Below are 143,396 nucleotides of genomic sequence, written 5' to 3'. Positions count from 1 at the left end.
CAAAGCATTTGAAGCAGTAACTGGCACTAGGAAGTGGTAAGATGACATGACTGTCAGCAAACACCACTTCCCAACCTCAAATTTCTGTATTGTGATTAATATGGCCTTAACCACAGGCACAGCAGTTTTGTCCATACAAAAGGACAGAGACCCAAACAGCTGCTGAAGTGGCTTCACTTCTCCCACAATCTCACACCCACCTCTGAAGTTCCCCACTCCTTTCTACCAGGGACATCTCCTTTATTCTTGGAGGACTTTAAGAAGGCCCACATGGCTCTGACCCCCTTTTGAGTTGGAAAGGTTTCAAGTGGAAGGCAGATCTCAAACATTTTGCAGTACCAAGTACATTCTCATTCCTGTTATATCTTTCATTAACAAAGTAACATTTCACAGACAATGACTTTACAAAGAATTATATTTTAAAAGGTCTTACACTACCATTAGAAGGAGCTGAGGCCAATACTCCCCAATTTATAACTAAGTACACTCCAAAACTATCAAGATATTAGAATGCTTGACTGAAAATATGTTTCATGGAATACAAACTACTTACAACTGTCAACTCAAAATTAGCAAGTTTATCACCACTGGCCTAACAAACTGTAAATGCTGTTTCATCTGCACTACAATCATGCCCATGTACAACTTATTCAGGTCACTATCACAGCATGATATACTGGGTAGCTACTGTTCCATATAGTACCAACTCTGTTTCCAGAAGTTTTAATCAGGAAGTATCACAAGGAACATTCATGCTTAGGCAGTGTGACTAAAGCAGGAATTAGTTAATAACCCCAGATAAATAGAAAATAGCATGCAGAGAGATCCTTGTCACTCCTCTGTCATATTCACCCTTCCATAATACTGGCTCAAAGAGCAAGTTTTAGCAGCACATACCAATACACAATTCCATCACAGCTATATTTACATACAACCTTTAAATTAATCTGTGTCAAACCAATCTGAACTCTGTTCTCCCATCCCCTCTTTTACCAGCTGCTGCTTCTCCACTCTGCTAAGTGCCCCTGTTTTAAACTGCACTTCAATATTCTGAGAAGCAAACATAAAGGCCTAGTGGGAATTCAGACTCCTAAGGGGCCAGGTCACAAACTTCTATGTGCAAGTGCTCTCCCTGCACCACAGAGACCAAATCACATGAATTATACACATCAACACTAAAGCTAAGGAGAAAAAGAACTCATGTTCTCTCACTGTACTGTTGCCCTATTTTTCCCCAAATTCACCTAATTTTTGATTAAGAATGCTCAAGCCAAATGCATTTCAACATTACCTTTCCAAGTTTGCTTCTTGCCCCTCCTGAAATCTCAGCATTTTCTCCCATTTTGCTGGGAGGATGGTGAGTTAAACACAGAGCACATGCCCAGTGAAAGACAGGGGCTGTGCACCACCCTTGGTACAGCAGCTCCAGCCAGGCACAACGTGGCTGAGCACGTGGCAGTGTTTGGGAGTCTGGTACTGTTAGCTCAGATTGATGGAATTCTGTCATTTGAAACTCAGCTCTTACAGAACTGGAAATGTCAATACACATCCAGAGAGTAGGTGAAGACACATCCATACTTTCCCTGGCTGCAATGACATTTCAGGGACTAATGGAAGTTAAAAACCCAACTCTGTAATTGAGATGTTGGACAATAAAGGTATTATCTTCTACTACCATATCTTAAAACACCAAGCATTAGACTGATGTTTCATTAAAGTTTCAAAAAACTGCACTGGCACTCCAGAGTAAAACATCATGTATTACCTTGAGATAACTACTCAGCTTTTCTAAAAGGCTTGAACTTCTTTTCAAATATTCACAGTTCAAGTCATCAGCCCTGCTTTATTTCAAGGTTACCTATCAGCATGCTAACAGTGAAAAGCTGATAATAAGGGAAAAGATGCTGTTTACCAAAATTTGCTCTCTCAAGAGTAAGGTTCCAAAGTCTCCTTCTCACTAAGTAACACTCAAGAGTTCAGTAACAACTGCAGAGCATAAGTGCTATGGAGTTAAAAGAACAGGGACATCACATCTTAAACATTGTCATGCCTAATTTTTGCCATGATAATTTTGCTTTTAGCTGCTACGACAGGTTCTTCTCTGCTGTTCTGCTCTCAAGTTTTCTTGTAGTACAAAGACTTGATAATCAGTATCACAAGATTAAATTCTAGGGTCAATATCCTGCCCAAAAAACTGTCAACCATCTTGCAGAGATAAAATACAGGTCCAGAGGTTACAGGGCTGGAGACAAAAATTCAGTTTTAAGATATTTCTTTTGAAGCATACAGTTTAAAGATTGTACTGATGCCTAAAGGATGCTAATCTCTAATGCTTTAGTCTAGGGCATACACCTAGAACTGTGTTTGATGTTCCAGGAAATACTGAATTATTAGCTATTTTGTTACCACTGCTTCTGTCAAAATTTTCAGATGTGCTTATGATGCATTTAGGGGTTAGATTATGAAAAAGAGGTATTTTCCACCATCAAAGGGGAAGATCAGCAAGCTATAATGCCATGATCTTTAGACATATAATAGTACCTATTTCTGAAAAGTCAATACCCCAGCTTCCACTTTACCTGGTGCCATGGGCTATTCATATCTATCCCTGTTTTACTAAAAGAGGTCTTGCTGCAAGCAGCAAAGTTTTAGCATCATCCCTCAAATCTAATTTAATCCATCCACATGATCAACAAATATTCTATTCCCACCAGAAGCCAAGCAGCACAAAACAGCCTCCCACCTTTACATGCCAGTTGGAAACTCCTCTCAAAACCTCTGTGCCTGGACTGCTCCTCACTATCATCAGGTTCTCATGTTCCCTCGTGAAACTCAGAAGCAGCACTTTCAAACAATGTGCCAAAAATTATGATAAGCACAGGCATAATTTACAAACACCTGAAGATCCTTGGCAGGTTTCAAAATCAAAACATAGTTTTGAGAAGCCCTACAATAAATAGGAAATGAGTTCATGAGATTGCTTAATCACAACTTCCTTGAAGAAAAAAAAAGGGGAGAAGCTGGAGTAATGCAAACACTGTAGGCAATAACCTAAAAACAGGTATGAGGCCCAACAGAAGCCTAGTCACTAAAGGATTAGCACAAAAGCATTTGTGTCAAGGACCAGATTGAAACTGATATGAGGAGAACCTAATCCAGAAGGTGACTGACATGCAATCTTGTCAACCAGCTGATGAAGGGGAAAAGTACATTTTGAGCCCCTGCAGTACCACTACAGAGGACAGAACTTCCTCATGACCCTATATTACACCATGAAATATGGAAAACATATATATATATCATTGTTCAGATCCTCATGCTACAGAAAAGTGACTTCCATAAACCAGCTCTGTACAAAGCAGATGCTAGGAAGCAATACCTGGACACAAAAAGAGCCATGCCAGCAATAAAAATGCCTCTGAGTTTATTCAGAGAGTTCACTGTGCTGAAGTGAGCCTACCTAAGCTTCCTCTCACCTGAGACTGAGCCTTTCCAGTTAAATCCAACTCCACAGATTCAACTATCTTTACAGAAAAGCATTTTTACGAGGGTGCTTACCACAGCCAGAGCCACCTTCTGCAGCTGTTCTCATGAAATTAATTTTATCTACACTGAGTAAGCAACAGTGGTGCACAGAATTCCCTAGCCTCCTTCTGTATGAGACAGGAAACTGCCAAAACCAACATGACTGAGTAGGGAAGCATGTTTGGTTTAAATGGCTGTCACCTAGACAGTAACAGTGTCTGGACTGGGCATCTTTAAAAACCACCAGAGCACAGCAGAAGCCAAATCTGCATTTTCAGGAATTCATGCTCCTAATTAACCCATCAATTCTACCCCACACTGAGAACATCCAGACAGCAAAAATTTAATTTAGGTTGCACTTCTAGATAGCTTCATTTTCATTTTTAGAATGTCTAGGGTTTGTACCTCAAGGTATCTGCTACCCTTTTGAATTTTAGAAGGCACAAAACCCAGAGGTGAACTGCCCCATCTCACCTCAAGAGCAGTTTAAAACACATCTGGCTATCACTTGCTCAATCATAATCCAATACAGAATAAGCTACTGAATATTCATCTCTGAAAAGAGATACACCCAACACTGCTGGTGATGGCAAGGAAGGCAATTCAGTATGACATGGAAGACATGTAAATCTGAAAGTGAACTAGAGCAAAGTTCTGAACAGGACTCAGTTATTTCAAAAATGTGTAACTGAAACACCCTTCCCAGGGTACTATTAGTAGAATGCTGAACTGCATTAGTGCCTAACAAAGGTACTAGAGAGCTAGGGACAGAAGCCTCAGACATCAAATTCCCTCCCTAAGCCTCCAAAAATTTGCTAGTAGTCAAATCTTAATATTTAACTAGTTGCTAGCAGAGCATTACCATTTTCCAAGAATTCTGTTTACTTTAGCATTGCTATGAATGCCAAGTCTCTTCATGCTTCAAAAACACTACAAAGACTTGAAACTAAACTGCTGAGTTCACAGCTGTGCAATATCACAGACCCAAATTTCATTTTTATTCAGTACCTTTTCTTCATTGAAAATACTCAACTATACAAGTTTTTAGCAGCCAACACATGCCTTATACATGCAAAAGTTCCCTTAAAGAATGAAGGGGATACCTTCAGCTGAACACCAGATACATGACACACATATATATGCCAAACACACCTTAAAAACCCCCACCCAGTGTTAACCAAGTAGTATTGAAAAAGTGGCAGTTACCATGCAGAGCTATGGCTTCACGGAAGGGTTGCAAATCAGTCTCTACAGATGAGCTAGTTTCTGTTGAAGTAGCTCGGTTAGGGGATACTACAGTCAGTCTTGGGGGAGCTCTAGAATTTCTTGGAGGAGGGACTTTTCCACAAAGGAAGCTGATTAAGTCTTCTCTTCGAATAGTTCTTCTGCGTTTTTTAACCCAGGCTAACACATCCTTATTCCGGCGCTGATAGCCAATCTGGATTCCTAAATCAAAGCTCCGCTGGTGGGCATCCACACTCTCTGCAAGAGGACAGAAAAATTCTCTGAGTGTTACACAGCAATGTACAGCACAGCACTGATGTGGCCTCCTGCCAAGCATGGCAAAGAAGATCTACATCGTTACAGGGTACACCATAAGGCAGCACCAAGGTGGCTGCAGCAGCAAAGAGGAGTTCCATTAAACCTGAAGAGAGTATTAGCCAAAATGCTCCATCCTCTTTACATGTCAGATAGCCAACAGCAACTCCAGCTCCACTTAAACAGCATTTACTACACTTCAGGTCAACACCACAGCACTGTTTATTTACATTAAAAACACACTTAGAGCTTGTCAGGCTAAGGAAGATATTAAATCAATGGACAACAGACTTAGACACACACAGTGCATCAATACAGCAGGAAGCCCAAAATAAGAAAGTAGTAACTGCTTTTCTTCATTCTGACAGGTAAGGAACTGCCAGAAAACTCAGGATTTCTTTCAAGTTCTTCTATTTTCAGCTGGATTTCAATTGCAGAGGCAATTCACAGGCCACAGTTTTGAAACTAGTTAGAACACAAGTGTCCCCAATGTCTTTCAATCAGCCAACATATCATTTACAAAGGCTAAGAAAGTTTCCTTCCCCATTTAGGATCCCATGGCAATTCTGATATAGAAGAGTTTTAAACACACAATTTACAATAAATCCTACTACAAAATGCAATTTCCCTCTCTGTTAATGTAACTAGTCACCTGTGCACATCAGTTATAGCTGTGTCTCCAATGTATTAGGTTGCTTTCAAACTTTGGGAAGTGTATTTCTGGCTAGCAGTTTGAGTAAGTTTCAAACCACAGTAACAGGTGGGACAAATCCTGTTCACCACACAATTATGCTCATCTTGTTTGTCACAGGTTTGCTATCAGAGCTTTGACAACACCCATTTCAGCTTCATGTGAAGTTTCATACTCTTATGTTGCTCTTGCTCCTTAAAAGACATGAACATATCCACTCCAATTTTGTTTACTTGAATTCCATAGATTTTTTTCCATGTGGCAAAGCTGATTTTAACAGCGTTTCATAATCTTGTTTTATTAATGAAGCCCACAGCAAAAGCCAGAAGATAAATGTATTTCTTTGAACAGCTATCCCAAAATATTGGTTTACAAACAATGACATACACATCTGATGTAGCTTTGTCACACTCCAGAACCCAGCAAGTACTACTGTTAAATGTTATTCTTGGACTTGTATTCTAAGGCACCACTGCACAGACCATGAAAGACAGCACTGAGAGCTACACTGCCAAAGAGCAGCACTTCAAACCTAACAACAGACCAAAACCACCTCAAACTGAGCTAAATCTTGGAGCTTTTGGAGTTTAAACTAAACAAGCAAACAAATGTAACTTAACCTGTTATTTGTATCCACTCTAAGAGTATTCTGCCTGTACTACTTTGTAATCCAAAGGCTACATTTACAAATGCTAATTCCTCTGAAAGCAATGGTAACATGACAGATTATTCCTCCTGCCATTTTCTACTGCACAGCAGCCTGGACTCCAATGCACTGGCAGCAAAAGCTGCCCAAACACTCTGGAGCCAACTTGGAAACTGAAAATACTCCTTTAATCACTTCCTGAAATACCCGGAGTGTCCTTCTGAGGCTTGGGGGCTGGCTTTACATCAATACCCTGCTTTCTTTGTGTATGAGAATGCTTTACAAAGTGCTAGCTGTGAACTAGGTGTGAGGTCAAACACTGACTGCTGATGCAGCCCAGAGAAGTTTCAAGCATCATTACCCCGGGTACATTAGATTTTTATGGGAAAAGCCACAACCACTTTGTTTACAAAGTTAAACTAGCACAACCTAAGCAATCAAGCTGCAGATATTCTGAAATTACTAAGTCAAAATAAACACTAGAAAATATTCAGGGCTTTTTTAATAAAAACAAGGTAAATTGTAGGCTCAGAAGTCTTATTCTAACATATACCTAGAACTTTCCATAGCAGCCTTAGGTTCTGAATCCTACATTAGAAGCCATGCCTTGACTTTTTTAGAGCAATCAAGATAATGAAGTACCTTGAATGCAGTCTCTATCACCAGCACCAGAAACTCAGGATGTGAGACCATCAGTGTGGTGGGATATTAAACTTCTAATCTATATTCAGAAGAAATGCTGACATTCAAGACATCATGGCCTTCTCATTATGCACCATTCCTCGGGTTGTTCTTGTTAAAAAGATGATGCCTCAAAACTCCAAGTATTTATCAGATCAGAAAGCAGCTGACAAGGCAAGAGGCAGTTTGTGGTGTTCAGTTCACCCTACCAAGTATTCCTCCAGTATTTTGACAGAGTCCTCCAAAACAAACAGTACTGAGAATGTGAGAAACAGGAGTTTTTTTAAGAGCCATGTTCACCACTAGGGAAAGCAAGCTCACAGTAAGAGACTCCAACGTGTCAGATGTGACAGTGTTCAGCTGGCTCTACCATGTTATCACCAAATTTCTACTGACTTGCAAGTTAGCTGAAAACTGAAAGATGGCATTCCTGAGTAACTCAGGTACTTTAGGACCTGTTTGAAGAAAACATTTGTTTCAGGTGCTGGTTTTGGAAGTATTACATTATACCTGACCAAAGTCAGCTTCCACCTTAAAGTCTAGTTTCCCCAATCACCTCCTCATCAGTTAATCACATCATTGCCAACAAAAAAGCTCATTTTGCCTACAGCAGAAACAATCTAACATTTTAACCAGAAATAAACAGTCTAAGTCTTCATAATAAAGATGCTGTAAGGGAGAGCTATTTGTAAAGACAGACTGTAATTATTCCAGACAATTTATTAACACTACCTGCTGCTACTCTAGCACCATTCTCAAATGACTATTGTCCCCAGACATGTTCTAGTGACCCACACCCTCAGGCCAGCACCTCCTGCTCCCCGGTGCTGCCCCTTCACATGACCTCACACACACACACAGCATTCAAAGGCACCTTCTGCAGGAGGCACCACTCTGGCAGGGAGGGCTGTGCACCCACACTTCCTCCTTGCTCTGTCTACATCTGTCAGAAACCTCATCACCCATCACAAACACATCAACTGCTTAAAGCAAATCCAAAACGACAAAACTGCAGGCAAATGAAGGAGCATAAAGGCAGAACTACAGATGATGCTGTACAGACCAAGGGGAAAAAAAAACCAAAACCAACTATAAGCCCAAAAAACCAACATTGTAATTTTAAAGCACTTCCCTTCCTCGGAATGGAAGGCAGTAACAATGGGAATCACAATGTGCCAATTTCAGCCCTCACTGATATGTATCATTTTAGCACAACCTTTTAAATAAAGTAAAAGCCACTGAATGAGCCTCCTGCAGACAAGAATTCCTGGGACAACCCAAAGAACTGCAGAGTTCAGAAACACCCAGTAAACCAGCACTAAAGCACAGCCACATGCAAAGCACACTCCTATCAAAGTTTTGGCTAACACTGCCTTCTTACAGCCATGCTGAACACAGACATAATGACATTTTAGTGCTTAAAATAAACTGTGAGGCTCACTTAAGAAGCCTCAGTGCCACAAGAAGATAAAAGTTTCTGTCACATAACATCTGTGCAGAATTTTATGAGCACTAAATCCGACTTTGCTTCACCACAAAAGAGAAGGCATTAAACTGACACCCCAACATCTAATGCACCATGAAATATAAACAATGCAGGGAATTTCAGTATGTTTAATAAGCCGTTGTACACTTCCCTTGAATTCTCAAGAAACAGACACATGTTAAAGATACCCTTTTTCAAGGGTCTCAAAGTAAAACAGATTTTAAGTTTATGAGTCATTAACATGAGGCAACAGAAAAGATTCAGCTACCGTCAGCTAAAGTGGACCAGGGAAAACCTGCAAGATTCAGGAAGCAGTCTCGGGTTAGATTTTATCAGGGTGAATAAGAGACATTAACAGGCCCTACTTATGAGTAAGCCGGGGCAGGAGGCAGAGTGGGGCCCGACTCGGCGGAGAGGGCTGCCGGGGCAGCGCGGGGGCAGCCCCTTACCTTTGTAGAGGTTGGTGACCGCAGTGGCGGCGTTCTGGAAGGGGACCCAGAGGGAGAGCCCCGGCTGCTGGCACACCCGGTCTGCAGGGAGGGAAGGACACACGCTGTTTATTTTGGAGTCACCCACTCCGAACGGCCATGTTAGGTTTCGCCATTTTGTTCCACCTTCCGGAGGCAGCTCCGGATCGGGGCCGAGCGGGGCGGGCGGGCAGCGGCCGGGACGGGGCAGCGGGCGCGGTGCCCCCAGCGCGGCGGGGAGCGCCCGGCCGCCCCCGCCCCGGCCCCGCCGCACAATGAGCCCGGCCCCGCTTCGCCATTTTGTCGGGAGTCTCTTCCCGGGGCTGGGCGTCGGGAGCCGCCGGCAGGGCCGGGCTTCCCAGCCCCCCCACCCTCCCCGGCGCTCGGGGCTCGCCCCCACCGCCCGGAGCCTCCCGGCGCTGCCCCCACCGGAGCGCCCCGACACCCCGCGGCCGCGCTCCGGCCCGAGCGCTCCGGCGGCCGGGGGAGGGGGTGCGGCCGGGCCGGCGCAGGAGCCGCCCCGGAGGCCGCGCCGGGCGCTGTCCGGGCCGCGACCGCGGCTCCCCCTCCCTCTCGCCATTTTGTTTTCCCGGCCGTCTCCGAGGGCGGCCGCGGGCCGGCACCGCTCCTCCCGCCGCCTCGGCCCCTTTGTACCGCTGCGGGCACCTCCCCACCCCGGCGGCTCCGCGGCTGCTCGGCGCCCCCACCCCCCACGGGCCGGGCCCCGAGCCCACCGCGCTCGGGCTCCACCGGCCTCCAGCCGCCCCAGCCGTGCCCTCCCCAAGCCCCTGACCGTGCTCACCCTTGTAGAGCTGCGCCACGGCGGTGGCCGAATTCTGAAAGAGGTGCCAGAGCTTCTGCTGCTTGTGCTCAGGCTGCGCCGCCGCCTCGTCCTGCAGCTCCGGCGCCAGCGCCTCCTCCTGCTCGGCCTCAGCCAGGCACTGCCGCTCCCACTTGCTGAACCAGTGCTCGGGCCCGTGCTCCTGGATCTCCGCCTCGCCCTCCTCCTTCTTGTCCTCCATCCTCCGCCCAGCTCCGCGTCCCACCGCCGCGAACACCCGGTCCCGACAGCCGGCCGCGCTCGTTCCGTGCGCCGGGCCGGCCCTACCTCACCCCCATGCCGGGCCTGCCCGTCGCTCCGCCGGCCCCAAACACTCCGAGCGCCGGCACCGCCCCGAGCGCACTGAGAGCCCAGCCGAGGCGCCTGGGAACGCGCAGCCGGCCCGACCCGCCCGCAGAGCTCGATTGGCCACCACAACCCCGGCACGGCCGGTCCGTACGGGAGCCCCAGCGCTCATTGGTCCGTTTACGTGTCCGTCACGCGGGACACCCCAGGGGGCGGGGCTAGCGCAGGTTTGGTTACGCCGTCACAGCCCCGTGCCGGGGGCGTCGGCGCGGTGCGCGTGCGCATTGCGCTACCTCGCGCGGCCCCGGCCCTGGCCCCGCCCCTGGCGTGAGGCGGCCCCGCCCGCGCCCCCCCGGCAGCGGCCCCGGGGCCGCCCCGAGCGGGCGAGGCGCTCTCGGCCTCGGGCGGCCCCGGCGGGCGCTGTCCGCGGCCGAACCGGGAGGTGGCAGCTGCCGCCGCGGCTCCGCTGAGGGGCAGAGCCCGCCCGGGAGGCGGTTCCCTTCCCGGCCCCGGGGGAAGATGGCGGCCGCGCAGGGCCCGAGGGCCGAGCCGTGTGACACGGCCGGGCCCGGGGCCAGCGTCCGGCAGAAACCGCTGAGGGGTTTGCCGCGAGAGTTCAGACCCACGGCATCACTTCTCTGCCTGTTTTACACATTATTTACCAGTTCTTGATTCTGCGCTGTAGCAGGCACAGTCCCAAACACCAGGCTGAATTCACAGCTGCTTTGCGCACGTTTAAAAACACTGTTCACCCCGCGATCCCGTCACTGGGCTGCCGTGCTAATGGAAATGCGCTTCCAGCTGCTCCAGCCGCAGCGAATGTCCCCGTGCTGCGGAGCCGGGCCCGGGCACAGCTGCCTGCACACTGGGGATTGCACCCGCTGTGCCCGGCTGCGCTGCCAGCCCCGGGCAGCCGGCTCGGGATCTGCCCCCACATCGCTGAACCGAGCACGGACACGCACCGGCAGCCTGGGGTGCCCATCCCAGCCAGGGCAGCCTGCTGTGCCCATGCCACCCATGGGGAACTGGCTGTGCCCATCCCACCCATGGGGAACTGACTGTGCCCATCCCACCCGGGGCAGCCTGCTGTGCCCATGCCACCCATGTGTCCCATCCCACCCCATGAAGAAGTACTTACCAGCTCTATGGGCTGTTCCCTCCTCAAAGTTTTATCCAGTCCATGCTTGTTCCCTTTTTGATCTTGGATGTTCATACAACTCTGTAAAACTTTCAGGAAATCAAGCCAAATCATATATAGTGGGAAAGAAGTGGTATGAGGGTGTAGTTGGAACTGATGGGTTGGGGTTTTTCATCTCTGAGGACAACTGAAAAGCTGCAGCTATTGTATTTCCTAAACCATTAGGACTAATTGCTAAGAGCTTCCTACTTGTGGGTTATGCCTTGGCACTCCATGTGAGTAGAAGGGGTAAGAGCACCCATAACTTTGTGCATGTCTCCTTAATCTGAAATTGTGAAACTGGCTTTTAAGTGTCTCAGATATATGACACTAGTGCACAAACACAACGGCATGGATATTCCTTTCCTTTCTGAGTAAAGCTCTGCCTATTCTTGTTTAAGATTATGAACTTCAGCCAAACTGGTTTTGTAAATCATCCATGGCTCAGAAGGGCACTGAGTACATATTGTGGTGCAACATGGATTTCTCCCCTGTGCAACTGGTTTAAGAAAAACAAGGAACAGAAGAGGAGATCTTCTCTATTGAACAGGGTTTCTTATAAAGTACCAACAACTTGGAAATACCCATTCCTCATATTCGTAAATTGCTGAAATATTGTAAAGCATCACACAGGAATGTTTGATAGGATTGTGTTCTAGTCTTTTCCAATAAATCAAGTACTGAAATTCATCTCCCTCATCAGAAACAGAGCAGAATTTCCTGTCAGCTTTCATGGGTTTTGCAGATGCTCTCTCAGATCAGAAGTTGGGGCAGGGAGCTTGATGGAAGAGGAGGAGACATGGCTTTTTGTACTTTGTGTACCACACATCTGGTTTTCTGACTATTTCTAAAGAGTTGCATAATGTTGGCAGCTGTGAAATAAACAGTTCATTCCTGCAATACAATGTAGTGTCAGTCATGATTTATCAGGCAGACTGTCCTGAAATTTGGCTGTGCCTGGTGCCCATTCAGTGCAAATCAAACAGGGAGCAGTAGTGCATCTCTGGGCAATCCTGGGTAAAAGTTTAGCCCCCGAATTTCCTGCTTTAATTTAGACAAACCTGGCTGCACACTGTTCTCAGGAGTAGCTATGGCTGACAGAAACTGCTGGGATTCTGGGGGTTGTTTTCCTTTCACACCTTACACCAGGTGGGGTGGACAATGTTGGAGTTGCTGTATTAATTGTTCATATAGTTTTGTGAAGTGGCCATTGGTGATCTCTGGGATGGTAATGGAGAGAGGCTTCACTGAGAATATAAGGATACTGAATTTTGAAATTAGAAAAATGTCATTTTTGGTAGAATAAAGAAATCTAGCTACAGACTTCTTTATGCCACCTGGAAATAAAAAGGGTGTTAGGGCCTTGGGAAAGGAGCCAAGCACTTTCTGGGACTAGAAGACTAATGTACCCAAAATGAGTCCTGCAGGTGGAGAAGGAGAATTAAATGGAGAATGAAGACAATATTGATTGACTTTTTGAGGTTATTTGTGGAGGAGGCAGCAAAGAAGAAAAACGAACAAAAGCACCGTGCACAAAACCCTTTAACACACCCAAACACTCTTTTCCCTGACACCTCCTAAGCAGCTCTGAGCAGCACTGATTCACTAAAGAATCTTTTCTCCCCAGAAATAAGGAACAAGTTTTGTGCTTTTGACCCACTGTCGGTGGCCTGGCACAAGCACAGCTGTGCTGGTTTTGGTGGCTGATGAGGGATTTGTAGGAGAGTCAGAGGCACAGAGACCACGAGGGCACTGACATGCACATGGCAACTGTAGAATCTGAGTAATCTTAGTGTTTTGCCTCTTAATTTCCCCCATGGGAATGCTGTAGTGATGAGAGCAGTGTGGCATCCCAACTGAAGTATCAAGGGAGATAATTACTGGAGCATGATGAGAATATGCTAATTGTAGAAGGCTCTGAAGACTTGTTTTATTCCCTTCTGCAGGCTCTTACTGGGAGTTGAATTTAATGATAAATAAGGGAAAACATTTTTTTTTTTACTATGAAAATATGGAATGGGGGAAGAAAAAGGGTCATTGATAATACAATCTATCCAAAGTGAACACTAACATTTTAAATTGTCTGAATGTGTAGATGGCTGAATATGGACATGGGAATGTTTTCACAGTGCTACAGCCAAACTTGGACACTTGAATAAGAGAACTTTCATGATATTTTATGAGGAGGAACTGAAGGGAGTAGGTATTCATTTCACCAAAGGAAAAAAAACAACTGAGTGACAATATTTTCATTTCTCTTCACCATTTTGTCCTTTGGGATCAGACTCTCAGTATGCTGTCCTCAGAAAAGCAGGTCAGCTGGGAAGGTGGATACTCAGCTGCAAATTGTAATGTTTCTCAGACAAAATTTTTCATCCTGGGGAAGTCCAACACAGTGTGGCTGAGCAAGCAAGCAGCAGGTATTTATGAGAAGTGTGGCTCACAGAGAACAGCCATGCACTGATTGTTGTATATCACATAATCAGGACAGTTTAGGCTGCTCCTGATGTGCTCAGATGAGTTTTATGTCTGCTGGCTGTTACTGCTGTTCCCAGCTGAAAAATGTGACAATAGAGCACCCTTAGTGCAAACACTTGATCAGTCTGAAACAGAAACCAGCTGAAAAAGGTTGAGAGCATCAAAGTATGAGGGTTCCTTATGGGTGCAAGAGCCTCGTATTCTCCTGGGTTTCAGTCAGGGAAGTAGAAAAGTAAGGAAATAGGATTAAAGGATTTCTTTTCTAATATGTGCTCCTAGGTAATGGTTTGCTCTGAAAAAATAAAACTTGGTAAGCACTGCAAAAAGGTTAGTTGCATGTTGGTTTGACTTTTAAAATGTTGATAACTTTAAATAAAAGAGGTATTAACAGCATCTACACCATTCTTGCAATTTCCTGAGAGCACTTTAGTAATAACACTTCTAATGCCATGATCAAAATGGTGTCACATAAAAGCAACTTGAGTAATGCTTGGTCAATTTGGTCTTGCCTAAAATAGTGATCCAGGGACTTTGCCCAAAATCTTCTCATTTTGAGAAGGAAAGCAGTTTGACTCTGTGAGAACAAGATTCTCCAAACCTCATGTCAGGGCTCTGATATCAAAATCATTTAACAATTAGACAAGGAGCAAGACTGTCCTTTTGCAGGGAACACCACATGACTCCTATGAGATACAGATCATTGTGTGACTTCAAACTCTACCAAAAAGAGTAGGAGACACAATTTTCAGTTTTACTGGGCAAGTACCTCACTACATATTTGATTTGGAAAAAAAAAATAAAGTCTTGGTAAAAAACCAATGTGGAGGTTATCTAAGTGTTTCCTTTACTAGTAGGGTAGATTATTTTCTCCAGTACCTTTGTGAGACAGGAAACCAGGGGGTTTTAAAAAACCTTGATGAAAGCAGAATCTCTGCATGTGAACTCATGATGGGGTGTTGGATATTTGGCACTGTGCAAATTACTGCAGCTGGCAGGTGTTTCAGCACTTGCTGTCATGTGTTGGTTGGAGGAGGAGCAGGATGCCAGAGGTCTCCAGCAGGTTGCCTGAATGCTCCCAAAGGCAGTTCTGAGTCACTGCAACATTTAGCTGCTCTCTTTTTATAGAGCCTCACAGACTATGACAGAAAACATAGTTAGCTCTATCACCCTTTGCAGAGTGCTTTGGAATTGCAGATTGTGAGAGTGTTTCTAAAACTAATCCTGTGCTGAGGTGGGTTTGTTTGTTTGTTTGTTTGTTGGCAGGAAGTCTCCATCCAATGTCTTTCTCTGAGCTGTCAGCAAACCTCCACACTGCCAGTAATGTCACATAACCCACCACTTGTGAAACTGAGAAATGGGGTCATAGGCAGAGTATGAGTTTATTACTTGCTTTGCTGGGTGCAGTCATGCAAACACATTTTGTGCTGCTGGAGTTGGCTTTGGAGAGCAGCACCTTCTCATACCTGATACTGTTGCAAATGAGAACAAATGCCCTCCCTTTCTGTGGTACCCACACCAGTGCTGGAGCACAGCCTGCCTCAGCCTGGCTCACTAACTCACACTGGCCTGTCGTGGTTGAGATGGTCATGGTTGAGACAGAGACAATACAAAGCAACACACTCCATTTTCAGAAGGCTTCAAACCCTGTTTTTATTTTAGCGTGCATGCTTTTTATATATTCTTACAAAGCTCATAACTTCACACTTTGCTCATTGGTCAGAAGAGACAAAGTGCTTTTTGGAATAGAAAGTTGCAGGTTTCTCTTATTTATCCTTCTGTTTCTATGTCAACAATCTTGGTAGGAAATTCTTTCGGGGTAAACATGGATCCTCTTATCAAACTTCTCTCTAGCTCTGAGAAGTTGCTGTAAAACCTCTTCCACACTGGCCTGGACACACACCAACAGGAGTGCTCAGGCTGGTTCACTTGTACCCCTGGAGCTCTGTGGGGAGTGATTTGAGCAGAATTGGATGGCTGAGTGAGCTGTGACAGCCAGTTCCCTGATCCAGCCTCTGAGCCTCAGCAGAACCCCCACTGAAGCTACTGAACATTTTGCTTGCTCAAGGACAAATGAATATGAAGGTTTTCTTTAAAAGAGCAAGTGGATATATTGTGCATAGTTGTGGGCAGTAATATGAACAGAGGTTAGACATTGGATTTTGGATACCAACTTCAATGCCCTCTCAGTTCTTCACCAAATTATTTCTTTCAAAAAGTGTATCTCCCCACACTCCTCTAATCAATTGAGTAGGAAAATCCAAACCACCTACTCCCATGTTATTATGTGTGTAATGACTGACTGCTCAAGTTTAAAGAATTTCAAGTACTAAATATATTATTTGCAGTCCTGCAGCTCAGCTACTGGAGGATTCAAGCGCAGCTGGAATACCAGTAATCCTTGGGACCCTGGCCAGGGAAGACTTCATTTAATTTGTGTGGGAGTAGGATGCATAAAACTTCCCAAAATGGGTCCTCTGGCTTCTCTGCTCAATTCTCCACCTATACAGAGGAGATAATACACTTCTGCTCCATCAAAAGTATGGAATAATACCTGCACTTCAGGGATCCCCATAGTGTCAGTTCTTGAAAATCTTCTTAACAATTTGTCCTGAGCAAACAGAACATGAGCTGGGGAAGGTAGTGGAGTCATTCAGTCTCAGTGGATAATGCATGTGATTTCTCTTCTGCAGTGGCTGCTTTTCTAGCTGAGGGAAACAGAGGGTGATGTCCTACTGACTCCAGAAGTGCTTAATGCAATACCTTCTCTCACCAGGCAGACTGCCATGAGGTGTTAATAAAATGTTTCAAATGAAACAGAATGGAAATACTAAAGAACACAGAGTTTAACAGACAAATTCTGGTTTGTAGATGTAATGTGACATTATCACCTCTGGCTGCCTGGCTGGTGCTTGCCAGAAGCCTCAGCCAGGACAGCAGAGGTGGCAGGGCTGTGGCAGCGGTGGCAGGAGGTGACAGGAGCCCCAGCTCCAGCTCCCCCAGAGCAGCCTAAATTCACTTCCCCCAGGGCTCAGGCCATGATCTGAGCCCCCTTCTTCACAGTGGTGCAGTGGTAGAGGGCAATGTTGTGAGGAACCCAACCAAAACCTCAGCTCAGGTCATTGAACCTCTCCAATACTCTCCACAAAGAGTGAGTGCTGGGCCCCAAAAGGTTGCTGTGTTGAAGAAATTGAAAATACTCTTTCCCAGGTTTGACCCCATTTTTCAATAGCTCTGTGCAGATGAGAGAGCTGCTACTCCTGCTCCCAGTGGCTGCTGTTGGATGGAGTGCAGGAGACTTTAAGTGCCACTGGAGCTGGGGCTCGGGCTTCAAGTGCTGCTTCAAGTGCTGAATGCATCAGGCTCCTTTGAGAAGCAGGGGCAGGGAGGGATGGGTGTTGCAGAGTGCAAACCTTCAGTGATGGGGCAGTTTTCTGGGTTGCCATGGTGAGAGCAACCACCACGCTGTGCTCTGTTGTAACAGCCTCAGAAACACAATGGCCAGAGTCTATTCCAGTGCAGATTTATGAGGATGCTGAAGCACTTACTCCAAAGCACATTTTTCTCCCCTCATTGCTATAGTCACTTGTTGTCAACAAGTGTTCTGTAACTCTTCCTGTATTTTACTCCTGGGAACAGATAGAAACAAACCCCAAAATCTAATAAACATGGAAATGGGGTGTGCTTTCTCTAAAAACTTCTTTTTTTTCTTATATTCTCTTTGCCTTTTACTCCAAATTTGAAGTTCTTGTTCTGGCCTTGCAGATCAAAGCATTTTGGGTCATCTCTGCCTCCTTTTGCTGCTCCAAATTTCATTATGGGCAGTGTCAGCCAAACAGGGACAAAGTACAGGCACTCACCAAAAGTTTTCAGCCAGTAGTTTCTCTCCATTTCTTTTATGTCAGCATTCCCAGTTGTCCATCACATGCCAAAACAGATCAGATTGATGGCATTTTTTTCATCTTACTGTGTTTGTAAAATAACTGGTTTTTAGTCAGATTCCCCAAGCTGGTCATTGGCCTCATGCAGTGTGGAGCTGCTGAGACACATTACAGGGGCAGAGCAGACATGAATCAATATAAAGTCATCAAGCAACAGCAGCTAAATGCTATGTTCTAAGTCATTCTTCTCTTCTGCAGGTGAAATATTGGCTGCCAAATGCCTTCACCTTTGGCTTGTCTTTTGGGAGGAAAGAAGAAGGAATAAGCTAAGGGAAGGAGAGTTTTTTAAACATCGGCCTTCCCTGAGGTAAAAATGTCTGCTGAAATGGCAAGGAAAAATCATAAATAACCCCAGCACAACTTGTAGAGCAAATAAGGCATTCTAAAAGTCAGCTGAAATTTGTTTTGGATTCCCTATGTCCCCACTGGCACACACTGGCTGTAGCAGGCTGTGTCAGCTGGAGCTCTGCCAGCCCAGGGGTGCCATGCCATCCACCCAGGTGGTTTATCTGCAATAAAGCACCCTGCCAGCCCAGGGGTGCCATGCCATCCACCCAGGTGGTTTGTCTGGAATAAAGCACCCTGCCAGCCCAGGGGTGCCATGCCATCCATCCAGGTGGTTTATCTGGAATAAAGCACCCTCAGCCAGGCAGAGGGTGCTGTCTGTGGGTGGGTGCTGGGTGCCAGGGGGACAAGAGCCTGTGGGATCTGCTGAGGCTGGGAATTCCTGGGCTGTATCATCCTTTGGAGCACTGGGTCGGTTTCCTGTGCTGCCTCAAGTCTGCCACAGCTGTGAAGATACTGAACTTGCCCACTCAGAGCAGTTTTGGTACCTTTGCAGTGAGTGCAGTGAGTTCTACCTGGCTGCAAGGTACCTATGATTGTTTTCAGGGGCAGCAGATGGGTCTTGTTGGGTATTTTATAAAGTGTTTTTAGGTCTGGGGTTTTCCTGTACCCAAAACCCAACAGCTGTCACAGAGCAGAGCAATGAGATCAGCTATTTGATACTTTTCCCTTCTTCCCAGGAATTCTTACTGTTCTTCCTCTGAAGTTGTTCTTTCCTGCTGCTACCTCTTTTGTTGTTTTGTAAATTTTTTTCAAAACTGAGTTGTTCTAGTCCACATGGCACATCATGTTTTCTACATAATGTTTTCTCCATTTTGGGGGGGAGTGACCATCATATATCATCATATATCCCTTTCAAAAGCTTCATTTGTATTTATTTCTGTCAACTTAAGGTCGGTGTGCCAGGTCCTTCACTCTGAATCAGTGGAAACAGATTGTAAAAATACATATGGGATATGTATTAACATTTTCTTTTTTGAAGCAGACTGAGTGTCGTGGCTCATGTTGTGCCACAGCTGGCAGTTCAAGGGATGTTGGGGCTGAGGATGGAGGAGAAGGTGTGTGTCAGTGCACAGATGTTCAAATATTTGGGGGAAAAGATAATTATTCTGTTTTAAAAAGCAATGTGTTTCTCTAAATGGCCTAGAAGCATCACATTGAGTTAGAGCTGGGAAGGGATGTACTGCTGGTTTTCATTTGGGGGGCTTAATACTGCACATATGCTTTTTACAACTGTTTCATCTGAATTCATGACAGTTAGATTATCCCTTGGCTTTATATTAGTGTCTAATATATTTAATATTCATAGATCCATAATTCAGCATGTGTAATCAAATAATTACAGATGCCATTAGCTGAGTTATCACACTAATCTGAGTGTATTTCTATGGATAATAATTTAATGAAATTATCACTTAATTTCTGGAGCCCTCTTCTCTGCACAGAAATGAAATGAATGTGCTGCTCTTTTTCCTTCATTAAGAAACTCCAGCCTTGATTAACAGGATCTGAACATCCAAACATTTAAAACTTGGTTTCCTGAATTTCTACTCCCAGTGGCATTCACAGGAGGACACCAGATTAAAAAAACAGAACAGAAACTCCCCATTTACACCAAGGCTATGTGGGAGGGAGAAGGGAGCAGTGCTGTCTCCTCCCCCTGAGCTGCACTCCTGGAACAGGGAGAACAACAAGGCTTTCCATGGCAGGAGGAGCTGTGGGGTTGGGGGGTTTCTGGGATGAGGTGAGAGATGAGAATTTGACTCCAAGTTAATATATTAATTATGTATTAATTATATATTATATTATATTATATTATATTATATTATATTATATTATATTATATTATATTATATTATATTATATGGTATGGTATGGTGTGGTATTATATGGTATTGTATTATATGGTATTATATGGTGTTATATCTATTATATTATATATTATAAGAAATTCTATACTAAAACTGTACTAATCTGTAGGGAAAGGATACAGACAGAAGGCTAGAAAAGCATGTATAATAAAAACCCGTGACTGACCAGTGTCCGACACAGCTGGCTGTAATTGGTCATTAAATTAAAACAATTCACATGCTGGGTAAACAATTCTCCAAATCACATTCCAAAGCAGCAAAACAGGGAGAAGCCGAAGCTTCCCATCTTCCCAGGAGAAGAAATCCTGGCAAAGGGATTTTTCAGAAAATATCATAGCGACAAGAAGCTCCAAGGGGAAAGATCTCCATCTGTAGGCAGCTCCCTTCCAGCCCTAAAGCCCATCTGTGGAAGGTGCTGCTCATCAGGAAGGCAGAGGTGTTGGGAAAGGACATTTTGGGGGGGAGAAGGGGATGGAAGGCAGAGAGGCCGTTCCTGCAGAGCCTCAGGCACTGACAGGAGGCTCAGCCCTGGCTGTGATGGGGCCTCACCTCTGCTCTGTGCAGGGCTGTGTCCTTGCTTTGCATGGTGCAGGTCACACAGCTGACAGTAAATGGCTCCTCCCTGTCACTGACAGCAGGGGTTCTTTCTGCACTGCTTCTGAACCAGCTTTGAACTCATTTTCTCTTTCTCAAATAGACTTGAGAACTGAGATTTGAGCTCTGTGCAAGGCTGGCAGCTGCAGAGCAGTTACATCTCCAGGTGTTCCCTTCAGATGTTCTCTCTCACCTTCCCTGATCCTCCCATCACCCCAGCGTCCACACCCTTCAGCCCTACCCACCAGACAGGGCTGGGGTTCCCTGGCATGCACAGGGGCAGCAGCTGGGCACCGAGCCTGGCACTGCTGGGTGCCCCAGCCCCTGGGGCTGCCCTGCCCTGAGGAGCCACAGCTGCCCTTGGGCTGGGGGTGCTGCACTGGGAGAGGCTGCTCCTGCAGCCAGGGGAGTGGAAACTGCCAGGGTCTCATCAGGAGCACAGGGGAAACAAAATAAAGGGATTAAAGAAATTCATGGATTCATTGCCAGCACCACAGTGGTAATGAATCCATTAATTGGTATATGTCACAGTGGTCTGGATGCTTCTGACTTAGGGATTCCCCAAGTTCCCACTACAAAGCCTGCAGGAATCTGGCAACCACCTTCAGCAGAGAGGCAAGTACAGAGCAGCTCTCCCTGGTGCACACTGCCACAGCAATGGTTTGTGGACTTCCAGATTCCATGGCTCCATCCACTTCCAATAATAATAATGCTCATCTCCCCTTTATAAATAAAACCAAAACTGTTGGAAAGTTATATGCTGTGGGACCATTTTCAGCAAACCAGACTGTAAGCAGCCTTTTTTCCTCCTGTTTGACCCAGGAGTGAGTGCAATTTGATGATGCAGAAGGATGCTGTGGTACCAAGGTGTGAGTATGTGGACCCCACCCTTCAGCACACGTGACACTCCCCTGGTCTGAAACTTTGTGGCAGAGATCCTCTGCTTTGTCGTATGCAGAAAATCAGATTTTCATAATAGAGTTTCTGGTAAGCAGGGAAAATAAATTGGAATTCTAGATCAAGCTTTCTGTTGAAGCACTACCTTATTTCTGGATTTAAATCCCTTCTCATTTTCAGACCTATCCTTGGATGTGGTTCTTCACTTTCTATGCTGGGTATTGCTGTGTGCTATTAAGGGAATGTTATGTTCCACTTGAGAGGTGGTAAAGTGAAAATCACATAAATACTCAGGAAGAGCTCTTTGAGATGCTTCAGGACTTAAAGAGCTATGAATTTGCAAGCTCTACTAGCATGATCTCCTTTTATGGCATATGTTTGTATCAAAATATGGTATTTTTACACTCAGAGTCCTTCCAACAGGAATAGAAAGAAGGCATCAGTCATCTATATTTAAAATCCAAATAGAGGATGTTACATATAAGAAGTGGCATTGGGTAATGAGAGGGAAGCCACCAGTGACTTCTATTGATCCTCAAAGTGTGACCCTGAGCAAGTCCTTGAATCCTCTGTGCCTCAGCCTGTGATGCTCAGGCATGATTAGCATGTGTACTTTATCAGCAAGGTTGTTGTGCAAGTTATTTAATGAGTGCTTGCAAAATGATTTGCGGCATTAGGATGGCAGAGGCTGTGTAATTGCACAGCTCTGCTCTGCTGGATAATTGCAGAGGCTGCAGGGAGCCCATGGCTGCCTCCCTGCTGAATAACCCACGGGCAAATGAGCATTTTAGTGCTGGGAGGAAAATCCACTTACCCTGGAGCATAAGTGTGGATCCTCTGCATTTCTGGGCAGTTCATGCTTCCTTCCTTGTGTAAAACTCAGGGGTAGAAGTTTGCTGCTCAGTGCTAAGCAGCTTTTCCTAGGGCTGTCTTCTAACTTAAGATATTATTTAGGCGGAGAAAAATCTGTCCAAGTCAGCAGCAATCTCAACAGCAGGGAGAAAACACCATGCTTTGAGTGTGTCTCCATCAGGATGAAGGGCTTGCCACTGGAGCATCTGTGTCCCAGAGAAGGAGTGCAGTCCCTGCATGCATTTTGTCAGCCCTGCACTCCTCCCAAGTCCAGCTGGAAGGCCAGCCCGTGGATGGCTCTCAGCTGTCACATAACACCAACTCCTGCCAAACAACCTGTCCAGCAGTGAGAAAACTGGGCACTGGGTCCCAGACAAGAACCAGGACCCTGCTGTGCTTGCCTGTCCCTCTGCCACCTCTGCCTTCAGGGCTGGAGCCCTCCCTGGTGCCCCGAGGACACCAGGCACAGCCCAGCCAGGGCTCTGGCCTTCTGTCTGTGTCAATAGAACAGCTTTTTTCCAATGTTTGCACTAGAATTCCTGAGCTGCAGCACTGCAGAGAGGGGCTGGTTCAGCTGTCACTTTTGCCACTGTGTTTTCTCCTGAGCAGGTGCCTTTACAGAGAGTTCTTCTGGTTTAAACTTCCCAGCTGTGTCAGGAGGCTTTGAAATGCACCAAAAGACATAAAATATTTACTGTTAAAGAACATCTGTAGGACCTGCTCCAAGCACCAGCCTGTGCTTAGGAGAACATGAATTCCTGCTGATTTGGCCTTTTGCCCCACACCATGCCAGTTTTATCAAAACTTCCTCCTCACCTTTTGAATTGCTGTTCCTCTGCAGAGCCAGGGCTGTGTGTGTGTCTCACCCCATGCATGCAAAGCCCTCAACTCAGAGTTAAAATTAGGATGGGTTCATTTTGTCCCATGTAACATGTCCATTAAATTGAATGTGAGTATAAAATCCATGTATTCAATATAATCTCCTTCATTCCTCAGTAGGGATTTCACTGGGATGGAAGGAATAAAGCTGCTGCCCACCCTTGGACAGAGCTGACTTTGGAGGGGATTTGCTAATGTTTAAGCTTCAAAATAGCACAAAGACAAGAAGTTTGGATTGCTATAGCTATCTTACCTGGATTTAGTTCCAGTCCTTTTCCTTAAGGAGTTACTTGTGAGCATAATTTGAATAAGCAGCCTTTAGTAATAAGCACAGATGTGCTTATGATAGTAGGTGATCTGTTTCTATAGAGGGTGTTGAATTATTCTTTGTGATTTGGGAAAAAAACTCCTGAAGGAGATTTTTAAACAAATAAGCCCATTTCTTAGGCAGATGCCAACTTAGGTGATAATCTAGAAATAATTATTCTTTCTCCCACTGCAATTTAAAACAGATATGGCATGACATTGTGAGCTGTACTTTGGACAATGTTGTCAAAAACCATGCCCAAAGTCACCAAAGGCCAGAGGATTTGTTAAATGGAAAAATCATGGGCAAAACTCTTAATGTCTTCCAGAAGGAAAGATATCTGTGCGAGCACTTCAGATTTCTTCATTCTGAGCACAGATCTAATTTTTTAGGCCAACTTAACAAAATGTCTGTCTAGAGAGCTCCAGAAAGAGCCACAAAAGTAAACTATAAATATTCAGCTCTTGATTTCAGATTTTAATAAATTATGAGCTCTGGGAGAAGCATTTTTTCTTTCAAATAACAACTGGCTTGATTCATTTGATAATTTGGTTGTATAGTGCTTGTCACCTTCTATTTGGATACAATCCGTAAATCTCTGACAACGCTTTAAGATGAGACATCCTGGAGGAAATTGGGTGGAAGGGTCTAAGGAGAGGCAGCCACTCCTGGTGGAAGGCACAGTCTGCATCTCTGTGTCTGCAGCTGTGAATAAATCTCCTGCCTGGGAATGCCTGATGTGGCACACGGTGCTGAGGATTGCCCGACCCATTTAACATCAGGGAGTGCTCAGGAGCCAGCCCTGGGCTGGGGGTCAGCAGAGGCGCCCCGGGCTGTGTCCCTGCAGCTGCCAGCCCGGACAGCGCTCCGGGGGCACACCTGGGGCTGGGCATATCTGGCACACCTGGAACACCTGGGCTGGGCACACTTGGATGCGGGCACACCTGGAACACCTGGGGTGGGCACGCCTGGGGCTGGCACACCTGGTACACCTGGGGCTGGCACATCTGGGGCAGGCACACCCGCGGCTGGCACACCTGGGGCTGGCACACCTGGCACCCTGCCCGCTGTCCCGAGCTGGCAGTCTGGATGCGGGGACGCTCTCGGCTCTCAGGGGGGTGAAGCCAGAGCACACACGGGAATTCAGCTAAGCTGCCCCTCGTTGGTGTCCCCCAGTCCACAGCCGTGACCGCGGCACCCCCGGCGCTCCTGTCCTGCCGCCCGGGGTCCCGCAGTGCCCCGGGGAACGGCAATCAATCATTATTGTCCCAGGTTAGACATCGCCGATTGATGTTCACTGCTCAGAGACGATTCCTGGGTGGGTAAAACGCGAGCGAGAGAAGCTCCCCCGGGAACCGGAGCGCCCAGGAGGGCAGGGAGGGCTGGGAATGCCAACTGTGCCCACACAACCCACGGGAGGCGATCCGGGAAGGTGAAAGGCAGGGCACTGGCTGTCCTCTGCTGTCCCCTGCTGCTCGCCGCTGTCCCCTGCCCGTCACTGCTGTCCCTGCTGTCCCCGCTGTCCCCTGCAGCCCGCTGCTGTCCCCTGCTGTCCCCTGCCCATCACTGCTGTCCCTATTGCCCTGCTGTCCCCTTCCCGCTGCTGCCACTCCTGTGTGTCCCCTCTGTCCCCTGCCCGTCGCTCCCGTCCCTCGCTGCTGTCCCCTCTGCCCCGTGTCCCAGCCCGGTCGCAGCTTCCCCAGCCCCCAGGGGTGGCTCCTGTCCCCGAAGCCACACGCTGCCTGTGACAAGTGTGTTTCTCTGGTGACTTGGAAATTGTTTCATGTAACTTCAGTCTAAGCAGCGTTTCCTCCTTTCTTTAGCTGAACGCCCACCCGCGGGGCAGGGGTAGGGTGGCCGCGCTTCCCGCAGGATTCCACCCGCTGACCTTCCAGGGAGGGTCAGTTATTTCAAGGTCTACCCCAAATATATTTAGAAGTTCCAACAAATAACTTCTCCTCCAAAATAAACGCTTCCCAGCGCTGCGGGGATTGCCACACCATCACCCCACGCTTCAAAGTGAAAACAGGAATAACTGACCACAAATGTGACTCTCGCACTCCTCTGAACGCATCGGCAAAATTTCACAGGGAACCTTTTCCTTTAATAGAAACCATCCGATTAAATTCTCCCCGCTGCTTTAAGAGGGGGAATTCAATTTACCCTCTAAGATTATTAAACACTAACGCAGCTCTAGCTTCGGGAACCTGTTTAGGAGTGTTTGTTTCCAGGAAAGAAAAGCCTTTTGGAGTTAAAATAGCGAGTTGTGTACGGAGTGACTTAGGGAAATACTACAGAGAGGAATCCCGGAGCATCAATCGCTGCTCCAGGTGACTTGGGGGCCATCCAACCCCTCTCGGCTGTGAATGAGGGAAGGTCAGCGGCCTTTGTGTGGGGCACAGGAGGGATGGGCTGCACTTAAACACTCGATTGGCATCGTTAGTGCGTGTGGGGATGGGCAGAGGGAGAGTCCCGCAGGCATCTCCAGCAGCCCCTTATTCCCTGAGATTTGCATTTGGGAGCAGATCTTAGCATAGGTTCTGGCCCATATTTATTTTGCATCTTATTTCAAAGTGCTCGAGTCCACCTTTCTCGTTCCAGCCGGTGCTGGGACACCTTTGGCTCCTCACGCTGCACGATGCGCTGGCAGCGCCTTTCCTACGGGACGCTGCCAAAACAGTTTTTCCAAATACTTTCCTCTGGGTGTAAGGAAGGTTGCACTCCTACCACACTCACTCACTGCGGACACGACAGAATAACCGGGCTGCTGAGCTGCTCTCCTCTCGGGGGGACACGGGAGGGCTCTGCCCCATGCCCAGGGCAGCCTGCACTGCCGGGCTCGCTGCCCACCCTGCCCGGCTCCATCCTCCATCCTGCAGGATGATGCAGGGGAGGCTGCGGGGCTTTTCCCTCCTGTCTCTGTCACACACCGTGCTGTGTGTGCCCGCCTCATCAGATTCCCGGCTTTTAGGGAATTTCGGGCTAAAGGAGCTGATCCCTAGCTCAGGCCGTGATTAGGAGCACTTTTGTCAGGCACTGCCCCTAAAAGCACAAAGGTTCCCAAATCACCTTGCCTACCTCTAAAAGAGTAAAATGCGGGTAATGAAAAAATTATCTAAAACCCGGGCTGAAATTCTCACGTTGACACAATTCCAGTGTGGGAAGCTTTTTTTTAAAAAAGCCAAATAATTACACAAATATTGCTAAACACCCCATATAATAATTGAGAATTAGCAACGCCGCAGGAATCTGTGTACCTGGAAGGCCTTTTCTGTCCCCTGCCAGCCCACTTTAGGGACAAATAGTTGGTTGTTGTTGAAATGGGGAGATTAGGGGGAGCTGGCAGGGGCAGGAATGCGGGCTGTTAAGCAGACATCTCCCATCCATCCTGGCTGGGGGCTGGGCCAGCATTGCCCTCCCCCGGGGCCCTTCCCACACAAAATTCACTTTTCCAGCCCCAAAGCTCCCCTCGGACTCGCAGCCTTTACAGAGCTTTAGCTCTGATTGTTTTTAGCTTCCACCAAGACGGATCATGGTTCACTCACTCCTGAGATAGCGTCCCTGTGCCCGCGCTGTACCTTGTCCTTCTGCTCGGACTGGCAGCACCCACTCGCTTGATATAAAGGGATTATTCTGGGGTTTTTTTGGCTAAAATCCTCCTGCAGCAAGGGGGACTCTCATACAACACCTGGCAGGAGCTCCTTGCAGGCTGACTCTGTCAGAAATTCTTGTTAAAGCAAGGCTGCAAGGTTTTAAGCACAATTTTCTGTCCTTCCCGTTCCTGCTGAGCGCTCAGATGGGCTTAAATCCCTCTTGGTGACTCCTGAAGTATGCATGTGCTCGGATACAGAGTATTTGTCTTTGTGCACACTAAGTGTTTGTGTCAGTGCCATCGCCTGTGGGCAAAACAATGAAATTTCCTTTTCTCCAGGAGTGGGAGCAGAGATGCCCCTCTGTGAGCTTCTCTCTGTCTGACATCAGAAAGGGATCCGCAGATCCCGAATTCGAATGGAGCACCTTACGGTCCTCACTGGGCTTGGTCTGGTTTTTTCCAATGTGCAGCTTTACAGCTGTGTCTTTCTAATGCAACAAGAAAACCAAACCAGCCCCTGAATGACCAATGTCGTGGTAAACGCTTCAAGAGCAGACGTTCCCGGGATAACCAGTGGATGTGTTTCTTCCTGGGAACAAATAATTTTCAGGGACCTTCATGGTGCTATTTCACATAAAACCTCTGTCTAGCACCTGTCCAGGGGAACAGAATCTGCTGAGGCGGGGAGGAGCTCAGGGTGCAGGGAGAGCAGAGGAGGGGATGGATGAGCTGGCCTGGCTCGGCTCCTCCTTCTCCTTCTCCTTCTCCTTCTCCTTCTCCTTCTCCTTCTCCTTCTCCTTCTCCTTCTCCTTCTCCTCCTTGTGCAGCCTCCTGGGCGCTGCCTGCCCCTCCAGGGACGGCGGGATTAGCTGGGAGCGGATGCAAACCGCAGCCTGTGGCTTGAGCGACGGGAGGACATTGAAAAGGTGTGCACAATAACGCTGAGTGCTTTGGAAATCGCGGCCATCAGCTCAAATTAGCATTAAATCGCCGCCCTGAGCAGCGCCCGGGAGGTATCTGCGCCCAGCTCCCTGCCCCCAGAGCCCAACATTCAACTCCCAGCATCCAGGTCCCTGCATCCAGCTCCCAGAGCCCATCATCCAGCTCCCAGCATCCAGTTTCCTACCCCAGAGCCCAGCATCCCTGCTCCCAGGATCCAGCTCCCACCTCCCAGCATCCAGCTCCCTGCCCCAGCTCCCTGTGCTGGGCTCCCCCTGGAGCCTTCAGCAGCCACAGAGGTCCTGGCTCTGTGCTTGGAACACTCACATCTGGCCTCAGTTTCCCATCCAGGTGCTAAACTTTCACGGAATAAATAAATTAATATTGGCCACCGGGAGCTGAGACATGAAACATCAAATTACACAATTCGCAATGCCCATTTGTCTTTTGGCATTTTTCAATAGCTACAGCCCCTAAAGCAGAGTGATCTCAGACATTCCCTAACCCCCACGGTCAGTGCCTGCTGATGAGGCGAGAAGGGTCTGACAGAGGAGTTACATCAGCCCCTCTGTAATCTCTACACCACTCCCTTTTTCATCCCTACATCAGCCCCTCTGTCATCCCCTCATCAGCCCCAAAGTGCAGCTGAACCAAAGCCAGCCCAAGCCCCTCATCCCTGCTCCGGCCCTGCACAGGGTCCTGCACTCTCGGTTCTCAGGATTCCAGAAGCTTTACCAGGTGTGTGTAATTTATGGCAGAGTCCTGCTGGATGGGCAGTGAGAGCTCACTGTGCCCTCCCCTCGGGGGCTGCAGGGCACCCCTGGAGCCACCCAAAAGGGGGTGAGCTCTGCCTGAGCCCAGGGAGGGCTGTGAGCAGGAGCTGAGCACCCCGGGTGCTGCAGCTCACCCTCAGCCCTCCAGAGATGCTGGGGGAGCTCATCTGGAGGGGACCCAGCAATTTCCTGGTGCCCCAGCCCTGCCTGGGAGCAGCAGCACTCAGACCATGCACCCCAAGCTTTTTTGGGAGTCAGAGATCTCCACAGTGGAGGAATGGCAACTCTCTGCAGGGGGAAACGGCAAAAGAGATTAATCTTCTCCGAGGCAAGGAAGCATTCAAATAAAATTCATCACTTAGTGAAATGGCTGCCATTAGAGCAATACCCTCTGAACCTCATGAGAGTTGTTTTGCTTTAAGCACAGCCTGAACTGACAATTAGGAGACCTGTGGCTGATGTAACTGAGACCCCAAGGGGGAACAGAGACCACAGGGAACTCAGTCAAACACAAGAGCAGGAATTCCAGGACTGGAATCCCCATGAAACCAAGACAATCCTATTAGACTTCCCTGCTTATTTCCCAGTGAATCCATGGCAGTCCTACCCCATCATTTTTGGAATAGAATCACTCAAGAACCTCAGCAAAAGTGCATGAGATTTTTTGCTGTTGGACAAGGAGAGAGCAGAAATCAGCAGTGCTGCCCTGCTAATCCTCAGTGCCAGGATTGGGCTGGCCAGTGGGGCTCTGCACTTCCCTCTGCTCCTGGGAGCTACACAGGAAAGGCAGGGAGGGCAAGGATGGAGAGCATCCCTCTGCCTCATAGCACAGCTCCATGTGCTGGGACAGGCTGCAGAAAAACACTGAACTTTATTTTACAGCTATAGCTCGAGCAAGGTTTAGGAAACACAAGTAGCTACACTTTAGAAAATTGGAAAAGTGCCTCCTTGGGAATAGGGCTGCATTAGCAGGGCGTTTTGGCTGATTAAGTGAATTTGCATGCAGATTTTGCTGTTTCAACAAAGAAAAAAAAAAGATTTTTCATCCTTCTTGGCTGTTAATTTTTCCAGAATTTGCCTGCCAGGGTAATTGTTTAGGATGGTGAGTGATTAAGATCTGTTTTGCAAACAGAACTATAATGAGGTTTTAATATCTGGCATTTCCACAGCAATACCCTCAAATCCCCATAAGATAAAATACAGTCAGGAAGAACAACAGACATCTCCTAGGTTGTCACCAAGAAGTTTCTGGCTTCAGTGCTTTTGTGTGGTTTTCAAAAAAAAAAAAAAAAAAGAAAGGAGATGTAAGATTATAATTATCCATCATGGCAACACAATGCTCATAATGAGAAAACAATGCTCTTGGACTTGCACCCAGGGCAGCACCCGCCTCTTCCTCTCTGCATCCCTCTGAGCACTGAATTAAAAATGAAACACGAGCTGGAGGAGGAGGCACGGTGCCCACGGGCAGGAGGAGCAGCCCCAGCCCAGGATTTTGGAGTATTTTGGAGGATATTGGATCATTCTTTGCTCTGACAACAGGAAGCCCCAGACAAGGCATTTCCCATTCTTGTTCCACATGAAATGAATAGCCTTTAAAAGAAGGAATGTCCCACAAAGAAATGGCTTTAACGAGTGCTCTGTGGCACTCAGCTGAGCACTCCTCACAAGTCAGAGCAACGCTGCCCATCAGGGCTTCCTCCTCTTCCTGGCCCTGACCATGGGAACACCTGCACTGCAAACCCCTCTGTCTGGGGCTCCAGCACCGCTGGTCCTTACCTGGCACATTTCCAGCAGGATATTGCAGTTTAGACCCAGGTGCTGCCCAGACCAAGCGTTTAATGCTCACTGCAGTCACAGAGGAGGGAGAGGAGGGCACATCCCAGCCCTGCTGGGGTCCCACCACTCCAGCATGGCTGAAGAGATTTCTGCTATCCTTGATGCCCAGGGAGAGCCTCTGCCAACTCTGCCCCTGCTGTCTGACTCTTACTGTCTCCTTTCCCCTTTCTCCCACCTCATCCTCCTCTGCAAACCCCTTTTCTTCCCAAATTCCTCTCCCTACCTTAACCCTTCTGACACTGTGTCTCTAGAATAAGGTTTCATGTTCAGCACCACAATTTACAGAACAGCTTAGACTTGTCCCAGCCATTGTGTCACAGCCTGACCTATGAGAAAATAACTGATGCTTTCACCACTGCCCATTCCCTCTTCCCCTGCAGACATGGATCCCGGCTGCCTCCAGACTCACTGTCCATTAATCAGTGCTTAGCTAAGTCATAAATAATCCCTTGAAACTCTTTTTGCAAGTCTTTGAGCTACTCTGTAAACTTTGCTCCAGTGCATTTTGGAAAGAACCTTTAAATGATTCAAATATTGCCTGAATGTTTCATGGCTGCTCTGCAGAGAGGTGACATCCATTGGAACAGTCAGCTTTCACTGGCGCCATGTGGGAAATGGGACAAGGAAAAGTCAGATGTTCCCCTCAGGTTCAGCAGCGGCCCAGAGAGAGGTGCAGTTCCTTGACCCCAGTCCCATCCTGCCCCCAAACCGCGTGGCAAGGAGATTTCCATCTCTGTAGGAGGATTGCCATGCTGATCTCATCACTGGCATCTCACCCCCTGCTTTTTTATCTCTCATTATGTACTGACACAATTATCCTTCATTACAGAGAGTGCCCTGCTGTGCACACACAGACAGGGAAACAAGCTCTGCACTGCAGCTGGGCCGTGCTGGTTCTGTCTGCAGCCAGATTTACCACCAGATCCCTCCTTAACCATTGAGTGAAACAGAAACCAGTGAGGGGTTGGGTTTTGTTCTCTGGATAGAGCTGCCCTGCTGCTGTAGTTTACAGTTAACACTCAAATATACAAATTGTTTTCATTTCTCTCCCTTTTAGCATTTTCTGCAATATTATCATTAGACATGATAAAACTGCCATCACCAAAGCTTTCTGCTTGGTTCAGGGTACTTTCCCATGTCATCTACCTGTATTTATTTCTCCTTTGCAAGAATATAAATAACAAAAGGTATGACCTGAGGTAATCTGGGTACGGCAACCACTTCTGAAATCACCAGAAGGAAATCAATCAGATTCTAACAGCACAGGAGTGAATAAGGATGCCTGGCCTGAAGGCTGCCATGCTCTGGGTCACCCATGAGTGAGGTTTTGGAGGGGAGAGGAGACTGGAAGGAGGCTGAGGTGGATCCCCACCCTCCAGTGTGCTCAGACACCCCAGCCTGGCTCCCCAGTGAGCTGTGGCTGCTGGGGATGGCCCCAGAGCCCCAGGCTGCTGCAGAGCCCCAGGGCGCAGGGAGTGAGGCACACAATCCTGCCAGGCTGCACAGACAGGGGATTCAGCAGCTCCCTGTGTCCCCTGTGTCCCCTGGCACTGAGGAGGGACCAAGGGCTCTGCCTTATGAGTGCCCAGGGTCCCTTGGGGGGCTTCTTTGCCTCTGGGTACAAACAGCCCCAGCCCAAAGCCAGTGGCCTTTCACTGGCCCATGGCACCTTCACACACCAGGACATTTGGTGACAGCAATTTATTTGTCCAAATCAGTCATAGGTCAGTGCTTAAATAACTCTATTTGTATCTTGGTTCCTATTTTCTTTCATCTTCACTTCTGAAGTCAACCTGAGAAGGAGAGGCAGTTCCTGGTGCAGTCCAAACCTCTGTTTCAGCAGCTGAGGATGTGAGCTTTCTGTTTCACACCAGAAGGGAAATTCTGCTGTCAGGAGCTGCCTTTCCCATTTAATTCAGTCCTCATCCTGCTGCCAAGGGAATGGGTTTCAGATTCCTCTGAATTTTCTTGGATGAATGGCTAGACCTTGCTTGTTTGCAAACTTACTGAAAAAAGGAGGCAGGGCTGTGTTTTCATTTGCTTGTATTGTTTTAAGCAAGTTGATATGTTCCACAAATAAAGATATTCTTTGTTTTATTCTTTGCATAACAGTAAAAGAAGTTTGAAGCTCCAGAAAATCCATCAGGAATTCCCCAGCCTGGTTTTTAATCCGTGCCACTTCACCATGAGTGAGGTCCTTTGTGACTGATTCATATTTTGGTAGTGCTGCATTTTATGTGCCATTTATCAGGTCTTGGCACCACCAGAAAAGCTCTAGTGAAACATTTTTGTGGAGGACAGAATGGAAGGAAGACTGAATGGGAGGTGGACAGGAAAATTATTCTCCGCTGACTTGGTGGAAGAAATGAGAGATATCTCCCATAAAATAGAAGTGAATCTGAATTCACAGGGATGCAATGCAGTCTGCCTGTGGCTCTGCCATGTGCTGTGCTCAGAAACCCCATAAAATCTCTTTATTTTTTCCTTTTAGACTCGAGATAAGCTGTATAATATTTACACTTCTCTTGCACAGAGCAGAGTGAGTCATCCCAGTTATCTCACCAGTCCTTGAGAGCAGCCCCTGGGGCCCTGGGCAGCATCCCTGCTCCAGAGCAGGGTGGGAGAGGAGCACAGAGGAGCAGACCCAGTCTGGCTGCTGGGCAGCAGTGACCCACACACACACACACAAGAAATTCTGCTACAGCACAGTCTGTATCACTCTGTACACTGCCTCAGTTTGGGGCACACTGATAGAGATTTGAGGACTCTCCAAGCAGTTTTTGTTTTTAAAGGAACTTTGGGCAAAGCCCAAACAGCTTTGGCTTGGTGAGTCAATGTTTCTTTCAAGCTTTTCACCCCATTTTCCACTTGATTGGTAGCAAACTGTACTTCAAGGACTATTTTCATAGGATCCTTGGTGTTATTCCACCAGATCAGTGTAACATTAGTCACCAGGCAGAGCAGAACCAGCTGGAACAGCACACAGCCATGTGTTGCTCTTGTTCAGAGTTCAGAGAAACACAGACACAGCTCAGCATCAGCTCTGTCAGTGCACCTTAAATTGATCTTTTGTTCCTAATCCTGCCTTCTCTGGAGATAACGTCCAGAGAAATTGCTCTAACTTTATTTGTGAAGGTCTAATGCTGATCAAAGATCAGGATACTTTCACATACAGAACATTAGGAGATAAAGACCAATCTTAGATCCAGAAAGGGTACAGAGCATGCCATGTCCTCTCATAATGAGCTGTGACAGGGAAATAAAATTACTTGTCTAATACTTCTGAATCTGGGAGGACTGAAGAGAGGTTCCCAATAAGTCCCTGTGTTACTTTGCTCAATGAAAATTACATTATTTTATCATGTTTTCATACTAAGAGATTGCTTTATTTCCTTTTGCATACCAAGAGCAACATTTCTAGTTCAGCATTCAGGACCTTTTATCTCCCCTGCCATTCCCTCCACAAATCCATTTCCCCACTGGGAAGCTTCCACCACTGAGCTGTGCTATCACTGTCAAGCATCCACCTCGATATTTGAGTGTTGTTTGTGCAAGACACATTTAGAGAGTGATTTGCCTCAAACAAGGGAGAAGAGATGGGTTCTGCTCTCTGCTATTGAGCCCTCCCACAAACTCCTGCCACCCCTTCCACCCTCCTCCACTCCTGAACTTTGCCTCTCTTTTTCCCCTGGAGCACTGTGGGTCCCTACAGCCTCCTGATAAAGCAGCACATTTTGTTCTTCCCCCTGCAAGATGTCTCACAGTTTGGGATTTAGGAGCCCAGGCAAGAGGTAAGCAGGTTGGTTTGGAATGGCCTCACAGTTTGCCACAATGCCAGAGCTAATGGAAGGTTAAACCAAAATGAGAAGCAAATAGCACTAAGGAAACTGGAGGTGATGATGGGAGGGGGAGATGAACACTTTGGGGGCTGCCAGATATATTCTGAGCTGTCAAAATACAAGCTTTGCTTTCCCTTGATTTATCACCTTATTGCTCTTGGTATCAGGGTGACAAAGACTCTCTCCAGCCTCTGATAACGAGGGAGACTCTTCCATGCCCTCCCATGCCCTGCACAGCTCACATTGGTGGCCCTGCAGGCTGTGACAGTGTCCTCCTGCATGTCTCCAGAGATAAATGACAACTGAACATTGCACAGAAACTTTGGTGACATCTCTGAGCATTGCTGAGAGGTGTGTGACATTTGGCATGCCAGGGGCTTGGCACTGCGACAATCCAGGCTTTAATTCTGGGTCTATCCAAGCTCCTTGAGCTCGGGCAGTAATCTCCAGGTTTGCCTTTCCATGCCCCACCTGGCTGTGCTGGGGCTGCAGTGCAGGATAGAAGCCTTTCTCTTAAGAACAGGGTAACCATGCCATGGAGATTCTGGTTCTCAGGTTCAGGCTGTACCTGGCATCTGCATTTGCTGTACCAGCACTGAGTGTGCCCCTCTCATGGGAAGGGTGACCCGTTAACAAACAGGCTTCCTCTAATTAGCCAAATTCAAACCTTGGAATTGAGTGGCTTTTCCACAATGCATCATTTACATTTAGCCAGGAGCAGAAGCCCGGGTACTTGGGAGCTGCCAAGAAGGTTCTCACCTTCACTCTGGGAAGAGATCAAGTAGACAGTTAATATAAAACTTCTTTTCATCCTTTTATATTTGCTTATTGCCTCTCTCTTTTCAAGCCATTAGGAAATAAGGTCAGCATCACCTCAGAGCGTACCTGTCATGCTGTTTTGCTGTCCCCTACTTCTTTTTGTTCACCAAAAGCCATCCTGATCTGTTGAGCTTTGCCTCAGCCCTCACATCTGGAGGGTTCGTGTAGTGAGGAGCCAGGAAGACTCCATAAAGAAAAGGCATATTCACAAAACAGGAAAGGTTATTCCCCTTTAAATTCTTCATGTTATTTTATTTTCAGTGAAAATTTGACAATTCTCCTACAGAAAGAGACAGTGATGTATTTTCCCAAGTCTCTTCCCAAGCTCTTGCAGAACATTGAGTCCTTGTGCTGTAACGGCTCCACCTTTCCTGATGCAATCAGTGGTCTTTCAGATAAGTTATCAGTTTGATGCTCCCAAATTCTCACTGCTCCCTAGGCCCTGCAAACTCGGTAATAATGTCCAGTGAAAAGTCTTCCACCCTGCTGAGCTCTCTGGTGTGAAGTTATCAGTCCTGCAGCCTCCCTGGTAGCGAGTCCTGCTGTCAGACTGGTCTCTCAGGAGTCCTACGTGCTGCAAGCAGATTTAGTTCCATGATTGTTTCCCATGAAGCCCGGATGACTCTTAGTCCTGGCAAGAAGTAGGTCGTATTAGCGAGGCTAACAGGATTAAGCACAGTTCAGTAGGACACTCAGATGGCCGCGGATTTCTGCCCTGCTGGCAGCGCATCAGGAGCGCCAAACATCCCTGACAAAGGGAAAACTTCAACACTCCTTCCTTTGGTGCATACCTACTTCTGCCTTGAATAAAGAACAAACCCAGGCAATCTCAGAGCCCTCAGACAAAGGATGTGAAACGAGTCCCATTTTACCCTTGGCTTGTCTCTTTCTGCATTGCTGCTGGAAACACTCGCCAGCAGAGCGGGAGCGCTGGGGCAGCGGGCGGGCACAGCCCCAGCCCCATCCCGGCTCCATCGGCTCCCGCAACAGCAGGATCGCATCCTCGCCACTGCCTTTAGAGGGTAGAGCAACCATGGGTCTGCACAGGGGCAGGCAGGCCGAACAGTGCCATTCCAGCCTCCTAAAAGCTTTAAAATTTCCCTTGCAGCCCTGCCCAAAAGCTGCCAGTGAGTGCAGCCGGCCGGCAGGGCTGAGACTGGTGATGCAGCAGTTTCGCAGCGCTGCCAGATCCATCTCGCTCCAAACATATTCATAGCGGGCTCATGGACGTCCCAGGACTGCTTTGGCAGCAATTGTGCGGGATAAATAAAGCTCCCATTGTTGCAGATGACTCTGCTTTCAATTGTAGGGGAATCCAGGCCAGCGGGGACTTCTGCCTGATAAAGGCTCGCCCATTTGCGCTGCCCTGGCAATGCAGGGCTCAGTGCAGCGCTGCACTGCACCTTCCCCAGTTTATTTTGGGACAGCTGTTTCCTAGCCATTGGCAGCACTTTTCTGAGCAGCTACCTCTCCACTATAATGCCTAATTCTTGTGCCCCCAGCCTCACTGCACTGCCATTTGAACAGGCCATAGGTAGGTCTGCTCTGCACATAAAAACAGAGTGAGTCTTTGCCCCAGAAGTCTTTATGGGGAAGAGAGGTTTATATGATGAGATATAAGTCCATAATCAAGAGCTTGTGTGATTTCTAAACTCTTCTGAACTATTGAGTGTCTTTCTCTGACATGCCTTGACAGAAAATCTTTTTGTAGTGGAGTTTGAGCTGTGCACGTTCACTTACAGCAGTCCCGATCATGACCTCTGAACAAATGCCTGAAAACTCCTTGGATTTCACTAGCTGTAAATATTCCTTTCATAGAATAAATTAAAAGGGCCTGATGCAGATGTTTGCATTCTACCTTAACTTTACAACACATTTATTTGCCCCTCCAGCAATCTACAGCACAATTACTGCTCCTGACTGGTGTCCAGCCTGAACAGCACAGAGACCCAGCCTCCTCAGAGGGAAATACCAGTCCATCTTCATTTGCTTAACTACCTTCCCCCTAAAACACTTCAGAAACTGCATGCAACTTCCCTGGAACAGAGATTTCTCACTAGTAGGCACCTGAATAATTAGAAGTCTTATTGAAAATTTTATTCCAGCAATCTGCTGTGCCTATACAGCACGTGTGTTTGAAGCTAATCAGAGCTCAGGAGGCAGTTTATATAAATCAGCCTGGGGATGGTAATATGATAGCAGCCGTGTTGTTTATAACACAGCCTTCTACATGGTGCAAAGTCTGAGTTTGATTGTTTATAGCAGCAATGAAAAGCCATGCCTCTGCTTTGCCCTTTGATTGCTTGTCTCATCTGAACCACTGAAAGCTGTAAAAAATTCCAGCAGCACTTTTTTCTGGATGTTTAATCCACTATGCTGCCGCCCGTTGAACAGGAAAAAATAAAAAGTAGTAAAGTTAAGGTAGGCAGTTTTTCAGGAGTCTGAGCTCTCTCGCAGGGGCCAGAATGAGTGTGAAAGCACGTGTCTCTCACAGGAGCACTGGGACAAAGCTCTCAGGGCCCTGCAGGGCTGGCTGGCTGCAGCAGCTCATGGCTGTGCACAGCCAGCACACACAGCCCAGCTGGGCTCACAGGGAGTGCAATGGGGACTGTGAGAGAGTCGTTTGTTTTCCCACTTCTCTGGATGCCAGACGTCTCAATCTGCTTGCAATTTGGGGAGGGAAGGATCCCCGGGGGAGCAGGAGGGAAAGGAATGGAGGAGGCTGCTTCCTATGCTCTCAGCATGGCAACCCATTGAGAAACAAGGGAAGGCAGACAAGAAACTTGATAAAATGCAATCAATTATGTCTGAGGACTCTACAAAAGGGAGAAATGTTGCTTATAAGCAATGCTCTAGGAACACCAGAAATGATGAGACGTGGTTTCTGCGCACTGTCCTTGCAGATCAGATTCTCTGAGGTCTGACAGCGCAGTTGTGCTCTCCTTGCAGCTTTTATCCCTGGGCAGGCATGGTGGGTTTCTCCCTGCACAGCACACTATTGGAGTGGCACATGCAGCACTCTGGATGTATTCAGTTGGGAGCTAATCTCCTTGCTGCTTTTGGAAAAAATGACAAATGTGTGGGGCACAGCCTGACCCCTCACAGATATGCTGAGGACCAGCTCAGAGGGCACTTCCTCACTGCTGGAAGAGGGTGGCACACCCGACGTTGGTGCCAGGCAATAACAAGTGACACCACGTGCCTAACATGGGGCTCACCTGTGCTTTCACAAGGCAAACAGGAAGCTTTTCCCTAACAGGTTTCCCATGGCCCTTCTCCAGCACGCAGAGCACGCATGGCCAGGGAGGCAGGAGCCCTTCCCAGCACTCTGGTTCACGCCACACTCAGAACACCCAGGTCACCCAGGGAGCACCCAGCACCTACCCTGGTAAAGCTCCCAGTGAACAGATCACCCCTGAGTATGTAAATAAACACCCAAAGGGCAGGGCTGGTCTGCAGGGAAGGCGGCAGTGTCCCCACAGGTGCCACAGCAGTGAGGGTGACACAGCCCTGCTTCGTGGCTGCTGTAAAGCCACCTGAGGCTGGTGGCTGAACGTGACCATGGTTCATGGCACATTGTTTTCCCCTTTGCTGTGCTTCTCCAGGGATGTGGGGTCACCCGAGATTTGCAAGATGCACCCAGGGTGTCAAACAGCCCCAGAGCCCCCAGTGCCCTGAATTCATGGATGGGCTGTGCTGAACTGCTCCTGCTACAGAACTTGGGGATGTCTCTTGCACAGCATGTTAGCTATGTGAGCTTTGCATTTATTTTGTTATCAGTCTCCTGTAGCTCCTGGGAGGGGGACTGTGCCCACCCATGGCTGTCCTGGGCTCTCCTGCAGGATGAGCAGCTGCTGTGTGATGCTCTGCTCTGCTGCTCCAGCCTGTGCTCTCTGTCAAAGACCAGGATATTCAGAGGACATGCTCTAGTAATTTTATTGGTTCCCTTTATCAGTTTTCAGCATCCATCTTTTAGCTTAATTATATATTTATATTTCTGTGACTGTAACAAATGCCTTTCCTTCTCTCAGTATCACTGACAGTAAAGTGTAGATACACAGATGTATTTGCCTCCTTGGTGTACAACAATGAGTTTAAATCCATAAAGAAAAATTAGACTTAGAACTGCTATTTTGGTGTTGGCTTTTTCATTAGAGTGAGATACAAATCACAGAACTCTTAATTTTCTTTATGCTGCTGCCCAGTCCCCTCTGTTCATGAATTAGCTGGCACTTCTCCTAGCTCACCATCAGTGTGCTGAGATGATAAACCTTACAGCAAATTAATCTGGGAGTGGGTGTAGGTAGTCTGAATTTGTGAATTTTTAATTCCAGATATATCTCAGAACCATTTTGCCTTTCTGTGACAATATTCCTCTGGGACAAACTGAGCTTGCCTACAGGTTGCTGCTATCATTCTGTGCTTCTTTCACTTACTTAACCTATTTTTCTGCTTCCTGGATTCAACCATTAAGCTATCCAGTCCTTCAAGGAACAATTCAAACTTCCTAACAGGCAAGTCATTGATATTCAAAGACTTGTATTTCTTAGGAGCAGCTGATCTACAGAGCCTCTGCAATACCTGTATGTATGTATTTATTTATTTCCAGTGCAAGGGTTAAGGAAGTGTCCCAAGCAGCAGAGGCCACACTGGCTCTGCTGGCTGCAAGCCACCACAAACACCTCCCATTTGTAACATCCCCATTCAAGTGTCTTTTGCACAGTAAAATGAGGTCACAAAGAGTTTATGTGAGTCACTGTCCGACACAATAAATGTCAAACTGAGCATCTATTAAACTGCAGGAGGTTTAAAATATCACCTAAAGTGGTTTTGGGAAAAGAATCTCCATGAGTGCTAAAGTGAAGCAAGGTGACAGGTCTGTATGGGGGGATGTGGTTGACACTCTTCCTGCTCTAACAGGCAGCCTTCCTCCTTTTCACTGACATGAGCCTGCTCCATGTAATTTCCATGGTGAGTTTTCTGTATGCAAACACACAATTACTACAATATGTGTGTAATTGGCTGTTCTGTTAGTTAATCATGTGGCTAAATCATCTCTCCATAAATAAAGCAGGAAGAATCACACGCCATCAATCTAGGAAAACAAATGAAAATAAGATTCTCTCCACAAAGTTTTGCAAAAAGACTTAATTCCCTCAGTCTCAAGAGGAGACAGAGAGCTCTGTCAGGCTTGCTGCTGCTGGCTCTGGTCAGCTCCTGCTCCCCTCTGTGCCAGCTGGTGCTCCCAAAGGGATCCTCCAGTCCTGGCCATTGTCAGATGGGCTCTGGCAGTATTTGCTTGGTGTTAGGAAACTGAGATTTGTTATTTTTTAATTGATCCACCTCACATTCTGTCTTTTGGAAACGGAAAGAAGTGGATTGAAAAATAACTGTGAAAAAACGAGGAAGCTCCTGTGGGCAGGAACAGTCAGAGAGCTGATGGAGCCAGAACAGGAGGAACAATGGGCCTTTGTCCTTCTCACAGGTTATTGCTATTTTCTTTTCCTTGAAGTCCAAGAAATGACTCCCAAACCAGTCTTGGTTCCCTCCAGCTGCCTCATAAGATGTTTTCTGGTGGGAATTTCCAAAGTGCTCTGAAGAGTTAAGCTTTGAAAAGTTTCGGCTTCCCTGACAGTTACAAAATGTTGCATTTTATTTTACCAAAAAAGTGACCTTTAACCAAAATAGCAGGGAAAGAAAAGTAATGAGCCTGAATTTTGTGTAACAGAGAAAGAGGAGAAGGTGACAGTGGCAGTGCACAAAGCACAAGTGTTGGTAGAGGTGTCCCTGTGGAGCTCCCTGGCAGTTCCCAGCCCCACCGGAGACAGAGAGCACACACTGCCCAATGGCCACAGGAGGGACACAACAGACAGAAAGAAAGACAGACAGACAGACAGACAGATCCCTCCTGGAGCTGCACCCTGGCACAGCCCCTGGGCACTGCCAGGGCTGCCCTGCTCTCAGAGCCCATTCACACCAGGATCTCAGCATAACCCTGGAGATTCTCTTCCCTTCCTGCTTCCTTCCACCTCCACACCAAGATGTAGCTCCCCCTGCTCAGCCACCAGTTCCCAAAGTCACAGCTGCTCCTACAAGCCCTCAGGAGTCAGCTGGAGTCCCTCCAGCTGTGACTGTTCCATGTTTCTTTCCTTGCTGTCCTGCTGCTGTGTGTTCCTGCTTCACTCTTCTGTCTCTCCATTGGGGTGGAAGATTGAGGGTGTCCCATGGATTTCCAGATAGCCACTCCTCAAGCTTTTGCCAGGCAGGATTCAAAACTGGCTCATCACCATGCACAAGCTCTCCACAACCATCCAAACAGACCAACAATCTACCTGGCCTCTAGTCCCTGCCACATTGTCCAAAACCCCTCCATCACTGCTGAACCAGGCTCCGATGCTGAACCAGGCTCAGCAGATTAAACCAGCATCTGAGGTTACACCACCTTCAGCCCTGCTCCTCTCCAAGGCAGAGATATCTGATCCCCTGGGGAACCAAGCCCTAGATTGCCACTGTCAGCCCAACACAGGAAGGAAAATAACTCCGGCCTGGATTGGCCTTAATAGAGAATTGCAGCAGCCCCAGTGCTGACTCACAAAAACTTGTCCTTGTTTTGAGGGCAGTGACACCTGGGAAAGGTGAGTACAGTGGTGACATCTTTAAACATACTGACCTTGGCAATGTAATATTTCTGGGATTGTGTGACACTGCTATAAATTATTATTCAGACACACAGGAAATGAGGACAAAGCGTGCTACTCCCTTGAAACCAGTGCTGAGCTGTTTGACTGGGAGATGATCAGTCTCAATCAACTCAGTAGCAAGTTGGAAGAATCTTTGAAAAACAACCTATTTACACATCAAGTTGCTCTCCCATTTAGACAGCACTCCCTGTACTACAAGTAATTTTCAGCTCTCAAATTATAGGCTACAGAGAGGAAGAAATCAATTGCAGTGTATTTGCAGGTCTGCAAATGGCCATGTGTGAAGTTATGCACAGGAATATCCCCTTTGGAAAGCTGTGTGAGCCTGAGGGCATCAGGGCTCACCCTCTTCCATCTGTACCTGTGCTGGCTGAGGCATTGTTTGCCTTCCTCAGGTCCTGAGTGGCTGAGTAACCTGTGCAGGACTGCTTCCTGCTACTTTAAACCCCTTTAGGCACAGGCTTCCACCTTTTTCCTGGAAAGGTATGTCCATAATTTAGTACCTAGCACTATTAAGGCATTTTTCATATACTCAGTCTAAAGTTTTTGAAAATATTCTTTCTTCTCTCTTACCTTTACTCAAATTCCCAGAACAAATAATAGCTATTTTTTATTTTGTACCTGCGTAAATCTGAAATATTCCATAGAATAACCCATTTCTGAATTAATGTGTGCATGTTTTTTCCTAATTGTTGGTTTGTTCATTAATTCTGGTTAAGTGCTGTGAATGCCCAGTGAGATTGTATAGTGCACTAGCAACACCCAAAAAATATTGACTGTGGAATATCAGCTCCTTAAAAAAAAACTTACTGTTAGAAGAGAACATTCAGATCCTCATTCCAGTGAAGATTCTCAGTTCTAGATCTCAATTTCTCAGAATAGATAAACACAAGGCTTTACAACCCAGAGAGGTGGTGGCTGGGTACAAGTGCCAAGCACAAACTGGTGCCCTCCACAGCTGGATCAGCTTCTCCATGCAGCTCCCAGTCTGAGCAGGAGTCAATGTTTTACCAGAGAAATAAATCAGAGGGCAAAAAATAAAAGAGGATGAGAGTGGGAAGGAAGCCTGACAGAACAATACAGAAGTTACAAAATCAGCGTCTTATCAGGCTCTCCTGTTGCTAAAGGCCAGGAGTGAAGAATCTTTTCAGGGAGCTCAGCTCCAGTGAGTGGCTGCCCTTTCCAGAGGCTGCCTGGACTCTTACCCTGCAGTGTCAGGAGGTGACAAAAAAGAAGCTACACCTATGAGAAAAACCATGTCGGGATGGAATTATTGGGAGAAAGGGATGGATACAGAAGCCAAGTCATATTTGAAACAAAAGGTGTGGTAACTCAGAGAGATTTCCATCACAGCATTGAATTCTCTGAAAGATACATGCAAGGCTACAGCAAAAGCAACTCAGAGCTAAGGAATGTTATCCTGAAGCAGATGAAGTTTCTACTGGCTTGGAAAGCTTGATTTCTATAATATCAGAAACAATTTTCACAGCATTGGATGACTAAAATGGGATTCCTTGCTGTAGACCAAATCTAAAGCATAATGGTTTTGTGGAGGCATGGAGAAAGTCCACACAGCTCACCTTCAGTGGCCTTTACAACTTTACCTCTGGTTGTTGACAAAAATTTAGAACAGGGCTTCACTGTATCCTGAATCTTATTTCAGGGTAAAAATGGCAAAGTCTCTCAAGTCTCCTATTTGCAGGGACTCTCAGATGAGTTCTCTGCAGCACTCACCATTTAAAATCTGAAAGATGATAAAGAAGTGACTGATGCATGAAACTCACTTGCTGTCAGCAAAAAACTCTTTAGGAAACCAGACAAGGATTGGATCCAAGGAAGTCAGCAATAGCAGATCCTCATAAAGACCCTAGAAAAGAGCTTTGTGTAGGAGGTTTCAAAAATACCCATTGCCATATGAACTCACAACAAGTCTTAAGAGTCTACCTTGGAGTAATTCAGTTCAGGTAAAAGTTTTTACATCAAGGAGCCAAATTGCCCGGACTGCTGCCCACATGCACTGGGGAAGGTCAGTGCCTTAACTTTGTGCTGTGATGGGCTAAATCACCTAGGAAACATCAAATGAGAGCACCAGTTCTTCACTTGCAGCTGTAGTCTTCCCAAGTTTGAAACCCAGCTGATCACCACTCAAAAATCTTCTCATTCTGATTGAAGGGCAGAAGCAAAAGGTTTGTGTTTGATAGAAAGCTCCTGACAAGAACTTTGAATATCCCATCCTTCTGAGGCTTGGGCTGTGCTGAAAGATGGCTTTTGCTCCTTCAGCTTCTGCTGTGGAGGATCCTTGAGACTGATTTCCTTGAAGCTACTCAGAAGTATAAAATCCTGTTAATAAATAAGAACTCCTGTCTTTGAGCATTCAGATGACTGTCTGAGTAAACCCTTGCCAGAAACATCCAGTTTGATGGTCAGTTTATTTGGCCTATGGACCAAAGCATGAAAAAAGTGTGCTACTGAGCCTTTAGAAGCACCAAATTAAGGCTCTGTAGAAGATTCTGATTGTTAAACTATTAAAGAAAAGCTTTTTGAAGTATCAATGCACTCTGAGCATTGAGGCAGGAGGTACAATGAGCACCTCCAGTCTGATTAGCCTCCAGAGCAGCCAGGGAAATCAAGTGTGCAAGCAGGTTCCTGCATGCATCATAACCCTCCAGGCAACGGCCTGCACCTCTGGCAAAGCTGTGGTGATACAGTGAGCCCTTCCTTGCCAGGCACAGTCAGGAAGAAATTATGAGGACATGACATTTTCATATACATATAGAGACACCTATACATGTACACATGCTTGCTGGAAAGAGTATAGGAATCATAGAAATACTGCTTTTTGTTTAATGCAGCAACTGCAGGATCAAGCCAGGAAGTTATTGAAAAGTATCTTGTCCTAAAGATCCCAGAATAAGAAGTGGCTTATACTGAAAAAATATCAATTTGTTTTCCATGCATAGCAAATCTGAAAAATTAAAGTGACAATTCTCTTTCCTCCCCTTCTACTACTGACCACACCATGCATGAGAAGTGTTTCAAATACAGTATATCTAAAACTGCTCCAGATATCTTCCTTTGACCCTCCCCAGAAGTTTTCTCAATAGAATCAATTTTTTTTATTGTTAAAACCCAAGCTCAACCAAAATGTAGCCTGAGTGAAAGGCCACTTCACTCCCACTCCAGTGGCCATAGGAGGGGTTGCCCAGAAAGCAGGGTGTGCTGAAACAGTGCAGCCTGCTCTGTGATGTCTCCTAGTCAGAAAACAAACCAGCCTGATTAAATACAATTCATATTCATGGCTAAATATTGAGGACAAATAAAGGTAGTCAGATGCCATGGTTGGCTTTAGCCTCACCACGTGGAAATGTTAATTCATGCTGACTTCTTGCTTCCCACACTATTGTCAGTTCTCCTTCTTTGTTCTTGAAAGTCCAACTTCCCAAACTCCTCTGAATGTAAACTGCCACTGACAATAGGTAGAAGTACAATTATGTGATTCCACCAGCAAACAACTCCAGTTTCAGTTCCATTTCAGAATCCCAGTTAAGTGAATTCCTCCTATTTTCAAGTCTTCAAATGCAATTGCCTGAAGGAGCTCTCCAGATGTTTATCTCTGTGATCCAAGCCCTGCTCTCTCTATTACTCTAATTGGTACCTTCCTCCTCTCTGCAACTTGCTGCAAAACCCAGGCATTGCTAGGGTGAGGAACTCCTCCTCCTCTTTAAAAACAACATCAGGAGCAGTTTTCTAGGAATTAGTACTCAGTTCCTGCTCAAATGTCTGTAGCATCTACCTCTGAAAATTACCTTAAGGAGGAGGTGGCAAAAAAATGTCATTTGTTTCTCTAAGCCTTTATGACAAAAGACTAAAGATAACATTTTTATTCTGTCCTGGGTTTTTGGCTGGCTTGCACTTTGAGATCTCCAGCTTTGCTGGCTGGCAGATAGCATAGGAAAAACAGGAGGGTGACAGTGGCAATAAGGCTGATATCTGAACAGTCAGAGGGCAGGGGGTTCTAATCAAGCTGTTTCTCCTACTGAACTCTAATTCTTAATAATAGGAGAACTTACTCTGGGCTAAATTCAGCAGTCACAACTTTATCAAAAGCCAAAGGGCTTTTACTTCATGAGTTTTGTCTAGGAATTATGAAGCTTCATAACTCTGATTAAAAAAAAAAAAAAAAAAGAGAGAAAATACTTTGGTTTATTTTACTGGAATTTCTGACCTGAAATAAAAACTTGAGACTCTGAAGGACACTGCATTGATTCTTGGATCTTCCTGCCCAGAGCTGCCTGCAGGATCACAGCTCTCATATGAAAGTGATAGAAAGAGAGTTCTGTCTTCTAGGACCTAGTTTTATTCACTTCAAAGCAAAAGGTGTGCCTTCTCAATCTTATCTTTTAAAAGTTTCTCTCTGTTACCAGTTTCACTTCTTCTCTTTTATTCTCTCTAGGGTCTTTTCTCTTCCACTTAAAAATGGATCAATTCAGCCAATCCTGTGACACTCATATGAAGTAAAAATGCCAACTACAGATGTGACTTGCCTTGTTTATTTAGTCATTCTGTGACTACAGATTTTGTGAAGTTTGCTTGTGAAACAGTTTACAAAAATAATCTTCAATACTGGAATCTGATCCACCCGTGCAGACTCCACTGACTTCACTGGGTCTGCAGGGGCTGATCAAATTGCAGGATCAGTTCCTACATTTGTACTGAACTCTGCCAGATTGTAAATAACACATTGGAAAAGAAATCAAATCTACCCCTCAGTGTACAACAGATTATTCTAATATGACAGACAGAGACTGGATGTAGCCATGGCATGCCCTGGTTATGCTGTCCTTGGCCTGCATTGGTTTGTTAAAGTGTGGGCATGAAGTGAAGAGCAGGGTGAAGAGGAACCAGTCAGAGAGGAGGTCATCATCAATGTGGAGCCTTGACAGTAGGAAGGGATTTGTGAAGGCAGGTTTTTCTTCTGTGGAAGAATGCATAGGAAGGAGATAGGACTCACAAGATGAGTCTCAGGCTGATACCTGCGCTGCCATCAGCTTCACAATACGCAAAAGCCAAACTCAGCACCCAGGTAGTGATGTGATGTGCAGTCAGGCAAAGGAAGGTGATTTCAGGGAGAACAAGTGGCTCAAATTTTAAAAACTCAGATTTTTCATGCTTTATTTTATATCAATTTTCATTTTAACACAGTAGTTTCCTTGATACTTTGTTTGCCTAGCAGCACTAACACCTGGCAGAAAAAAAAATGCATTTTGTTTAGCAGAGACAGTACCTATCCCTGTGTCCCTTTCCTGCAATCAAAGCAGAGAAATACATTGTGGACACACAACTAATGCCTCTAGATGGCAAAGCCAATTTAAATGTGTGCTGTGGTTTTCTGGGTCAGCAGTTTGGTGCTTGGCAGAGCAGCTGTCACAGGTGTGGCACAGGTGTGACACAGACAAGAACTGAAGCACCATCTCAAGTCTCAGTGTGGTATACCTTAGCTGGAAAGTTTCTGTTCTTCTTGTATTCAAGAACTCTCTGGGCAAAATGCATAGAAATTCTTTGCTATTCTCAGTTGAATAGAAAAGTGGCCAAATGCCATTACAGGTGATCCTTTCTTCTAATGTCAAAAATCAGAAAAATTAAAAAGTAAAACATTTTTAGCAGTAGAGTGATCAATTGCTATGCTAAATGAAGAATTCACCTCATTTCGATCCCTCTACTCTGTTGGAGTGTGCGATACAGGGATGGACAGAACACACAAACCATTATTTTTTCTAAAAAGGCCAATAACTCACTTTAATACACACACAGCTCACATTCTGGACTGGTAAAGTACCTTCCATTCCCTTTTTACTTTGGATGTCCATTGCTGTAATAGTTGACTTTATAGTGTCCAATAAAATATGATGAGAAAAAAGAACCATTGGACTTTTCAAAGATATAAACAGAGACTGATCACCACAGACCATATTAGGTGTAAACATTCAAGTTTTCAGCAAAACAGTCCTGGTTTTATTGTGAGAATTAAAGTTTATCAGTTCTTTTTTTGAATAGTTATGACATTATATGTCTTGATTGCCTATGAAAGCCATATAAAAATTTTGGCTTTGAAAAACTACTACAAAATATACTTTAAATCATGTAAATATTTGAAGTGTGGTGTATTCAGTTGTAATGGGTTCACCACCTTTTATTACTAAAGAATAAGGATTTATATCTCTCCTTAAAATATAATGTTTGTGTGATCAAAGAGAAATCATCAAACCAAAGATCTCTGTATTGAGAACATCCCTGAAAATGCTGTGATTATGTATTTTATCCTAGTTTTCTGAGGGAACAAAGCTTAGGTTATTGCACTGTCTTCCTGTCCATCAGTCTCAAAAAAACCACCAACCAGTAAAGGAGCAAAAAACTGAAGTGGGAAATACCTGCATACTTTGTGGAAATTGCTGGCACATTTAAGAACCATGGAATTATTGCAGCTTGGAGCAACTTTCAGAGGTCACTGAGTCCAGCCCTTGCTCAGAGAAAGACTGGGGTTATTCGGAGCCATTTGCCACTGGAAAGAAAAGCCATAAAAGACTGAGGTTATTGCAGGATATTGAATGTTACAAAACGTAGAAAATACATTTACAGGGCATGAAACTCCATCCATCCCACTACTTGTGAAACAAGTTGCTATAGCTAAATCCATACGCTGCAGTCAAAGAAATAACCTAGTTTTCCCAGCTCATTTGAACCTTTAACAGCATTTTATGGCTTTTGCCTGTTGGCCTCCTGTTTCGTGCTGCAGGAGGATTGTGATTGTTTCTTTCCCCACACTCAGCTTGAAGGTGCTTGCAAGAGCCACTGATCACCTGCCTCAGCTGCAAAGTCTCTGGTTTGCCATTCTGTTGATCTAGAGCACCTGGGACAATGGATATGATTCTTTGGGTCCCTAAATAAAGGTTCCTTTCACTCTCTCCAGGCACAAAGCAACCCAGACAGCACAGGCAATGGGTTAAAGCAGTAGAACAATGGAATGGGGGGCTTCTGGCCACCATGAGATAATTCAAACTACTTTTATCACTGTGGCAGCAACTGTCTGATTGTGATGTGTCTGATGTGAGATGGAGGAGAAAAACTATGAGAGGCCAGAAGAGGCTGCCTGAGTGGGGCACACTCAGTGGCATGAGTGTGTCAGTGCCTGCTGGCACAGAGGCATGTCTGCATTAATGGATATTCATCCACAAACATAGCAGAATAAGCTGCACAAGCAGCAACCCCAGTTCTGCTGGTTTAGTGCATCTGTATTAAGGGTGTGTGCTGCTGTAATTGCCCTCCTGTCATTAAATGGCTATACATCTTCTTAATTATAGACACAGCCACCTGCACACTCATGGAGCACCATCCGTGGTGCTGGAATGAGCTCTGCACTGGCCAGGAGAGGCCATCTCCAGGCTGGAGTAGGGCAGCAAGTGGAGCCAAGTGGGAAGCAAGGTTTCCTGAGGAAACAAGCAGGCTGGCAGAAACACTCCTGGTCTGCCTGATTCTGCCACGGGCACAGGATGGGCTGAGCACCCTCCTCCTTTCCTCCAGTTTGCTGCAGTTCCCTCCCACAGTTTTCCAAGCCGTGGCCATCAGGCCCTGCTGAGGATGGGGGTACCCCAGAGCAGGACAGGATGAACCTCTCTGGTTCTGCCACAGTCAGGATCTTTCCTGCAGGTTAGAGGCACAGGGAGACACGGGGCTCTCTCTGGGTCCTGAAGGCTCAGCCTGGTGCACAGACACGGCTTGTGAGTGTTTTAAAAATAAACAGCCCGACTTGGGTTTATTTTTACATTTCAGGGAGGCGGGGGAGCAGGTCAGCCTCGCAAAATAAAGCCCATCTCTTCAATGGCATTTTAAAGACACTAGCACCTCTAACTCCATCTCATTAGGATGAGTAATGGGGAGGGAATGTGGAGAGGCTGCAGCCAGCTCCAGCCCTCCTAACCTGGGCACACACAGGGGATGGAGAATCCCCTTTGCCGGCTGCCCCATGCCTGGACAGGGGAGATGGGATGAAATCCCCTTTGCCTGCTGCCCCATGCCTGGATGGGGGAGATGAGATGAAATCCCCTTTGCCTGCTGCCCCATGCCCGGATGGGGGAGATGAAATCCCATGCTCAAGTGCAGCTTCACCAGATGGCTCAGTGCTCTGCAGGGCACCTGGCCAAGAGGGACAGTGCTGGGAGACAGGATAGAGGCCAAACTTTAGAGAAGATTCTGTTACGGGTGTAAGGAATGAAAGGAAAGAGTGAAAAATCAAGGACAAGAATGAAAGGAATGGATACCTAGACTCTAATCACAATGTTCCTGCTAATAGTATTTAGGTTTTTTAAGTATCACTAACCCATGTCAGAGATTTGCCCAACTTTCCTGCACAAGGAATTTGCCATCAGAACTAGAGTGGACAGGAGTCACTGCGGGATGTGCTGTGCAGTGCAGAAACAGATTTGTAAGAAAGCAGGAGGCATTTCTGGATCAGCTGGATGAGTAAGTGATTTGGAATCAGTGCTGGAATGGAGGCAGTGTGAAGTGCTGGCAGCAGTGACATGGTCAGGTGGTTGTACAGAGGTGACCATCCTTTCCTTCAAAGGACAGAGCCTTTGTGTCCTGTGCTGGAGAGCAGAAAATTTCAGGAGGGAGTGCTAAAGGCTCAGGAACACTCAGCAGACATATTATTCATATATTTAGGATAAAGTGTTAGCATATGTTGAGATCTGGACTTCACCTTAGGCTCAACAGTTAATAAGATTTCTATTTCCTACTTAGAAACAATCAAATCACACTGCTACAGTCACTGGCTGATGAGGTATAAAATGACTTTTTAATTATTTCATAAATGCATTTAACATTACTATATACTCAAAATTTATTCCCTCTTAAATATAAATACTCAAATTAATTCTTAATAGAATTTTATTATTTTTGCACAATATAATTGACACATTTTCATATGTCTTGTCAAAACATCTTAAGGTACTTTAGACCTTATTGTAGCTGGACTCTCAAAAGATAAAGTTGACTTTAATTAGGAATATACAGTCAAGTGCTGGATTTTGATATTTTGCCTTCACAAACTGATGATGCATTGTTCCCAAAGGCAGCTAATGACAGGAAAATTCCTGCCTCTCTCTTCAATACTACATTTTACACTTTTCCACAGTAAAGGATTTGTACAGATGAATTTGCACCATTTTTACTCCCCTAAAACAGTAGGATTTTTGGAACATTATTTCAACAATTTTGGAAAATTATCTACCTTAGAATGAATTGAAGCTCAGAGAAGTTTTTGCATACAAAATAATGTTTTTAAGGCTCATGTTAACATCAGCCTACAGTTAATTTTAGGGACTCATTCTTGCCCACAAGCTCAGTGTCCATGGCTGAAAAATCAGATAATAACCTGTAGCCACCTTCCTGTTGTGACATACTGGTTCATCCTGTATTGGGGATCACTAGGAAGGGAAGATGGAGGGATGAGTTTAAACCTGTGTATGATTTAGGAGGTTGGAATGGAAGTTGTTAGGAAAGAGTAATTGTTCTGGGAGGTAATTATAGGAAAAGCCTGGCAGTGGGGAATTCAAAGTTTAGGACATGAGGAGACTAAAGATACGTGCATCAATCTCTGACTGAACATCTGTCCTAATCTCCCTCTTTAGCTGACACACTGTAAACCCAGATTTGGCAGATTTGTCATGTTTTTTGCCTGGGTCAATATCAACAAATAACTTCCAGATCTGTAATTCATTTTCCTTCAAAAAGCTTTTGAAAGTTCAGAGGAACAGGGAAAGTCAGAATATACGTTTTGAGAAGCAAACTATCAAATTAAGTGCTTGTAAAACCTGACCCTCCCACTACTATCCTCATCTTCGTTTATTTTTTCCATTTTCTAGACCTAGAATTTACTTCTTAAGGCAGGGTTTCACACACCATAGTTGGAAATTATTTTCCTCCCCTGCCCACCCCTGTAGACTCCTGTGCTGCTGAGAAGCCAGACATGTTGAATTTTCCCCTCAGACTGGTGTTGCTTTGCTCATTTTATAAACTAGAAAAACAAGTAATTTAAAAAATTCATTTATCTACTTGCAGGCAGACCAGCACTGTCTACTTAGGTACATTTTCAGTCCCTTCAGGAAGCCAAATTTTGCATGTTCTGAGTCCTTCCCTTTGGAGCCTGTCCTGCTGCCTGTTTCCCAGGATGCTGAAGTAAACACTGGACTGCTTAATGGAACTCTGCACGGCCTTCCAACTACACCTTTATCCTGAAATGAAGTTGCTTCCTTCATTGCTCTAACCGCAGCCGGGACCGAGCAGATATTATTGATTCACCCGCACTCCTGCCTTCTCCATCCATCCTGGAAAAACAGACAGGTCTCTTCACTGGGAGCCACTACATCCTCCGGCAAGGCCCATGATAAAACAGCGGCATGCAGGTCTTGTTTACAGCAGATTTTTCCCTTCCCGCACACGACACAAACCCACCCTTCACCCGCCGGCCCATGCCGCACAAGCAGTGAGTGCCTGCCGGGGACGAGATCCCGGCCCAGAGCCCCCTGCCCGGCCAGCCCCGGCCGCAGCTCGGTGTGGGGCAGGGTCCGCCATGAGCCCCGCACAGCCACACACCCGCGGGCCCGGGCGCAAGAGGCAACCGAGCCCACGGGCCCCGCCGGAGCCCCGCGGTCCCGCGCGAGCCGGCCGGTGTCGGTGCGCGACCGTGCTGAGCTCCCTCCGCTCCCCGCCCGGGCCCGCACGGCGAGCACGGGGCGCGGCCCCCGCCAGCCAGAGCCGGGGCGAGCAGCGGGGTCTCGGCCCGCCGCAGCGGCAGCGCAGAGCGGCGGCCGCAACGATCCCCGCGCAGGTGGCAGCGGCGGCCCTGCGGAGAGGCCGCGGCGGCAGCGGAGCCCGGCCCCTGTCTCCGCCCCTCCGGCCTCCTGGGGCGGCGGCGGCGGCCGCGGCGCTTTCCCCTCCCTCTCTCGCTCGCTCCCTCCCTCCCCGGCTGCGGGCTGTTCCCCCTCATGCGGATGTGACATTTCACGGCGTTACCGCAGCCGCCATTTTGAGGCACAGAGCGCTGGCGGCGGCGGAGCGGCAGCAGCGCGCCGGGGCTCGGGCGACGGGGGCGGCCCGCGGGCCGGGAGCGGCGAGCCGGGCGTCGGCCAGCGGCGGTGCCGGGGCGCCGGGGGGGGCGGGAGGGCACGGCTGGGGCCCCGCGGCGCCTCCCCGACTTCGCAGCGCCGCGGACACCTCGCCGGGGGAAGGGGAAGCGCCGGGCGCCGCCGGGCCCTGACTCCGGGTCTCCCGTCCCCCCCTCCCGGTCCCCTCCCCTCCGGCCCTCGGGGAAGCCGCCGCCCCCGGCCGGACCCTCCTCCCAGCCCCTTTTCCCCGACCGGGTGCCGCCGCCGAGATTGGGCGAATAGCGAGTAAATACGTGCGCGTCTCGCTGCCTCCGCCGGCGCCCCGCTCCCTACTCGCCGGAGCCCCGCCGCAGCCCCCCGAGCCGGGCGCCCAGTCCCGGCCGCTGCCGAGGCCCCGCCGCTCCTCCGCCCCTTCCCCTCCCGACACAGGCCCGCAGCCCCCCGCGGGAAAGGCCCAGCCCGCCGCCGCCACCGAGCCCCAGCCCCTGCCCGACATGAACCACCATCAGCAGCAGCAGCAGCACCAGAAGCCCGGGGAGCAGCAGCTGAGCGAGCCCGAGGACATGGAGATGGAAGGTAAAGCCGGCCAGGGCCCGCGCCCTCAACTCCGCCGAGAGTTTCCCCCTCGCCCCTCTGCCCCGCTCCCGGGGCTCCCCCAGCGCCGCGTCCCCTCGGGGCTCCTGGGCCGCTCTCCGCGGTAAACACGCTCTGCCCGGGCCGCTCCTGCTGGCCCCGGCAGCTCCGGGGCGCGGGGAGCGCTGCTCGGCGGGGCTGCGGGGGGACGCCGGGCAAAGTTGCGGTGCGGGGCCGGGGGGAGACGGCCCGGGGGGCTCCGCAGGAATTCGCACCGCGGGAGGGGGAGGCCGCGGGGGAAGCGCCGCTACAAAAGGAGCCCCGCGCCCCCGGACCCTCGGAGCCTCCCGCCGGGCGTGGGGCGAGCCGAGGGGGGCACGGGGGTCCGGCAAAGTAGTTGCCGTGATTCCGGGGCAGGGTTTTGCCTGGGGCGGGCCAAGGGGACGCGGCTGTCGCGGGGCTCCCTGGCGGGGCGGGCGGGGGGCTGCAGCCCTGCCCTGCCCGGCCGCTCATTGTATGCAGGCAGCTACGCTGCTCGCCATTTTTAATTAACCCTCCTCCGAGGGTTATTTACAGAACCCGCTGCCGGCCGGGCCTGCGCGGGTCGGCGGGCAGCGCTGGCCATGTGTAGCGCCTGCACAGCCCGCGGCCCGCATCCTGCACCGTCATGCAGTTGCGCTGGTTCCATAAAGGAGGCACTACGTTTGCATGTTCCCTACCCCCGTCCGGTGTAGTCTCCAGTGGTGCCTTTAGCGAGGCCTTTTTTTTATTTTTTTCTTTCTCTTTTTTGCGTTGTGATGTTTTTGCGCGCCCTCCCCTGCTCTGAACAACACCTTCCATCTGAATTCAGCGCTGTAACATTATTTCGGGCAAACGTACGGCGGGGTTTCGTTCCCAAAGGAAGGACGGCCACAGTGAGCTAGCTACTCGTACCGATTGACTTGGAGGTCAAAATCACCAACTCCCTAAATATCGTTTAGAACGCCTGGCTGTGAAGATGACAATTCTCATTCAGCCTGACATAAATACCCACGAGCATAAGATATTTTTCTTGAATACGGGACAATCGACTTGGCACGTGTACCTTTCTGCTAAATAATAACCACTGAAATTGGGAGGAGTGAAGGTGCTTCAGTGGAAGTTTGTCACAGTGACTGTGAGATTACATTTCAATTTTAGAAGGTCATTACATAAACCTGGCTTTTTAAAATCTAGCTATTTCATAAAATAATGACTAGAACTTATTTACTATCTAAGTTACTCTTCAGTTCTGTTTTAGTAAAATCTCCAAAGTGATGTTTCTATACAATTGGACAAAGTAAAAGGAGTTGATTCAAAATATACCTCCTATTTGTATACATACAAGTATTAGTGTCTTGTGGGTTACAGTTTCCAGCAGATTGTTTGACAGTCATTAGTAATCTGCCTTTTCTCAGTGTCCTTTTTAAGTCCTTTAGAATATTGACTGTATTTACTGTGTTTATTTTGAATTTTGCGGGCTGGATGCTCTGCCGTTCTGGGCTCACTGTGACATGCTGGACATTTTTATGCAGCTTAAGGGTGCCCTGAACTTCTCTGGATTGCACCCCCTCTGCCACTGGGAATACAGGAGTCCAAAATACATGCAGAAATCACTGATGATTGTGAAAATCATGCTGAGGACCAGTTCTATTGGAGGAAAGAGTCTCTGCACATGTCAACATAGTGACACTAAGAATACATCATTGTCTCAGAAATCTATTTGTAATCTATTAGAACACGCACAGCTGATTCCAACTGATATGACAAAGTTGGTAATTTTTGAGACTTTACAGAACTGTCCATTTATGTGAAAACAAAGCCAGAAAAGTTTAGCCTGTGGAGGTTTTTTCCCATACTTGATTTTTCTTAGAGAAACATTAATTTTACTGGGCTGCAGAGATCAGCTCATTGCTAACTTTTATTAAAAGTTGACATCATGGGTATATATTAATTTAATGTGTAAAACAATGTTTGTCATCTTAATATATGGGTGTTAGTGTTTTCTTTAGAGATGTTTTCAAGCAGTGAGGAAAAGGCTTAATAACATGTAGTTAGCTTAATTTTAACATGCACAGAGCAGTATTGGATGCCATTCTTCAGTGAGTGATCACATTAGATTTAGGAGGCATGTGAAGAATGCACAGTGGAAAATTGCACATCTTGATTTGAAATTACTTGAAGGTTTGCTCAGTCTGTGTACAGCTACACTAGATGAACAATTTTTAAAGAGTGAAATAACAATTTTAGATGTAGTAATCGAAGTGTGGAATTAAACTCTTCAGGGTGGAATCAGATATGGTATTTTGAGTGTTTGCTCTCATGTCACTATTTTTTCCTCTCCCCTTTCCCTTATGACTAATTTACTCTTCCTTGATGACCTTATGGACACTGTGTAAGTGAAAGTACTACTGGACAGGGCTTTTGGACTTCACAAGGGATGAAGACATTCTCTTTAGAAAGGAAACTTAATCTCTGCGTGAGGGAGGAAAGCAGCAGTGCCAGCCACGGTAAGGGCAGGAACACACTGAGCAGCACCAGGGGATGGCTGCAGCCTCACCTGCAGTGCTGTGTGTCACCTGTCACCCCCTTGCATTTAGTCCTGTTACCCGTGGGTGTCAGTAATCAGCTTTAGCCTTACTGGGGCTTGGCAGCAGTGCTATGTGGACAGAGAAACTTTAAATTTCAGGGCTCAGTAGGGGTTGTGTCCTTCTAGCTGAAGGCAGCTACTGCCAAAGCTGAGGGGACACTTGGACCACACAGTGTTTGCTGCTTCTGGCTGTCCCCTCATGTGCCACAGCAGCAGTTGTGCTACTGAACCTCCCTGGGACTATCACAAACAGAGAGTGGGGGTTAAGATTCAGTTCAGGTTGTTAATTGGGTTCACCTTGCAGTCCCATTTAGTGCTGTGTGAGTGTGGTGAGGGCATTGGGGCAGGAGGGAACAAGAAGGGCAGCTTGAGGTGGCACAGGTGGGGACTGTTACCTGGCCAAATTCTGTTACTGCTCCTGCATTCTGTGTACACCCCTCATTTATTCCCTGCTGCACAAGAACATGTGATTCTGGCTGCCTTGGCTGCCTTTGGGCCAAAGCAGAGTGGGAGTGTGCACATGAGCCGTTGGTGCCTGGGTGTTAGATAAATTAACAGTTTGGGGTGCTGATTAGTAAATTATCCTGTGGAAATTTTGAAGAGTTTATTTGTATGCTAAATAAATGTAGTGGAAGAAATAAATAATAGTTTTTCTGTACTGTAAGTAGGGTGTGTAGTTTGCTTTATCATGCAAAGAATTAGGGCTCTGGCGTTGCTAGTGAGTTGCTCTATAAAGTGTAATTGAATCCAAGTCTGATACTTTATATATGCTTCCTCTGTAACATCTTTTCACAAATGCCTGAGCTTCAAAGAACTCTGCTTAATACAAATCTACAGTTACATGTTGCATAGAGTTCTTTCATGAAAAGTCTCATTTGCAGCTTAATAACTGTTAGTTTCCCTTGTTTATAATTTGAATCTGGTTTTTTGTAGGTTCAGCCTCTGCCCATAGTTCCATAGGTACGTGTGTTTCTCATTAGGGATGTTTCTTTCCTGAAGTAGCCAGTGCAGGCTTAGCTACACAGTGTCACAGGCAGGGAACGTGCAGTGACTGGTAGTTCAGGCTGCATGCTTGTGTTCTGTCCTTGTGTCAGCTCTGCAGCCTCTCAGGCAATGCCGTCTTTTAAGTTTTCCCTTAGTTTGGGCAATTTAAAATTGAGACTTGAATTGCAGGTGAAATGATACAACATTTGTACAAAAAAAACCCAGGAAAACCCCAATGTGTCTGTGTGTATATGAAAAGTTTAAAATCACACTATTTTGCTGTTGCCATGCAGCTAAAAGTTTGTGCTCCTTGCTCATTCCTGTTTTGCTCATTACTGTCAGAATTTGCAAGATTTCAGACCCACTGTGGAATACTGGTTTCAAATACTTAACTTATTTTTGCCTGACTTCTGAATGCTTGCTTCCCTCTCATATTTTGACCTTATTAGTATTCTCAATTCCTGGCAATTTAATATCATTTGCATACACAATACTGTGTTCACTTCTTTTTCTGCTTGCTTCTATGCCCTCCTCCTGAAGACCTGTATCCCTCTTTTTCCCTGTGTTCCTTTGCTGTGTTCTATGTTGCCTTTAGCCAGGTGGTGATAAAATGAGGCTGTGTGTTTGAGAAGAGAAAATGCAGACTAATTTCATTTTACAGCTGTAGGTATCTGCTTGTTTATGTGTTCTTCCTGCCCCTTCCGCTCTCCAGCATTTTCCATGAAAGAGATGATGGTCAAGCAAGGAAGTATAAAAATGCTGATGTAGTGGACAACGAGCAAAATTAGGTTAATTCTGGGGTTATACCTAGAGCAGAGAACCAGGCCTGGCCTCTTATTGCAATAATGATCATGTTTGGTAGCTCTGGAAACAGCTTGCTTGGCCTTGGGAGAAGATGTGCATTGGATCATTCTCAAGTAGCCACTTCATGCCAAGCAGGAGAACAGCCTTGGTGGCTTCTGAAGAGTGCAGGCTATGTCTGGAGTTCCTTCTGTGCATCCTCCAGAAACCTCCACTGTGGATTCTCAGTAAGTTGTCAGATTTAGTAAACTCTCTGGGAAGAAGTGGAAATAGTGGAATAGTGGAAAATGTGTGCAAGCTGCAGAGGGAAGTGCAGATCCCACACTCCTCAGGATGAGCTGTGTATCTCAGGCTTCCTCACAGCACTCCAGTTGTTCGTGCTGCTGACTGAATTCAGAAGTGGTGAAACTGCTCCCTGTTGTTCCTGGGGAGTTCAACAAAGTAAAGTAGCAAGCTGTCAAGTTGTGTGAGGAGGAGCAATAAGAGCCCAAACTACTTTAAAAAAGCAGGTGAAGATAGTTGTTTAAAAGTACCTGAATCGGTTTCATTGCTGCAAAGTAATTTATCACAAGAAAATCTAAACAGTGCATCCAGCCTGTAGCAGTTAAACCAGTTTAGCCAGTACATCTTGCATGACATCATCTGAGATTTGGGGTAAGGGTGAAAATGAACTGGTTTAAAGCTTGTGAAGCATCCAATTCTTCTTGAATGATAATAAATTTTAAATAGGGCATTGTTTGCTTTAGTTTGGGCTTTGAGGTGCCTCAGATCAGTTAAGTTTGACTTTGTATCTTGGGGCTGTAGGGCTTAGGGCTGTTGATTGTGAAGGAGTAAAAGACTGGGTGGCTTCCAATACAAGTTATTTGCAATCCATAGCAAGTATGCTTTTTCCCCTGAAATATATATGTGTATTAATATATTCAAAATCTGCTACTTACTGATTTGACACTACCAGCAACAAGGTTAGCAGTTATTAAAGTGTTCTGACAAATAGAAGGGGGGCTGGAGATGGGCTATCTTATTTGTCAGGTTATTAAATATATAGTGTTGTTTTCTGAAACATTTCCATTGGTCACTCTAATGTATTTTGCTGCAGTGGTGATAGCATTTTAATTTCATATAGTAGCAAAAAGAGTGAAAGTGCACCTAATCAGTGGCAATGGCTGTAGCACAATCTGTGCATATTGTTGCTGGCTTAGACTGCATTATTTTAACATTTCTTCTAATCCATTTATTTTTCATCTTGCCTTGCTGATTGTAGTAAAACTATAAGTTTAGAAACATTGAATAGGGTTTGTATGACTTGCCAGCAAAATATAGAATGGTCAGCTTGGAAATAGTGTCTTATTTTGACTTTGATTTGCCTAGATTCTCTAGAAGGCTGAGATTTTCTCCACTAGAAATAAATTAGGTTTTTGGAAATTAGTAGATAGATTTTGAAAATACTGTGTTGACTATTTCTAGTTTGGGGAAGACAGTGTTACTCTTACTGTAGTGTCTAAGAATCTTGGGGATTCTCTTCAGAACTTAAAAATACATTTGAAAACTGTTTAATATTAGACTTGATATAATCTAGAATATCACAATTTGATTGCCCAATGTAACAGCATGGGCATATTTGTTAGGCAAAATGTATTAAGAATATGGAGATTAATGATAAATTTTGAGAAAATTTAAATTCCATGCTGTAGTCAATACAGCATAGCTCAGTTAGTGTTTTTAGTTGCTGTTTGGCAGCTGTTTGAAACATTACCAAAAGAAGTCATTCCTGACCCATATAATAGTGAAGATTTGAACAAAACCATCGTGCTCTGTAGCATCAAATGTCTTAGGAGAACAGGATGTTCACTGTCTGCAAACCTGAGTTCTCCCTGACTGCAGCTGTAAAGTGAGCTCCAGAGTGATGCCACTCAGAGAAAGTGTGCCAGGAGCATCCTACTTAACTTGGGGAAGGAAAACCACAGCTCCCTCAGCCTGTTCCTGCACATGTGCTGGTGTGTGGGTCTAGACAGTCTTCCAGGTGTCCTGAACACCATCAGCTCCTCTGCAGCAGAACCAGCCCCTCAGCTGGCACTGCAGAGCACATTGCAAGCCAGAGGAAGATGATGTGGATGGTGAGCTGGGATGTTGCATGAGGAGAAATAGATTTTTTTTTTTTTAGCAGTACTGCAGTATTTGGAAGCCTAGGAGAGGTGATGAGTTTTTTTAATATAGTTACATTCTTTGATATGAAACATAAAATTGCTGGGAAACAGAACTTGGAGTTTTATATGTTGTGTGTTAAGTGGTTTAATGCATTCCAGTAGAACTTGATTTAAATGCAGAAATCTGTGAAAATTATTAAGGTCATTTTTCTTGATTTCCCTTTTCCTAGTGTAAATAGCATAGGATGTGTAGGAGTATCATTTGTGTTCACTGAGCTCTAATCTTGGTCATCTGCTGATTTCACAAGGTGCAATGTAAGGATGTTTTTAAGAATATGGCATCTCCAGCTGTGCCTGTGTGTTTTGGTAAAGGTCTAAGGACAGTTCTGGTTTAGAGTTCTAAATGTGATGTTACTCTAATACAACAATTGGATTAATTTCTGCCATGGTTAAAAAAAGGAATGGTTGTGTATTCCCACAACAGAGATTTTCCTCCCTGTGCATTTCAGTGAGTTTTCTTATATTCCTGATATTGTTCAGCAGAATTTTGGTGGAAATTTTAATAAAGTGTGAGAGTACATTACAACTTGGTGATGGTTTTAAACTCCAAATACAGCTTAGGAAGTTAATTTTCTTTCTGATAAATAGATCAGACATTAGTGGTGTAAATTGGTTTCATAAAATGCCTAGACAGTGAATTAAAAATGTACAGATGTTACATCTCTCTTTAGTAGATAAGGTAATAAATGATATTATTTATTTTAATATATAACATTTAAGAAGGGAAAAAAATTACATTTTTAAGTAGAGAAACAGACTTCTCAATATACAACCATGCCTGGACAGGTGGAGGAAGCCACCCTGTCCAGGCACTGGGGCAGCTGTGCCACCCCCTCTTGTTGCTCCTGTGTGCAGCTGAGCCTTCATCCCTCAGCAGAGGAGGAGGAGGATTCTGGGCAGGTGCTTTGAACTTGCCAGTGTTCTGCAGTTCTCCCACTGTGCTGGACATGCCTGGGGCAATGGCAGGGGCTGGTATCCCAGCAATGTTGTATTCCAGTGTGCAGGTATTGGGGTCTAAAGGTGGCCCCCTGTGCCTGGGATCTGTGTTTCTGTTCATTGCTGTTCTGCCCATCACCTGGGATAAGGGACCATTGTGGATCTGGTCCTGCCAGGCTGCCTCAGCCCCCTGGATGGCTGTGCCCTTCAGCTGTATGCTGGTTTTGCACAATAACCTGTTGCATTTTTTAGTCTTGACAGTCTCTGATTGCTGGAAAAGAATGAAGAGATTAAGAACTGTTAACTGGAGAGTTAACATTTATTTTTATTATTTTTTTCCTTCCCCTCCCATCTAAAAATGCGTATTGTCTTAGTCAAGGTGGAATTCTGAATCTTGGTACAGGGCCATGGTGATTTCTGCATAATCTTTGTTATTTTTCAAGACCAGAGATCACTTCATTTGGAGGTGGGGCAGAACTTGGATTCTCCTTTCCTGCTCCCAAATCCAGACAGTTCTCCTGATGCAGCTGCCTCTTTGCTGCTCAGTACTTGTGAAATGTGTCTCAGAAATATCACCAGATATTTCTGGTAACTGCAATCAGGTAATAATTTTTAGGCACAAGTTTTTCTTCAGAGAGTATCTTAATTCTTCAGTAAGATAAATGATTAATTTGCTTCTGTTACAGATGGAGCTGACTGGACTCTCACATGCTGCTGTGTGGGGATACAGGGCTCAGGTCCTGAGACTCTGTGAGGTGTACTTGTTGTAAAAGGAAATTTGCTTAAGCAGAGTCTGTGTGAGCCTTTTATTGTTCATTAAATCAGGCTAAGGATTAGTTAGATTTCCCTCTCCCTTGGGAATAGCAAGGAACTGAGCTCTTCTAGAGAATTTTTCACCTGGTTAAAAGTTAGTTAGTTGCTTAATAATATCAAGGGGTGAACCTAATTCTAGAGAACAGGAGAAACTATTAGAAGTTGAACACAGATAACTCAAATGTGTCTGTATATGATATGAATTAAATTGTGGGTCACAAGGCACATGCAAAACCCTCCCTGCTAATAGCAATTAGAGTAGTAGTGTTTCAGTTTTCATCTGCTTTCCTCTCCTTCTCATTCTTCCTGTGTGGCTTTCACCTCCTCTATTTCAGTCTGACTGCTTCAAATACTTCTTGCACTCTGCATCAAAAAACCAGTCCCCTTGAAAACTAATTGTAGTATTGTAATAACACTTTGTAGTATTTCTGTCATGCCACAAAGGTAACCATAAGATTAAGTGTTGGGTTTTTCCTTTTTTTTTTTTCTTCTTCTTCCTGAAAGTGTCCTTATGGCTGAGGAATTAAATATAAGCCCAGTGAAATCAACCCCAAAGCTGCCAGAACTGAAAACTGACTTATAATTTCTTTAAAAGTAGTTAGTTCTGAAAGTTTGACCACAGAATTTTATAATAATTGGTTTTTTCCTTCAAATATACTGCTTCAGTTCCATATTGATTTCAAAGTATTTCCTTATCCTCAGCAGATTTGTCTTGTTTTTTCAACTTACTTTGTTCATCAGGCTCACGCTTTGACCTCCTACCTGTGCCCTGGAGTGTATTACCCAAAGCAGGAGAGAGGATGGTATGGGAAGGATGTGGTCCTGACTGGAAAGGATTCTTGTGGCTTCCCTCTGGAGGAGGGAAAGCTGTGCAGCTCCTTTGCTTATCAGCACAGCTCTGCTGGGGAAACCCTCTTGGTTTTGATAATAGCAGAGATTAATGGGAAAGTAATTAGAAAGTTGCAGAAGAATGGGTCTCCTCATGCCTGTGTCAGTGTCCTGTTGATGAGTCATGGCTGCTGTGTCCCCTGTGCTGGGCTGAGATCAGGACTCAGAGCCAGGGGCTCGTCAGTCCCTGCAGCTGAGCAGGAGCTGAGCTGGCTCTGGGGCAGGCTGGGCTGTGCCACTGAAGAAAGGTGTGTGCAACCTCAGCATCTCTCTTCAGGCTTTTCAACTTGGGATAAAAACACTGCAGCTGTATTGGTCAGTGGCCTCTCTTGCTGGATTAGGAAAACATTCCAATTAATTCTAAAATACCTTTGAGCATCCTGCAGTTAGAATGAACTGAGTGCAGTGAGAGCCCATGCCTCAAGTGCTTCTCCTCAGGATGTTTATCTGTTTGTTGTCTTTCAGATCATACATACCCTAGCAGTGTTTGTGTAAATCTGTATTTCAACTAATAATTAAGATGAATAAAAATTTAGATACTTTATGCCACCTTTGAAGAACAAAACTGAGGTCAATTCCAAGAATAGAATGTGATTGCTTGAAGTAAAGCTTACTCAAGATCTGAACATGGTCCATGGAGCCTTACTTATCCAAATGTATCAACACTTGCTTTTGCTGCTGAAGTTGTACCAGTAGCACTGAATTCAACACAGACTGCATCTTGAAGGCCCATTTTGTTCAATATTATTATTATTATTATTATTGTCACCTGGCTTTAGTTTAAATCAGTCCAGCAGAAGCCCACTTAGCAGCTGTGTGTGCTTGACCTCTGTGGGGCCAGAGGCATCAAACATCTCCCCCTCCAAGGAGTCTCTTGGCTGCTGCAGTGTCAGTGGCTGTGCAGCAGTCCAGCTGAGAGTAATGCCTGCAAGAAAGAGGAGCTTAACCCAGAATTGAGCACGAGCTGCACAGAAGGTCCTTGATTTGGTTTGGGCACCAGACTTCATGATATCAGATGACTTTTATGTGCTGCTGAGAGCCAGGGGAGGAGTTGTGTCTAATTCACTTCAACCTTGCTACAGAATAGAGGTTGTCTCCTAGAGCAGAATTTTTGACTCTGTGCTTCCCTTTTGCCTCCTTGCTCATAAGGAGATGAATGAAGAGATCTGAATTTAAAATTACTTCCTTATTTTGTGTTTATTTTTAACCTAGCTCAGTTCACTGGTCTGTGTTATTGTTTGGCCCCACAGACACGTGGGTCAACTGTACTGAGGACAAGAAAAATCTTATGCTGTTAACAGCTTCTAGAATTGTTTTTAAAACATACCCAAAACCCTTTATTGGGCACCTGGACCTGTCTCCCCCAAGAAATGCATTGCAGGGCTGTAGCAAAGCTCCAAAGGTATAAAATCCAAGTGTACAGAGCTCTTGGTGCAGACACATGGTTTTACCATTATAAAAATTGAATGTTGTCAGATGCAAGCCACTTCTGGGAATGAAGTTGTTCCTATTACAGGTCTGCTTCTGCAAGTCTTCATTTCTTTTACTTATTTTTTTCTTTTCTTCCCACAAGGCTATTCCTTGTCACTTAATATAGTTTCTTGCATTTTCCAGCTTGGAGATACATCTGAAGGGTCTTCAGCTTTTTCACCTGTATAAAGTGGGTTACTATTTTCTGATTCAAGTACACATTAAAAAGTCAAACAGTTACCCAATTAATATTATGAACTAAATGTATTTGTGGGGGTTTCAGTCTCCTGTCCAAGTTGTCTTTTTGTGTGGGATGAAAATTTCCAGCTTGCATTCAGACCTGGAGTTGGTGTTTACTGCAGCTGTTTGATCAGCCAAGGTTTCTGGCCAGTGTAATTGTACTAATTTAAACAGGAGACACTGATTTCTGGAAGATGGTTGGATAATAAAGGTTTTTACAGGTGTGCTAGAAGCAGCGAGTTTCAGAGTTAACCTGCTTCCTGATCTGGAAAGTTTGCAGAAGAAGATGCATGAAATTTCTGTCATTTTGAATTCAGCTGAAAGTGTGCCTATTGCTATTAGCATCACATTCACAGGTTAGACCTAAGAAGATAAAAGTGGCTTAGAACTGATGAGCTTAATGCTAGACAGGGTCTAGTTAGCATGGCTGGAGCAAAATGTTGGCAGAGATTACCTGGGCTAATGCTAATTTTTGATCTCTCATTTTTAATATACCTTGAAATGCACATTAACCACCTCATATGCATAGTTTATTAAATCAAAGGATGGGTGTACAATAGAAGTATTCAAGATTTTGGCAGCGCACACTTTTGTAAATAGATATTTGTGTTTTCTGAAGTAAGAAATTTTAAAGTAAGTGGAGTTGTTGAGCAATTATGGTTGATTTCTACCCTAAATATGGACTGTTGCCTTCTGTGAGAAGCTAGTTAAACCCTTGGTGTTGAAAGTCCAGTGCTGGTAGTGGGTTGGTTTCTACATCGTGCTCAGAAATTTGGGGGAGTTGTTAATTTGCTAACTTGCTTCTGCAGTGGGGATGCACTGCAGCCCATAGCAGTCCTGTTCTGACAGCACTCCCTTCCTGGGGAGCCACATCCCAGCTGGGGACCTGTGGGGATGACAGGACACTGCCCTGTGCCCCTGTGCTTCCCAGGGGAGGGGGCACCAAAGGTACAGGAAGGGCTGCCTTGGCAGGAGGAGCTTTGAAAAGGTGTAAGTGCTTCCGAAAGAAAAGCTTTGCCCGCCTCCTGCTCCAGCTCAGGGGGGCACCTGGAGAAGGGGCAGCTGGGAAGAGGTGCCTTGTCCTTGGCTGCAGCCTGGGCTGGCTGCTCCTTGGGCAGAGCAGAGGCTGCAGGGATTCCTGCTCCTCCTTCCTGCTGCCACAGAGAGAGAAGATGGTGTGTGTTAGCTGCCTGCCAGGCAGGGAGTGCTGCCAGTGCTCGGCTCGCATGGAGTTTTCAGTGGTATATGTTCACTTCAGAAGTTCAGCTTATATTCATAAGATAGCTGAAGATAGCTGTGTTCTTGGCTGTGTTGAGTGGCCTTGAATTTTCTGGGAGCTGGAATGCTTTCCTCACCACACTGTTTTTCTTTCCCATGTTGATTCACTCACCAAGATCTGTAACTGTAAGTCCTGTAGTGGTTAAATGTATGCAGCTGCCTCCTTGATCTGCAGGAAATTTCTACTGTCTCTGTAATCTTCAGCAGTAGCAAAACCTATTTTAAGATCCTGTTTTAATGGTAGTCCAGCACCTGAATATACCTGAATAATTTGATTTATGGCCTCTCCAGATTGCTTAATCACTTTCTGTGTTGTAAGATTTGGGAGAAAATACAAATTGCTGTAGACATGCCACTTGTAGTGGTGAGAAATACCTTCTCCTTTCCACAGACTTCTACCAGCTCTTTGAGATGATGATAAATACAAGGATTGGAGCTAAGTTGTGGGAGCTATTTTGAAGTGCATGTTACCATTTAAAAGAGTTGATGGAGCCCCAGTGAGATTGCAGGAGCCAGCAGTGGCAGGAACAGCTCCTGTGTGCACATCATGTACCTGCCATCCCTGTGCATCATGTACCTGCTGAGGTTTTCACTCATCTTCTCTGTATTTCTGAACAAAACTCAAAAACTGAAAACCCTTAATGCCCTAGAACTCCTGCTTTTCTTTCTCTTTCCCCCTGAGGATAAAGCATCATGAAGGTTATGGACCTGTGTAAGCACAGAGTCTGATTGTTGGATATTGAGAAACTTTTGCTGGCACTTGGATTGCTGATCCTGTTCAAGCTCTGGTCAGATCAAGTACATTACTATATGAAATAAAATGTAGGGTCATTTCTTTGATCTCAGATAAAGTATTTATGTAAATCAAGTATTACAATAATAGTGCCAGTTATACTAAAATAATCCTAAATTCTATAAATAATGCCAATGCTGCTGTTTCTGATTTAGTCCTCACTTACAGAACAGAAAGTGTGAAAGCTGTATCTTGTTGAGCCAATCTGATTGTATAGTTGTTAAAAATGATAACAAAAATCTCATGGAAACTCTGCAAGTCCAGCAGACTTTTTTTCTAAAAAAAAAGTACTAATTGTCCCTGGAACAGCAGTTTTAACATGCAGTTAATGCAGTGCTCTTGTGTAGCAGGAGTTTGTCACTCCATGCTGGTTCTTAACCTCAGCTGCAGAGGGATGCCAGGATTTTGATGGGGTGCTTGGGACCAGTGTCTGAGTTTGTCTGCATGTGTGCAAATGATGCATTTAGTGGTAGATGTGGAATAATCTTACCTCTTCCCCAGTAGCTGGAGCTCAGCATTCAAGTGGGAGTTCCCTGTACAGCTGAGCAGGGAGAGTTCAGAACTGTGCCTGAGAAGGAAGCTTGCAGGGATTGGGGGTGTGCTCAGACTTCAGGGTACTGGATTGTATTGAATAAGCACTATTGGCATTGAAGTCCTCACATTTGTAGCCTTTCTGTTTGCTTGAGAAATTCGTGGAGTTGATTGCTAATAGGATTTGCAGAAAATAATGAAAATGCTCTTTCCCCCCAGTTATAAACCCCTCTTTGGCTGTGAACACTTGCATGTGTAAGGTATGATGGCAATAGCAAAAGTTAAAACCAGATGCCTCTAAGTTAATTGAAAGGTGTTTCTCTTTGTTCTGGGGTCATTTATTCTGTCAGCACTTTGAAGTAAATATTTTAATTTTCAAAGAAGAGAGAGTGGCATTTGCAGTGTTTTGAACGCTGAAGGAGCACCTTTTTATCTTGCATTGTGCAGCCCAGCAGTAGTGGATGTGGCATTTTCCTGTGTGTGCAGCCTGGTCCTGGGGTGCATTGCCTCTCTCCTGCAATTCAGCTGCAAGTGCCTTAAATCCCAGGGCCCTGCCTTGAGGAGGGCAGGATGGGGAGATCCTACAGCTTGATACAAGTTTTCTGATAAAATCCCAGAGATCTCTAGCATCCCACAGATTGTCATCTAGATGTTTAGTGAAACCTTTTTTTTGGGGTAAACAAAACGTTTACCCGGATTGTCCAAGTCAAAGTGAGCCAGAGATGTACTCACTTTGTCCCCTTCTCTGTGTTTCTTTTTGGTCTTGTGGGGTTTCTTTGATCTTAAAGCTTGTTGAAAATGCATCAATAATAAAACATCCACAGGGACATTAAAATACCTGAGCATGGCCATAAGAATGAGCAGTGTATGTTTATTTTAACATTTTTATGGTCAAAGGATGCAATGGTGGGGAAAAGGTAAGTCTGCTAGGTAAAAATCCAGACAATTGTGTTGTGTCTGATGGGGTTTGTGCACAAGCTCAAACAGGTAAGGACTCTCCTGTTACATGTGCACGGATAAATTTCCTGTTGTGTAGCTTTGCTGTTTGAAGTGTGCCAGTGTTGTGTTACCACCCAGATAAACACAGCACTGCCACTTGCAGCCACCTGGCTTCTGTAGGGAAAATAACTGAATATTCTTTGAAAAGGTTGGTTTGGTTCTTTTGCTGGCCTGAGAGCTGAGTCCCAGAGAGCAGCTTCTTCCCCTGATAACCTCCAGCAAAATAACCACTAAAGTAACCATTCTCTTTTCAGTCCCTGTCTATTTTATCTTCTCCTATTTTAAAATTGTCTTTTATATCTCTTCTTATTCTTTATTGCAAAGGCACAGTGTGTCTCTTCCTTTCTTTCAGAGAAGGTTTCCCCCTCCGGAAGGGATAACAGTTGCAGTTAAATTATTACTGTCTCAGTAATTCTTAAATCCTGCTCTAATTCTGATTTTGACCAGTAACATCTGGAGCTTATTTGAGGTTTGGGTCAGACCTGACTCTAATGGCATTTAAATTGGGGCTCTCTGCTTCAGTTCAGTTAGTTTACTGAATAAAAAATATTAGTCACTTTTCAGTGGAAAAACTTGCAAATAATGCATATTAATTGCAGATTTTTTTTTTTTTGGTATGTAATTCTATTTCTTCAGTAAGATCTCTTAAATCAAGTCCTCCCTGCTTCTGAAAGAAGGAACATCCTTATGGCTTCTGAATTGAATGTTTTTGGTGAAAAAGGTCTGGAGCTAAGGAAGTGCCAGGAATTACATACTAGGCAGTTTGTGGTGTACCTCTGTGTTTGGGTTTATTTTTCTCTTCTCCCCTGTGATCCACTGCCATGCACTATCCCATGCTCACACCCCTTCAAGGGAAACTGTTCAGTTTTAAAGTAATGGAAAAGTAGTCCAGGAAAAAGAGGGGCAGTGAGGATCCAGTACTGGGGAGGACTGACCAAAACAATCTGCTTTTGTGTGCTCCAAAGATACACTCCAAATAGTGAGAGCATTTGTGGGGCCAGAGTCATAGCAGGAAATGTGAATGGAGCAGAAGTGTGAGGAGTGAGGGTTTCCATCCCAGCTGTGTGTGAGGTTGTAGTGGCTGATGATGACACAGACCACAAAACACTGCATTATTAAGAGAGAAAAATTCAGGGTGTGGAGTAAACTTGAGGGACTTTGTGCTGTTCTGAGACAAAGGAAGAATCATCCATCATCAGTAGAATAAGGAATTTGAGATACAGCTCAGTTCAGTGATGGTGTTCATACCAGCTTCTAGCCAGAGGCAGAGCAGGAAGGCAGCAATTAATTTTGGAAGTCCTCAAAGTTTGCTTCAGATGAGTGACACCAGCAGTGGAGTGAAAATAGAAGTAGTTGGGAAGATTTGCCAGGAAGAATAGAGTATTGAGATTGGGAGTGTGTTTCTGGAAACAATGTGTAAGAAAGATGTAATTCACTGAGTGACATGCAGTAGCCAACTGTCCTAAAATGTGTTTTCAAGTCTGTTTTGTTGCCTTTATGTTCTAAGAATAGTTAACCAGAAAGCTATTGAAATAGTGTCTGAGGATTTGGCTCATGAAACAAAAAATGAATGTAATATGTAGTAAGAAAGTAAATATGCAACAAACATGTGAGCAGTGAAATACAATTTCCTCTTCAGAATGTATTTCTGATGAAAAATGTGCTAATTATAATTGCTGCCACATGTGAAGTAACTTGATTTTCCAAAGAAAAAGGAGAAGAATTTTGACCAACTTGTTTTGTCTCCCTTTACAAGGAAAAACTAATTTGGATGATTATTTGGGATGGTGACACACCAGGACATTACTGTGAGCACTGAAATATCCAAGAGCCACACCATACACAATAAACTCCATCAGAGGCATCATTATCTCTCCACTCCTGCCATTTAGTTGCTCTTTAAAATGAAATTAAAATAAAATTACATAGGTGTGAGGCCTTCCTTCTTGAAGGCACCTCTCAAATTTCAGTTTCTGAAATAGTTGTTTGCATAAACCATGTCGTTTTGAAGTTTGCAGCTGCAGATGTTACTGTATGAGGTACAGGGTTCAAGAAGCTCTATCTGTGATGAGGTTCTAAAAAAATTGCTGGTTTAGAGGTGTCCCAGTGTATATCAGTAGGTTTTTCTTTTTTCTTGTTTGTATTACAAGTTGCTCAGGTTTGCAGATGTGAATTTGGCTGTTCACAGCTCATGTGCCTGTGGAGTACACAGCAGTTTCTTTGCCTCGTGGATTTCAGTGTGTTTGTGTTAGGATTTGGAAAAGCAAGTTAGCCTCAAAATCCGTGTATGGCTGGGTCTGTGTGCTGTTTTCTCTAGAATACAGAGTATAACTTCATTCCTGATTGTGATTGCTTAACTAATAGGCCTGGGGAAGCAGGGACTTGATTCCAGGTCCCATGGCAGCCTGTTTGGCACCAGAACAGCTGGTTGGCTATTTAACACTGAATAGTTAAACAGGAAAAGCTTTCTCAGTCACTTAAAAGTTTCCTTTTGTTTTCAGTAAGAAAAGAATGCGACTTAAAATTGCTGACAAAGAAAAAGTGATAAAATTGTCAGTGGAGTGCTTAACTGAGGATTATAAAGTTCCTGTTCTGCATTCTTTTAAGAATTCCATGGTAAAGAGTGGAGACTGACACCCGAGATTCCATAGAAAACAGTTTTTCAGCTGTGTTATTTGTTTGAAGAAAGTTGTTCTCCATGTAGGCAGTATTAAATAATTAACACTGTTTAGTGCTAATTTTGGTGTCTGCTAACATTTGGATGTTTTCAGTACAGTAACTTTCATCTTCAAAGCAGTGAAGTGAAGCTGATCCTCAGAACATTTTACAACAATAATCTGCTCTTTCTTAGAGCCTAAGTAATAATTTTCTTCCATTAACACTTGGGGGTAGAAAGGTTTCTGTCAGAATGGAAAGGGAAAATAAAGGTTAAATCTTAGTTAAAACGAATGCTGAAGAAAGTGTAAACTGCTTTGGGATTTAATGGCTCTGTGTTAGAGACTGAGGAAAACTCTTGAATCAGTGCTCTGTTAAGGCTTCTAAAATTGTTTTAATGATTGCTAGTGTTCATGCTGCAAAGTAGAAGAAAGCAGCCACCTGGCAAATAATTCAGTAGATTAAGGCTGGCCAGAAGTTTAATAGTTGAGGTTTCTTGGGAGTGTCTAGACCCCAAAAATCTTCATGAAGACTCCAGTCAAAACGGGGACACAGATGGAGGGAAGGGGATTTCCAGATGGGAGCAGGATGGGGTAAACCACCCCACAGTCTCTGCTCCCTGGGGCACCAGCCCTGAGCCCTTTTTGTGCTCAAGGCAGGGACACCACAAATCTCCCATCCCAGCTGGGCACCCCTTGCATGCACAGTCATTCTGTGCTTGTCCTCTTTGGTCAGGGAGCTTTTGTAGGATGTGGCACAGCACTAACAGGCGAGGCTGGAAAATTGAGCTTGTTAAGGATCAACCTCAAAAGCTCCTGGGAAACATGGCTTTTAGCAATTTGGGAAACTTGTGGAGAATAGAGCTCTGAAATCTAAGTTTTAGAGAACAAGAAAACAACTTCTTTTCTAGATCATCTCATTTGAAAAAAGGAACATTTTTTGTTTTGCTTATTTTGCAGTTGTTAATTTTAGATGAGAGTGTAATTACTTCTTGTTAATTACATAAAAACAAACGTTAAAATTAACCTAAAGTGTAGATTTTTTTTGTAGTAGGAATCTCCTAAAGTCATGCTTTACTATTATACTTGAAATGTATCTGTTACTAAACAGTGAAATCAGAATTTCAGTGGAAAAGAATGATTTTGTCAGCAGTGCTGGCTGTAAGGCTGGCAGGAAGCAGTAAATGCTCCTGTGTTACCAGGCTGTGCACGTGTGCTTGTGTATCAGCTCACATAAAGGACTTAACAAAGCCACCTCAAACCTCAGCCTTGAATGGTTTAATTGTTGTTGGCGTTTTCCCCACGGTTAATCTACACTTGTAAAAGCGACCCTGATGTGAGGTTAGGATTTATCAGTGCCGGGCACCCCACACTAATTGGTTCAGCTCTGCACTTCACTGCCGAGGTGCTTCTTCAGAGCTCAGCTGCTCAGAGCAGTTCCCTGCTCAAAGCAGGGGGAAACACTCCTGGGTGTGGGGCTGATCCTGCTCCCAGCCCCACACTGCCTGCAGGCTCCTCCTCAACTGGGAATGCTTTTCCTGAAGTGGAGGAGAACCATGACTTCTCTCTGGGCCTGCTCTTTGTTCTGAATGAAAATGCCAAACATTTTGGCAATAAGCATTGCTTTTCTACAGTAAAGTTTTATAGATTCTGCAAAACTGTTCCCAGTCAAGAAATTTAGCATTTTTTTTTAATACTTCAGGCTAGTAACAGGTTTTTTGTATGAATGTTCCAAAGTTCCTTATGGAAACCCTGAATATTTGCCAGCCTGGATTGAGCAAAAATGGTTTAAGCTGTTGTGTAGAGGTGTGTGAGTGGCAGAGGCTGATGTTAACCATGAGTGCAGGGGAGGGATGAGGAGTTCCCTCTCTGCTGTGCGCACCCCGAGGGTGTCTGAGCCTGGCCACCCTGCCTCTGTACCTTTTCACTGCTCCTCATAGAATCTTCTTCCATTCACTGCATCGCCTTTGGAAGTGAACTGGGAATAATAAAAGCTTTGTGTAAGTTCACTGTGCTGCTGCATTTTGAGCACTGAGTGCAGCCTGCTTAACAGCTTGTTTCCCTCCTCCATCTTGAAAAGATGTAGGGCAAGTAAGGAAGTTACAGCAAGGAAAATAAAGATGGTACAAGGTATCAAGTGGCCGTTTAGAGCTATTATCTGAGTAGACTAGGAAGGGTCCTGGATAACTGAGGAAAAATGTGCTAAAAGTCTGGAGAGCAGATTTTGTCTCTTTAAACTTGCATTCTGGTAATTTAATATGAATTCCCTTGTGTATTATAAGTAGTAGAAAATCCCATATCCCCCTCTACTCATGAAGAAGCCAAACCAGCACACATGACAGTCTTGATTTGCAGTTCTTCTGTATAAACAGTACCTTTCTGCTTCCATATTGCATTTCAGATTGCTCTAGTACTCAGTGCACTGTGCTAAGGACAGCCTGTAGTGGTTCTTGGTTGCAGAGGCCACCACCTCAAGGAAAACATAAAAGGTACTGTGCTACTGAGATCTCCAGTTGTGCATCCCAGCTGGACAGTGTGCACATCCATGGCATGGCAGAGATCACCACTCCTTGTCTCCTCAGGGACACAGTGCTTGCATTTTTCTGAATTAACCATGAGACTAACTGATGAACTTTGGTGATGCTTTGGCCAGGGATTTCAGGCTGCTTTGCTGTAACAGCCACCTCTGAAACACGTTCCATAGTTACCCTCAAAGGAGTGCTTTCTTGTGAGTGTATTTGATGCTGACTCCTTTACTATGCAGCAAAGAAGCCTGGATTTATGCTTGTTTGTGTTGTCAGGTGAGAAGGAAATATGATTACCTGTGCTTGCCTGCTTTTTCACACTTTATGTAGTTTTTAATGTTATTTTCCTGAATCTGATTTATTTTCCCTTCCCTCTTCTCACCGAAGCCTAGTCTAGAGCTACCAGCTACCTGCAACCACCAAGTCAGATTCCATGAGCCTGGAATACCTTAAGCATCTATCCATTTCTCTGCACAGCTGGGAGCATAAGGAAGAAGAGGGAAAACAAGATCAGTGTTAGCAAATCTCCAGTAATAAAGGAAGACCTTTAAAAGCATTACTGAAAATAACAGGAAGAAGTGCTGGAGGTATTAGATCCCTAAATGTGAGGGGTTTGGGCACATTGCACAGTTCCTGTGGCTTGGAGTGATCTTTTCTGTTAAAAGAGAAATTAAAAGATGGGGCTAAAGTAGGTGATTTATATTTTTTGCTCCTAGTGCCTATAAAATTAATTCCAATGCAAATCCATATCGTTATCCACTGTTGTTCTCTACTAGGAAATTCATTTTGCTTTTAAACTCCAACATGGACAGATCAACAGTGTTTCAACAATTTAAAAATCACATTACTATTAGGAAAATACAGTCAAGCTGCCTTCCTGTGCTACTGCTAGTGTGAGCAAAACTCAGCATGCTCTGAGGCTGAGTTCAGGAGTGAGCAGTGCAATTAGCATTTGCTGTAAGGATGAATCTGGTCTCACAACAGAGTTACAACAGAATCTGAATTGTGATGAATAATATTTTGAGTCTGTAGCAAAGTTACTGCGCAGAAGCAGTGTCCTTCAGAGCTGGTTTGGGCAAGTGGTGTGTGTGATCATACCCATGTAAGGCAATGTTTTGTGCTACTGGTAAATGTGCAATGCCTTTTTGCTGCTGAAGCATATGGTGAGTGTTCAGTTATTGTATTTAATTAAATAGATGTACCCCCAGACTCTCTGAGACTGTGGGTTGCACTCATCCAAAATTATATGGAAGTGAGTTCCGAAAAGTTTGTGTATCTGAGTAATAAAAATCGTGCTGGTCCAGGTGGTGATGTGTGCTTTTCTGGACTTCACAAGGAAAGAGGGAGGTGCTAATGGGAGCACAATCACTAATTACATAACATGCTTATATTATTATTCAAATATACCCATTTTAATTGCATTTTAATTATCTGTCTTTACCACACCAAGTACATGCCCACAGCACTGTAGCATGCTGGGTGTAGTGTCACACAAATGGAAATACTCTGTGGCCCTTGGACTGCATCCTTTTCTTCCCTCTTTCAGAACTTCATTTTTTCTGTGAGTGGTTTTGCAGCCTCTCTAGTGATGCCACAGATGGCAGCCTCTGTTGTTGCAGTGGAGAAGGCTATTACTTAGAGCAGTAAAACACGAGCAGGGGTGTGATACTGGAAAAACATTGTTCAGGGTGTGTTCCGTAGGTTGGGACCGAGTGCCTGAGCCGCAGCAGAGATGTAATCACACTGCCATCCCTGGAATGTGCAGAGACAAGACCTGACGAGTTGGGGAAGCTGCTGCTGTAGCCTTGCTGCTCTAGATACAGCCAGGAGAAGGTAGTGCAAGTCCAGGAGCTGCTGCCATAATAGGTCATGACACTTCTGATGTTTTGGCCTTTCCTGATCATGGGGGAAAATAATTTATCTTGTCAACTGTTCCAGTTATTGGTTTTTGAGTATTACAGGGTAACCAGAAGCAGTCTTCCTGCCTTTCTTCCTGATCTGATAGTTTTCTAGAAGGATAGCCTAAGCTAAAAAAGCTCTTCAGACTAAGAAAAGGAACTGTGAAAGATTTTTCAGCAGGCCTTCTCTTGCCCTGATGACTGCCACGAGGTTTGACACTGTGCAATGCATAAAGCCAGGATAATGAGACAGGCAGGTTGGTATCTTCTGTTAAATAATTTCACTGTACTGAAGAAAAGCTCGTGCCAGTGCTGCTGTCTACCCCAGTTATTAAGCACCTGGGGCTTAAAAAGCTTTTGGAAGATCCCTTGAAATGTGAAGGCTGCCTATGCACTCTTCACCAAGAGCATCAAGTTGTAATTTTGTTGGATAATTATGGGTGTGTTGTTAGTGTCCAAACTGAACTCTAGTTCATGCAGTCTTTCATCTGACACTGAATTATTCATAAAGCAGAGGGTTAAACTGCTGAAAGCAGGTAATTTAGTCACTCTTGGTATCAGTAAATTTTTGGAGTGACTTCTTCAATGGCAGCTTAAAGTCTACTGAGAAGTTGTATTGATAATACCTTAAATGCTTTTAATGTGTCAGTAGCAAGTTAACCACATTTTTAAGGATTTTAAGAATTTTGTTTTGTAAAGTGCCATCAGACTGCTCCTGTCTTTGAAGATCAGCAGATAAATAGGTTGCTGCAGGAAACTGCTTAGTTACAGAGCACGTTCTGCATAGGCTATTTGTTCTCAGCTATTTTTCTGTCCACAAAGTTACATTGTACCTCCCATTTATTTTCCCATGAAGATAACTGTATCAGTGGGATGAAGCTTCTGATACTATTTACCTTACAGACTGGTATTGTTCATGCGTGGTGTTCAGGGGCTTCTTAGAATGTAACTGCTTTGTTTTATCTAAGAATAGAATAATCATGTACTCTATTAATACAATTTTGTTCCCATCCATTAGATACATTGGCACAGTTAGAAACCAGTCTGGCCATCCTGTGCTTTGTCAAAATGTCCTCTTTGGCCAGGCAGACCCAGTGCTGGGAATGCAAGGCAGCAGCAGCACAATGATTGATCAGTGTAATAATAAATGGTGGCTGCAGTGTTGTTACTGTCTGTCTAGTCATTGCTACATATTCTGTGGGCATGGCAGAGATGAGTCTGCTTCCAGGAAGCTGTCCCATCCCAGTTCTTCATTTGATGTCTTGTGTAACATCATCTTCTGTGGGAGACTTGCAATTCCCAGTCAATAATGCAATAATTACTTGTTTCAGATGACAATTAGAGAGCAAGAGACTTCCGTATAATACTGCTTCATTTTTGTTTTGGGTTTTTTTTTTTAAGATATAATGTTGACTACTTGCTCTTTAGTAAATAAATGTCTTTTCTCCTTTCTTTCTAAATGTAATAGAGTAAATTTTGAAAGGATTGAAGATATTTAAACCTTATTTCCCTACCTGGAAGTCCCCTCACTTCCTATGCCCCTAATACCTCTTTCCCTTAGTCTGTAAGCTTGGCTCTGCCTCCTGATACTTCTCTAGAAGCTTTTTCCCCTTAAGACTTGGTCATTGTCCTTCATAACTTTCTTCTTAAGGTACATACATTCCTAGATACACCTTTTGACTGGATCAAGTAAAGAGCCATTAAAAAAGAAAAATAATAAATGAAACCAAAGCAAATTTTCCCCAGCTTTGCTAATGGGAGAATTAACTTTTAACTAAGACAAATGATAAATAATATTTACAAGTAATGGAAACATCCATGACAGCAGTTACCTACATCTTGATCCATAGGATCATGGGTGTTTCTGTACTTCCCTTTTCCCTCCTCCCGTTCTTCTGGCCAAATTAATCTCAGTCTCTGCTACTGTTTGATACATTTGAAATGTTTCAGGTAAATTGCTTTATTTTTGGATGCCTTTTGAAAGGCAACCACAGTACAGAAATTGCTTGATTCCTCTTCAGATATTTCATTATAGCAACCTAGGACTGTCTTATAAAGATGAAACTGTGGAATGCTTTTCATTTAATTCCTTTTCTCTTGAGTCCCTTTGTGCAATAAGCAGTGTTTGTATTCTAACTGCAGGTAGGGATTAGAGGCCAAATAGTTTCTCTTACCTTGGAAAAGCTGAGTTCTTTCAGAGCAAGTGAGGGGAAACTTTTGCACAGAGCACTTCCAGTAGTTCAAAGATTTACTGCTGTAAATGAATTCCATTCAGATCATGGAGTTGGGAGCTTGTTTGGCTTATTTTGGTATGTGTGGTTGTTTTGGTTTTATTTTTTGGCCTGGCTATTTGGTTTTTTGTTTGTTTGGTTTTTGATTGTTCTTTTTAAACCCTGCCCTCCTGGGAGCCACTCTATTCATCTGGCTTTCAGAGCAGTGGTTTCCAGACTTTGGGAGAAGCAAGCTGCTGGAGCCCAGAAGTTTTCCTGTGAGCTGTTCCAGCCACATGGAAACCAATTCCACAGGAGTGCCTGCAGCCCCTTACAGCATGGCCTGGGCAGTCTGTGTCCAGAGTGCTGAAGTCACCTGTTGGCATTGTTACTGCCAGCTCAAGGCAGCCAGGAGAAGGTAGTGAGGTTCTCAAGGCAGGTATTTGTTCATCATCTTTTTCATATTTTTAAAACTTTCTTGTTTGCTTTGAAGAAGCAATTTTCTTGCTTTCTGTTTGAGTCTCTTGAGTGTCCTTTTTGCACCACCACAGTTCAGTAACTGCTTTGGAAAGTGTGGCATTTACTGCTTGCTTTAGAAATTTTTCAATTATGTATTTTGATATGCTGCGCAATAGCTACAATAGCAAGGATCAATTTGGTGACTGAAGAGGTGATATTTATTATAGCACTTGAAATCACAGAATGTTTATTCATTATGATTTCTAGTAGGAATGATTTCTTAATTTTTTTTATTTGTGTGCTATTATCCATGTCAGGCTGGTATTTTAAACTAAGCACTGAAATAAACCTTTAGATATTGATTTATTTGAAATATTGGTATATTTTAAAATAATAATTGTTAAAAACTTTTGTTATGGTTTGCTCCTCAATAGATGTTCTGTAGTGAGTGCAGAGGGCCATGGCTCTGCTGGGGCTGCCCTGAGGGGGTGTGACAGCTTTGGGTCCTGACACTGAGATGCAAAGCTAGACCTGGGCTGTGTGTTGAGCATGCAGTGGATATCCTTGATCTTGATGTAGATTGACTGCTACAGCATGGGTTTTGCTCATTTGCATTCTCTGACTTTATTCTTATCTCCTGCCACCTGATATTTTTGCTCAGTAAGTTCTTTTCCCGGTGTTTACTGCAGGTTCAGTCATCCACTGGAATTCACGCACCCCCCCTTATCATATCTGCATATAGTGTTGTATTTAAAAAGAAAAATGCCCTTTTAAAACTTTAATGAAGGCTTTGTTTCTGGAATGTCCATTTAGTCCAGCAGAAGAGGAGAAAGTTGTGTTGTTTTCTGCTTTCCCCCACTAAAAGCAAGACCCTGGATGTGAAAGTTCATGGTATTCTCCAAGCTGCTGCCAGCAGTGAATGACTGACCCCCTTCAGGCTGCTGATGCTGCCCTTGGTGCAGCTCCCTGCTCATTTTGGGGTTGCAGTGGCGCTGCTGCATGGAGAGCTGTGCAGGGGCTGTGAAGCCCTGGGTGCCAGCGATTTGCAGCGTGAGGCGGATGTGTGCGATAACTGTAACCAAGGTTTTAGTATCACCATTACTCCTCCGCTGTGGTCTCCTTAACCTCAAAAGGAAACAAATGTTTCATAACCTGCTGCCGAGACTGCTTCAGTTTCTCCTCTGTGGCTGCCAGCTCCCAAAGCTAATGACAAACATTATGGATAAGATTTCAGACTTTGACTATGGCAGTGCTGTGAGTCATGACTGAGAGCTTAGTGCAGTTACAGCTCGCTGTGATCGTGGTTCAACAGAGGCAGTTCCTGCTGTAGTGGAATCGCTGTGCTTGTGCAGTCATTCTGTAGCTTTTGGCCACCCGCGACTGCAAACACGTGTTTGTGCTGAGCAATGTGTCCTGCAGCTTGGGGACAGAGCACTCTGCTCTGCTCCTCTCCTAGAGCTGCAGTTAAGTTGTGCCAGAAGCCACATGAACTTGACAAAATTTTTTTCCCCTTTCTCATCAGTAGGAAAAAAATATGGCAAACTGAGATTCCTTCCTTGTAGATTTGAATTGTTGTGAACAGTAGAACAACGGAGCAATGTGTCTTGCTGTGACACTTGAGTCCATATTATTAAGCTGAATCTGCCAGAAAAGCTTTTTTTTTTTGAATACAAGAAGTTTTTTTAAAAATCAGTGATACTCCTTTAATTCTGATTGCTTAATAGTGTATTTGAATATGATAATACTGATCTCATAGTCCATAACAAGCAGATTTTTTTTTTCATATATACTTTTTTCATATATACTTTCTGTAGGGTCTGTCATTATAGGGCAAGTTTATAGTTGGGTTTTTTCCTTCTCTCTCCCTCTTTGCCCTGCAGCAATTGCCACAACCATTTTGCTTTCAGGCTTTCATCTCAGCACTTCAGTGACAGACTTAGTCAATGGGGGATGAGAAGTGTGCACCTGCAGAGTCACTTATATATAATCCAGTAATTTGTTTGTGTAAGATGACTGACATTTCTTATCAGCTTCCCAGACTGTGGTGTCACGCTCCAGTTTTGTTCCAGTGTTTAGACTTATTAAACATCTCAGTATTTAGACTTATTTCAGTATTCATGATATTTCAGTAACTAAGTGAAAGCTCTTTTTTGTGTACAAACTCATCAATATCTGAAATGTCTCTTCTTGGAAGTTGTCTTAGCCTCCAAACTCAGAGACCCCTGTAAACTCTTCAAGGTGTATTTTTCATTTGTAACACAGTGCCGTGGGCAGAGAGAAAAAGATATGTGATGTTAAATGTTTCAGAAGAAATTGTCAACACTATTTTTCATGTTGCCGTGCATTCCTTTTTGTAACAAAAGTCTATCTACAGAGGTTTATGTGTTGCATTTTGAGGAGGTGAAAAATAAATGCTTACAAAACAGTTTTTTAGTGTCTACAATTTTGCTATTGAAAGCTGTATTCATTGAATACTGCAGTAATATATTTAAAGAGTTAAAAACATTTCCTATTCCTAAAGTCACTTTGTTGTGATACTTCCTTAATTGATGTTGTTTATGTTAACTTTTAGTTGATTTGTAGACTGCATCTCAAATTTATTCCAGGGATGTCATTAAAACTGGGTATTCTGATGTGAGAATGGACAGATGACATGACTGGAGTGATGTTGACACACTGGTTTAAGCTGCATTAAAGACAGCAGTGTATTAAGTAGTATGTTTGGTAGGAAGGTTTTCCTGGCCAGTGTGGACAAGTATTTTTTCTTTTTCTTAATCCTGTAATGTATAATTTGAATAAGTCTTTGGCATTGCCTCTGCTTGAGGCAAAGGAAAACATGTTTCTTAATTAAACCTTGGTATGATTTTACAGTTCTTTCCTATGAGCTCTTAAAGACAAGAGAGAAAAACACAAATTACAGGTTTTCAATGCTCTACTAGAAAATGTATTTTCTTATACTGCTTGCTAGTACATCTGTTGAAGAGGGGTTGTGTATTGTTTGTGTAAAGGATTAGTTGACTTTTATTAGCAGTTAAAACATTTCCTTTGTTCACAGTAGCCAGAAACATTGATTGGTGTTATCTGGTTTCCATATCTGAAAGCTGTATCTCAAACTTTGTGTCCATCTATGTCAGAAGCAGCAGCAGGGGCATTCATCATGGCTCATTTGTCTTGTCACTAAACAGTATCTCAGAAGCTGTCTGTGTTTAAGTTGATTGCTGTTGCTGTGATCTCTAACTCCTCATACTTTCAGAGAATGTAGAGCAGTATCTCATAGAAAGCTTTTTATTTTCTTAATTAAGATCAGTTCTTCCCCATGACATGGTGTCAATATTTAAATTCCCTGTTTAAAGATAATATCGGATATGCTTTTAGTGAAGAACAGAACTATTCCTAAGGTGTTTGCTTCAGTTTGTTTCCAGATCGTAAGTTGCACTGATGATAACTTTAGGAAGAAAAATAATTTTAAAAAAAGTTAGTATTAATTTAGTGTAAACAATTGTTGCATTTTGAGAACATGCTGTATGCTTCTAAAATGCAGTGACCCAGAGGACAGCTTTCTGTTTAGACTAGCACGTGCTGTTAAAACGTTCAAAAAGCAGGGGGGAAGGCAGGATGTTGAAATGAAATTGGAGATCTTTCCTTCTCACACTTAATTTTTGTCATTTTTCCTGCTCTTAAGTTGCAGGAGTTCAAACGTGTCCCCCCATAATTTTGTTGTAGTAAATCTTTACCTTGCTGTTCTGCTGCAGCATTGCCAGTGCCGATTGCTGCTGAGGGGGCCCCTGAGGCTCTGCCACACCCGAGCCAATCTTCTGCAAACCTTTTTCTTACAGTCAAAACTTCAAATCATGCTTGATTTTGCTTTTGTTCTAAAGCTGAGAATTTAGAAAAAGTGCATGTGTTAGTGCTGCAGTGTGTGTTTCACAGCACACCTTTTGCTGGTACCTCAGTGAGATCTGCTGCACCCTAATAGTGTCCAGAAGCCGTGGGTGAGCATTAAGTTGTGATCCAGTGTAGCCCTAATCCAGGAGTAAGTCTCTAACCCGAGCTGTTTCTGTCGTGCTGAGGGCAGAGGTTACTACTTGTGCGGATTTACTGCGAGAGTAAACAATCAGAATAGAAGTGCTGGGTGTGAAAGTATCTCCGTGTGTGCTGTGAATTGGAATGAGGCTGCAGAAGCGGGGTGTGCTCTGAGGAGAGGGAGCGCTCTGGAGCTCCTGCTGCACTTCTCCCGTGCCTTATCCTGCCTTCGGTGAGAGCTCGCTGGCTTTTCAAAGACTCGGAGACAATCATACAGCGATTCCAGTTGTCGCTTGTGTTTGTTTTGCCCAGGAGACTCTCAGCCGCTGTCTGGTAGAAGGCAGTGTCCGGGCTAGCCGGCAGTTCTTGCAAACAGCCGGGCACCCCAGCCCGTGGGCATCCCGGTCTGTGGGCACCCATCCCATCCCATCCCTGCGTGCCCGTGAGGAGCCGGAGCCGCCCGGAGCTCGGCAGGGCCGCTGGCGAGGCCGGCTCTGTCCAGGGTGCTGACAGGCAAGGGCACGGCCGGGCTGCTGTGCTGGGGCTGGGATCGTGCCGTGTCCCTTGGGAATGGTTTCCATCCTGTGACACTGGTTCCCTGCATCCCCAGCAGTGCACATTGTCAGTAACTTGTGTTACTGACTGATATTGTGTGGAGCTTTTGGGTATAAAACTGCTCCTGGTTACACAAATCAGTGACCTTGAGGTTTTTGAGGGGTAGTGGAATATATAAGTTAATAGCATTGTGGGGGCCTGAATAAATGTATAGTTATGCAGAGAGTCCCTGTTAAGATCTATGTATTGTAAGATCTATGTGTGGGTCCTAGTTACTCCAAACGAGCTACAGCTGCACAGTCCTTAGTTGGGGAGCAGCTGTGGCTCCTGAAGGTAACTGGAATAAATAGGGGTGGGTCGAGAGCCCAGGAGGAGCCCCTGAGAAGACACATGAAGAACTGTGCTGCAGAGAAGAACAGCTTGGTACAGTATGGGACTTGAGAAATATGAATACAACAATACAACAACATAGCATGACTTGTACAGCTATGAGAAACTCATCAGACCTTTTAAATTAGAGTCTTTTAAGCAGTGCTTGTACTTGAGATGGTTGCAAGGGCTTATAGGTTTTACAGTTTGATGATACAAGCCAGTTTAGTTTATCCAAGAACAAACCCACTTTTCTGGAGTCATGCTGAAACTGTCCACTGGCTTTTGGTGTGGAAGCACTGGAAGGAGGTGTTGTTCAGTTGTTGGAGGAATCAGGAAGGTGCAATGCAACTTAGAAATAGTGGGGTTCCAGTTCATCAAGTTGTCTCATATCTCTTGGTTTAGTGGCATTTACATATGTAATGGTCACTGGAGCAAAACTTAATGGCAGCGTTGGCTAGAAACTGGAAAATGTTTTATCTAAAATATTCCTTAATCCTAAAAGATTTCCTTTTCAATTTTCCTCGAGAAAGATTTAAATCTTACCCTTACATTTGATTAGAGGTTCAGTTTTTTTCTTAAAAAAAAAACAGTAACACTGAAGAAATCTTAAAGTAACTTGTTAGTTAAGAAAGTCTGCTATTAGGAACTTGAACTTGTGTAAAAATTTCTTGCATTCTAAGAATGCAAGAGACAGTAAATAAAAAGTTGTTATTTAATGAGACTTGATTATGAGATACTGATTGCAAGGCAATCTGGGAACTTAAAAGTTGGTTTGTTTTTTGTGTCTGTATTCCACATTAATGTGGACTTTTTTCTTCATCCATAAATATGGGGATTTTTTTTAGACACATACCAGTACAACTTTTGAGCAATAACTTAAATAAATTCTGTTCTGTGCAAGTGTATACTATTCATCTGTCTCATAAACACTACCTGAGACAAAAAAGTTGACTTCTAATTATTAATTATGTGTTTAATTTTTACATACTTTTTTTCTATCTTAGCTGGAGATACAGATGATCCTCCAAGAATTACTCAAAATCCTGTCATTAATGGGAATGTAGCAATGGCTGACGGACATAACAACACTGAGGAAGACATGGAAGATGGTAAGTAAATATTTGATGAACACATGGTTTGTTTGGCTTCTTTAGTTTTGTGATTTTGAGAGAAAGTAGTCCATCTCTTACCTGTGTCCTGTGATCTGCAGCTCATTAAAAAAATGAATCCCTCTGTAGTCATGGCTGCTGGTTTTCTGTGTAGGCATCCTTTTGACATAGCTGTACAATAAGATTAGACTTCTGAAGGCTTGGGATTTTTTTCTTGTGCTCTTTCTAGGTACTCATTTAAAAATTGCTGAAAGTGCTGCTGTCCATTGTTATGTTTTGTGATGCAGCCCTTTAAAGGTGCTGCAGCTGGGCTTTGCTGAATAGTAATTTTGTCAGTTATGCAATTCCTTCAGGGTGTTTAGTCCTTATCTGTCCTGCTCTCTTGTCAGGTGGCAGCTGTGATCTGGTTTTGTCTTTGTGTGGTAAGTCAGTGGTAACTATTCTGTTGATGAACATCTTTTGTTCTCAGTTCTGACACTTAATTTTACTTGGAAAAGTAAAAGAAAAATTATGTATTAATGTCCTGTTAATAAAAGGGACATGTGTTTTTGAAGTCTTTTTCTTGGTCCATTAAATGAAAATAAGGGTGTACAGTTTGTTGCAGAGGATCAAATAATTATAACTGGGTATTTTTAAAGAAAGGTAACAAGTTTCTAAATCTGTTATGTTTAGTAAGGAAAATGTGCAGTAATATTTCTTTTCTTGGGAAAGGATATGGGCAGGGACTGCTCATTTTGAAGAATGAAATATAATTGAGTTGGGAGAAGAGAAGCATCCTATGAGTGAGATTTGTTCCATATTTTGTGCTGTCTTGTGAGAGTACATTTAGGACTAGGCTAAAACATTTAGTTAGATTTATGCAAAAATATTGAGTGATTTTTTTCAGAAAAATCAGAGTTTAAGGTTAAAGGTCAAAAAAGTGTTTATTTTAATGTGTTCAAGGAATGTAGAATACTACAGAAAATAGTAATGTTCCATGAAGAGAATAGGGTTTAAATTCAGAACAAAAGCATCTCATGCTTGAATCACCTCTGTATCATTGGCAAAGATAAAGTTTTCTATGACCAGAGTCTTGCAATTAAAGAAAACTGTAATCTGCTTAGCCTATGAATTTTATTTGTGGGGTTACCTGATCTCATTCAGAGAGTTTTGATTTATTGCTCAGAGTCTTTTCTTATCAAAAGCTGTTATAAAAGATGTTAAATGTCTGTCAGGCCATGGTATTTAGAGGGTGACAAGAGAAGGCCACATGGGTTGACACCAACTGGCTGGAACAGATCTGTTTGAGCTCTGCTCTTGGTAGGGATGTTTATATGTATAATGCCTGGTAGTGTTTGCTGTTGATACAACCAGTGCATAACACATTGGTGAATTAGAAAAATCCACTAGTTGGTCTGTATATACTGGCACAAATTAGCCAAAATAGGGACTTAAACTGCAGAAATAGCTGAGGGCAAGTAATCAGGTATTCACCTCTTCATTCAGAATGTTGACCCATTAGCCAAAAAACTGCTGTGAACCTGTTTGTATCAATTCCCAACTCTTTGACTCTCAGAACTGGGTATGGAACATGTTGCACTAGGGAGAAGAAATATCTGAAGGCATTTGACAGAAGTTTGTGGGAGCTTCTCATGCCTTTATGGACTTCAGCGTGGTCAGGAGCTTGGGCTCACTCTGCACTGGGACACCCTTCAGGCTTCAAGTGTGATTATTAAGCAATACTCTTAATAGTTCCTCATTATATTTGAATAAGGAGTGTCTGGCTACATGTTGGTGCTGCTGCAGCTGTGCATTGACACAGATAGAGAAAAGTGTTATTGCAAAATGTTAGAGTTGCAAAAACATTCCTGAAGACTTACATCATGTAAGTGGATGGTGCCTCTTTTCCAAGTCTTGTAAATCAGATTAATTGCTTGCTGTTGCATTATTTACACATCAGTGCAATTGTTCTCTTGCTGTTTGTGCTCTTGCTAACCTGGTTTGCAGTATGATGTGCATGGGTAATGGACAGCTCAGAGATTACGAAGACAGGGAAAATGGGAGATATGGGCTTCTCTGATAAATATGCAGTTTTCCTTTCAAGGGGCATCAATCTGAGCTGATACGGAATGGATGAGGAGAATTTAGATACCTCTTCAGTGAAATTAATGAGTTTAATGGTTCCTGTGAGAGAGGTGAACAGTAAGATGAAAGGTTGATGCTTCCAGGTGGATCATAAAAATCGGCTTTCTGGTGATTTTCTGAGTTCAAGAAACTTTTGAGCTGGTTTTGTTCTTCCAGCTTAGCACATAAAGAAATGACTGATAAGATTGGGGGAAAAAAAATGCAGCTCTCATCCCCTTTGCTAGGCAACAGGCTGCAGGCATTGTGAGGCACAGGGAATGGGAGCAGCAGTGCACCTGCAGCAGGACTTTCAGATAAGGCTGCGTTCTCTCAAGGCTGTGACCAGTACCTGTTGCTGCTCTGTGGGAAGTCTTAGCAATTAAAAAAAACAAACAACTGAAGGACTGTGCTGTGCTTTGTGTGGAGTAGGACTTAAATGAACCAGACTTTAAAAGCTGGAATAGCAGCCTCTGCAAATAAAGTAAAAAATATTAAAAGTAAGGCTCTGATCAAAACTTGTTTGCAAGTGCATGAGTATTCAAAGCAACACATAGAGTAAATTCTCTTAGAAGTTAAAGTTCAAACAGAAGGTCCCTAGCTGAACATAAACTCACAGCTTTGCCATTACCTCCTGAAGTCTCATTTCTGTGAAGAATTGCAGAGGCAAGAAAGTTTTCAGAAGCATCAGTCTTAGCCATGTGCTGGTATTGCATGCTGTATTTGGATCATTATTAAAATATTCATAGAATATTCAGCCAGTTTCTCCATTAATAATTCAGGTTCAGAATATTTTAATAACTCCAGTGCACTTTCAAGGTAGCAACATTTACTAAGAGAATAAAGAAATCTGCTTTTCCCCAAAGTACCAACATTTAAATATGTGTTTCAGCCTTAAAATGGATCCTGTTCAGTATTTGGATCTCCGATTTGAAGGATCTTTCTTCTATGAAGATGCTGAATGTGACATTCATCACATCAATGAGAAAATATTTCCCATGTAGCAAAGACAGTCCATTGCATGTAATTTGTCCAAGTATTGTCAGCTGGATCAATCCTTTTGACTTTGTGTTCAATTTGTAGTTCTGGGATTTATAAAAGTCTCACTTGCCAGTCACTACTGAATTATCCTGCTGCCAGTTGCAGTCTTTAACTGGCATCTGGAGGACATGTTCATGATGGCAAAAAAGGCTTTATTTATTGGTGTAATTTTCATGTTTGCTATGTAAACTTCTTTCTAATAAAATTCATCCTTTAATCCATTATAGTTCCTAAGAAAAAATAGGCTCACTGACAGGAAAGGAATGTTGTTATTTTTAAAGAAACTTCTATTTTAGGGTTGACCTGTGTTACAAGGCTGCATTTTTATGGAGCAGTTACTACTGCTTGTTCAAATATTTTACAGAGAAGAGTTCCCATTCCCTGGTGAGCTCTCATCCACAGGCTTTCCTGAAAAGAAACCAAGAAATACAGGCAAGCTTCCTCTGAAGCATCTGCAGATGCTGCGTGGGCTGCATTTTTTAGCTGACACTGTAGCAGCACTGCTGCATCCTTGTGCTGAAGTGCTTTGAAAGCTGCATCAAAGGAGGCAGAAAGCAAACTTGGCTCGTTTTTTGGAAGCTCAGGCTGAGCCCAGAAGCACTGATATCATGATTGTGAGTAGGGAGGTGGCCTCAAGTTGGTTTGAGATACACGTGTGATACAAGACTGATTTTAAAATAAGTGTGTTACAGATTTGTTTCATCCTGGCTGCAAATCAAGTTAGAGCTCCTCTGTCTGCAGCCTGTCAGGTTCTTTGGTGTAGAGGATCAGCTCTTCACTGTGTCAATGGGCAGTGAGTAGTGAAACTGGGAAGAGAGCATTTTATAAGTAGGTGACAGACTGTAGTTAGCTGCACTTCCAGGCAGGGAAAAAGGAGAAAGTAATCCTTTGAACTCTTGTGTTACTGAGGAAGCTGACAGCACAGGGGAAAAAACCAAGGTCTTTGCAGGAGTGGAGGGGACAGGAAGCAGATTTGGGCTGTAGTACCTCCAAGAGATAATTGGAGTGCTTGGGGCTGTCAGACCATACACAAAAAATATTCTGTGTTGCAGTTCAGGAGCAGGACAACTGCATGAAAACTGCTTCACAAGGGAGAAGAATGAAATCTATCCTAGCTCCCTAGCAGTTGTGGCTAAAACTTGGTAATTTTCTGTATGAAATGTATAATCTTTACCTTGTTGCATGTTGTAATCAAGAGTGTTCCATTTTTAAATTAAGGTAGCAATCAGGACTCACCTGTGTTTTGGAAAAATGATTCAGTGCTGTGTCTGGTGCTGTGCCAAGCTGAGTAAACCTCTACTGTTCCTCTATGGCAGGGACACATTTGCTGTACTGTGTGCCTTGTCACAGCTCACACTCTGACTTCTGCCTCAGTGGTGTTGTCCCTCAGTGCTGTTTGATTTCAGTGCCACTGCATGTGTGACACACCTTTGGTTGTGCAGTGAGAGCAGCAGGGTGACCATGGGTGTGCTCATCCAACCTCCTGAGAGCCAGGATTCCCTGTCACACCAGTGTCAGACTGGAACCAGGGAGTGAGACTGTCTTGTGTATCCCTGGGAATGTCTTGTGCATCCCTGGCCTGTCAAGTTGTTGGGATAAGTTGCAGGATTTTTCTCTGAGTGCAATATGAGGCGTGTCACAGTAAAGAGAGCCTGGCCTTGTGCCTTGCTGAATCTGTCACAGTCTCCAGCACCCTGTTATGTGTACTACAGAAGCAGAACAGATTGTGGTAGGTGAAGTACTGGGTATGTGGGAAGAAGGCAAAATTACTTTATTTGTGTGTGTCAAAATAAGCTCTTTGAAAAAAAATAGTCTCATTTAACTTAGTGCTAGACCTCTAAAAATCTTGAAAGTCATTGCATAGCACAAAGAAAACAGGACCCTACTCTTGAGCTGATTTTCAGCAAACTGATACGATTTCACAGAAATCCAGCAACCATCCTCTGGCATTCATCTGTTTTAAATCTACTATTGCAAGCCAAAAGCAACTAAATAGTGACATGATATCAACAGGGCATTTGAACAGATTGTGAAACTCCATTGTGCATATGGGTTCACACAGAGGAGTGACTTAAACTGGGCTGTGGAGATGCTACACAACAAGAAGAGTTAGAGTGGGCTGTGATTTAGTTGTAGAGCATTTGATGTCTCTGTCTTACTGCACCTGCTGCTTTAAAAGAAGCTAGTGTGGTAACAAATCCAAAGAAGCATTGAAGGAAATAGTGTACAAAAGGAATGTGTCTTGCAGTGCCATGTTTGCCTGAATGGAGTTGCAGTGTTTTTCAAAATGAAAAAATTGAGACGTCAGTAATTAAGCAGCTCTCTGTCCCTCTGGGATGGGGGTGTTTTTGTTGCTGCCAATATTCCACTACGTGAAACATGCTCACGTTCCATGATGTTGGTCATTTTGGAGTGAGGAAGGTGAGGTGTTTGAAGCAATGCTGTGTGTATTACAGATACAAGCTGGCGATCAGAAGCCACGTTTCAGTTTACAGTGGAACGCTTCAACAGGTTGAGCGAGTCAGTGCTCAGCCCGCCGTGCTTCGTTCGGAATTTGCCGTGGAAGATCATGGTGATGCCTCGGCTCTACCCCGACAGACCTCACCAGAAGAGTGTAGGATTCTTCCTCCAGTGCAATGCTGAGTCTGATTCCACGTAAGAGCCTTTTAATTATTGTACAGCTCCTCCCTTGATCCTGGTTAATCTATTGCAAGAGATACAAACAAACCCTTGCTTTCTGTCAGAGGAAAGAATTGCAAGGGTTTGAGTGCCCTTTACCCCACACCTTTCTAAATCTCAAAGCATAAGAATAATCTCCTCTTTAGGGTGAGCTAAAGTCAGCTTGTGTGACTAGAAGTTTGTGGTAGAATTTAGATATATGCTTGCTGAAGGAGAAGCCCTTGACTGACAGTTTTCTTGGCATGGAAAAAGTTCTGGGTTTATTTCAAATGAAAATGGAGCTTCTGTATCCATGCCAAGCTATAAATGCTGCCCTGTGAAGCGTGTGAGCAGGTAACTGCTACCAGTGCAGGCAGAGCAGGGCATGAGTGCTCTCCTTAAATGGAGTCCATCACTCATCCAGAAAGGTCTGAACATGTGTGTTCTTGGGGTCCTGCATGCTAATCAACATTGACTACCTTTGACCACTTTTTTAAATAATAGAAAAAATTTAAAAGATAACTACAAATTTCTGGAGCATTCCTGTAGCTTATCCAGGAAGAGTGCAGACCTGTCAGGTGTCATTTCCAATAGTGTAACTCCATTCTGGCACTGAATCTCACAAAGCTTGTTGTTTACTCTGAATAATAAATTCCACTTCTTCATCATTTTTAGAATTTAGAGATGAGTGCTCAGGGCAGAATGTAAAGAAAAAGTTAAGTGTATTAACAAGTCACAGGCCATGTGATTCACCTCCAAGCATTTACAGAAAAGGGTGATCTTCAGAAGTGCCAACCATGGTGCAACTGATGGAGCTGAGCAAGCAGTGCCAGTGCCTGGGGCAGTGACAGGACCTGGTCTGAGCTGTGTCCACGCTGATTGCCTTGCACAAGTGGTGGATTTGAACACCAGTGGTCATGAAGAAGTGCTGCTGGGACAATTAGTGTTGGGGAGTTTATCCTGTGGGAGGGAGGGTAGAAGCTCCTCATCCTTTGCTTCCCAAAGGCTGAGACCTCCCTGTCTGTAGACACCAAGAGCACTTGGAGCTGCCCATCCCTGTGCAGTGAGGCAGATCAGAACTAACTCACCTGGGGGAGCCCTCAGCTTCTTAAACAACCTGCAAGCCACTGACACACTTTCTTGTCAACACTGTTGCCATAAGAAAATCTCCATTCCAGCTTCATAATGTGGCTTCAGAAAGCCCCAGAGGTTCATGCCCTCGATAACAATTAACATCTAATAAGGAAAAAAAATCAGATATGTGAAAGTAATGAACCAAAAATTCCTAACAAAAAAAATTATGTAACTTGCTATAAAAAGCTTGCTTTTCAAAGAGTTTCAAATGTTTCTTCTGTATTTATAGGTCATGGTCCTGTCATGCACAAGCAGTTCTCAAGATAATAAACTACAAGGATGATGAGAAATCATTCAGTCGTCGTATTAGTCACTTGTTCTTTCACAAGGAGAATGACTGGGGCTTTTCTAACTTCATGGCCTGGAGTGTAAGTAATTGGACATGTATTAATCTATTGCTAGGTAGGAGCAGTTTTGTACCTGTCCTCCTGCATACTGAGATGCTGATAGCAAAGGGTTTTTTTCCCCAAGCTGTTGTTTTTTTCTATCATTGCTGTAGATTTCTTTTCAATTTCTTACTCTGTTAATTTGACTTTTTTAGAGTGCTTTTACTTATATTGTAATTTAAATAATACCCTCATTATTATTTTCTGCCTGACTGCTTGTGTTTTGTTATCACTAAGTGATAGTCACTGACATTGTGAAGCAGCATAAATTTGCTTGCGTTTCCTTGTGTTCTTTCTGTATATGTACATGTATGTTTAATGCCCTGATAGTACTACTAAGGTTTCTCTTGAATTGTGAGAGCTTTTTAAGCATTTGCAAAGGTTTTGGAATACTGTCCAGAAGAAGCAGAACATTTGATTACCAACTCTTACATCATTGAAAACCAAAAAACCTACTGCAAAATCTTAAAAGGCAGGAACAAGTTTCCAGCATTGAGACACTAAAAAAGAATTAAAATCTAGTAAACTGTAAAATAACTGCTTTGGTGTTCTTCAGCTTTTCTTCTTCAGTTTATTACTACTGATAGCTCAGGCTTGGAAATTAGAAAGTGGTGTCTAACAGGATGCTTTACTGCAGCCATGTTGCACGTTCCACTTTTCATGTTCCTGTGTCATTGGTGTTTTACAGGAAGTTACTGATCCTGAAAAAGGCTTTATAGAAGAGGACAAAGTTACTTTTGAAGTCTATGTTCAAGCAGATGCTCCACACGGAGTAGCGTAAGTATCTTTGATTAAAAACAAAGCTGTGTTAAAAATTCTTAATTTTTATGTTGCTTGTGATCATTCAAGTATTCTGTGTTATTGTCATTTGTAGCTCCCATCAGACATTCTCACTTTGTCACTACTAGTTGATGAATTCTCACATGGCAATTTTTTCAAAGTCACAGAGATTTTGTATAGCTTAAATTTCAGTTTGCATCACTGAGCAAAATGCTGCAGAGCCTCAGCTTCTGTGTGAGTTGGTTTGTGATGTAACACCCCTGCAGTTGTGGCCTGAGCAGTTGTGGTGTGGGAGCTGATGGGGTTTCAGGTACAGCCAAGTGCTGTGTAACCTTGGTTTACAGTTGTTGTAAAACTGCTTCATGTCAGTTGTTCTCCTTCATGGCACTTGTAAACAGTGGGGTTGTACAGAGGTGCAGACTTGCCCGTAAAAGTACGGCTCTGAGCTCCAGGACATCCTCCCAGGACATCATTTTTCTGCCATATAGGACATATTTTTTTTTAAAAAGGTAGTAAAATCACTAAGCATCTAATTGCAAAGCCTGTTGTTACTGGCAGGCAGCAATGGAGTGGAGTTTGAACCTTCAGTAGCAGTGGAGAGTAGCTGTTGCCTACCAGCAGCTACCTTAGAACAAACACTCTTTATTGTTGGAATACAGAACTTCCTTGTTTTTAACCACAAACTATTTTCTAGGTGGGATTCAAAGAAGCACACAGGATATGTTGGCTTAAAGAACCAGGGAGCAACTTGTTACATGAACAGTTTGTTACAGACTTTATTTTTCACAAATCAGCTACGAAAGGTAAGCAATACATGAAAGAACATGAGATTATAACATTGGCTGTTTTAATTAGCATTTCTAAATACTTCAAAACAGACCTGTGTGATCCTTTTGCCTCCTTTATCCTTTCAGAGAGTTGTGACTTACATGGTGATGCATGTCTTACTGCAGGCAGAGTACAGGAAGCTTCCTTTTGTAGTTTGTGGAACACAAGCTTTTGTCTTCTGTGGAAGCAGGCAGAGCACCTGAAGAAGAGCACCTGAGCTTAGGGGGTGTTTCTGTATTCTGTATTATATGTTAATATTGCTAGGAATTGCTGGGGGCAGGGAAAGCAGTTTAACCTTGAAGATAAAAGATCAAACAATGTCCCTTTTCTGAAATACTTAAAATAGGGAATTATAACTTCTCAGCCCATAAACAATGCACAAAGATACACATTTGCTCCATCTTGAAATTGCTAATATGCAGCAGAATTTTTTTGTTATTATTGTTGCCATTCTGTAGTGATGCAAAACATTACATTTCCAGTAGTTCAAACAACATAATGTTATATTTACTTTAGTAATATTTTTTTGTTTACTATAGGTGTTATTTCTTTGCTGGAAAGAACTTCTTTAAATACCTTTTTAATAAATATCTCATCTAAAGCCAGGATAAAATACACTAGATAATGTATAACTTTAAAATTGTGCAGTACCCTTACTGGGATTAAAAACAGAAGTGGTGACTAGACATTGGAGGTGGCTGTTTAGAAGAGGGAATGTACTTGGAGAAAAAAACAACGTGGCACTATTCAGTGTATTGGAGTTTCCTATTCATGCTAATTCACCCTTCTGTGCATTTCTGCACTTACTGTCTGTCTCTTAGTGAAAATGAACTGCTCTAACTTGGACTTTCTCTTATGTAGACTAGTTGCAGTTCAGTTAAGCTTTCTTTCCCCTTTTTGATGTACCTGCTTTCCACTGTTTGTAATTTCCCACCATCTTACTTTTTATATCCCTGTGGTAAGTGTCCCAGTTGGCATTTCTTTTTTCTCTTTGTAATGCTGTTTACTCTGAAGCACTGCAAAAAAAATAACACTTCAAACTCCAATAGAATGTAACTGAGATCTTCCTAATGCCATGGACAACAGATAAATACTTGACTTGTTTTACATGATGCACCTGTTCCTTTTTTGCAGGAGGTATAATTTACTCATTCAGTTTATCACTCATTATAGTGCCTGTTCTTTTTGCTCAGCACTCAGTGTTTGTGCATTTTACTCTTTTGGATAACTCACTTTGCTCTTGAGAGAAAAGAAGTGTTTTTGTAATAGCTGCATCTAATGCAGTTGAGTAGTTTGTTCAAGACTGTCTTGTACCCACTAAATCAGTATGTACCATGAAGTAGTGAAGAAGAAATTCTTTTTGTAATACAGATTGGTTTCAACTGAACTGATCTTACCAGGCATTTCCTGCACTTCTTCCCCAGCCCCAAAATAAAAGCAACTTTCAGCATCTCTTAATATCTGGCTAGTGACCATGTGAGAAAACTTAATTTATAGAGTTGGTAGCTGCAGCTTCCTTTATGGAAGTGTTCCTGGACATCAGCTGGAATGTTCAATTCCTTGCTCATTCCTCAGGCTTTCAGAGCACCACAAACAGAACAGATGAAAAAAAAACAGTGGCAGTTTTAGACAGCTTTAGCACTTATCTGTCATTGGTACAGATCAGGAAGAAGCAGTTGTTGCTTTGTGTGAAAAAAGTAAATTTTGCATTTTTGTTTTCACTTTGACCAAACCTGTTCTTCTTAAACCAAAGTAAAATAAAACAAAACGTGCAGTACCCTTGGTTTGCTTTTCACCATTTCCATAATTTCAGTGAATCCTCCTTCCTTGGAAGAAACAATGATTTCTGTTGCTGTTACTTGAGCTTTGTTCACAGAGGAGCTGCTGTCAGGAGCAGAGCTGGGGAAGCAGTGAACAATAGCAAAGGCAGGCACATCCCTGTGGCAAGTCAGGCCCTGGGGAAGCGTGGGTGAGGATGATGGAGAGCTCCTTTCTTCTCTGCTCTGCTTCCCCATGGCACATGGGAGGCTCTGCTTGGAAATGAGACCTCCCTCTTAAGCAACAAGAGGTGGCTTCAGTGGTAGGGAATAAAGAAAGGAGCTTTGACATTAGAGCACATTGTTATTTGTTGTTTGGGAGTGATAAATGTGTGCTTATTCCAGTAGGGGCAGGGGTGACTTCTCAGAGGGTCCAGGTGTCACCCTGGGCTCTGATACCTGAGCTGTCCCTTTAGTGCCTGTGGCTGCATTCAGTGCACTTTGGAACTTTCTGCTGGTTTCCTTGTAAAAGTCCCTACAATTCATAAGAACATTACAGAATGTTTATATAAATACATTAAAATAGTAAATGCTGGTCCATTTCACCCTGATCTGGCTCTTCTCAAGTTATCCAATGTATTTTACCTAACCTTGGAATTCCATGCACAGTATTTATTTCCCTTCTTTAAGTAATTCCTATTTTTAAGCAATGTGTTCAAAGTTACCTGTAGCATTCTATTATTATATAAATATCTAAAATTTTTCTCATATCTCTCAATATGCCTGTACATGTTCCTATCCCTCTTTAATGTTCATTTCCTGAGGGAACTTCTCAGGTGTTAAATGAGACACCCTGCTATTTTACATGGATCAGAATGCCTCACTCCTTTATCATGAGGTCAGGCTTTCAGAATCTGGGATGGTAAGGCAAAAAAAGCTTTGAAGAGGATAATATTTAAAAAATGGTAGTGTGGAGAAACACTTAAACTTAGAGAAATGAGCTCCAATATTACCTAAATACAGAAACAGAATGAAGAGCCAAGAAAGGCTGTGTTAAATGTCTGCTTTGTCATAACACACGTAGAATTTCCAAAGAAGTAAAACTGGTGTTTTTATTCAATGACAACTGGAATGTAGTAATTACAAGTAAGTTGTAAATTACTGTTTGAGTTTTACTTGAGAGATATAGGAAGGGAATTAATTGTCCAGATGGTATATGAGAAAAACATTTTAAAAATTGGGAACTAAAGGCAAAGGATTTGATTTTGATTAATTATCAAGGTATTCTGAACTCCAGTTTATGCATTTTTGAAGGAAGAGTCAATCACAAGATTGATTTTTAGCCTGCTGTAGGTTAGCATATTAGTATTTATTTTTTGAATGTATCAACACTGACTATATTTGCATTTTTTCATTACTTGATTTTCACACTTTGTTTCTATTTGTTTAACATAGCAAGTATCTATATATTTGTTTTTTAAAAAGCATTTATAAGATGCTCAAAAAGGTTAATAGAGACTGATGATAGAGTTTTGGGAGATCTGAGGCTTGATCATTCGACTACTTTTGTTCCTACCATTAGCTAGTGACACCTACCCCTAAAAAGATTCATAAACCAGGTACAGGAAGAGGTTTAAAGTTGACTCTTCAAGGTGCTGACTTGTTCTGGCGTTGATATTTTACAGCAAAAAAAAACTTTTGCTTGTGAAATTGAAGGTATAACTCTATCTAGTGATATTTGAGGTTTTCCCAGATCAACCTGGTTAACTGGGATTCTGCATTTGGATGATAAAAATAAAGCAATTGGAAATTATTTACTGTATTAGCTTATTTGAATTGTTCTGAGATTGAATGTTCTGATTTTAGGAAGGAAATTATCATAATCAGGGTAGTCCAGCTTTACATTGGGATGTATGGAGAGGTGGTGAGGTCTCCATTCCTGGGGATGCTCAGAATTTAACTGGGTCTGATCCTGAGCAACTGGACCCCAGTCTGAACTTGGCACCTGTAGGCAGAAACAGAGATCAGAACCTACAGAGTTCTCTTCCAGACTGCACCACTAGAAACTCTTGAAGCAGTGCTTAGCACATTACAAAAGTTGAAGGTTTATTGAGTTTCAACAGTTAAAACCTGTTGTCAGTGATAAAATTGAAGATGCAATTTTCTTCAATTTATAAAATTTATAAAAGAAGTTTGAGCAAATCTCAAAGTGGAGCAAGGAAGTTGATAAATTTCAAATTTTTATTAAGGCTTCCTTTTAATATGTGTAAGTTCTATTAAAATGCGACTTGCAGCTGAGGAGGAATTTGGAAGTTACTTCTGTTCATGATTCTGTTTTAAATCATCTCTATTAACTGGTAACTTCTGAAAATTAAATAAAAAATCTTAAAGATACAGTCATGTGAATTATCATATTAGTTTACAACTGTATAATTAACTATTATTTTTCTCTCAGAAGGGATTTGCTTTCTTAATGAAATTGTTTCTCCTATTTCATCTTACTGTAGCTATTCTGATGATATTCTTTATTCTTTGAAGTATTTCTGTTGCTGTACTTTTAGAAAATGTAGTGGATCCTCAGAACTGGAATAGAAAGCTGACCTGGCAACATTTTAGGCACTTCTTTTGTTGTTTTCTTTCTCATTTTGTCTTTTGCCACACACTTGTATTGTTTTTGTGTCAGTGTTGCCTTACCCTGGTGCCTGTCCCATGCCATCCCTGTGCCCTGAGCTGTCCTGCAGCAGTGCCTGCCTTTGCCCAGAGTTCCCAGCTGCTGCAGGCACTGCTGCCCTTGCTGTGTGTGGGGAGCTGGAGCCCAGGGCCAGCCAGATGTGCTGCCCCCCTCAGGAGCCCAGGGTCAGCCAGATGTGCTGCCCATCTCAGGAGTTCTGGCTAATGCACCCAGGTTCAGTTCAGCTCTTTACTCTCAGAAATGGATTATTCCCTGCTGTTTCACAGGCAGAAATTCAGATGGCAATTTCTCTGGTTTTAACAGGTTATTTTCTCATATGCTGCTTAATATTGGAGGCTTTTTTAGTTTCATTTGTTGCCTAATCTCCTTCCAGGGCTGTCTGTTCCTTTTTGTATTTACACTTCTCAAATGAACATCTCCCTTTTGTTTGCTCTTCCTTTCCCCTAGATGTATTGCTGTACACTTTTTAAAAAGTAAAGCTCATCTCAGTGACTGTTGAACTCTCCTAATCCCTGTTTGGTTTATTTGTGTAATTTCTTTGTTCCCAATCCTTCCCAGATCAATATAATCAGTGAATTGAATTGTTAAGCTGTTTATTTGCTGGACAGTGATGGCGTTAAGTAGGAATGAATGAATGAATCAGGAACTCTCAGAGCTTCCTCTGACATCTTTCTCCATGTGGACCATTTCTGGTTTTGTTCACTTGTTGCCCTTTATGGTTTCACGTGGTTGCTTTTTCATAAAACCAGTTATTTTCAAGTCTGTGGTATTGACTGCTATATGTGGTCCCACTGTGATGATTGCAGAGACATACTGGGCATGAGAAGGTATTTGAAGGTGTTAATTGCTTTAGTGCATTTACTGTTCTAGGCTGCAATAAGGGAGCTACTTAGATAAAATAACTATGAATGGAATCTGTTGTTCACATTTTCCTAACCACTGTGCTCTAGGAAGAGTTGTTCCAGACAATTAATGTTTTTACACTACAGTACAAGATTTTTTTCAGACTTTTTTGAAGTGTTGATTAAATTGAGTTCTGTGAAGGAAGTCACTGAAGAGGAAAGAATGCATTAAACAGGATGAGCAATAAACTTTTCTGATATTAATTGAACTAAATGCTTTTTCAGGCTGTGTACATGATGCCCACAGAAGGAGATGATTCATCCAAAAGTGTTCCTTTAGCATTGCAAAGAGTGTTTTATGAGCTGCAACATAGTGACAAACCAGTTGGAACTAAAAAGCTAACAAAATCATTTGGGTAAGTTTCAGAAACCTCGACTGTTTATTGAACTCTGGCTTCATAAAGCTTTTCTTTAAAAAGATAATATTTTAATAAGGTTACTTTTAGAGAGGTGCAGAGAAGTGTTAATGTAACATGGTGTTAATTGTTAACTTTCTGTAGTTTACTTGCATAGGATTTTATTTGTAGCCAGTACTAAGACAGCTGGTCCAAAAGTAAGATTTTTTGGGTAGGGGAATGGTACAGAAATAGAGCTGTTAAAAGCAGGGTTATCATTTACCTGAACATTGTGTGATGCGTTTGACTTAAGTAAAATTTAAAGAAAATAGTCATTGAAACATTGCAGTTCATGCTTTGTTAATGTCTTTAAAAAATCGAATCTGTTTTAGAATTAGTGCAATAGCAGTTATTTGCACGTCCATGCTGTTGAACATTGATGGCTGCTGTAACATTTTCCTACAGCATACTGAAGACACAAGTTAGGACAGAAAGATTAACATTAGTATAACCTTTACAAGTCTTCTCTTTGCATGTCTTGTAAGCATGGAGTAGGATTTTACTAAAATCCATTCTAAAATATTTTGTATTACTTTGTCTCAGTGTATTTATAGACTAGTCTTGTAGTAATACTGACAAGCCCTGTTTTATTTCAAATCACATTAGGAACATATCTTATTTCAAAGTACACTTTGTATCATCTTTTTCATACAGTTGTTCATCCTGCATCTGCTGCTTCAACCTGTAGTTGTGCTCTCTCCTAAAACAACCACTTTGCAACCTTGTGTCTTTGCAATCTTGACTCTTCCCCTTTAGGGGAATCTTAAAAGGAAATCAGCCTCAGTGTTGTCTGTTTATCTGGTCATGAACTCTTCCTACTAGCACACTGTATATTTGGTGTATCAGTGCTCCTACTGTCCTGTTACCTGGTGATAAAGGAAATATTTCATCTCCAGTTAAGATCTCAACTCTGTCATATTCAATGACTTGAAGAGGCCATTTCCAAGGGTGTTGCAGATGCTTAATTTTGTATCCAACAGCAGGGTTTTAAAAATGTGTTCATACCTGCTTTTGTTCTTGGAAAAGAATTTTAGAGTGTGTTTGAAGATTTAGGTTTCCCTCTTCCTTCATCATTGAATCATAGAGGGGCTTTTGGCCTTGTGAGCCCTGGGTGCTCAGGTATTACTTTTTACTGAGTGTTGTGGATTTCTAGGTTTGACTTCTTTAAGTAGAAAATGATGCCATGTCTGAAGGAGCCCTTCTTTATCCTAATTTTAGTGTGTGACCTTTTTCTTTGGTTGTCCTATGAGCTGGCTAGTGTTTAAAGCCTAGAGAGTCAGGGCATTATTTTCTATTCTTAATTATCTGACAGGCCATTTGATTCAGCTTGTTTAATGTGGACCCCACACAGTTGTTGGCACACTTGGGAGATTAGTTTGCTGCCATGTGACAGTGGGGGTGAGTCAGTGAGAAGAGAGTGGGAGGGAGGATAAAGTCAGCCCTATTCCTGATCACCCTGCTGCTGCTTCCAGGGCCAGGGTGGAGCATCACACTGAACCTGGAGCCTGCAGTCAGCACAGTTCACTTTATACAGCTGGGAGTGGTGACTGCTGCAAAAAAAGTTGTCAGAGATTTAGAACTTAAAAAGCTTTCTTGAGTTGAAATTACATTCTCACATGTGTATTTAATGCTGGACCTAGAAACACTTTGTGCTTCTTGTTTTATTGAAGGCAGGAGTGCTGAACACCCTCACTGCAGTGTGCCATGCTGGCTGTGAGGCATTTAGATCCTGCTGCCCTCACCCCTGCTTTCACACCCTGTGTTTGCACATGGACAGCTCAGAAAGCTGAATGCCTCCTTGCAGTTACTGCATGCCCAGGATTAACTGTTTAGATGAGCACAAAGGAGCCAGTCTTTCCTATAAATCCATTTGCTTCCTTTCCTGTGCTGAAATAATCCCTGAACACCACTTGACTGCACCTGAAGGGCCCTCAGAACGGAGGCAGCTGGAAACCTGCTGTGGAAACTGATGGCATTGAGTTGCCCCCAAACCTTTATTTAAGAGTTTTTTGGCATGAACTGAGGCTGGAAAGGCAACAGCCTGGCTGTGGCCTCCTCACCCAGAGCCTTTGCTGTCCTTGCTCCAGTCCCACACAGGAGAAGTGGGGTGGGCTCAGAACAGCTGCCAAAATCTCCCTCAAGTTCACTGCCCCTTCTTCCTACACAGCTGGAGAACCTGTGCATCAGCCAGTCCTAAATCTCAGTCTGTACAGCTTGCTGTGTATTACATGCTTGATCTGCAAAGAAATCAAAAAATGTCTTTTGAAGTGGTTTTTTTTTTTCCTAATTAGCAATTTTTTATTTATTTGCCTTGCAAAGGTGGGAAACTTTAGACAGCTTCATGCAACATGATGTCCAGGAATTATGTCGAGTGGTACGTTTATACTATTTCTTGCTGGTCTGTGATTTATACATTTCTCTTGATATTCTGTGTGTGTGTGTGTATATATATATATATATATATATATATATTTATCTATATATAAAATATATAATTTAGGAACTATCAGAGTTAATAGCGGCTCTGATTAATTTAAATTAGGTCTCAAAGGCAGAGTTTTTGCCTTGTTTTCTCTTTAAGAATGGGATTGCTTGTGGCCTTTTGTGGGTGAGGAATTTTTAAAGAGTAGTGAAGCCTGAAAGTTGCTGGAACATGTGCTAGTGGTACTTTTATAGCCATGGAGAGAAGTGCAGTTTTTGAAGATGAAGGGCATTGTTACATCTGTGGGGGTTTCCAGACTCAGAGTGGAGTAGCTGGAGTAGCCCTCAGTTTAGGGGAAGGAGGAGAATTTAAAGAACTAGAAAGGAGATGCCAGTACAAATAGACTAACTTTTCATTTTTGTCCAAGTGACTTAATATCTAATCAGTTAAGTAGTCATGTGTGTGTGATGAATAAATTTAAAAACTGCAAATTTATCTTATGTAAAAACTGTTTCTTTCAGCTGCTTGATAATGTGGAAAATAAAATGAAAGGCACATGTGTAGAAGGCACTATCCCTAAATTGTTCAGAGGGAAGATGGTGGTATGTATTTTATACCTTTCTCAAAAATAATTTAAATTAGTTCTTGTTACTTTTATAAAACTGAACTCGGGTGTTGTTTTGGTTTTGTTTGCAGTCTTATATCCAATGCAAGCACGTGGACTATCGGTCTGAACGAATAGAAGATTATTATGACATCCAGCTAAGTATAAAGGGAAAGAAAAACAGTAAGTGATACATTGTGACATGCACCCATCCAGTACTTCAGCATGCTGGACAAATTCAGTGCCTGTTGTTTTTAAATGGGTTTGTTGGTGCACAATGGTTGGAAATCTGTGCTTTAGGACACCTTATAGAAAACATTTTCAATGCAGAGTATGTTTCTGCCTGCATTACATTTCTTTTTTTTTTCCTTATTCCATTTCCTTTCCCTGCTTCTTTTTCCCTCATTCTCTCACTGGTATCTTTTCATGAAACTCTAAGAACTTCAGGAGTTTTCTGGTGTCATAAGACTGTGCCATGGTGATCACAGTGGTAATGTCACAGTAGTTATAATTTACATATAAAGATGAACTTGGATAAAATAGATTCTTATTTAGACCTGGCCATAGTAGTAAGACAAAAAAGACTTAACTACTCATCACAGGGGTCCCTTGTCATCTCTTTACTGAGCAACTGGGCATGGGAAAGGATGTGTAAGAGTCCAGCAAACAGAGACATTGGCTTGATGCTTGTGAAGTTGAGAAGTTGTGGCAGACAGCTGTAGCTGTGTGATTTTAAAATCTGCTGGTATTCTTAGATATGCCTCTGCAATATGGTGCATTTCTTGATATTCTTAAACAGTATAAAATTATGCTTAAAGTAAGGACAGAAGTACTCAAACACAAACTCCCCTGTCCTAATATTTAATTTGATTAATATTGTGCAGGCTAGAGTAAACTTACATTTTTTCCCAATCTTTTTTCATTCAGTTTTTGAGTCCTTCATTGACTACGTTGCAGTGGAGCAGTTGGATGGTGATAACAAGTATGATGCAGGAGAGCATGGCTTGCAGGTATTGCTTTTTTAAACCTGTTTTTAAATCTTTTTTCTTTATCTTTGATAAAATAACAATCTTGCAAAACCCATTCTAGATTTTATCAACTGATTTTGGTGATGTTTCTTCTTATACAAGCTTTTTTTATAGCTCCTCTTATTTGGTGTTAGGTTTCTTAAAATGGAGCTCACATTTTACAGCAATTTAATTTGTAGTGAGTTTTGTAGGTCCAAGTCTTCCAGTTGCAAGAATGGTTTGCTTTTCCACCAGTCTCAAGACTGAGTTGTTCCTCTATGAGTAGTCTGTTTTTCCATGTATCAAGTAAAAAAGCAGCATAGCTCTAAAAGTAACTTTGGAGAGCTCATGTTTGTATTCTCAGCAAGAACACCAAGTGAACCCGTGGAAATGAAACATTTATGTGTGTGCATGTGTTTCTGAGCTCTTCAGTTGCACTTTGCTGCACCCACTGGAGTAAGCTGAAGTCGTTTATAAATAATGTTTTACTGAAGCTTATTTCTGCAGCTTTGACATACCAGGTTTTGTCAGTAATGTTCTATATATTCTTTAGCTCTTAGGAAGGTATAGCACAGTAGCCAAATCCTTGTTGGCAGGATGCAATGAAATTCTTATTTAATCAAAAATGAGCTTTTGCCTCCATATTCTCCCGATTTTATTTATGCAGTTAACTTGCTTTTAATACACTGAGGTGTCCACATATCCTTGTATGAGTGGCCTAAATTTAATTTAATTTGAGTTTTTGTGTTACTGGAGTAGCTCATGAGAGGTTGGTGCAGCATTAGGATACTCTAATTGCACCCAAATTTTGAGTCATTCTGGGGCACATTGTGTTGTCAAGTCTGTAAAAGTCCATATGAAGAGTGTCTGCAACAAACAAGTATTTGGAGTTGCTAAAAATCCTGCAATTTCAACCCTCTATTTCCTTTAAAATGTCTAGGAGGCAGAGAAAGGTGTGAAGTTCCTAACACTGCCACCAGTATTACACCTACAGCTCATGAGGTTTATGTATGATCCTCAGACTGACCAAAACATCAAGATAAATGATAGGTAAGTGGGTTGGTTGGTTTAGTGTGTGGGTTGGGGTTTTTTTGGAGAATTTAGACCTGTGAATTTATTTTAGCAAAAAATAGCTTCCCAAAATCCTGGTTTTGGCTAAGCTCTGAGGCAGGCATGTGCAGTCACTCACAGTGGAGGTCCCCTAAAGGTGCACAGGTTGAACTTTGAAGTTCAGAATGACAAATTGAATGTTTAGTAATCCATAGTGATTGTTTTGACCATGAACAGGTGCCTGCATCTTTTAATGGCTTGTGTAGCTCCTTTGTGCAGTGTGTGGCTGGGCTGCCACCAGAGTGAGCAGGGTGAATAAGGAGTTACCTGCTTGCCCTCCATCTGTTTCCATGGATGGAGGGAGAGCCATTTGCCCACTCACTGTAAGCAGAGGCTGATAATTTCTCGAGGAGATACAGGGTTGGTTGTAAACTAAATGTTTTTGAGATATTGCAATTATCTCACCAAGGTGAGATATTTCTGAGTAATGTTCCAGTCCAGTGGTACCTGTGCTAGGGAAGCTGCATTTGTCTGCTAGAAAATAACAGATTTTAAAGCTTTTGCCTTGATGCAGTGAATCCAAAGCAGCTCTAATTCAGTTGAAGTGCTCTTGCCCTTGTTACTGAGGGCATGCTTTCCTGAGCTGCTTGAAAAGTTTATTTTTATTTCATTTCTAAACAGTATAAATTCTGCCACTGTATGCAGCATGTCCTGGTTAGAAGTGGCATTGTAACAGTAACATGTTCAATTTTTATTCTTTGCTTTAAGAGTACACATAGTGTTCCATAATAGTGCCTAAAAATGTGTGTCTATCTTAACTAAAAATACAATTGTCTCCATTCTTTTTGAAACTAGGTTTGAATTTCCTGAACAGTTGCCACTAGATGAATTTTTGCAAAAAACAGATCCTAAAGATCCTGCAAATTACATTCTCCATGCAGTTCTAGTACACAGTGGAGACAACCATGGTGGACATTATGTTGTTTACTTAAATCCAAAGGGCGATGGCAAAGTGAGTATTGAAAAGCATCTAAAAGGATTTGTGTGTTGTAAATGCATACTTGCAGTTTTTATAATGGGCAAATCTTCAGAATTTTCTTAAAGAAGAATGCATGCACACTTGGCTTTTAACAAAAGACTTTTTAACTGAGGAAATCCCTTCTCTTGTGTGTGTATGTGTTGAAGTTCTGCAATCAGATTTTATCCAGCATTTTTTTGAGGCTGACTTTGCTAAAGCAAATATGAGCATTTCCAGTGTTTCTGTGACTCAGAAGTTCAGCATGTTTGTGTATGTCCCACTGTTCCAGGTTTAGATGACTTGATTGGATCGGACATTTATAGGTCAGGTGCCTCTTCCCTTGAGGTGACTGGTTTTGTGTGTACATGATTGTTCACAGTAAGAGTAGAAGTCAGATTTTACTGTGAATTTATTGCTATTTGTAATTGATTCTTAATTGGCTTTATTGTTTTAATTTGAAATTTGATGCATATTGCTCTTAATGTACAAAGAATTACTGGTTGTCTTGTGCATCTCTGCTTTTTATTTCATTTTACAACAGATAAAGTAGACTTTATGTTTCCTTCAGAAATATTAGATATTTGAAGTCTTAAGAAAAGCTTCTTGGAATAATTATTGTGCTTTTGGTGCTCACTGTAAAATATTCAGTAAAGGTTTGGTATTTATGGACTTTGTTATGCTGAGCACAAGTAGCAGGTAGCACAAATTATACTGAACTAGATTTCCTTTTAAAAGTCACGCCGCTCGAAGGTAATTTTAGTTACTTCAAAGAGCTGAAAGTCATGCCAGAAATAGGATTAATTTATCATTCAGGAGCATGTTATTACGTGTAAAATCACCTTTCTGTCAAACTTCCTCCTAGTGGTGTAAATTCGATGACGACGTTGTGTCGAGGTGCACGAAGGAGGAGGCGATCGAGCACAACTACGGCGGCCACGACGACGACCTGTCCGTGCGGCACTGCACCAACGCCTACATGCTGGTCTACATCAGGGAGTCCAAGCTCAGTACGTGTCCTCCCTGTGCTCACAGGGCACTGGCAGGCAGGGCTGCTCTACCTCTGATAGTTGGCTGTGTTCCTGCACAACAGGGCTGCCTTATTTACAGTGGGAAGGTAGCAATCCCGCGGGGTCAACCTGCCATTCTCTCACTTCTGGAGAGTGTGTGCTGCTCTGGGTCACCTTTAGCTCAGTAAGGCACCTACAAAGAGCTTCAGCCATGCCTGCTTTATAGGATGGAAGACTAAGTGAACTGACTTGGGTAATGGAATGTTGCCTCATTTCTCTTCACAGAGAAAAGCAAGGCACAATTCTTCCCAAGGATTTCTTATCACTTGCTGTGCCTGTGTTGTGCCAAAGTAGAATGCAAGATGGAGATTGTCTATCCAAAGTGAGGATGTTTTGCTTCCTTGGCCTATCAGGGCCAACTGTGTGTGTGTGTCAGGACTGTTGGGTGACAGTCACGAGATTCAGTGCAGTATGAGCAGAGTTGAGTGCTTGGCAGATTCAGTTTAGATTAAATGCATATAATATAGTAGAATAAAGTAATTAATTAGCCTTCTGATGGTGGAGTCAGATGCACCATTCTCTCCCCTTCATTGGAGTTGCCTTTGATTTACTGATTTTTTGATTAATGAAATTAAATCAAATTGATTGTAAACGTGTAGATATATATGTGCTTTAAAAAGGGAGTGGTGGCAAATATTTTTGTAATTCTGAACTGAATATTTCATTCAAAAGTCTGTGATACATATTTCATGGGAGTAGTGCACTTTGGTTTGTTGTAGAAGTGCTTCTTTTGCCAAAGCATGAGGATATCAAACCTTGTTTTTATGTGAAAGATGAAGAAAGTTGGTTTTGACTTCAAATCAGAGGGAAGTCAAGCGTGTATGAAAAAGAAACTGTTTGATGTAAATCTTGAAATAACATCATAAAATCTGCTTTATAGGTGAAGTTTTGCAGCCTGTAACCGACCATGATATTCCTCAACAACTTGTAGAAAGGCTACAAGAAGAGAAGAGGATAGAAGCTCAGAAGAGGAAGGAGAGGCAGGAAGCTCACCTCTATATGCAAGTGCAGGTCAGCTTTTGAAACAGATTAAGTTACAGCTACTTTACCATGAAAATTTAGGCTGTTGAGTCACCCTGGAGGCAAACCTTGATTTTCTTTTTTTTTCTTTTTTTTTTTAAATTTTTCTTCTGAGGTAGTGTTTGAAAAGAAATTATAATTTTAGTACTTTTAGGTATATTTACATATGCAACGAATTGTAATAAAACACACAGTAGTGTATGTTATAAACATTTCTGTTTTCTTTAGAATTTATTGTGCTTGTGAGTAAAAATAGTAGGTTCAGGTGGAAGGGAAAAGGACCAGGTTATTTCAAATGGCTGCCCTGCCCACTGCACTTTTATCTCCTTCAGGAATTATTTTCTAAAATTAGAATGTATCTAGCCATAGGCTGCAGGTCTGGACTGTTGCCAAACAGAGCTCATCAATTAGAAGCAGGAGGAGAGAGTGCTTATATTTGCAATTATCTTTTTGGAAAAGCCAGATGGACAAGATTGTTATGAATTGCCTTAAGGAACCCTGTTTATGGCTCTTTCCAGAGCCCATCTGGCACAGGGAAATAGAACCCATTTTCCATGTGCCTCCATGTTTCCTTGCCTGTTCTCTCTGGTGTTGATAAGCAGAGGTACTGGTGAAGTCCAGCTTGTTCTGCCCTGCGTTTGCACTGAGTTTGCAGTGGGACACTGGCAGCATTGCACTGTTTGTGCTTCTGTTACCAGAGAGTGCAGGGGAGCTGTGGGAAACAAGAAGAGGGTTCAGTGGCCTCCTTCAGTGGCATTCAGTCACAGAATTATGTAGCTTTTTCATTTTCTCCAAGTGCCAAGATTGTTAGAGCACGTTCCAAGACTTGGGATCTAAGCACAACTGTTTTTTAATTGCTCGGGATTTGTAAGAATTAATGTATTTTAATTACTTGCACTGATGAGATTATCGATCGCGATTTTTTAATTTCATTGTAATCTGTGCTCTTGCAAATTTGCTCCCTGAGAACATGAATTGTGTTAGCACTGTGCCAGAGGGCCAGTGAGGTTGCATAGTAAAGCATCCTGAGAAGGTATTACCTGGGCTAATCTGAAAAGTAACCTTTAAATGTCATTTTTCAGATAGTGGCAGAGGATCAGTTCTGTGGTCACCAAGGCAATGATATGTATGATGAAGAAAAAGTGAAATACACTGTTTTCAAAGTATTAAAAAACTCCACACTTACAGAATTTGTTCAAAACCTCTCTCAAACAATGGTGAGTTTTCTGAAGTGAATACCCACATGTGTTTAAATTGTTACATTATAGTTGTGTTCTAGCTCTTACCTTTTCCACATATTGACAGCAATCATAATTTAGAACTTTTAACACACAAGATCTGTTTGAGATTCATGAAAACATCTTAGCCTATTTTTCTCTTGTTTTCATTTAGTTTCCTATCACAATTTTTATTTATTTTAGGGATTTCCCCAGGATCAAATCAGATTATGGCCAATGCAAGCTAGAAGTAATGGAACAAAAAGACCTGCAATGTTAGATAATGAAGCAGATGGCAATAAAACGGTAAGCAGTCACTGAGAGATGATAGTACTTCTTACATCTCCTGTGATTCTTAACTCTCTTGAAGAATATCTAACTTTGAGGCATAAGATTTTTCAGGCTTTTGATTTGAAATTAATTTCATTGTATCTGGTGAAGTTTGATACTTGGGGAAGACTTGGTGTTTAGTGGATTAGTTTGGATCGGAAGCAGGAGTGTGGTTGGTGCATAATTTTTCTGCAGTGGAAAAAAAGATGTAATTGTGATTTCTTATGTTAGATTAAAACAGAAATGTCCCTTTGACAAAAGGGGCAAACCCTCTGGATTTAAGGAATTCTGCTCCTTAAAATGTAAAATGTGTCTAAATACCACAGGATGGTTTCACCTTCATTTTATTCTAAAATTAAGTCATGTCCTTGCCATTATAAAGATAGCTATAGGTAAACTTGTGAAAGGTAAAGAAGTGGGTTCATTTTAAATAAAGCCTACTGTTACTGCTACATCAAAGCTTTGGTGGTTTTATATCCATATTTGTTTGTCTTAATAAATTTCATGAACTTCCTTTAACACAACTTAAAAAAAAAACCAACCTCTCCCATTTGTCCAATGTCATAAAGTTCTTGTATCTGATTAAAATGCTGATACCAGGTTGTATTAGGTTCTTCAGACTTTTTTTCTTCTCTCTTTTTACATAGATGATTGAGCTCAGTGACAATGAGAATCCATGGACAATATTTTTGGAAACAGTAGATCCAGAGATGGCTGCTACTGGAGCAACATTACCCAAATTTGATAAAGATCGTAAGCATATGGGCTAAACACTCCTAAAATACAAAATGCTTTCATGTTGGGTGTATTTCCAAAAACACTGTGCACTCCCTTTTTTCAGTGATGTTGTTGATGTATCCATCAAACTACTAAAATTTCTGCTGAAATTAGTTTTCTTATACAGTTTTTTTCCTTCATTTCTCTTGAAGTGAAAGGCATACTTTGCATGTTTTTAGACTCACTGAATAAATTTCTCTCTATATTTTAAGGGCACCAAATTAATAGACACATATTTGTTACTGTGTAAATAAAAACATCTAGGTGATCTCCTTCCCCCTCCCCAAGCCTTACTTAAAATTAAATCTTGTTTTTTACTTTGTAGATGATGTAATGTTGTTTTTGAAGATGTATGATCCGAAAACTCGGAGTTTGAATTATTGTGGACATATCTACACCCCTATATCCTGTAAAATACGTGAGTTCTGAATTTCAATTTCATTGTGATCATTGAAGTTTTTCAAGTAGATTGACACATACTTTTCCTTTAATAATAATTCCCTTACTGAAACCAAAGTTACACCACAGAAGCAAATCCTTATTTTTTTTCCCCATGTGGGGTCAGTGACATTTTCTGCAGGTCTGAGCCTGAAAACCCCACAGGTGGTCAGTTCATTTTTGCTGCACTCACCAGGTGTTACAGCTGTTTCAGACCTGTTGCAAAGCTTTGGGATGTGATATTTCCCTCCCAAGAGCTTTTCATGTAACTCTTCTACAACCTTTCACTATGGCAGCCTGAGCAGCTGCTCAGCCTGAATTACATGTGAGCCTTGATTTTCATATGGGTCCATTTAAGGAGTTCAGCAAATACCCACTAACTAAAAATACTTTAGTTTTTTGTTTTGAATGTCTCATTTTGTTAACTTACATATTTTAAAATTTTGTATTTTAGCTGTCTTTTTTTTTCTTTTTAAGATAATAAACGTTTTTTCTGGGGAAAGAGCAGCGTTATTTAATCTCTTGGATTTTCAGTGAACTTGCACATATTTTTGTGGCTCAGATGAAGTGGAAAGGAACCATAAATGTGTGTCTGATTGAATGTCAGCAAGGGAAACTTAGGTGTGGAAAACTCTTTCTCAGGCATTGTAGAACCATCTACCCAGGGTAAAGAAAGGGATTGTCTCCTTTCTGTGGTTGGTCTCACTAGCAATCAGTGCAACACATTTCACATTCCTTCTTTTTTCTCCAACAGGTGACTTGCTTCCAGTTATGTGTGAGAGAGCAGGATTTCCACAAGAAACTAACCTTATCCTCTATGAGGTTTGGATTGATAAACTTTTTGTAACTTTTTTGTCTTTTGCATGCTATAAAGAAAAAAAAAATTTAAAAAAGTTGCTCATAACAATAGTAATTTATAAATTATCAGCACTGTAGTCTGTAACTTTGAAGTCTACAGTGCTGCAAAAGAGTAGCAGCAGAGAGTTAAATTCAAAACAGATTTTATATTAAACAGATAAAAGTGTAAAGCTTTAAACTCAAAACTGTCTCCATGAGGGTCCTATATGAGCAGCTTTGTTGTGCTAAACCTGTGTTGCTGAGTTAGAGGAGCTGGTGCTGCTTTCATTATTGGCCATTGTGTTTTCAGTTCCCACCTTAGTGAAGTTGAGAAAATGTTGCTTCTTCCTTCCCCAAGCCAAAATCAGGAAACAAAATCCTGTCTGCTAGGCTGTTTCTGCCCAAATACACAAGCAGTGACTCTTCAAAACTGCTACATTTATTGAGTGCTGATGATGCAGATCTTGCCAAGGCCAAGTCCTTGCTAGAGTAAGAACAAGGAATTTGGTTTTTGCTGCAGTTTCTGGTAGCAGTCCTGCTGCTCTCTCTGGTGGTTCCAGGGCAGCACACACAGTGCTGTCCTAAAAAGCAAAGCTGTACTTGTTCTGGGCACGCCAAGGTTACAGTGCCATTCCAGTTTGTTTACACAGGTGCTTTTATCCCTGGGTCAGCCCAGAGGTCAGCCTGCAAGTATAAATATGTAATATGCATATAGATATTTAATAATACATGCACTGGATTTGAATAGATACGTATCTATCCATTTGTTTCAGTTGAAAGAATATACAGGTTACCTTAGCTGATGATTTCTTCACTGTTGTGACTTATTTGTGACCTTTATTTTTGTCTTTTATTTTGTGATCAATAATTTTTGTTCTTTGTTGCAGGAAGTTAAACCCAATTTAACAGAAAGGATTCAAGACTATGATGTATCTCTTGATAAAGCTCTTGATGAACTCATGGATGGTGACATCATAGTGTTTCAGAAGTAGGTATTTTAAGGGGGCACCTTATTGCAATCTTATCACCTGGTTTTTGAAAGCTGAACTTCCTTTAATCTTTTTTATCAAGAGCTAAGTATTACATTCCAATAGTAGATGTGTTCTCTGCAGTTCTCATTTGTTTATTCAAAGGGGAAATGAGCAAATATCAGTGCTATTTGAGTATCACGTGCCACATTACTTAAGGAAAAGGTGTCCTCCTAGTTTAGAAAACCAATAACCTAAAATAGCTCATAATATTACCAGAGTGTGTTCAGCAGTGCATCTGATTTGTGCAGCTTTGTACTGGAGCCACTGTAACACAGACACAGAAGAGCCTTCCAGCATTTCAGATACCACCAGACAAGGCTCTTGGAGCTCTTTCAGCCCAGAACTACACTGAACTGCTTCCCCTTTTTGCCTCTCCCTTGTGCTCACAGTCAGGTCCTTACTGGTCTGCAGTGATGAGATGCTCCCAGTTTGCCTGAGCACGTGCCACTCGTAGGTGTACGGGTGCTTCAGCTGGAGATTTCTCCAAGGCAAAAGGGGAGCTCCTGCATCTTGTGTCCAATGAAGGGATCTTTCATAAGCTTGGCAGGGCTATTAATCAGCATTTCTATGCTCTCACTCCTGATGGTCACACCCAACTGTGTTGCTCTGTTTCTCTCCATGGGCTGACAGTGGGTGGAAGCCAGCTAGTCTGTCTTCAGCACTCTTACCCCAGATTATGTGAGATGAATGTATTTCTCATGTCATGCCTTGGAACTCGCAGTCCCAGTTGACCCAGTTGGTGTTATGCACCCTTGGCTGGCTGCTGACTCCTGGGTAAGTGCACAGCTTGTACCCTGGTGCTATTTCTCTGCAGAGAAGTTGGGGTACCAGTCAGGAGTGACCCAAACCGGCCCCTGTGCCCACTGCTCTGCCTCTCTGTGCCAGGGAATGCCGTCCATCTGTCCTCTGTGCAAAGTGACCCATACAGGGGCTCAGGGAAAGCTGTGCAGCATTAGTACAGACACACAGGGATGTGGCAGGGTGGGAGGGAGGGCCAGCTCCTGCTGCAGTGCTGCTGTGAACCCCCAGGAGCCCAGCAGAGCAGGCAGGGGCTGCAGCACACAGCCACGGCGGGCTCTGGGTCACTGCTGACTGCACCAGTCCTACTGTGTGCCACTGGTGGCTCTTGCAGAAGGTTTCCAAACTTCATCTCTGTATCTCTCCACTGCTGCTGACTCACTGTAGAACATGTTCTTAAAGTCCCAGCTGCCTGTGTGTGTAACAATGTGATGTGTAATGGTATCACCATTTGTTTGCTCTTGTAGGGATGACCCAGAAAACGATAACAGCGAGCTCCCCACAGCTAAGGAATACTTCAGAGACCTCTATCACCGTGTGGATGTCATTTTCTGTGACAAAACCATCCCCAATGACCCAGGCTTTGTTGTTACTTTATCCAATAGGATGAATTACTTTCAGGCATGTCTCCTGTTTCTCTTTTGTTTCCTTGTTTGGAAAGTAACTTTTGCACTAATTCATTATACTTACTTTTAGAAAAGTTCTTAAACTGTCTGTGTACATTTTTGCATTGTGTAGATTTCATTTTAAATGAAAAATTTTAAGGAAGCCACTAAGGCTTGTGAGAAAAAAATACTATAAACCCTCCAGTTTTATTAATAATGAGTTATTTGATAATTGGATTCTTTCTTTGTAGACCATTCTGCTCTGTCAGGGAAATTATAGTCTCATGAAATAATGACTGTATGATGTAGAGCAATGTCATAACTGTGTGAAACAATTCAGAACTTACCAAAATTTATTTTCAGGTTGCAAAGACAGTCGCTCAGAGACTTAACACGGATCCAATGCTATTACAATTTTTCAAGTCCCAAGGGTAAGTAAGACAAATTCCTTAGTATTCTGTGTCTAAGCTGCTCCTCAAAACTTAGCCTTTTCCAGGTCATTAACTAATTCTGTACCAGTAAGATGTTGCCTTTGTGGCAAGCACAGCAGGTTGCTTTGACAGTTGAAGTATTGCAGTGTCTGTCTCTAGAGCCTCAAAGAATTGCATGTTTTAGAAGAGTTCTAGTAAATGTCATTTTAAAAATCATTAATTACTTCAAAACCTGATGCTGTGGGATAAATTGCTAAGCTAATTCAAGTGCTGTTCCAGTGAATGCAGATTTCTAGAATGGAGGAGAGCAGAAACAAATGCACATAAAAGCAGTATTTTTGCTGATTTTACAAGTTTAAATGCAGGATTTACTTCACTGAATTCTCCCCTCCTCCCTCAAAGTCTGCAAATGAGATTTTATGAAGATGATGATAATTTAACAAGTTCTCAGGTGCTCAAAGGGATATTTCTGGTTAAAGTGGTGGTTTTACATATGTTTGTGGATAAAACTTGAATCTGTATAAAACTAGAGCAGAAAGTAGTGTACATAGCTCTGTGTGTGCTTCAGGAATAATGCACATACACTTACAGCTTTCTGTATTCATGGAAGTGTAAATGCTCTTTAGTTACCTGAGGCTATCTCCCTTCATCATCAGTGAGAATTTGAGTAGCTCTTTGTAGTTTGCAGGGCTGTGGTCACTGTGGAATTTGCTGTGTCACATGGCTCCACAAATTAACCTTTCACAATCTAGAGCATGTGCTGCTATGCCAGTAATTTCAGAGGAATGTAGGTCTGCCAGCCTGCAGCACTGACATCAGTGAGCTTGTAAACATCCAGGAGAGTTAACACACACCCTGAATGGTTTTCTGTTCCCACAGCCAGGCTGTGTTTAAAAATCACTAAAGTTCTGTGTGTTGTGCTGCTTAGGCTGTGTTAGCAATTATGTGAAATTGTGGAAGACAGTAATAAAAATGTTCTTGGTGCTCCAATTTGCTGAGCAGTAATGGATTTTGAAGAGATGGATTTTAAGAACATTTCTTTCTGTAGTTATAGGGATGGCCCTGGTAATCCTCTTAGACATAATTATGAAGGTACTTTAAGAGATCTTCTGCAGTTCTTCAAGCCTAGGCAACCGAAAAAACTCTACTATCAACAGGTAAGAGTCTTCTCTTTTTGTTGGGGTGAGTTATAAAAATAATTCTGCCCTATTCAAAGTATGCCTAAAGTGTTTTTCTTTTATTTCTTTAGCTCAAAATGAAGATAACTGATTTTGAAAACAGAAGAAGTTTTAAGTGCATATGGCTAAATAGCCAGTTTAGGGAAGAGGTGAGTGAAGCCATTACACACTTGCTGTCATTTCTGTGTCAGAGCTAGAATGGCTGTGGTTATGGGTCTACCTCTGAGGAGTACAGAATTAGAGCAAAGTTGTACATGATGTAAAAAAAAAAACCTAACAAACCAACAGCAAAAAAACCCCCAAAGAGCACAAAAAATGTAAAAAAAAAAAAAAAATCAGATCTCTTAACAAAAATGTTAAAGATAACAAAAGTGTTGACTTCAGTTATCTTTTCAAGATGAGTGGTTAGGGAGAACAGTCTGCTGTGTTCTGTGCTTTAATGTGGTTGTTTACTTTCTCAGATTTTCTAATGATTTTTGTGTTTCAAATTCCACAGGAAATAACAGTATATCCAGATAAGCATGGGTGTGTGCGGGACCTGTTAGAAGAATGTAAAAAAGTTGTAGAACTCTCTGAAAAAGGTTCAGGGAAATTAAGGTAAAGGTGGAAGACTCATTTCTTCTATGTCACCATGTAAACTTTATGCAGCAAAGTATCTGTAGAATTTAAAATACTATAGATACCATTATTAACAGATTAAATGTAATATTGTGTTAAAATCTTCCAGATTGGCTCTGTTAAGAGTTCTTCTTAGCTATAAAAAGAATTTTTACATAGTTTTTTGTTTTGTGTTTTACATCCTTGAGTTTCATCAATTGCATTTGTTAGTCATGACTTAATTGTTTCAAATCCAAGCATTTCATGCTATGCACTTCTCAGGAGTTACAGGAGTTTAAAGTGAGGTCATTTAAAGAGGATATACAAAATAATCTCCAATAGCAACCTATATTTTGTAATGGCACATCCTGGCTTTTTGCCATGAGCCAGAAATAATTTAACCTCTCATGGCTTTAATGCTTAATTTTTACTAAAGATTGAATTTAGAATTTTATAAATACAATAGCAGCATCAGTGTACATTCTACACTAATCTCTTTGAGAATTTGAGAAAGAAATGTTGCATTGAATTTTTTAAATTCACTTATTAAAAATGCTTTTTCTGTTTATCTTTAAGGCTGCTAGAAATTGTAAGTTACAAAATAATCGGTGTCCATCAGGAGGATGAGCTGTTAGAGTGTTTGTCACCTGCAACAAGTCGAACGTTTCGAATAGAGGTAAGTTGTGCTTGTCTTAGAGAACTTTAAAACCTGACTTGGAGAGAGAAAACTCTTTCAGCTGGTAATTTTCTTTTCTGGGTGCTGACCTTCAAATACTGGGATTTTGTATTAAGATTACATGATAATATTATATGTATTTTTTAAGATAATGCTTTAAAAAAGATCTTTGTTCCATCTGTTTCCCTACAATGGTTTCATTATTTCAGTTTTATAAATGTTTTTATAACAATACGTGAAGACTTTGCAAGAGCCTGTCCAAAGGACATTGAATGTCTTGGCAGTAATTCCAAGGTTTGTTTGAGAGTTCATGATAGAAGTGTTTATACTTAGAACTCACTTTTGTACTGTAATATTCTAAAAAATTTTGTTTCCTTTTCTGTTACACTTGAGGTTCTTGAAACAAATTTGGTACTTAACATGTGATTTTTTTTTTAAACGTCTCATTATTTAGATCTACTAACTTGCTTCAAAGATCAGAAATGGAAAAAAAAAGTTTCCAGTGTAAACTGTAATGAGGAGCTGGCAAGAGGCCTGTGTTACTGTCAGCTAGTTCTGCACTGATAGAAGATTTCTTGTCAAAAAAGCCATTCAGGGAAGCCAGGAGAATATTTCCTGAGTAGGGGAAGCTGAAGTGCTGTCATGCCAGGGATGAGGGACTCTGGTAAAAGACTCTGTCAAACAACATGGCTCTTTTAATTGCTTTTGAATAGAATTGTTTGGAATCAGTAACAGTACATCAATAATGCTTAATAGCTAGAAAAATAACTTGAAAGCATTAGTTTCTTTTTGTGGAAGTTTACTGATTGGAGTCACAATTCTCTGTCTGGATCTAGGAAATTCCTCTGGACCAGGTAGATATAGATAAAGAAAATGAGATGCTAATCACAGTGGCACATTTCCACAAAGAGGTTTTTGGAACATTTGGAATCCCATTCTTGCTGAGGATACACCAGGTGCAGTATGCCTTCCTTTTTCTTCTGTGGGATTGTACTGATGATTTTTGCTTTAAGTACTGTTGAAGAAATGCATTAATGTATGAAGTGAGTAGGAAAATACAAAGGTTCTGCCCAATCTGTGCCTTTTTATGGTTCAGCCATTTCCCAGCTCAGTTCCTTTTGCATACCCAGGTTGTTCAGTGTCTCGGTGGGCCTGTGAACACCATGAAAGCTGTCACTTGGCAGCAGCTGCCATCCCCTGCCCCCTGCAGAACCCCCCAGCAAACCAGAACCCTATTTCCAGCAGCACTTGAGTATCTGCAGTGCAGAGTTGTTGGCAAAAGTGGCCCTGCCTTGGTTGCTCTCACTGAGACAGGATTATGGAAAATGGGGTTGCTTTCTCCATCACTTTCTGAGATGACTTTGCATTTCATCCCTTCTGTAATTTGATGTGCTTTATCTTCCTGGGCTGAAAGTTGGTACAAGAACAAAAGCTAATTTTGAAAGCCTAATTTAAATTCTCAAGTTTTTCCTGTGGTGCTGCTCCAGCTGAATGTCACCCTGATTCTCTTAAAATCAAAGTGTATTTCTGGGAGGAGTTACCATTTCCTTCTAAGCTTTTTCTGGTTTATATATGTTACTTTGTATGAAAATTACCTATTTTAAAAATTTGGGAATGAGAAATGTGTCCATATTTTTTTTACTTCTAAAATTATCATTTTACTCTTTTCCATATTTTTGATCAAAGAGTAACACTTGTTTGGTGATTTTTGGTGAAAAGCATTTGCTCTGCATTTCCTTATTATCACAGTTAATATATTTTATTCATCTTTAAGTTGACAGTATCTGTCACTTTTTTGGTCACTTTACATAGACAGGGAGCAGAAACATACTACAAAAAGTAGCAACAAACTTAGCAAGAATATGGGGGTTTTTTTACAAACTCCTATCTTGCTGCTAATTTTCTGATTTTTGCTCTTTAACCTGACTTGGACATATCAGTAGCAGTGCCTGAGCAATTTATGGGGCAGTGTTCATAATGATAAATCAATAAGACTTAAAGTTCCTGAATGCAGAGCAAGTTGCCTGCTGTTGTTCCATATTGTAGAGAATGATGTTGACACTTGTATAATTTTGTAAATAACAGAGACATTGAGGGAATCTATTTCAATGAAGCTTAAAGCAGGAAATACTAACAAGCTTCCCTTTTTCCCAGATTTTTTTGACATTAAAAATCTTGTTGTAATTATTAGGGTGAACACTTCAGAGAGGTTATGAAGCGAATTCAGACAATGCTGGACATACAAGAAAAAGAATTTGAGAAGGTAATTTCAAATTGGGAGAGTTTTTATTGCTGACTGTAAACCCTTCATGAGTTTATTGTAGTAGGCTGGAACACCCCAGACTTGGGATAAGTGTTGATTTTGTGTGATAGAACAGGTGCTTGACTGAAGTAATGCTTTTTCTAGGACTAATTAGTTAGAATCAGTATTTCTGTACTGCATCAAGAGAGATATTCTGCAAAACAAAGTAACCCAGGAAAGTGTAGCTGGTGTGGGACCTTTAGAAGCCACCCCCACATCACATTCCTGTTCAGAGCAGAACGTGACTCAGTCAGGTTGTGCAGGGTTTTTTAGTTGCAATTTGCAAACTCCCAAGGGTGGGAATTCTGCCCTGTTCTGGACACTGTGTTTTAGAGTATTTCCACTATCACTGGGAAGTTTTTGCTTTCCTTGCACATAATCAGAATGTTTCATTTTGCAACTTGTGGAGGTCGCCTCTGTGCAGTTTTTTGAGAAGAGCCTGCTCCTGTGCACCATCCTCCAGGTGGTGGAAAACTACAGATACCCTGTCAGCCTTTTCTTCTCTGGGGTAAATAGAACCCATTTCCCAGAGGTCCCTGAATGCCAGGTTCCCCCCAGGCCTCTCACAGCCTCCCTGGACTGTTGTGCACTTGCTGCAGTTTGTTGCCCTGTGTTTTTCCCTGGAGGGTCTGAACTTGGACACAGTAGTCCAAGATGTGGGTTCATGATTTCCTGAGCATTTATTTTGTCCCATTATCCAGGTTGTTGATGAGGGTTTTAACCAGGATTGGCCTTTTTCAATTCTGAAGTTGAAAGTTATAAGTTGAAGTTACAAGTTTTCTACTTACAACCAGCTGAAGATTAGACTGTGAACTTAGACTTGAAGGCTTAATTTTAGTGTCATATCCTACCGCTTGATTTTTGATTTTTTTTTATTTGCATAGTTTAAATTTGCCATTGTAATGATGGGCCGACACCAGTATCTCAATGAAGATGAGTATGAAGTGAATTTGAAAGATTTTGAGTCCCAACCTGGTAAGTTTGTTAGACAACCTCACTTTTCTTTTGGCCTGCTGAAGCTGCCCTGCCAGTTGTTATAATGTGTTCATCCTTAACTCAGGATACAGAGAGTTTGTTCTTTCTGCATGACATACATTAGATGTAGTGACCAAGCAAGTTTTATATACACCAGTGTGTGCACTGAGCAGTGTTACTTGAATGTGTTAGTCCAAGAAAATGTATTTTATAGGCATGTAGATAAATAATCTATTTCCCTTTGAGTTAAAAGATTGCATGTGAATGACCAAATGGGTCCAGTGTCAGTATAACACAATTTACAGCATCAGTTGCACCTAGTCTTTATTGTCCATCTACCCCCTTGCATATTTGATTCTTGTTTATTCTTCATATCCTCAATGAATCTGAAGATTCTAACAAGAACATTAAATATGTCAATTAGATGCTGTTTAAATTTTTTTTCCATAAGAAATGAGTCACCAAGGTACAAATTCAGCTCCATTCTAAATTTGTCTCTGGATGGGTTGCCACCTTGTTTACTTGACTGACATTTAAACCTCTATTTTCTTAGACATTTACACATGGGAGAAACCAGGTTAATCCTCCAGGAGTTCCACCACAGGAATGTTTTCATAGCCATAGCATGGGTTGGGCTGGGAGGTGCCTTAAAGATCATCCCATTCCACCCTGCTGCCATGGGTGCCACACACCAGACCAGTCACTCAGGGCCCCATCAAACCTGGCCTTGGTCACTTCCAGGGCTGGGACAGCTGCAGCTCCTCTGGGCCACCTGCAGCAGTGCTTCTAAATCCAAATCTCTCCTTTTCCTCTTTGGAGAGTTCTGTTTGGGAATGGCACCTTTGCATCCACAGTCAGGGATCCATTGAAACCCTTGAATTCACTGGGGTTTCTTCTCCCACCTTAGCTGAGTGCTCCTCTCTGTGAGTTGCACTGACTCTCTGCAGTTCTATTTTTCTGGCAATTAGGAATTGTAATTTTTTATTGGTAGGTTTTGCTGGGATCAAGCTTTCTCCAGTTTTTCCCAGCTGTGCTCTGGATTGATGTAACAGCTGTAAAGAAATCCTGTAACTGTCCATTTATTTCAAAACCTGCAGAGAATTAGACCTGTGTTATTACTGGCAGGAGCCTAGCAAACAATCCTTTTGTTGTGTGGGTAGCACAGGCAGGCTTTGGCTTGCCAGAGCTGTGAGTGCACAAGTCACCCCAGAGCCCAGGAGTGTGTCACAGTCACCTGTGGGCACTACTGGTGGAGGGTCTCTGGATGGTCAGCTTGGAGGTGGGCATTTCTCCACAGACAGATCCAGGCAGAGTCCTGATTTTATTCTGAGAGTCATCTCCCTTGGGTCAGGGAGGGAAAGGCAATAGTCTGCAATGAGCTGCTGGGCTTGGTGAGCAAGGCAGAGCCAGTGGTGCCAAAACAGCTTGAAAAACCAACCAGGTGACCACGTCAAAGGCACAGAATGTGGGAAAGGGAGAACTTGAACTGTTTGTAGGAGTTATAGGGAATGTGAGAGCAAAAGGTTTTAATTTGAGAGTTCATGGAATTCACCCCTGTGATAGAATATACTTTGATAGAAATAATTTCTATAAATGCCAAATTTTAGCACACTGGAGTGATGGAACCAAAGCTGGGGCATTGCACAGTTTGATTGGCACAGCTGATGTCAGTAGTGTCCCTCTGCTGTTGCCAAGGTACATCACTATAGCTACATGACCAACCATGTAGGATCTCATTTCTTTCTTCAGAAACATTCAAATTCTACCACTAAGATTGGCAGTTCTCTCTTAATTTGATATTGAACGTTATGTCAAACAAGGAAAAAAAAAAAACCAAAATAATTTTGATTGAAGAAAATATATCATAAAATGCAGATGCAGGCAACCAACAAGGTCACATGTTTTATGCTTTAGTGGTTGCAGCTGATGGCTTTGAATGTAGAATGTACTTTCCTTGCTGGGGGCCTCTTTAGTTTCTGCCCTTATCATTTCACTTCAAAGAACATTGGATGCTCTGCACTGAGAACATCTTAAAAGAGAATTTCTCCCATTTGCAATAAAAGTATGTGGACTGTGGTTTTTCATTAAAATTAGCAGTAGAATAAATAATAATGGGTTGAACAAATGAAAAAAAAATCTGTATATTTTCTTTGCAATCTAAGTGACTAAGGTTTTTTCTTAGAAAATAAAGAGGAGGGTCAGTTTCATGATTTCTTAATTAGCATTATTTACATTTTACATGAATTAAACCGATATTCCCAGTTAAAGTAGGTGATAGGGATAGCAGAGATTATGGCAAATACTGCTGGCTGTCATGTTTCAGTGGCAGATCCTCCCTGTGTGAAACAGGCTCAGCACTTTGGTGGTACAGCTGGTACTGTGATGTGCCTCTGGCCATAGCAGTGGTTATCTTGCTTTAGCACAGCCTTCACTGCTGTAAAGTCCTGTAGGTGACTGAAGAAGACAAAAAGCAGGGACCTGCTGCAGAAGGAGCTGTGAAGGTGCTGCTGGAAGGAAAACCCTGCCCCTCTGGCTGTGGGGCTGCTCTGCCCTCTCTGATTCCCAGCACACTGTGGGCAGGGCACACAGCACTAGGCTGTGTAATGGAAACATTTTTCCAGTTTATTCTTTAAACTTCATTTTTTTTTCTCTTTTCTTTTCTAGGCAACATGTCTCATCCAAGGCCATGGCTAGGGCTTGACCATTTCAATAAAGCCCCAAAGAGAAGTCGCTACACTTACCTTGAAAAAGCTATTAAAATCCATAACTGACTTACTTAACCAGATTGTCAAGGCAAGGGACAAAAATAAGTGTGTGTGTGCACCTTTTTAACAACTGTAGAACTTTGGTACACGTGCACTATATCTGAAGTCTTCAGCAAGAGGATTTGCTGCTGATGTTAATTTTATTTTGTTGAGGCTGTTCAGTTTGGCTTCTCTGTATCTATTGACTGCCCTTTTTGAGCAAAATGAAGGTGTTTTTATAAAAGCTTGGATGCCAATGAGAGTTATTTTATGGTAAACGTAATGCAAGGCAATTGTCAGCATAATGAGGGAAGAGTTTAGTAGAACAGTTGACATTGGCAAAATTATTTGTCTGTAGTACGTTTATAGATGGCATAAGCTGACTGGCTGCCCTTCCCATGTGGTGTTCACCATCACTGCAGCTAGTAAGTCTTATGTTTAGACTCACATCAGATTTATTTCCTTCAGTTATACTTTAAATGACATTTTTGTGCATTTGTAAATGCAAAAGAAAAACTCACATCATCAATAAATAGCAATCTCTACTTTATTGTGTACATTGTTGGCACTTATTCGGGATTTTTGTCTCCTCCAGCTTCATAGAATCTTTTTTAATAAACTAGTTTTCATTTAATTTAGTCAATACTTTGCATCCTGTTTTACCAAGTGGATGCCCCGAGTCCTAAAAAGAGATATTTGGGTCTTTTTATGAAATTTCCAACCACCGAGAAATACTGTTGCAATTGATTATGCCATCTCCTGGCAAATAGAATGACACTCAAAAGTTGGCAAAAGCAAGTGAAAAGATTATAAATATCATTAATTTAGTTACCATGGGAAGAGATGGGGAAAACACAAGAACTAGCCTTTTAGCACAGAGGGCATGCTCACTAGTGTTTAGTAAGCTGTTGACTTTGTATAAAAAAGGAGGAAAAAAAACGAAAAAAGAAGAAAAAAAACCGAAAAAAGCAATTGTATATTTAATGAATGAACATGTACAATTTAACACTTGGAGGTTAATTTTATTGGGTGAGTCTGCAAGTGAATTTCACTGATGTTGATATTCATTGTGTGTAGTTTTATTTCAGTCCCCAGACTGCTTCCTTTTCTTTGGAGCTAATGCCAGCCGCGTGTCTAGTTTTGAGTGCAGTAAAGATAGAATCAGCAATTCACACTTAATTTTACATTCTTTTCCAGTATTTTATTTTGTTTCTGTAGCCGCAGTGTACAACTCCTCTTCCTGTATATTGCCTTTTTTTGCTGGAAAATGTTGTATGTTGAATAAAATTTTCTATAAAATTTTTTTTGATGAGTGATGACATGGACATTGAAGAAGATTTCTCCTCTCCTTGGAAATAGAGTTTTGGGAAATGTTTTCATTCATGAGATTTTGCTAAAGGTGTGGTTTTCTTTTTCCTTAAGTGTTGACAATTGTATAATCCTCATTCATTGTTTTGGGGGAACTTTGTGGGGGTTTCTGTTTAATAGTTTTGGGGTTTGTAGGTTTTTGTGGGGTTTGGTTTTTTTACATCCTAACTAGTCACATTTGAGCTTAACAAATAAAAGGTTTTCCAGGAAAGGAGCCATGTACAAAAAAGACAAATGGAAAAATTATTTTACTAGTTTGTTTGTAAAGCTTGTAGTAGAGTCTTTGTGGTAGACTGGACTCTGCCTGCCTGTAAAAAATGTTGTGGTCCAGATTCTCAAGTCTAATATTATAAATGTTGTAAAGTGAAATCTGGAGTCTCTAAAGGTAAGGTCTCTTCATAGAGTAATAGATTCCCTCTGTAATGTGTTCCCTGTATTCAAACCAAAACAGAAGGTGCAAGTTCTAGGAATGTTTGATTCTCTTTTTAGTTTGTATCTTGCAGTGCTTTTAACTGTCTCTTATTTTCAGTCAAGGCAAACTAGTTGTTTACTTTTGTTTTGCTGTCTGTGTGTGTAGGTTAGCATAGAGGGAAGTGCTTATCAGGCATGCCTTAAGTGAGAAAGCTTTCCTTTGCTTTGCATTTCCACAGGCTGGTGACAACTGCACCATCCCAGGGCTGTTTTTACTGGTTCTTGGATTGTCTCTACAGGCTTTCAGTAAATGTCAGGATTTGTTTCCAAACTGTTCCTGTGAATCAGAGCCTCTGGTCAGCAGTAGTAAGCCCTAATTATATTTAGTATTGTTGAGACTGATATGAAATTGAGCTTGTATCTGAATGTCACTAAGTTTTCACATTCATTTATGGGATGGTGGCAGCTTTTAGGGACTATCTTAAGAAACACAATCCTTCCTATTTCAGAAGAAAAAGCCACTAACAGTAGATTTTGGGTGCCTTTTGGGTTTTAGATGACTGGATTTCATGTGCTTCAGTATTGTGCTATTCCCACACTACTTTGGTGATGTCCATACTTTGAGGCATTCCATATGCAGTTTTCAATTACTGAAGGATTTTCTGAAAAAAAAAATGTTTTGGAGCACAAGTAACTTGTTACTGAAATGTGGAAACACTTATGAAGAGGAGGACAGGAGGGTTTCTCAGGTGCAGTATGTTTGTTTAGTTCATTTAAAAAAATTTACGAGAATACAGTCTTCAAATTCGCCATGCTTTCCATTTCTTTATTTAGATTTTGGAATTATCTGGATAATAGAAGTGAATGCATTAAATTAAGGTAATGGTAATATAAGTGTTAAGCAATAAGGATGTAATCTCCTGGTACACAGCATCAGAACAACATGTTAACAGCCCATCCGAATTCTCCCTACCAAAACAGCGTGGTTCCTGTAGATTTACATAGTGCCTTTTATCCTGAAGGAGTCCAAAGCATTCTGTGAAATCTGAGCAGATCACAGCAGTGAGAGTTGCTGACCAGAGAGTGCCAGCCAGCCCCAGCCCCTTCACCCGCCCAGGCTGGCACAGGCTGGCACAGCCGCCCGGGCAGGACGAGCACAGCGAGCGCCTCCCGCATCCCGGATCTACCTCAGCTGCTGCCCTCCGGCTCCTCCAGCATCCCCACCCGTGCCAGCAGCGGTGTCCCCGTGCCAGCAGCCTCCCTGTGCCAGCGGTGTCCCCACGCCAGCGTCCCCACCCTTCCCGGCTATCGGAGCGCGGGGCTGCGCTGGCTGCAGGCGGCAGCGCCCATCGGAGCCACGCCGGGGGGTTGCTGTGTGAAATCCTCTGTGAGCAATCGTTTTCTGTAGGAACTGTACATATTGTAAATAAAATAGCCCGGGGTAAACTCTGCTCTGTGTCTCGGCTCTTCCTTTTGGAGAGGAGTGGGAGTTACAGCTCTTGGGTCGCTCAGAACTCAGGGAGATGTTGGTTAGATCGAGTAGATGAAGTTCACAAACTTTGGCTAAATTGTGTGTTAGGAATGGCATTAATAATGTAAGGTGTGCTGGCCAGAAGGTGTTGTCATTACATTGCAAGAGTTCTATTGTCATTATATTACAAAGGTTCCACATTGCTAGAGTTTTGTACCTCCATGATGTTTCTCATAGGCATCTCCTCACAGCACTGACTCTTCCTTGTCCTCACAGCAGCCACTGACTCCAGTTCCCCTCAACCAACCAATCCACTCTTTTATAGCACTCTTCTTACTGGCTACAGCTGTGCCTGTTAAAGTCAGGCCTGCTTCTAATCTTTACTAATTAACCCAGCTGCAACTCTATAGGGGATAAGATTACTTTCTATACTACCTTTATTTACTTACATTCTGTCCCTCTACAAGAAGGTAAATCTGACTTGTACCTCAGCTTCCACATTTTGAGCCCTTGTTTTTCCTGAAACACTGAGGTCAGAGTGTCACTGTTTGATGTGAGAGCAGCAAGTGTCATTTATTGTTGGCTGTTAAACCTGCCTGGTCTTTGGGTTAGAAAAAGGGGGAAATGTTCACATGTGATATGTCCTAATATGGGTCCAAATCTGTGTTCTATTTCATTTCTGTCCCAGGTGATATTCAAGTTAGCTGTATACCAAGCACAGCAGGAAATTAAATTTGCTATGGTTGGAAGCCTTTATTTTTTATTAAATAGTTGTGCAAAACTATTGTACTTATAAATAGTGATGTAAAAATGTCCTGACTACTTCTGTTAAATCCTTTTTGCACATCTCAAGTAATATATTTATATAATTTCTTTGCTGTGTGTATATTCATGTGGATTTGGGTTTTGCACCTTTCCTGATTAATGTCACTGACTTGGTGCATTATTTACCACTAATTAACAGCAACGCTTGTGGTTTCACAGCCACATTTTAAAATAGAGAAAAATCTTAACATCCTAAAAAAATGTGTGAATTGGTAAAACCTGTTGTGCTGCCATCTCTGTGCCTTCCATCCTTGAGGGTTTGTGTTCCATGAGGTCACAGCAGGTTGGGTGGCTGGGGGGGACAGTCCCTGACCTTGGTACAGAGGAGGGAAAGCTGGGGCAGCTGCTCTGGGCATGGCTGGGTGTTGGGGGGGCTGTGCAGGGTTGGCTCTGCCTTTCATGTAGGCCTGGGAAAATGGGTGTTTAACAGTTTTTACATGTATTGATTATGGTTTTTCACATCTCACTGAACACTGGGGTTTCTGTGGTCTGAATGCTGCAGTGGTTCAGGAGTTGAAGTAAAAATCAGTGCATATGCCCAGCCTAGGTTAACTGAACTGGGATCAGCTCAGTAGGGGCAGTTTGAGGTGCACAGCTGGCTTAGGGTCACAGGGCAGGTGGGCAGTGCTGTTCCTGAGGCTCGTTCCTGATGCTGCCTTCAACCCCAGTGAGTGTCCAACAGTCAGGACTCGCTGTGGCGCTGTGCCAGTGTCCAACAGTCAGGACTTTGCTGTGGCGCTGTGCCAGCTGCCAGAGGAGCTGCTGGGGACTCTGACCTGGACTCTGACCTGACTCGGTGTCCCTGACCCTTTCCCTGTGTCCCTGGCTGTGTCCCTGTCCCTGTCCCGGTGACCCTTTCCCTGTGTCCCTGGCTGTGTCCCTGTCCCGGTGTCCCTGTCCCGGTGCCCCGCGGGCGGAGCGCGCAGTGCGCCCCGTGCCCGGCAGGGGGCGGTGGCGGGCGGTGCCCCAGGACTGTGGCTGGTCAGTGAGTGACCGAGCAGGGACAGGGACACTGCACAGGGACAGGGACACTACACTGCAGGGATAGGGACTGGTCACACTGCAGGGGTAGGGACACTGGTCACAGCACAGCGACACTGCTCACTACAGGGATAGGGCACCAGTCACAGCACAAGGACACACCAGGGACAGGGGTACTGGTCACACACCTGCACAGTTTGGATAAGGATCTCTCTCAACTCTTTAAGTGCCCGTAGTGCAGCCTCCGTGCTGCTGCCCCGCATCCCCCCTGCCCTCAGCAATCCATGTGCCAATGTGAAAGCACTGATGATGTTATAGCATGGAAATGCTCGAGTTCCTTCTCTTCCTCTGTTTATTTTTCCAGCCAGCAATAAGCTGCAGCAGCTGCTGCTGCTGCTGTCAGTGTTGAGAAGGGTCTGGGCACCTCCTGAGCATTGTAATTGCAGATATTTGATTGCACAAGGTGAGTGACTGTGAAGTCTGCTAAGTCCTGCTTTGGGAGATGATGCACTCCAGTGAGAGGGCTGAGAGGTAAAATAAAGGCCTTGTGTTGTGGTGACTTTTTTCAAGCTGTGCTTGCTGATTTTTCTTCTTTGTGTGTTTGCCTTTTGCATTGTAGATTGTTAATGTAAAGGGGGTGTCCCAGTGACCTGCATCTCTGCTCTGGGTGAAACAGGGCATGGCAGCAATGCACACAGCAGATTTGCCAGCCTTGTGAACAATAACAGGTTTATTTTCTTACCTTATAAATAACAGAGTAAAGACAGTCTCATAACTCAGTGTTTTGTTAATAAATAATCAGCCACACTGTACCACCTACAGCCCTGCAGGGAGAAGAGCAGAGGGAAATGAAATCCCAGCCAGTCGGTTCCAGTGCAGAGAAGGTAAGAGCTTCTCTGAAACATCCATGTCCAAGCCTTGGGTAGTGGTGGGCTGAGAGGTCCAGAGGAGTCTGTGTCCCAGCTGGGTGGGGGATTTGAGAGGAGCTGAAGAACTCACCAGCTGGAAACTTCACAGCACAGGGCAGTGAATCGAATAGAGCGAATCGAATTAAATGATAGTGCAAATTAGTCTTGGAGTGTTTTTTGTTTTATAGCCAGTCCAACCATGTGGTGCTAAACTGGAGTTTACCAGGTGGGTTCACCAGCAAGGGAGCTGCAGAACCTAAGCATGGTCCTGGGAGTTTCCTAGCAGTAGTTTTATGTGCAGAATCTTATGCCATTGGGAAATAGAGGCATTGCAGCATCTGGTTGCACAAAGTTTGTTTCTATAGTCTTTTGTATCTGTAAATGTGAAATTGGCAGTATGGGCAGTAATGATCTGCATCCTTGAAGAGCTTGATGAAGAGAGGGACGAAGCAGCATCCGAAGCAGCACCTGGAGCCAAAGGGGAGATGGACATGCACAGAATGATTTCTGCCTTCCCTTTCCTGCTGGCCACAGCTGTGATTCCCCCTGCCTTGTTCTGTCTGCCTTCCCACTGTGTGAATCCCCTTCTTTCCCAAGCCTATTAATGTTTAAAGTATCTTCCAAGAAATTTATCTTTGCTTCTGACGTCTCATGCATGAGTCTGTTCCTGAGCCTGATTCTAAATTACAGTTGGGAAGGAGACAGTGTTGTACTAATTTCTGCTTGTCTTATGAAAAGTGAAACATACTGGGATGAATTTAGCAAGTTTGCATCCCCTGTAGCCATGATGACTGTATCTAGAAAGGACAGGGTGGCTTCTCATCAAGTGGAGAAGGGCAAACTGTCTGCATAGGCACTAACTAGAACTTTGATTTTTAATTATTCATTTTTAACCTTCTGCTGTGCCGAATCTGCACAGTGCCCATGAAAACTTACCCAACCATGCACAGGCTGGTGCACAGGAGGTAGGACAGCTTGCCCAGTCTGTAGGTGACCTGGGTGGTGATGTGCTGGCGGCACGAGGGACAGATTGTGGATGTTGGTTTGCTGGAGAAGATCCCTGCCACGATGATGGGAGGCTGGGGCACCAAATAAACTGAGTTCAGGAGGAGAAGAGAAGCAGCCAAATTAGAAGCACAGGAAATATTTTGCAAGTTATAAAGCCTAAACTGGGAGAATGTGGGTTCTTAATGTGGCATCTGTGTTAAGATTGTTGATTTCAGGTGTATTCCTGAGAGCCACTGTGCTGATTCTGTGTGTCCCCACCACCCTCTGTGGATGTAAACTGACACTGAGGGTTTGTCTTCTGATATTTAAAATGAGATGAAAATCCTTGTTCTCCCTGAAGAAGAGATTTGAAGGAGGTTGGGGAATTTCTGGATCAACTTTTCAGTAGTGATGAGAAATTCATCAAAGCAGTTACTCTTACACCTACCAAACAGCTGTAGGTGTTTGTAGCTACAGCTACTGGTGCTGTTCTCAGTCTCCAGCTCATGTTTTTGCAGTCTAGACTTGACTGTCATATTCCCTGAGGGTCACACCCCTTGTAGATACATGAAGGATATTTTTTCAGAAGTGTTTTCAGTAAAAAATCCCATTTTAAGGATCCTAAAACATGTTTAGGGTACAACTTCACACTGTAGCCTGAGGCAAAATGTGAGGAGTGGGAAGGTATCTGTTAGATAGATAGGATAGAGCATGTCTGAGTTCAAGTGCCTTCTGGTTTTAAGGATATTTAAAAATGTATGTCTCCTTTGCTCCTGTATGAGGTGTTACTGTCCTTCAAAGCCTTTCCTCAGCAAATCCTTTGAGCTTCTCCACTTCATAAAGGTGACTAGAACAGGAACATTGGCCTTAAATGTTCTGAAAGCTCTGGCTTCTGGCCTTTTTGGTTTGGTTTGTTTTGGGTTTTTTTTTAATGGTTACTTGTGTAGATTGGCTAATGCTGGACAATCAAGTTTAAGTTCCTTGTATTATTACCCTTAGTTTATCTTCTGACATTTCTGTGGAAATTTTCCAGCTTATGAGGTTGTGATGGGGTCAGCAAAGTCCCACCCTGTGTGTGGATGTTCAATCCCAGCCCATTTCCCTCTGCTGTCCTGCACAGCCTGGGCTTACCCGGCTCCTCCACGATGGTGGTCTCTCGGTATGAGTAGGGTGGGGGAGAAGGATACTCATAGCCCCCTGTGCAAAGAGAAACAGGGCAAAACGTGTAAGGAACAGCAGCTTCTGCCTCCCAAACAGCTTCTGGCTCCCCAAAACCCGTGGAGTGAGACAGGAGGGGCCTGCTGGGAGTGCCAAACCCAGCACAGGAGGGGCAGCCCCAGAACTGATTCAGGGGGTCTCAAAGCCAAAGAGCTGCAGTGGCTGCCTGGCCTCACTTTCATAACAAAAGCTGAAAAACCAAATAATTTCTTACGAAAGACAGCAACTCCATCATTCCAGCATAACACTGTCATGATACTCAATCTTAATTTAAGGACTCCAGAGATAAAGGACTCACAGCACTTCTACCTTCAGTGGTAACAACCCTTACTATTTATATATATATAGAGCCTTTTCACTAGTTCAAACTTCATCAGCTTTCAACAAAGATATTTCATCACACTCTGCTCTAGAAAGAAAAAGAAAAAAAATTAAAATATCTTTTTCCTTTTGCTTTGGGAGAAGGGAAGCTGGTGACTAAGACACCTCAAGCTTTTTCAGTTCTTTTGCTAATCTTTTAAATTAAAGAATGCAATCAGCCTACCTGAGGTGAAATAAATGACTGTATAAAAAAAAATACATTCATGAATACATTCAAAATAAATCCATGTAAAAAGTTTTGCAGCCAGCTGGCGTGGATGTGGTACCAAACACAGGAGGACCGTCCCTAGGAGAAATCTTGGTTGGTCAAGCCTGGGCAGCATTGGAGGAACCCTCACCCCAGGCAGAGCAGCCCTGAGTCCAGCCTGTGCTCAAACTTTTCAAAAAGGATGTGGGTGCAACCAGGGAATGAATCCACAAGGATACAAATGCAATTTAAAACCAGGATTTTTCAGAGTGATATAAAATATCGTAGTAAAAAAAATGTTAGCAATATTTTCTTGAATGGCTTGCCAGAAGTGGTAGAGATTTGCAATGGCATTTGGGTTTTGTGGTGGTGGGCTGGTCTTTAGTTTTTGGTTTTGAGGAGTTTTCTGTTTGATTTTTTAGGGGATGTTATTAGGGGGGAAATGGCAAAAAAAATTAAAAACTAAATAATTTCCTTCTGATTTAGAAAAGGAATGTGCTCAGTACAGGTGAGCTCCCACTGGCTGTGTGTTAGAGGAGGATCTGCAGCTCCGTGCTGGGAGTGGGCACTGCCTGTGCCTTGCCTGAGTGGCTCCAAGTGAGAGAGATTCCTTCTCCAGAGCCTCCTGCAAGCTCTGCTGAGCTTAGAAAAAGGCCAGAGAGATCTTTGAGGACAAAAATATTTACAGAGAGAGCTGATCAGAGCAAAATGTCTGAAAATGAGTCAGGTTTAGAGGCCCACGGGTGACACATCCAGCATTATTAGTTACTGCCTGATCTCTCTTTGGGATTTTTTCTCCAGCTCTGTCCAGTAAATGGCAATTTCCTCAGCAGCAGAAGGTAATGAAGGTACAATCACTGAAGATGGAGAGTGTTGTGAGGTGCTTGTGTGGGTGTGAGGGCAGTGCCTGGGTTCAGAAGGAAAAGCCCACCCAGGAGAGCAGCAGCTCCTGGCACCTCCTGCAGCTGAATTGTCATCACTGCATCCCTGAAGGAGCCTGGGCAGGGCAGCTTGGCCAGCAGGGACTGCAGAAAAAAGGCAGAACTCTAAAACTAGATGACAATTTAAGCAGGACACAGCCCACCCACGTACAGAGTTTGCTGGCTGAACACTTGCACATTAGGAATATGAAATTATTGTAGCGATACAGCTGCAATAAAACACGTGGTTTTAAAAAAAATTATTAACTAAACTAAAAATTATTAACTAAAAAATATTAACAAAACTAAATTATTAAGTATATATTTTTTAACTAAAAAAATATTAACTAAAAAATTATTAACTAAAAATTATTGCCATTAGTTGGAGCTGTGGATGCTGAGAATTTTGAACTTTAAAGGCACAGGAACATTTTAGTGATGTCTCTATTAGGAGATCCTATCCCACCCCGAGGTTTCTATGCTGGCATAGACGCTTTCTAAACCCATCACACCCTGGCAAGGCTGGGCCCCAGATGTGCTCGGTGATAAGCTGGAATGTAGGGGGACACAGGATGGGTAAATGAAAGTGGTATAGAATGTAATCTTATCCCCCAAAGAGTTGCAGCTGAACCAATTACTAAAGATTAGGAGCAGGCCTGATCTTAACAGGCCACAGCTGTAGCCAATAAGAAGAGTGCTATAAAAGAGTGGATTGGTTGCTTGAGGAGAAACTGGAGTTTGTTGGCTGCTGTGAGGATGAGGAAGAGTCAGTGCTCTGAGGAGCTGCCCGTGAGAAACATCATGGAGGTATGAAATTCTAGCAATATGGAACCTTTGCAGTGTAATGACAATAGAACCCTTGCAATGTAATGACAACGCTGGAACCCAACCCCAGGGAGCCCCCAGATCCCCTCCCAGCCCCTCTCACCGTCCTGGCCCAGCGGCGGCGCCGAGGGCTCCGGGAACCGCTCGGGGTGCGGCTCGTACATCACCATGGGCACCTGCGGCCGCTGCTTCTCCGCCGCCATCCCTGCGCTCACCTGTGGGAGAGGGGCAAAGCAAACCTTCCCTGTGCTCACCTGTGGGAGAGGGGCAAAACAAAACCTTCCCTGTGCTTGCCTGCGAGACAAGGGCAAAGCAAACCTTCCCTGTGCTCGCCTGCGAGACAAGGGCAAAGCAAACCTTCCCTGTGCTCGCCTGCGAGACAAGGGCAAAATCAAACCTTCCCTGCGCTCGCCTGTGAGACAAGGGCAAAATCAAACCTTCCCTGCGCTCACCTGTGAGACAAGGGCAAAATCAAACCTTCCCTGTGCTCGCCTGTGAGACAAGGGCAAAATCAAACCTTCCCTGTGCTCGCCTGCCAGAGAAGGGCAAATAAAACCTCCCCTGTGGCTCACCTGCGAGACAAGGGTGAAATAAAACCTTCCCTGCCTGGGTCTCCCTGCCCTGAGTTTGCCAGTGCTTCTCTGGCTCCTGCTTCTCACACTCGGGTGGTGCTTAGAGGGAAATTAGCAGTTCTTGCATTGGTTTTTTATAGGGTGGAGAGCAGTCAGTTCCTGTAGCACTTCATTGTAAGGAAGGTGGAGGGTAGAAAATACCATCTTAATAAGAGAAATATAGTATTTCTTTGTGCTGGGAAGCTCAAGATGTTCCCCCAGAAAACACTGTGCAAACTCGGGACTGAAAGAGTTATCTGTGCAGAAAAGAAGCTATTTTTATTTTTCCAAGTAATCAAAAAAAGGGCAGAGCACACTTGGAGCCCCTGTGAAAAACCTTCCCGTGTGATTAAGTCAGTGCAATCAGCGGCAATTCGGACCCGTCTTTCTTCGGGTTATTGTGCAAACTTATCAGCGTTGTTATCGTGACCGGTTTTGTCCTGTGAAACTATTGTCTCATCGGTAGGTGACAGGCTTTTGTTGGGAAACATCCTCATTATGGGTGACTGCGCTGCCTGAGGCTCTGAGCAGGGTGAAACCACAAAATGTGTGTTTTGCAGGTGTTGGCAGGGGCTGATCCTCGCTATAAAGGCGGGTGGGAGGAAGAGGATGGGGATAGAGATGTGTGTTTGTGTCCCTGCCAGCAGAAAGGCGATAATTATTCCTAGCTGCCCCTTCAAGCAGTATTAACTGGTTGATTTCCTACTAACATTTACTGGAAGAGTCCTTTGCAGAAAAAAGGGACAGCCTTGTTGCACAGGTCAGAGTGTGTTTTGGGGGGAAAAAAGGAGCACAGACGCATAAACTGCCCAAATGTGTGGGGTCAGAGAAAGGCAGCAGAGGAATTGCTGGGCAAGGCAGGATGTCCCAACTGGTCTGTTTGCAAGGGGTGTTGGAGGGAGAGGATCAAACAGGGAGGATCAGCAGTGCTGAGTTAAAGCATCAGCCTCTCGGGGAGAAAAAAATAAAAAGGGATTTGACAATATCACCAGGGAAGATGTGCTGTGATTTCCACAAATCTGGATGAATTGCAGGTGATATGAAAAATGGTAGCAGAATGAATCATTGAGGGAATAGGTAGGATGGTGTGGAGAAAACAATCAGAAATACAGTATTTGCCAAGTTAAGGCCAAAGATACCAAAGTAAATTGCAAACACATGGATTGGAGAGGATGGCTGGAGAAAGGTGCACCTCATTATAATTGTTATAAAGGAGCTAAACCAGGGCATTGGGAATAGCAGAGGTTATTAACAGGCCATTGATGAAGCTTTCTGAGGATCCCACCGAGAAGAAAAAAGGTGAGTCAAGAGAATCTGGGTAGGATGAAGCTGTGAGAAGCAAGGGAGAATAAACAGTTTGTCAGCAGTGACGGTGGCTCAGAAGTGCAGTGATGGATGATGTGACATTATCCGGTGTTGGCCAAGAGCTGCTCCCGTGGCACAGGGATTAGTGGGGAAAATTACAGGGAGTCTCCAAGGTTTTGTCTTATTCCCATCTTGGTGCACTAAACGCTGGGTGGTGTCCATTCGGGTGACACTTCTGCAGAATCCCTCTTGCTGCGAAACAGGAAAAAGAGGGAAGAGCTTTTGAATTGCACCCAGTGCCCGTGAGCCCGGGCAGGGGCAGGAGGGAGCGATGATGGCTAACACGGGGAGAACCTGCCAGGGCTCTGCTGAGAGCAGGCACACACTGAGTAATCCCGGCTCCACCCGAGGGATGGGATAACATCACCGGGGGAATGGGCAGGACACGAGTCAGCAGCAGAGCGGGAATGCTGTGGGATGCCGGGTTTGTGTTGGATGTATTTGGGGTGCCGGGTTTGTTGGATCTATTGGAGCTGTGGTCTGTGATACAGCCCTGAATTCTCTCCTCTCTGTGCCTTGTTCCACCTGCAGCAGCTCTGTGTGAGCTGGTAGGGAGGAGCTGCTGGGGCTGGGGGGGCTCAGCTCCTCAGCCCGGGTGGGAGGCAGCACCAGGGGCTCGGTACCCTCTGGGTATGAATGCTGAGCCTCCAGAGGTCAGGAAAGGCATTTTTGGGGCTGTTTATGCAGCTCTGCAGGGCCTTTAATTCGGCTCACTCTCAGCTCCTGGTCCCAGCCCTGTACAAAGTGCCCGAGAGCCCTTCAGGGCTGTGACCCCCAAACCTGCAGCTGTTGTTACCATAAATTAGAGCAAGGGATTTCCCTCTTTTTCAGATGTTGGAGAGGAAGATACAGGAGAGAACAGTGTGAGTAGCCCTGGAGGAAAAGCTCATAAGGAGAAATACGAGGTAGCAATTCCTGAGGAGCAGGAAAATGCCCTCTAAACTGGCCTGCAGTGACAGCCAGGAGGGCACAATGAACAGCCCAGGATGATGTGAGCTGTCCTTTCTGCAGCCACCCTGAGCAAACAGAGCAAGGGCAGAGCAGCCCCTGGGCTGGGCCTGGGCTTGTCCAACAGATTGACTCCAACTCCTGCAAACTGCTGGGTTTGCAGGCAGAACTGCACAGTCCAGGGGCACGGAAACAGTTCCCTGTGTTCTCTCAAGTTTTAATCTCCTCTACACATTGGTATAAACGGGTTTGCATTGGAAAATAAAGACTTTAAGTCATGTGGAAATCAGTATTTAAAACAAGAAGTAGCTCACACCCTGAGGGACGTGCACGAAGAGCCAGCTCAGTGCAAGCAAGCACAGATCTCTCTGTTCAGGAAGGAGAGACCCCAGGGGAGGGTGGGCAGGCAGTTTCCATCATTTTCCTCTGATTAGCTCCAGGATCTGTGTTCGGGTGTGAGGAGCAGCCTGGTGCAGGCAGGCGAGGCTGATGAGCTGTGGAATTCCAGGGCACAGCCCCGCTCTGTGCATCCCTCCCGCATGTCCCTGCTGGCTCAATAACCCCAAGTGGGGCTCATTCAAACTCATCTCTGCTTGGAAAGGGGTTTCATTTGGAAACCAGAGCTCCCTGCAGCACTAATACTCCTTCCAGGGTCATACCTGGCTCTCAAGGATGGCATCTCAGCCTGCAGTGACTTTGGAAGAAGGGTTTGATCTCCATTCCAGCTTCACCTGCTGTCAGCGTGGGATTTGCTATTCAGTGAGGGTTCAGTGCTTAGAGACAGAAAAAAGGGAACATGGAATTTGGGAGGAAACTTTAAGATTCGGGTGTTTGAAGAATATAGGGTGCTACATTCAAAAGTTTGGTATTTTGAAAGATTAGCATTAAAAGATTGTAGTAAATGATCTCCACATTTCATGGACATGTGGAGGAATAGCAGTTTTCTCCAGAGGCCTGTTGGCTTCCAGGACACTGGCCCAAAGGCTTTCAGTTTGCTAAATGTGTTCTGGTTCTCCTGCCATCACTAATTTAACATTTTCCTGGGCATTTAGCCCCTTCCAGCTGTATTTATGAGGCAATTTAAATTTCTGATATTTTGAAGAGTGACCACAAAATGCCATTGCTGGCATGCAATTACATCCAGGGCTTGAACAATATCAAGAGCCTGTTTCATGTGATTGAAGCAGTAAATTCTAGTTCTTGGCCAGCAATGAAACACTGAATTCCTCAGTGGAAAGATCTTTTCCCTTTAGTCCAGAGTTGGTCATTTCAGGTAACATTCACAATGTGCTGAGGGTTTTCAGATGTTCAAAAAGGAATAGTTCCAGCTCTAATACAGACAAACATAACTGGGGAGCAGGCCTCAGGTATTTGCCTATTCTCCTTTTTAAATGGAAGCTAAAAGAGAGGACTGCTGACAGCAAATGAGAATTTGGACTTTAGAAAGCATTCATTATATCTGGAGTAGACAAGCTTTTCAAGGAGATGAAGAACACTCTGAATTCCCCATTCTTTACTCATGAAATTAATTTTTTTTAATATCACAGTTGTTCTGGCTTTTAAGCCTGAATCAGGTTACCAGCCCCTTCAAATGCACAGGATGTAGCTGAGGGGGCCTGGCTGAAAATGCACCAAATGTCCTGGTGCAGACTCTTCATCTGCTTCCCTTTTCTTGTCTGTTCACCGCCCTGGCTCCCTCCCTGCCTTGTGCGCTCCCAAGCACTGCCTGGGTTTCCAGTCCTGTCCCACATTAGATGTTTGTGTTAGGTTAGTCCCTCCTGAAAGGAGCCCTGGTCTGTAATTCAGCACATTTACTGCTCCTGTTGCTCTCACCTTAAAGCAATTCAAACCACTGTAAACTTTCCCAAACCTTCCAGTCTGGAATTATTAACAGTAGTTTCTTGCTGTGTGCTGTTGTGCCAGCATCGTGCTTTTACAGAAAACCTTCTCCCCTGAGCCAGCCCAGAGAACATTCCTGTCCCTTGCAGCCTTCCCTTCACAAGGTTTGAGTCCTTTTCATTTCTTTACAATGAATTCATCCTTGTCCCTGAATGGTCAGTGACCTCTGTCCTCAGCCCATGGAATGGCATGAATGTCATCTTGTATTTAATGGAAAAGTTGTCTGCAGAACAAGCCAGCAGCCCTTATTTCCTTTTCCCAGCCACCTCACGCTGGTGGTTTGTATTTAAGTTGTCATTAACCAGCAGCAGGTCTTTCTCCTCCAATGTCATTCTGCACTAATGAACTCCCAGCTTGCAGCTGAAATTTGGGGTAGTTTTTTAAGTGGGCTGCTTTGTTGCATTATAAGGCAGACAAATACTGCCACAGCAGGTCTCTGACTTTTCTTATTCTGTGTAATAGATTTTCTGCTTCCATAATTTGTTTCTCAAGTCATACGTTTTATTAGCCACTCCTATATTTCTGCCAAGGTTATTAATTGAAATACTGAATAAGATCCATCACTGCTTCCGGTGCTAACCTTTGATGCAAACCAGGTTTATCTATTAAACCTTGTTCCTTAGTTTACTGTTTGAAGTATAATCCCTTGTTCCCTGGAGATGACCAACTTTTCTCACATTTAAAGGGCACTTGCTGTGAAGGGTGAGCACAGCTGAGCCCTGGGATTGCATTAGAGCTGGTCCCTCCCTAATTGCCATTCCAAAAATAAAGTAATAACCACTAAAGGGAAGTATTGTCCAGTGGTTTGTGCATTAACCTGGACTGGGAAAAAAAAAAATGGGCTCAGTTCCTGTTCTGCCACAGTGACGTTTAACAGTTAATTGATCTTGGTTTTCCTTAGCTCTGTCGTGGACAGAAATGCTGTTTTGGGGAGACACTACATCAGTTCTGCTGTGACATGGTCACACTTGGTTATGCCTTAAAGCTGGACCAACAGAAGATGGGAAATGCTGAGTTTAGATTCAGCTTTGTCCTCTATGAACACAATTTTGTTTTTCACATTCCCTTTTAGCTTTCAAAATTGAGGGCAGCCTTACACACTTGTTTCCAGTACTTAATCATTACTTTAAAAATTGATGTTTGCCATTTTAATTTAATTCCTTTATAGATGAACATTCCCTCACCAACAGCATTGACTCATGGGTAGCCAGCATTTCATTTGCACCCTTTTAAAAATAATGTCCATAACTTGTCCTTCAAATGAAAGCTGATAGAGCAGCTCAAGCAATGTGTCCTACAGCATCTGGAGCTGGTTTAGCAACTCTCACAAAGTTATTATGAATAAATCCACTTAAAGCAAGCAGGTGTGTGTGCCCTGCTTTTAGGTGTGAGCTAAGACCTTTCCTATGGTGCGTTAGTTTGAATTTCTATCCCTATTACTGCTCATTTCCACCTCCTCAGAAAGCTCCTTTTCTTCTCTTCCATCTCTGCTCTGTTCTAGGAGAAAGAGACAATATCTTGAGAATATTTGCCTCCAGATTTTAGGAACAAGAGATTGTAGATTCTCGGAGCTTGCCAATTTAATCAGAAGTGAACACTGACAAGGGAGAGCCAGAGGTGCCCCACTGCCCATCTCAGTGTCTGCCCCAGCCCTGTCCCTGCCCTCTCTGCCTCCCCAGGAGCAAACACAGCATGATCCCAGCCCATCTGATAGCTCCTACCTTTCTGTAGCTCTGGCAGGTCCTGGGAGAGGAGGGAAGCCTCAGGATGTGCTCACTGCAGCCATGTCTGTGCCCGGCCGTGCGTGGGGACAGGGACACGGCCCCGCTCTGCCGTGACACCCGCGGCAGCCAGCCCGCACAGGCTGTAATTAGCCCAGTTTGTCACTGCCCCAGCCTCTGCTCACACCTGCTCTGTCACACCAGGAATGCTGTGGGACTGGCTTCCACCAGAGGATGTTTTGGTCGGCTTGTTTTATTCCCAATATCCCAGAAATTTTCCTTGGTGCTAAGCTGAAAGCTAATGGAGTGATGAGAAGCAGCACAGAAATAACTTGAGGGAATGGAGAGAAAAGTGTATCCTCACCCATTGTGCTCTCTATGAGAAAATAAGGATGAAAAACCACAGGTACAGGTGGATCTGGGGCTCTGATATTTTATTATTGAGATCAGTGATCATTTTAAATTTCTGACTAATTAAGTGTGCTTAGATCATCAAGGATCTCTGGGCAGGCTGGTAAATATTGATATTTTAGCTGGAATCTTCTTGGTAACCAGGTCTGTGGCTGAACTGGATTTTTGTTAAATAGATGGCTTGTGGTGGGTACCAGGATGCCCACCCAGATGCTCTTGTTCTCCTCTTCAACAGTGAAAATAAGACGGAAATGCTCTTCAGGTGAGATGAAGCCACATACCAATCACCATCCCAGGCAAAGCAGACTTGACAATTCAAATAATTGAATTTATTACCAATTAAAATATGTTGGAAAAGTGAGAAACAGAGACAAAACCATCTCCCTCAGATACCACACACCTGGCACCTCCAAGTATAACAGTGGCCCTGTGACCCTCTCAGTCAGAATTGTTTTTATTCATCTGAACCTCCTGCAGAACTGTCTTGCACAAAGATCTTCCTCCACAGCTGGGAATCCAACCCCAGAGCTCCCCACAAGGATGGAGCAGGATGCCCTGGGTTTGCCTGGCAGACTCACATCTCCAGCACAGAACGTGCTGCTGGCTCAGCTCCTGGGCAAATCTTGTTTAAGAAAGGGCTGCAGCATTGCAGGAAGCCCCTGAGCTTGGAAACTCAGGATTGCACAATAATTAGCAAAATAGAATTTTATATTTACCAGTACAGCTGGAAACTGCCATGGGAACAGGAAGAAGGGAGGGAACTGCTGTGCACTCCAAGTTTTCATATCCCTTTTGTCACCTCAACTGGGACACTCTGGAAACAGATTTTGTTGTTGTTGTTGTGGATGTTTTGGTGGGTTTGGACGCTGTTGATGGTGACAGCACATCACCTGCCTCTCCCAGACATGAAGGACAGGTACAGAGCTCTTACTCAGATTTGTTTCCCTGCCAAAGAGGAGGCTCAGCACTCAGTGCACAGCACACATCACCAGCAGCTGCAGACTCACCTCCCAGGAGTCACATCTCCAGGCTAAATTAAGAATATGAAAGCATGGCTGACAGTCACTGTGGCTGATCCCATTTCTGCCTTTCAAATCTTTGCTCTTTCACAAGTTTCTTATGTGATATTGACTCCTCTGTGTTGACTTCATGTAAAGAAAAATAATAGACTGATTGTAATAAATCAATTTCAATAGAAATGTTAAGATGCTGCTTTGTTGAAACGCAAATGCTTTGTGGAGAAGTTTTATTTTGACAATATTTTCTTAGGAAAGTCACTGCATGTTCATACTGCAATTTCTCAAAGAGGTGCTTTAAGGTCTAGGGAAAACAGTCTTGAAGAAAAAAAAGGTAGAAGTGCCAAAATAGTAATATCTGTAGAAAAAAAATTATTTAAGAAGAGTCCTTTTATATATTTTTATATCAGGAAATCAGTGTGGGGGAAAGGGGCCACTTCTTAGGGGATGGGTGTCTTTCCTTGTCCTTGAACAACAGAGGAGAAGAAATGATGAAACCACGAGTGCATCCAGAAGTACTCATGCACAAGAAATTCTGGCTGTGATGTAGGATGTTTTAAGTGCTTCAATATTTCCAGCTGCTTTCATTCCCTCTGTGCTGCCCGGCTGGCACCTGGGCAAGGCCCTGCCCTGGCTGCAGCTCCCAGGGCTCTGTGCAGGGGCAGTGGGCAGTGCCAGCTCTGTGCCTGCTCCTGGTGGCACTGGCTGCTCTGTCCCCTCCAGCCTTTGGTGCAGGGGGCAGGTGTGACGGTGTTCACAGGGGTCTCAGGATGAGGGAAGAGATGAGGACCTAACTCCATGTTTCAGAAGGCTTGATTTATTATTTTATTATATATATTACATTAAAACTATACTAAAAGAATAGAAGAAAGGATTTCATCAGAAGGCCAGCTAAGAATAGAATAGGAAAGGATGATAACAAAGGCTCTGTCTGTCTTCGACTCTCTGTCCAAGCCAGCTGACTGTGATTGGCCATTAATTATAAACATCCAAGATGGACCAATCACAGATGCACCTGTTGCATTCCACAGCAGCAGATAATCATTGTTTACATTTTGTTCCTGAGGCCTCTCGGCTTCTCAGGAGGAAAAACCCTAAGGAAAGGATTTTCCATAAAAAGATGTCTGTAACAGGCAGTGCCAGCTCTGTGCCCAGCTCCCAGTGGCACTGGCTGCTCTGTCACCTCCAGCCTTTGGTGCAGCTGAGCTGGAGGGGTGCAAAGAGGGATGCAGAGATCCTCCTGCCTCCCACCAAGCTGCCTTTGTCCCTCTGTGCTGCCCTGCCAGTGATGCCCCAGCCTGTGGGGGAAGTTGGGGGTTTTGAACTTTGGTTTACATGTGCATCACTGGCTTTGTTTCCCAACCCTGATTACAGTGCTTGCTGTAGCAGAAACAGTGTGAGGCTTGGGAGGGGAGAGATGCTATCAGCCCCCTGAATATCATGTGTGCTATCAGGAACAAACCAGGGTGCAATAATCATTATAAATTAGTCCATCAAGTGATGACTGCTTTTCCTATCCTTGTAAAAAAAAAAAAAACACTTGCTGCATCTAGGAGCTGTTCACCATTATTGGTGGCTTCTTCCCCATTTTTGCTTTTAGTTTCTCATAGGATGGGAATACTGGATTCAAGATTTTTATGGGTTTTTTCCTGCATTAAGTTGGTCGCCTTATTTCTGACTCTGGATGTTGTAACTGTGGAGTTAAGATCATAAGGGTCTTGGTGTGAGATAAAGACTGTCAATTGTCAATTCTCACCTGGGGATTTCTGCAGACACTGCTGGATATCAAACCCTACCTGACCCAGGTGGGGGAAGCTGCCCCTGGGGAGGCTCTGGGAGGTTTGAACCTGGCCCAGGACAGGGCAGAGCACCCATCAGAGCAGCGAGGACAGGTCCTGGTCACCCACCTGTGCAGGTGGAATGGGGCACAAAGGCATTTTTGTGGCTCTCCATTGACTTTAGGGGGGCCTCAGACAAGTGGCTCATGCTGTGCTCCTGACTTGTAGGTGGGTGAAACAGAGATTTAATTCTCTCTTTGATCCCATTAAATAGTTCATAAGTTCTTTGAAGTGAGATTTCTTGCTGTTTTATGCTCAGGTCCAGCCCAGCTGACTGCATCTTGTGTTAAAGCATGACAAAAATAAAGTTGAATTGAGATCTTATTACAGATAACTCATATTCTGATATGGCTCTTCTGCTACTGGAAAACTAACAATGGATACAGGTCCTTGGCTAATAAAGCTTGGAGAAAGATCAGAAGCATTTTTCCAGTTGCAGAAAGCAGAGTCCTTGTGCAATCCCCCCCTGCTTACACCAGCAGGTATCTGTGTGCAGCCAGTGGGATCTGGAGCTGTGTTTTGTAATTCAAGAAATTCAGTGTCGGTGAATATCCCTGCTATTGTGTGCCACAAATACAGTGCAGGGAGGCAGAATTCCTGTCCCAGGTAAAATGCCAGCTCACTACAGGTGAACCCAGCTCCCCCTGGCTGAAGCTCACCTGTCCTGCTCGGGATCTGAATGCAGCATTTTCTTGGAACACTGATTACACAAGAAGGGTAAGAGTGACTCAGATATGAAACACTATTCTTCTCTGATAAGATCTAGAGATGAGTCACTTTAATGTGCAAAGTAAATATTTGGGTGACACGTGGGACACAGCTTAAAGCAGAAACCACTTCTGTGCAATGCTTTCCACATGAAAAATTATCTCCAGCATGACAAATTGGACACTGGCTTCTTCTGGTAATTTGCTGACTGAAATAAGATGTAAAAAGAGCACCAGCAGCACATCATGCAGGAATCTGAAAAATCACTGTACCCTCTGCAACTCATCTGATCTGAGACCTCAGCCTTTGGCCAGTTTTATTAACAGCATAACAATCATGGGTTTTCCCTTATCTATTTGTTCCTTTTAAAAAAAACAGTTTTAAAAGCTCTGAGCTTGGTGTCAGAAAGCTGGCTATACATCCATGTAGTCTTACTCATTGATGATGTGAGGCAGAAAACACTTAACAATTCAATTCAAAATTAATCATTGAATCAAAGGAAAATGAGTTAATG

At 43.5% G+C, this 143,396-nt stretch overlaps 3 protein-coding genes across 3 annotated transcripts in view; 1 reads left to right on the top strand and 2 right to left on the bottom strand.

Moving 5' to 3' along the window:
* Positions 1 to 10,236, bottom strand: part of HAPSTR1 (HUWE1 associated protein modifying stress responses) — a 14,147-nt gene extending 3,911 nt beyond the window's left edge. The window contains exons 1-3 of the mRNA XM_054270928.1: positions 9,838 to 10,236; positions 9,018 to 9,098; positions 4,732 to 5,007 (exon numbers count right to left, since the gene is read on the bottom strand). Coding sequence (XP_054126903.1) covers positions 4,732 to 5,007; positions 9,018 to 9,098; positions 9,838 to 10,057 — 577 coding nt within the window. The 5' untranslated portion in view covers positions 10,058 to 10,236. The remainder of the gene's footprint in view (positions 1 to 4,731; positions 5,008 to 9,017; positions 9,099 to 9,837) is intronic.
* A 43,027-nt stretch (positions 10,237 to 53,263) lies between these two features.
* On the top strand, positions 53,264 to 123,186 carry USP7 (ubiquitin specific peptidase 7). Its single transcript, XM_054270748.1, has 31 exons — positions 53,264 to 53,739; positions 83,982 to 84,086; positions 89,684 to 89,882; positions 91,249 to 91,387; positions 92,094 to 92,182; positions 92,880 to 92,988; positions 98,590 to 98,720; positions 101,079 to 101,133; positions 101,703 to 101,783; positions 101,878 to 101,968; positions 102,713 to 102,795; positions 103,733 to 103,842; positions 104,698 to 104,854; positions 105,723 to 105,867; positions 106,808 to 106,938; positions 108,030 to 108,164; positions 108,369 to 108,470; positions 109,142 to 109,247; positions 109,597 to 109,689; positions 110,464 to 110,531; positions 111,434 to 111,534; positions 112,843 to 112,996; positions 113,344 to 113,411; positions 114,460 to 114,568; positions 114,661 to 114,738; positions 115,086 to 115,186; positions 115,763 to 115,862; positions 116,699 to 116,818; positions 118,054 to 118,125; positions 119,049 to 119,139; positions 121,804 to 123,186. Exons 1-31 carry the CDS (start codon positions 53,658 to 53,660, stop codon positions 121,908 to 121,910), a joined length of 3,312 nt encoding a protein of 1,103 aa, XP_054126723.1. The 5' UTR covers positions 53,264 to 53,657; the 3' UTR covers positions 121,911 to 123,186.
* Positions 123,187 to 128,206: 5,020 nt separating this feature from the next.
* On the bottom strand, positions 128,207 to 132,568 carry LITAFD (LITAF domain containing). The gene is made up of 4 exons (XM_054270604.1): positions 132,469 to 132,568; positions 129,966 to 130,031; positions 128,784 to 128,943; positions 128,207 to 128,315 (listed from the first exon to the last, which is right to left on the bottom strand). Exons 1-4 carry the CDS (start codon positions 132,566 to 132,568, stop codon positions 128,207 to 128,209), a joined length of 435 nt encoding a protein of 144 aa, XP_054126579.1.
* Positions 132,569 to 143,396: the final 10,828 nt, after the last annotated feature.

This window comes from Melozone crissalis, unplaced genomic scaffold (assembly GCF_028551555.1).
Source record: "Melozone crissalis strain CALT ecotype California unplaced genomic scaffold, PUWL_Pcris_2 ptg000012l_1, whole genome shotgun sequence".
NCBI lineage: Eukaryota > Metazoa > Chordata > Aves > Passeriformes > Passerellidae > Melozone > Melozone crissalis.
The sequence above is the reverse complement of the archived record's forward strand: the minus strand, read 5'-3'. Positions and strand labels throughout refer to the sequence as shown.

Coding starts and splice junctions, on each gene's coding strand:
- USP7 (XM_054270748.1), top strand. CDS start 53,658: ATGAACCACCATCAGCAGCAGCAGCAGCACCAGAAGCCCGGGGAGCAG. Junction 92,989..98,589: donor TCACAAATCAGCTACGAAAG/GTAAGCAATACA, acceptor ATGCTTTTTCAG/GCTGTGTACATGATGCCCAC. Junction 115,863..116,698: donor GTCGAACGTTTCGAATAGAG/GTAAGTTGTGCT, acceptor GTCTGGATCTAG/GAAATTCCTCTGGACCAGGT.
- LITAFD (XM_054270604.1), bottom strand. CDS start 132,568: ATGGCGGCGGAGAAGCAGCGGCCGCAGGTGCCCATGGTGATGTACGAG. Junction 130,032..132,468: donor GCCGCCGCTGGGCCAGGACG/GTGAGAGGGGCT, acceptor CTCTTTGCACAG/GGGGCTATGAGTATCCTTCT. Junction 128,944..129,965: donor CACCATCGTGGAGGAGCCGG/GTAAGCCCAGGC, acceptor TCCTGAACTCAG/TTTATTTGGTGCCCCAGCCT.